This window comes from Lissotriton helveticus, chromosome 6 (assembly GCF_964261635.1).
Source record: "Lissotriton helveticus chromosome 6, aLisHel1.1, whole genome shotgun sequence".
In the NCBI taxonomy this organism is placed as follows: Eukaryota; Metazoa; Chordata; class Amphibia; order Caudata; family Salamandridae; genus Lissotriton; species Lissotriton helveticus.
In genome coordinates, this window is record NC_136067.1 from 1,855,502,311 (window position 1) to 1,855,646,489 (window position 144,179).

The following is a 144,179-nucleotide window of genomic DNA, read 5'->3' on the forward strand; positions in this document are numbered from 1 at the left end:
CCACAAGTATACAGACAGATTTTCGCTTTGCCCTTTTGGCCATTTCTTTGTTGTTTTGTCTTGATTGTTGTGGGTCACGGCTGTGCCCACTTGTTATCTTTATTGGTTCTTAAAATTCACTTTATCAACCAGAAGATTTAAAATAAATTTTCTTGTCCGGCTGGACAAAAGACATACTACTTATCAGGTGTATGATTAATGATTTTTGTATGTTATCTTGTCCACATGTAGGGACCACTGTTTTTTGTAAATTAACATGAAACGCGTCAGGCTGGATATCAATTTTGTGAAGTTTTGTTTTCAGTCCTCGCAGCAGCCCCCTATTAAAGTGTTGGCTACAACTTACCTGTGATGCAGCTTTTTCTACAGCAGGCAAACTTTGTTTTGGAGTATATATATATATATCTATATATATATATATATATATATATATTTATATATATATATACATATATATATATAGATATATATATATATTCACTGAAAAAACCATAGGTTTCAGGCCTTATATAGTTAGGAATTAGCATTTAAAAAACCTTTGAAATTCACTGAAAAAAACATAGGTTTCAGACCTTATATAGTTAGGAATTAGCATTTAAAAAAACCTTTGAAATTCACTGAAAAAACCATAGGTTTCAGGCCTTATATAGTTAGGAATTAGCATTTAAAAAAACCTTTGAAATTCACTCAAAAAACTATAAGTTTTAGTGGTGTTATAGTTAGCTGGACATTTTACTCATACAAAACCATTGAAATTGCTCCTATATAGTTAGTTGTACTAAGTATATATCGCGCACCCGCAATCCACTGCTGATGATGTCACATATTACATCATTCATGACATGATCAGTGACATCACTGATGACATCTCAAATGACATCACTGATGGCATCACTGATGACATCATCCAGTGAATGTGGTTTGCTTTGTTATTTAAATATGCATTATATATATATAGCAATTTGCATTGAAGAATGAGTGGATATATAAATAAATATTTGGATGGAGGATTTAGTAGCAGTGTAATTGACTGTTTACTTGACCAACTTATAATGTCTCACTAAATATAGTGGATAGTGACTAAACTGTGTGAATATCTGTATCACTTTGTCAGTTGTTGTGTAAACTGATTCTACAGTTGGTTACTAGCTATGTGAAAGTCTATATTAGTTATTGATTAGTTAACTGACTATTTGTATGGGAGTGTGAAAGTGTGTGTGGTTCGGTGGAGGGTGTGTGACTGTCCAAAGAAGTGTGAATAGTTTATTCAGTAGATATATGAAGTTAAAACTACATGTTCTAACAGTTTGGGTGAGGGAATCTCTTTATGGGTGTGGTGATGAGCAAATATATTTCTCAAAGGTACAGGTCCAACAAACTAAAAAAATAAAAGCCAGTGTATGTGTCAGTTGTTGTATATAAATAAGTATACATAAGACACAATGATTGTGTGAGTGACTGTATGGATAACTGTATACTTGTAATAATGCCGCTCGTCTAGAGGTCCTACAGTTTATCCAGTGCTTTGCCACTTGTCCGCTACAGGAGTAGCTCTCACCGCTTCAACCCGCTGTGCCCTGGGAGGAAGGAGACCAACACCGGCGAGGCCGCAGAGGAGGCGAGAGGCGCGGCCCCGGGAATGCGAGGCACAGCGTTAATTCCACCAGCTGTTGCCTCTTCCCGTGTGGGCCGCGCCCCCTCCCAGTGCCACGCCCCCTCTCACCTCCCGCAGTCTTAAGCAAGGCGCCATCGCGCATCGCGGGACGCGCGCGGGTCGCAGCCCGGGGCGAAGCCCGGGCCAAGGGCGGGCCCGTTGTTGCCCGTTAGTGACCGGGAGAGGCCGGACCGGGCCACCCCTCTTGGCTCTGTGCACTGCCTTCATAGATATTTTACAAGTCTCCACACATGTCCGTTATGCCTGGAAGAACCAGAAGTAAAACCAAATCTGCAATGGCCGTAGCCCAAATTACTGGGCCTATTGACCAATTTATATCCCGGGTTAACGAGACAATCGACCACAGTATTTCCTTACTGGAACGAAGAGTGTCATTGGACCTTATGAACGCCAAACGCTCTTCCTTGGGCCCTTTGTCAACTGTAAGCTCACCTCCCCAGCAAACTGGAATCAATCGTTCTCTTCCTTTACTCCAACCTCCTGCCGGTTCACTTACTGTACCAAACTCAGTAGACTTATCTGTCTCTCAGTTAGAGTCTGATCCATCTTTTGTTGACCTAGAGACCACTCCAGACCTTGAAGCTTGCCAAACACCCGAAAGGCCAGAGCCCACTATAGAAAATCGTTCTGAGGATTTAGGGAAAGGAAGTATTCCTGTATCGCTAGAACCAAGGAATATGCCTAAAATTAAGAAAAAACCTAAATCTAACACCAGTAATCATAACCTTGTGACACCAGCTCCAAATTCAACATCAGGCATACCCTGTTGGGTCGAAAATATGGTAGCAGACTTAAAAGCTGATCTTGAAGCCTCTATATCGACCCAAATCAAGCCCCTAATGTCCAAAATTGATAGACTAACATCTCTAATCAATTCTAAATGGCCTAATAAGGCAAATGGAAACGTGTCCACTCAGATTCAAGGGAAAACCAAAGTAGTGCCCCCGACAAATGTTACCAACAGTAACCAAACAAAAGAGGTTACCGTCAGGGCCAAAACTATATCGGATAAACCAGAAGCAGCAACGCATCAGTTGGCACAAAGTGGGGAAAAGGCTTCTGCACCCCTACCATCTCTTAGTGGCGCAGACTTTACCTCTAAGCCCCAAACACCGTCCGGTCCTAAAAAAGTGCCTACTCAACCTGCTAAGGGGCCTAAGATTCTAGCCACCATTCCGACAGCACTTACTTCTTCTAATAAGTCTGATGAGCCTAAGTCTAGACCGGCACGTTTTAAATTAATTAACTTGCCGCCGGAAGTCTCACCCTTTGTGGTCGTACTCACAGGGGTACCACCACTGAAGGAGGGAAGAAGAGAAACCCTGGCCGAATTAAAAAACAAATGCGCCCAGTGGCTCGACCTGCATAAACCTCTGCCCAATAATATGTGTGGTGAAATAAATGCAGTTAGAAGAGGAGATTGGGTAGGTAGAAATACCAAGACTATAGCAGGGGATGTCATAACCATCAACTTCAGGAATACAGAGGTAGTGAACTATATTTGCAACTCACCTAATAGTGGGCCAGCTAGCCAAATATACCCCCTTCCCATGTCCTATTTTTTACCTATGCCCCCAAGACAACTTCCCCCCCAATTTAGTTTCCCATTAAACAGAGGGTATGTACATGCTCCACATCATACCATTCACCAGTGGCAGCATCCGTGGCAAGGTCCACCTCCTCCTCTTGACCCCTTTGTATCCCAGTTTGCCCACTGGAACAGATTCAGTGCGTTGGAAGAGGTGGATTGACTTAATTCTAATGAAGTTCCCCTCATGGACTTCGACACCAATAGGGGTGAGGAGGAGGGCTTACCTGCTATGTCTTACCTGTTATGCCCTAAATCTCCAACTGTGGCAGCTATTAGCCTGATTAAGCCACCATCCTCTGCCCTTGAGAGGGAATGTATAGAATCCCCTAGCCTTGGCGACGTTGCTGGCATTAGAGGAGGAACCAACAAGGAGAAAACAAAAATCCTTAGTTGGAACCTTGCGGGTATCCATAGGAAACTGGATCTACCTGAGTGGAGTGACCTGGTTGAGGCACATAAGATCTGCATGTTCCAAGAGACCTGGAGTATAGAACCACTCCACCGGGTTGGGTTTGTCACCTTTTTCATTCCAGCAGTAAAACCTATGAGTGGGAAAGGGCGTCCATCGGGGGGTCTTATTATTTGGGTAAGCATTTCCCTGAACTGTAGAATAACACCCAAACTGATAAATAATCCAGATATCTTAGGCATTTTACTATGCAATCCATGTAGAGCTTCATCTCTAGCTCTTTACAATGTTTATGCCAGAGGTACAAAAAATGGGTATGCCTCGTCTGTTATATCAGATCTTGAGGTGCAACTCAGGAATTGTAAAGAAGCAGACTATACCATAGTGGCAGGTGATTTTAATTGCACCTATGAGCCACTTCCCCTAGATGGTATCCCTGATTTGGGCGAAGAAGACAGTAGATGGGGTATTCCTTCACTCACTATCCCTCCGATTAGGCGCTGGACCCGCAGTGCAGTCCAGCTAAATGCACTGACCTTAGAGTTTGGGCTAAGAGCCACCAATGGTCGCACTCCCTCTGATCGGCTGGGCGCCCCGACGTTCAATAGGGTTGGACATACCTCCAGGATCGACTATATCCTGCTGGACTTGGGGCTCTGGAGCCGGGTTGTCGATATGATAGTCATACCAACCGTTGAGAGCGATCATAATTCGCTCTCCCTAACTATCAAGAACCCCTGGTCAAATGTAGCACTTTCGGCACCCTCCAAATGTTTGCATAAGGTCACTGTTTCCTTTTGTGGAAGGCGCTTAAAGTGGGACAAAGTCACCAGTAATCCTGGCATACTTGCTAATATAGAAGAGGTTCTTGTGGCTTCACAAACAGATTTTGATTCTATTGATTTAGCCACGGCAGCGGATAGAGCAACACCTATTTTCGAAGCGGCTGTCAAGACTATAGGGGAAGCTTTTTGGGTCAAGGGCAACGCAGGGAAGACTAGGCCTCAGAACAAATCTAAGGGCGTGCATGATTGGTACACAGGAGCTTGCAGGAAAGCTAAGTACCGGCTAATCGATGCCGTTAAAGGCAAATCTCAACCCCAATTACAGCTAGCCAGGAAAGAATATAAGAGAATACTGGACCTAGCCAAAAAGGAGTGGGAAGAGGCCTACTGGCTTATTCTTAAAGACGCTAGCCTTAAGAAGGATTCTAAAAGCTTCTTGGATGCTATTAGAGCACGGAACAGGCCTGACAGTGATTTAATAACTTGTAACATCCCTAGTCAGGCGTGGATTAAACATTTCTCTAAGCTATATACCCGCCAAGCTGACCAATCGCTGATGAGCTTTTCCCCAGGGGGGGTTGGGGGCCCATTATTGCCCCCTCCAATCTGGAACATTCATCTTAGCGATTGTGATTTTACTATTAAGGAGGTTGAATATGCAATAGGCACTATTATTCCCCAAAAAGCTGCTGGCCCGGACGGTATCCCTGGCGACCTCCTAAGAGCTGACATCTCGAAGTGGGGAAAATTTATTCATTCCCTACTTGTCGCCATTTGTAGGGGCGCCCCTGTCCCCTCCTCGTGGAAAGGGGCGGAGGTGGTCCCTATCTATGAAAAAGGCCCCATGGAAGATCCGTCAAATTATAGGCCCATTAGCCTGTTGGATACCAGCCAAAAAGTAGTTGGCAAAGTTCTATTGCTAAGAATTCAAAGTTGGGCAGAAGAAAACAAAATCCTCACTGACTACCAGGCGGGTTTTAGAGCAGGAACTGGGACAATCGAGCAAGCCTTCAGACTCATGATGGTCTACTGGAAAGTCGTGATCATAGGCAAGGGCAGTCTTTGTCTCGCGTTCATCGATTTAAAGACTGCCTTTGACCTTGTACCCAGGGAGTCCTTATGGAGTGTACTTGCCGATATGGGGCTACCGCACTACTTGCTTGTGTTGCTTGTTAGGTTGCACGAAAACAGTTTTGCACAGATTAGGTGGGGCCCAGACTGGGAAAAAACTAATAGTATCCCGGTAGAGAGAGGTGTCCGCCAGGGATGTGTTCTGGCTCCCACCCTCTTTTCCCTTTATATCAATGGGGTGGTTGAGCATCTTCGGAAACATCCCTCAGATGAACCATCCCTGGCTGGCGAACGCATACCAACCCTCCTCTTCGCGGATGATACGCTTCTAATATCCAAAACCCCGATGGGTCTCCAAAATCTTCTAAACAACTTCCAATCTTTTTGTGCTAATCGTGGCCTGGTAATCAACACAAGTAAGACAAAATATCTTGTCTTGAATCCTCCCAAAAAACCAGTCCGCTCTCCTATGTTAAATGCTGAACCGCTGGAAAGGGTCGAAGTTTTCGACTATCTTGGAATACGCCTCTCACATAAAATGGATTGGACACCACACTTGGACAAAATGCTTTTAACTCACAAGAGAATTACAGGAGCTCTTTTGAAAGAACAACGCTCCTGTAAAATAAGACCTATAGCTACTGTCCTAGAAATCTATTCGGCCAAGGGTGTCAGTTCTGCCCTCTATGGGGCCGAACTCTGGGGGTCATCCATTTCCGACGCCCTACCAAAATCTGAGACGAAATTTTGCAGAGCGATTATGTCTTTACCGCAGGGAACCCCTACGGTCCCGCTAATGCTGGACCTAGGATGTCGTCCAATTGATGATCTTGCAAAATTTCGACCACTTTTGCTATGGGCGTGACTGTGGCGCGTGGAGGAACTGAGTAAATATGCCCAAGATCTCGCAGAAATCATGTCACTTCCTGGGTGGCACAAAATCAAATGGTTAAGGGACATGAAATTGCTGCTAGTAAATCTGGGCCTAACTGAGGCGTGGACAAATAGAACTTCCCCCCCGAAGCTAATGCTTAAGAAACTTTATTGGGACTGGGTCTCTACAAAAAGAAACACTTGTACTACTATAGGCAGACTCACTGAGGACTTTCTTAATTTTAAAGACCAACCCAAACGGGAAGTGTATCTTGACATTATTGAAAAACCTTTTGATAGGGCTCTATATTTTAAATTTAGAGCAGGAACCCTTCCCCTTTATTCTTTTACCTCGAGTTGGAAATCAAATGTTCAACTGTCAGAGCTCTGCCCAGCGTGCTCAACTAAACCAGAGTCATTGGCGCATTTTTTGTTCGAATGCTCAGAGTATGTAATTCCAAGGAGGGTTTGGCTTAAAAATCTATGTCGGCAGTTAGGCACCAAGAGTCATGTAACTGCAATCAGGATACTTAAGTCTGATAGCCGTGCCACCTATGCTTGTGCTTTAGCAAAATTTCTATCATGGGCTTGGTCTATCCGTATCAAAAGGCTAAAATCAATTGTTTAATCCTTTTTTTTTTTTTTAATTGTTTTTTAATGAACTGTTTGTAAATTTGTAATAATGTTCTATATGTGCCTTACTGTTTTTATAAATTACTGTTTATTGTGTTTTACTTGTTGCTTTTATGATAACTTTTTTATCGAAATAAAGCCTTTTGACTGACTGACTGTAATAATGATTTTATAATTTACTAAGTATGACTTACTATCTAAATGAATAGAAGAAGTGGTGTTTGTATAAGTGTTTTGCTAAGTAAATATGTAAGTATGATCCATTGTTTGCATAAGTGAGTAGGATGACTTCATATGTGAATAGGATGCGTGCTGTTGTTTAATGTCGTTATAGATGTATACGTATTTTTGATAGTGTTCTATTGTTCATTGACAGCATGTATGAGTGAATCCATAGGTAAGGGATTAGATGTGTGTATACATGTATGAATCACTGAGTGGATTTTTAGATACTTGTATTGCTGTGACAATGGATTAAAATATGATACTCTGTATTTTACAAAGAGTGATGAAAAATTGTAATAGTGTATGAAAAGGTGTATGTGATTGTCACGTGGATGATGTCATCAGTGATGTCATCAGTGATGTCATTTGAGATGTCATCAGTGATGTCACTGACCATGTCATGAATGATGTAATATGTGACATCATCAGCAGTGGATTGCGGGTGCCCGATATATACTTAGTACAACTAACTATATAGGAGCAATTTCAATGGTTTTGTATGAGTAAAATGTCCAGCTAACTATAACACCACTAAAACTTAAAGTTTTTTGAGTGAATTTCAAAGGTTTTGTAAAAGCTAATTCCTAACTATATAACTCCTGAAACCTATGGTTTTTTCAGTGAATTTCAAAGGTTTTTTTAAATGCTAATTCCTAGCTATATAAGGTCTGAAACCTATGTTTTTTTCAGTGAATTTCAAAGGTTTTTTAAATGCTAATTCCTAACTATATAAGGCCTGAAACCTATGTCTTTTTCAGTGAATTTCAAAGGTTTTTTAAATGCTAATTCTATTAGCGGATAACGTTTAAATATATTAATATCCTAGTGGGACCACCTGAGCAGCCCTACGGGGTCAGGGTGTTCCTACCCTGCCCCCTTTTTGTGTTCTACACGTTTGTTTTTCTGCTTTCTTGTGCCTAATTCCTAACTATATAAGGCCTGAAACCTATGTTTTTTTCACTGAATTTGCAAGGTTTTTTAAATGCTAATTCCTAACTATATAAGGCCTGAAACCTATGGTTTTTACATTGAATTTGCAAGGTTTTTTAAATGCTAATTCCTAACTATATAAGACCTGAAACCTATGGTTTTTTCAGTGAATTTGCAAGGTTTTTTTTAAATGCTAATTCCTAACTATATAAGGCCTGAAACTTATGGTTGTTTCAGTGAATTTCAAAGGTTTTTTAAATGCTAATTCCTAACTATATAAGGCCTGAAACCTATGGTTTTTTCAGTGAATTTCTAAGGTTTTTTAAATGCTAATTCCTAACTATATAAGGCCTGAAACCTATGGTTTTTTTCAGTGAATTTCAAAGGTTTTTTAAATGCTAATTCCTAACTATATAAGGCATGAAACCTATGTTTTTTTCAGTGAATTTCAAAGTTTTTTTTAATGCTAATTCCTAACTATATAAGACCTGAAAGCCCACCAGGAATCTCCAGTATGCGCCAGGGGACTGCATTGCATAGAGGTGTAATTAAGCCACGGCCCTTTTTATACCTCTCTGCAACGCAGCCCCCGTGCATGTTTGAAGAGGGGGAACTCATTCCCCCTGCATACTGGGGGCCCCTGGGGGGCAACTAGCCCACCTGGAACCTCCAGTATGCGCCAGGGGGCTGCATTGCAGAGGTGTAATGAGGCTACGCCCCTTGTTACACCTCTCTGCAACGCAGCCGCCTGGCGCGTTTGCAGAGGGGGAACTAATTCCCCTTGCATAATGGGGGTCCCTGGGGGCCAACTAGCCCACCAGGAGCCTCCAGTATGCGCCAGATGGCTGCATTGCATAGAGGTGTAATGAGGCCACACCCTTTTTTACACCTCTCTGCAACGCAGCCCCCGTGCATGTTTGAAGAGGGGGAACTAATTCCCCTTGCATACTAGGTGTCCCTGGCAGCCATCTTGTGCCTTGTTCGAACCAAGGCACAAGAAAGCAGTGAAACAAAGGTGTGAAACTCGCAAAGGGGCCAGAGTAGAAACACCTTGACCCCCTAGGCCTGCTCAGGGGGTCCCACAAGGACCCCCAAGGCAAAAAAAATAATATATATTTTTTTTTTTTAAAGTCGCGGGGTACAAAAAAACAATAAAAAAATATAAAACAACAATAAGAATAAAAAAACAGTTCTTTTCAGAACTACCTCCAATTTATATAAAAATGAAACATTTTTAAAAAACTCTGTCTTTCTTTTTTTCTCCAGGGTACGCATACCGGTACGTGTACCGATACGTGTACCGGGGCGCGCACCCCCTCGAAAAAAGGAAAAAAAATAATGAGTGTGTGTGTGAGTGGTGTGTGTGTGTGGGGGGGTGGGTGTGGCGTGTGTGTGTGGGGGGGGTATGTGTGTGGGGTGTGTGTGTAGGATGTGTGGGTGTGTGTGTGTGGGTGTGTGTGTGTGTGTGTGTGGGTGTGTGTGGGGGTGAGGAATGTGTGTGTGGGTGTGGGTGTGGGTGTGTGTGTGTGTGAGGTGTGTGTGTGGGGTGTGTGTGTGTGGGTGTGGGGGGGAGTGAGGTGTGTGTGGGTGGGGGTGTGTGGGGTGTGTGGGTGTAGGTGGGGGTGTGGGGGTGTATGGTGTGTGTGTGGGTGTGTGGGGTGTTTGGGTGTGGGTGGAGGTGTGGGTTTATGAGGTATGGTGGGGGTGTGTGTGGGGGGGTGGTTGTGGGGTGTGTGTGTGTCGGGGTATGTGTGTGGGGCACCCATCAAAAAAAAAAATAATAATGAGTGTGTGTGTGGTGTGTGTGTGTGTGGGGGGGGTGGGTGTGGGGTGTGTGTGTGGGGGGGTATGTGTGTGGGGTGTGTGTGTGTAGGATGTGTGGGTGTGTGTGTGGGGGTGTGTGTGGGTGTGTGTGTGGGGGGGCGTGGGGGGTGTGAGAGGAGTGTGTGTGTGTGTGTGTTTGTGTGTGTGTGTGGGTGTGTGCGTGTGTGTGTGTGTGAGGTGTGTGTCAGAGGTGTGTGTGTGTGTGGGGAAGGGGTGAGGTGTGTGTGGGGGATGTGTGGGGTGTGTCTGTGAGGTGTGTGTGTATGTGTGTCTGAGGGGGGATGAGGTGTATAGGTGTGTGTAGGTGTGTGGGGTATGTGGGTGTGGGTGGGGATGTGGATGTGTAAGGTGTGTGTGTGTGTGGGTGTGGATGTGTGGTGTGTTTGGGTGTAGGTGGGGGTGTGGGTGTGTGAGGTGTGTGTGGGGTGTGTGTGGGTGTGGGGGGTATGTGTGTAGGATGTGTGTGTATGTGTGGGATGTGTGGGTGTGTCTATGAGGTGTGCGTGTGTGTGTGTGGGGGGGGAGGTGTGTGTGTGGGATGTGTGAGGTGTGTCTGTGAGGTATCTGTGTGTGCGTGTGTGTGTGTTGGGGGGTGAGGTGTGTGTGTGAGTGAGTGTGTGTGGGATGTGTGGGTGTGGGTGTGGATGTGTAAGGTGTCGGTGTGGGGGGTGTGGGGTGTTTGGGTGTGGGTGGAGGTGTGCGTGTGTGAGGTGTGTGTGGGGAGTGTGTGGGTGTGGAGGTGTGGGGTTGTGTGCGTGTGGGTGTGTGTGGGACGTACGTGTAGGTACCTAAAACAGCCACAGAACCAAAAGCTCTTTTCAGAGCTACCCTACCTGTAATCACTCAAAATGATTATTTTATTATTTATTATTATGATTATATAATTTTTTTCACTACTTTTCCCCATGGTACGCTTCCCGGTACGCTCCTCGGTGCGCGTACCGGGCGCTCCCCCCGCGAAAAACGATTTTTTCAAAAAAAAATGTTTGCCCCGCGGGACCCTTTAATGGCCCCCACATCAAACCTAGGGGATCAGGGGGGGTCTACCCTGCCCCCTTTTGGTCATTTCCCCCTTCGATTTTTGCCACCTCTTGTGTCTCAATCCTACCGAGACACAAGATGGCGGCCGCTGCGGACTGTTTAGAATGTTTACAGACACGCGAGAACCAATCAGCTTCCCGTGCGCAAGTCGCGTGGCGCGCCCGGAGCGCTCCCCGGTGCGCATACAGGGGCGCGGCCATAGATATATACATTTTTTTAACCTAAATTACTCAAAATCCTCTGGAGCACATATCTTGAGACATAGCAAAGGCACATCGGGCTACCAGTCCCTACAATTTTGCCAAGTTTGGTGAAAATCCATTCAGCCGTTCGAGCTAAAAGTGCGACAGACCGCCCTATGGAAATTAACATGGGGAAAACACGTTTTGGGCACCCCCTTTTATCTTGGCCCCCGCTTGACGAATCCCCCCCAAACTTTCAGGAAAGGACCGGAGCGCCGCGAGGCAAAGTTGCTGAAAAATTCAGGCAGATTCCTCAACCGGCGCCAAAGTTATTCCCAATAGAATGTTGCGATTTCCCTATGGAAATCAATCCTAACTATATATACCTACTGGCGACCGCCAGTAGGTAATATATATATATATATATATATATATATATATATATATATATATAATTTCTATGGCAAAATGAAACCCCTCATTTTGTTCCTCTTCAAATTAAATGTATTAAGTGTTACCACTTTATTCCAATCAAGATGCCTTCAGGTGTGCCATACTTTTGTCATAAGTAAGACTGTTAGCGTTCTAGTTGTTCTTTAGAACACTCTGGGACATTCTGTCATTGATCTATAGTTGGGCTACATCTGGCTGATATTTGGGCTACATTTGGGCTCTTTTGTCTCTGGTGGCCATCTTGGGAGACTGCATATCAGAATTTTTTTAATGAAATATAAGAGGATTTGAGAAGTCACTCAAAATGTGCCCTAATTTTTCTTTCTTCAGCACTAATCATAATTTCTATGGCAAAATGAACCCCCTCATTTTGTTCCTTTGCAAATTAAATGTTTTAAGTGTTAACACTTTATTCCAATCAAGATGACTTCAGGTGTGCCATACTTTTGTCATAAGTAAGACTGTTAGCGCTCTAGTTGTTCTTTAGAACACTCTGGGACATTCTGTCATTGGGCTATAGTTGGGCTACATCTGGCTGATATTTGGGCTACATTTGTTTTTTTTGTCTCTGGTGGCCATCTTTGGGCTACATTGGGCTACATTGGGCTACATTGGGATACATTTGGGCTCTAACATATATATAGCCCAATGTAGCCCAATATATATTTTTTCAAAGTTAATTTTCGTAAAAACCACTGGAGCATATATCTTGAGACATAGCAAAGGCACATCGGGGTACCAGTCCCATCAATTTTGCCAAGTTTGGTGAAAATCCATTCAGCCGTTCGAGCTAAAAGTGCGACAGACCGCCCTATGGAAATGAACATGGGGAAAACACGTTTTGGGACCCCCCTTTTTATCTCGGCCCCGCTTGACGAATCCCCCCCCAAACTTTCAGGGAAGGACCGGAGCGCCGCGAGGCAAAGTTGCTGAAAAATTCAGGCCGATTCCTCAACCGGCGCCAAAGTTATTCCCAATAGAATGTTGCGATTTCCCTATGGAAATCAATCCTAACTATATATACCTACTGGCGACCGCCAGTAGGTAATATATATATATATATATATACATATATATATATATATATAAATATATATATATATATATATATAAATATATATATATATATATGTTTAACAATCATAAAACACTCTCAATTACGGGATGATGTCATCAGTAATGTAATTTGAGATGTCACGAGTGATGTAATATGTGAAGCCATAAGCAAAGCATTTCAGGAGCGTAATTTATAGCTAGCTCAGGTAACTAAATGCTGAATTGCTATGGTTATTGGCATGCAAAATCTAAGCCTAACTATAATTTCCCTGCAACCTTTGTTTTTTTCAGTGAATTTCTAAAGTTTTAAAATGTTATTTCCTAACTATCATGTCCCTGTAACCTTTGATTTTTAAGTGAAGTTCTATGTTGGTTTAATGCTATTTCCTAAACTATAACATTCCTGTAACATTTGGTGGGTCTATGAGTGGGTGTGTTAGTGGCTGTATGGATGTGTGAGTGAATGTGTGAGTGATGCTATGAGTCTGTGAGTTGGTGTGTGAGTGTCTGTGAGTGGGTGTGTGAGTGTCAGTGTGGGTCCTAGTGAGAGTATGAGTTCCTGTGTGGGTCTGTGACTGGGTGTGTGAATGTCTGTAAGAGTCTGTGAGTGGGTGTGTGAGTTTTAGTGGGTCTGTGAGTGGGAATGGCTGGGTGGGTCTCTGTGTGGATTTATAAGTGTCTGAGCGGGTCTGTGAATGGATATGTGCGTGTCTGAGTAGGTCTGTGAGTGGATGTGAAATGGCCTGAGTGGGTCTGTGAGTAGGTGTATGGGTGTGTCTGTGAGTGGGTGTATGGGTGGGTCTGTGAATGGGGGTGTGTGTGGGTATGCGAGTGTCTGAGTGAGCCTGTGTGTGGGTATATGAATATCTGTGCAGGTATGTGACTTGGTATGTGAGTGGTCTGTGAGTAGGTGTGTGACAGTCTAAGTGGGTCTGTGAGTGGGTGTATGAGTGGGTCTGTGAATGGATGTGCGTGTCTGAATGGGTCTCTGAGTGGGCATGAGAGTGTCTGAGTGGGTCTGTGAGTGGGTGTATGAATGGGTCTGTGAGTAGGTGTATAAGCTGGTAAAGGGAGGAAGACCACTGGTATTAGAGCGATGCTGCAGTACCTTGAGCTCTTACCAAATGTCTCTCAGCAGAGGCCAGGGGAGCAATCTAGGATGTATATACAGGTTCAATAGCGTTGTAATTTGGCAGCAATTAGGTTAAGCATTAGCAGAAGACATCCTGTATTTAGAGACTATCTTATCCGTTTTATGGAATCCATTTTGTATTTCTGTCAGCCATTTTGTTTGCCATGTGCTCGCCATGTGCTCTGTCCTACCTTTCTGTTAACTGCTCTTGAAATCTGCCAAGAGACGAGATATATTTAGCATCTTCCACCTTCGCACATGCTCGGTTGAGCTTGCAGCTGCTGTAGTCTGGAACTGTTAGGATGTGTCCACCAGAATTAGCAAACTGTTAGCTCCTCCCACTTGTTGCTTGTACACTTTCTGTATGACCTTATATGTACCTAAAACCAGCATTTTGTACTCGTACCGCCTTCATTTGAGCACCTGTGTGGGTATAAAAGGACCAAGCTCCTTCCATTCAATGTGCTACTTCATACATTACCGAAGGGTGCTGTGTGAATGTAGTTCCACCTCATGAGGTTTAATAAACTCTGCATTTTCTATTCCAGCTTCTGTGCCAACTTCTTTCTATTGGCAGTTCGGGCTGGACTGTTCCCATGAGGCACAGGGTCAAGGCTGATTTGCATATGGCCATGTCTGAACTGGGGTGGCTTGGTGAGCAAAAAAACAATGGATTTAGGCCCAGATCTCTGTACTGGGGTGAATGTATGACATTACTCTGCATTCTGTCCATCAACTGTTGTTTTTGCATTTGTCACTCCGAGTGGGACGGGTATGCTCAGACGTGAGTCCCGTGCTCTCCACGCCACTGAAGTCAAGCTATCCTCGCTGATGACGGCTGATAGCCAGAAACCGGTCCTAGGATGCTTGATTGCGGTCCAGGGAAGACATGGCTTGGCAGTTCGGGCTGGACTGTTCCCATGAGGCACAGAGTCAAGGTTGATTTGCATATGGACATGTCTGAACTGGGGTGGCTTGGTGAGCAAACAAACGATGGATTTAGGCCCAGATCTCTGTACTGGGGGGAATGTATGACATTGTTCTGCATTCTGTCCATCAACTGTTGTTTTGCATTTGTCACCCCGAGTGGGACAGGTATGCTCAGACGTGAGTACCGTGCTCTCCACGCCACTGGAGTCAAGCTATCCTGGCTGATGACGGCTGATAGCCAGAAACCGATCCTAGAATGCTTGATTCCGGTCAAGGGAAGACATGGCTTGGCAGTTCGGGCTGGACTGTTCCCATGAGGCACAGGGTCAAGGCTGATTTGCATATGGCCATGTCTGAACTGGGGTGGCTTGGTGAGCAAAAAAACCGATGGATTTAGGCCCAGATCTCTGTAGTGGGGTGAATGTATGACATTGTTCTGCATTCTGTCCATCAACTGTTGTTTTGAACTTCTTTCTATTGGTCTGAGGACTCTGTGCAGAGAAGGGAGAACCCCTAGCACTGATAGGCCTTGCTGAGGCTCACCCCCACAGAGTGACACCCGGGCTGAGCCACCAGACCTTCCATGCCATGTGGCCATCTTGGTCAGTGGACAGGCCACTACCCATGCATGTCTGGAGTTAGTTACCTTAGGGTACAAGGTAGTTACTAGAGATAACTATAACTGGTGAATTTCAGTGGTATTATGAGCTTAAAATGTTACATTGGCACTTTAAATTTTCTCTTAACTATAGTGTAACTTTAACCTTTGTTTTTTCAATGAATTTCTAAGATTTTTTTGTAAAACAAACTCTGATCTCATTATCATACCTAACTATAACATAATTTTTTCCTTTGGTTGTCTCAGTGAATTACTAGTTTTTTTTTAACGTAAAGTAATATTTTACTACCATATATAAAGCTAAAGCTCATGCACAGTGGGGGGTTGGCTGCTAAAATTGCTGCTAAAATTCTGCATTCTAAAGTGTCTAGGCCATATAAATTCACCCCAAGTAAATAGTGAAATACACTATTTTCTTGTAAATCTTTTTATTACAGTTTTGTAATTGAACAACAATACACAAGGTGTAACACAAACCATCAAAGAAAGTTGCTGCACCACCCATAAGGTCCCCTGAATATGCAAATTACATTTACATACAGCACAGTCAATCACCGACCAATGCAAATGTTGGGCTCCCCTCCAATTTAGAATTGGGGATACTCCTGCTGGCATTCAGTTCAAATCACTTTATTTTGGCCGCCAGGGCCATAAAAGAACAAACAGTATCGAAGAGAATAAGACAGATAAAAACATGCATAAAATTGCTTACTACAAGATGAAGATAAAAGAACTGAATAAAATCCATCAAAAAAGTTTTACATGAGCATAAGTACAAAATCATACGTCTTGCTAAAGCCCATTAGCTGCCTAGTCAAAATATATGGCTGCCAGAAGTGAAGATGAATACCTCCCTACTAGGCATTTACAAAACGGTAAAGAAAGGTAAATCCTGGTAGGGAATCTATGCAGAGTCAGGTAGCAGAGAGAGGAAGGGCCTTCCTACGGAGCACCCACATAGCACCCAGGAATTTGGAAATAGAAATGGCTATTGCTGGACGGCAATCCACCCTGAGGATGCGAAGGGTGACCGAGTGGCTGAGTACTCCAAGTAGCCTGCATATAGGGGCTAGCCAAATGTGACAATGGGAGGCATTGCCTGAGCACACAAAGAAGACATGTGCGATACTCTCTTCTGAAGAGCTACAAATTGGATACATAATAATAATAATAATCCACATTTGTAAAGCGCACAATCACCCGTAATGGTCTCTAAGCGCTGGGGGCCGTCGGGAAGATTAAGCAAGCTATTGCCCAGAGTCACATGGTGCTGGGCTAACCTGCCGCCGGAGCCAGGGATCGAACCCTGATCCCCAGATTCCAGTGTCAGTCGCCCTGGCCGCGGCGCCACACCTCTCCCACACATGGCCCCTCCCCCTCCAACCCAACCTGAGGTAAACACTCTGAGGGGTAAGGTGGCAACTCAAAACTGGAAGGATTTCCTGTTCTGACTGACACTAGATCCCAAAATGACTTAGACCAACAGGTGGGCTTAAATTCAATTAAATCACTGGTGAGTTTAGGGCAGACTGGTCTGCGCGATTCCTCAGCCACTAATGGTAGGGGAGAGGAGTTGGCCTAACGGCTAAGGCGCTCGACCTCGGACCTGGGGATCTGGGTTCGAGTCTCGGTAACGACGCCAAAAACCTCCTGTGATTCTGGGCAAATCACTTAATCTCCCCGTGCCTAAAATGAAAGTGTGTCCTCATGTAACGTAACTGGTGCTATGTAAAGCGCTCTGATACCTGATTCGGTTCGGGTCTAGTTTGCGCTATATAAATCTCTGCAGAAAAAATTATAATAAATAAAAAAAAAAATGGTGACCAATATTGCTTTTTCCAAAGCACCTTAGTCCTGCAGGATTTTATTCCACAATTGAACCTATATTTTATACTTTCCTAAGGCAACCCATTGCTTTATAAATTCTTTCTTCTGCTGCTGTGCTGACGTCCATGGCCCTGTAGTTGGTACCAAATCTAGAAAAATAAAGGTTGAATCTAAAACAGAAAGTCTCACAGCAAACTGTATTAAAATGATCACCCTTATCCGACCTACTTTTAAAATATTGTGTGTGTGTGTGTGTGTGTGTGTGTGTGTGTGTGTGTGGGTGTGTGTGTGTTGGGGTGGGGAAAGTCCTCGCTCCAGGATAAATCCATTACTGCACTGTTTTATTCAGGAATTTTATTTTACCACCGAGTTTTGAGTTTTTGGGGTTGGACTGGGTATTAACAGGAGGATGTTGTTTAATAGCATTCACTTTCTAGACATTTTCCACATTCTGATTCACACAATTTAGAATCGGAAATAGCATGCAAATTTCATTTCTGCATCATTTCCGATTATGCACAGCACACGGAATGAATCTTTTTGATAAATTATAGCTAGCCTTTGCACATCAGCCCCAGCTAGAAAAACATGACAACAACTCAATAGCCAACGGATCGAACTACTTCATCAGGTGGAGTCCATGCTATGCAGACAGTTTGATATGATGATTGGTATTATTTGGAACACACAGAACTAGCTGAAGGTCAAATGTAGCTCACTGAAGAGTTAGCAATGACTATAATAAGCATAATAAACAAATTGTAAAGAAGGATCTACCTAGGGATGACATTAAAAGGAACTGGCAAGTCAAAAACTTGAAGAACATTATGAATATACAAAGCAGAATCGAACCTGATGATTATATTATATGAGGAGCTGGTGAGCATTAAAAATGAAGAGAAGAAACATCAAAATACATTATTGCAGATGTGAACTATGGGACCACTGTGCTTACTCTTAAAACAGGTGTGGACCTTAATTTTCCCTTTAAAGCCTCCCTTTTTCCTTTAAGGAAAACAAGATGCATAAAAAATGATTGCTATATTTAAAAGTATTCACAGTCATGGTGGTCTGCTGACCCAGCAAGCCACCACCCCTTGATGGCAGCAAATGGTAACGTGATCTACCTTATTAATCTTCATGTGGAAGGTCGAATCGAAACCCACTACGACTTAGTATGTTGTTAACTGTACTATTAGTACACAGGCCGGTTTGCAAAATGCCAATGCATTATATGAAAGTTGGTGTGCAAATTGCAACCACTTTTACCAAATGCATTCTTAGTTCATCTGACCCTATCGTGGGGGGACTACAGCAGTTGAAGCAATTGTCAGTAAAAATACTAACTGTTACCAAATGTTTACTGCTACGAAATGTTAATTTACATAAATGTGCCCATCCCACACTGTCTCTCACTTTATCTGCCACATGTTGTGTTATGTTATGTAATAGTAATTTTTATAGCGCGCAGCTGCCCCAGCAAAGGGGCGTCCCGGCGCTTTGACAGGCAGAAGGAAGATGCCCAGACATAACAAACCAAACATTACAGGAAGTTCAGCAGAACTCTTACATACTGGGAGGGAAAAGGAATGTTTTAATAGCCCTCCTAAAGGCTAACAAATCCTCCACGACACGAATGTGAGCTGGTAAGGTATTCCAACGCTTGGCCGCAAGGTAACGGAAAGACCGACCTCCGGCACGACAGCGTTTGAAGCGTGGAACAATGGCCAGATGATCTTAGAGAACGGGAGGGAACGTAAGGAGTAAGAAGATGTGCCAGAATCTGAGGGGATGACAGTTTAAGAATTTTAAAAGAAAGACAAAGAGTCTTAAACTCAATCCTTTGGGCCATAGGAAGCCAGTGAAGCTTATGGATGGCTGCCTTCGCAGAACAAAATTTAGGTAGGCCCATCAAGGCTCTAGCCGCGGCGTTCTGGACGCGTTGCATCCGAACAATTTCGTCTGTGCTGCACGACATGGAAAAGAAATATGCTAAGAATATTCGAGACAGCTTTTTTGATCTAAATATCTTAAATATATCTTAGTAATTAATATATGAAAAATTGCTCTGAAGCAAGTGTAATCACATACCCTTTTGTGAGAGTGGGCCATGTAGCATAGTTTAATGTTCAACTCTAAGGCCAGACTCATCACTGACCTCAATTGAATATGAAACCTCTCACTCCCCCATCTCCCTGAAAATAATGGGGAAAAGGAGTTTTACTTGGGGCGGGGGCTAAAGAAACAACTAATTTTATTTTAATTTTTTGCAGAACATGTGCATAGAGAATTCATGAAAATGCATAGGGCTACTAGAAGTCGCACAAATGGGTGTATTTAACAGCAACCTTGTGCACAATGGTGCATTTTAAAACCCAGCAAACCAGTAGCATTTGTGACACATAATCAGATTCATACACCTCTTAATAAAAGTGGATAAATGGTAAATTAGAAAGCACGTTTGGGAAAGAACATTGGTCAAATTATGAAATAATGTGAACGTTACTTTATTGGGGTGTTTGTAGTTCTTCCCCCACTTAAAGTTTGGGAACATTAGTTCCAAATGATGCATTCGAAGCATTTTATGCAGTTAAAAAGATCAACACTTGATGAGATTGCAAAATAATGGACAGATGGTTTGGTTCTTTATATATTTAGAATTTAATAAAACTGTGCATTTTAACCCCCAAGTGTAGAGTATGAGGCATCCATGTCCTTTACACTAACTCTGTAGAACAGAGAAAATAGTGGTCATGCCCTCACACTGAGTACAAAACACTAAGAGTTCACACCACTGGTATCCCTGTTTAACACCCCCCCCCCAACTGGGGACCAAAAAGAAGCATTTCTTGCATCACCCCTAGGCCGTTTCTGAATGTATGGTGGTATCATTTGACTCCAGTGGCTGGTGAGAGCAGCAGTGCGTACGGGGATAGCTCAGACTCCACCTTTCTTCTGGATCACTACAGGAGGGTGTTCGGTGTGCAGTAATTATTCCAAGGACCACCAGATACTTGTTATGGGGAATACCCCACAGGCAAACAGCATAATGTCCCAACTTCACTAGGAGGATAACCCTCATGTAACATATTAGGTAAATTGAATGGGAGCACGTCCCTACCAGGCATTAAGATGCACAACCTTCTTCTGGGCAATAAAGACCTTTTCCTCATGAGGGCACGGTTTGATTTTTGTAGGGCATTCTGGATAAGAGAAAGTGGTGAGAACTCTTCCAAGCCACACATTACCAAAATCTCTTGTCTCTAGCTTTTAGAGATGCATGGGGTTGGTTTGCTTCCCTGGTTACTGCCCAACCAAGGATTCCTAACAATGTAGGCAACTACAAAGGACTTTGGGACACATGCTGGAAAACTTAAGATACCTAAATATGATTAAACATGTTTTTAGACATAGTTTATGGTCTACGGGGCATTCTGGGTGTGAAAATCTGCCAGGACCCACATGCCCCACACTTCTGGCTGGTAGGGCCCCTGATGTGGACTGATTCTAGGCACATATATTACAGCCGCTTGTAGTTTTGATAATTATTGTAATTCCTCGACATCACTAGGCAATGTTTGGGCTCTTTCCTTTCCTTTACCCTTTACATGTAGCGTGTCAGTTTTATCAGACAAGTTTGGGAACACTGGAAGGTACAGCTTTTGCAGAAACTGCCAAGGACTTTTGGTGCTTAAATATAAGGCAATTGTGTGTATGACATACTTTCACATTTGCAGGGTATCCTGATAAGAACATGTGATGGATCACATGCAAGACCCACTTTTTAGTCCAGGGGCGGCTCCTCCATGTGGGTGGAGGAGCGTTGCCCCTCTGTTTTCTCACAGCGCAGAAGCAGAAACATAAAATGGTATTATAAATTCCATTTTATGTTTCTGCTTCTAGCACTGTGAGAAGCAGAAGGGTTTGGTTGGGTGTTCTGCTCCAGAGCAGGGGAAGAGTGGCTTGCCCAATGTTGCTGGCCCTGACTGTTTGGTCAGCCCTATGGGGGCCGACCAAACCTGGCATGCACATTTTGCCCATGAAGGCTGCATGCAGCCTACCTGGAGAAAATTGCCTCCTCATGGACGCCTGTGTGGTCAGTGTCCCAACCAATCACAAAGCTGCCATTCCAGCGTTGTGAATTGGCTTAGGGGAGGTTAGGGAGGCTGCCTGCTTCATGTGCCTGCAGAGGCAGGCAAGCAGGAGGAGACCGAGCAGTGAAGACACAGGACAGGTATGTTTTTGTGTTTTTTTTTAAACCCCCTTCACTCGCACGACCCCCTTCTCTCGCGACCACTCACGCCACCCACACCGCGTGCGACCCCGCGGCCGCCCACACACCCATGAGCCATGCCAGCTGCGACTGAGTAAGGCCTGGGATTAGTAGGATTCTCTGGCTGTGAGTCATGTCCTGGTTAACACACTGCAAACATGTGATTTTGAGACATTTCTTTCTTTTCCACGACGTCACATTAAGCATAGTCTACCTTTTGCCCTTTCAGTTGCAGTAGAATAGACCCACCCACATATATGGGCTATGGTTTTTATTGGATGCACTGGACTCTGCAAAATTGCCGCGGTGAGATCGCTCTGCTGCCTACTGCCTCGGCTCAGCGATGTGGACATCGTACAGTGAGGGGCCGCACAGGACAGAGGGCGCTTGATGAATCTGACGGTGGCCTTCCTGAGTGGAGAAACACTACATCCTGGCATTCCGATGCAAGCGCATTGAGCAATTGATTGCGCCTACCTCCGTCGTGTGGTGCTGACTGCGACTTTCCTGGACATCGTGCCGCACACTGCGGCCCACCTTGCCTGTGCTGCGGCAGCGGTGGTGCGAGCGCTGGGGGGCTGCGCCGCCTCATATGGCGGCTGGCGGGCCTTCATGCTGTGACTCCTGAGACTCGGCTGGTTGCCTGCATACACGGAGGCCGTGCGTGCTACCGGCTGAGTCATACATCTGGAGCTACATGGGATCCACAGCATCTGCCATGAGTACCCGGGCAGTGTAAAAGAGGATAGTGTGGCGGGCAGCTAAAAACTGCTGTGATAATATCTCATGTGTGCCGAGCCGTGTGATGGACCTCAGTCGGACTCTACCTGGCCTGCTTACTATTGGGACTGTCAGCTACGGCTGACCTGGAGCGGGGCCTATACCCCTATACATGGGGTCGGCTGCGTACTTTGGCGAAGATTCAGTGCTCTATTGTCCCTTCAGACAATGTGCTCATTGAGGGGGTGATTGGGGGTTTTAATCTGAATTACTGTTGATTACTTGCTAACTATCCGGTGTACCCTCTGTGTTGCTTCCACACGCCAACCATCCATGTTATTTCCCTCCACCCAGGCCCCCCAGGCCCAGAATCTGGATGCCTGACCCTAAGAGGGCGGCCTTCGCCACCAGGCAGAGCATAGAAAATGGGGAGCACAACAGGAGGCATGAAACACGTTGCCCTACTAGAGCTGCCCAAGAGAATATGGAGTACCAGCCTAGGAGTACTTATATTGCCTTTACTGAACACCTGCTGCTTATGAGGGAAGCCTTTCACTCCCCTCTGCTCAAGGACATTTACTCTGGGGACCCTCCCTCGACTGAAACTTAGCTATTCTGACTGATGCCCGGTGGAGCTACCCCAATAGCTATCGGAGAGAAGGACTGCGGATTCCCTCCTCTGCAGTCTCCTGATGCCCAGTGGAGCTACCAGATAGCTAAAGAGGAGATGGGTTGTGGATTCCCCCCTGCCGTCACCTACCCAGCCGGACCTTGGACAGATTTTCCCCTCGTCCCTACGTCTCATCTTCCTCCTACCCCTTTACCCTATCCCCTTACCCTTCCTTGCTCCATTCACCTTGTCCCCTATGTCCTTTAAATGCTTTTCTTGATACTTATGTAACTTTTAACTGATGTTAATTGCAACATTATTGTTCCTCATGTAAAGCACTCTGATTCCTTCGGGTCCAGCCAGCACTATATAATAACTCATTAATTAGAAATGTTTCCATTTAGTACTCTTTCTCTCTTTGTCTCCATCCCTAGCTCCTATCTCCTCTCCCCTGAATCTCTCCCCTTGCCTGCTATTCTGCCTAGCCCCCTGTCCTTTGTGCCCTTTGACTAAGCACTCCTTCTCCCCTTGTTGGGGAAAGATCCAATATTTATACTCTGGAGCCTCAGCAAACCCGCTGAGAGAGTCCACTGCGCCAAGGGAGCCACTCACAGCTGAGGTATGGTATGGCACCCCTTGCCAAAGCACTCCCTCTCCCCTTTTTGGGGAAGGATCCAGTATGTAGGCCTCAGAGTCCTAGAGACCCCTCTGGGAGAGTCCACAGCGTAAAGGGAGCCTCTCGCAACAGAGATAGGGAAGTGATATCACTTCCCCTGGGATCACAGCTTACTGGACTTTGGACATTGCTTTGACTCGTCTACCAGTTTGTGTCCCTGTCGCCCTTCCCCTCCTCTCTCCATTTGGTGTCTCTCACCCTCCCCTCCTCTTTCCCGCCTTCATTATTTGTCTACTTCCCCAGCTCCTTCCCCCCTCCCCTGAATCTCTCCCCTTGCCTGCTTTTCCCTTACGTATTTGTGCTTATTGTTTATCTCGACCTTACAAGTAACTATGTTGCCATGCTCTAATAAGTGTGTAACCTTTGTAACGATTTAACCTGTAACTATGATCTGATACTCATGAAAAGCACTCTGATACTTCCGGGTCTAGTCAGCACTATGTAAAACCTTTGAAATAAAAATAAATAAATAAAGACTTGCTAATATAATTTGATTTCCTCAAATATTTTGGGTTGGATAAAGTATTACATGCCGCAATAGGTATTTCAGAATTCATAGAAGTATGATTGACTGAACCTCAAAGTCTGATTCCTGGGTTCTATTGATAGATACAAGGTTTTACTTGATACGTAATTTCTGTTCCTTTTATTGTTCAATGTCATGTAATGCATTATGGGTAAGCAAGCACTGCTCGGTTGTTAGCTACAGGGTTTGAGACAAAGGACTAAAGATATAGATCTCTCCAATAGGAAGCGTCAGGAGAACATAAGGATCTGTTACTTTTAAAGTCCGGTCTAAATTACAAAGAGGTACAGATGTAACTTTGAGCAGTGTACATGAATGTTAATTTTGTATAGTTTTCAGAATTGTATCACTTCTTGGGTTCAGCCATGGGTTTCATGCATATTTCCCCCAAAAAGTAGAAGAATATAGAAACCAAAAAATATGAAATACCGACTACCCTTAAAAATGCAAAGGAGAGTATTTCAAACCCAAAGGACTTGACCAATTGGGCTTGGGGGGCCACATAGATGTTAAAAAGTGTGGGGCTCAAAGAGGAGCACTGAGGGACCCATTGTCCAAGTGGATGGTTTTAGAGTATTAGGAACCAATAGAAACAATCTGAGCCCTGTCAGTAAGAAAGTCCTTGAGCCGGTCAAGGGCCGCGCACTGGATACCAATCTGCTGAAGACTTTGTATCAGAATAGAATGAGAGATGGTATCAAAAGCCATTGACAGGTAGGGCACAACCAACATGGCAGGATATCCAGCATCAAGGGATAGCCTGATAGGATCTGCTACTGCAAGAAGGGCAGTCATCGTACTGTGGGAAGGCCTGAAGCCCGATTGAGAGGCATCCATCAAACTGCAAGTCTCCAAATGAGAGGAGATTTGTTTGTTGACGTATATATCCAGAACTTTGCCCAAAAGAGGGAGAAGGGATATAGGGCGATAGGCAGCTGGGTCGCTCGGCTCTACATTAATTTGTTTCAAGATTGGTGTAACATGAGCTGCGTTTTAAAGTTGTGGAATAGAGGCTAGAGTCAGAGACTGGATGTACAAGAAATAACTGGTGCAAGAAGAGAGGAGAGAGTGGCAGTGATATAATAGGGACAAAGATCAGAGGGAGATCCAGATTTTGCTTTAGCCCGCAGGTCCGAGCATCTGAGATTGAGAGATAGGCTCAAATCTTTCCTATATTACCAACGCAGTTTTATGAGGTGGTTCAGTAGTTTTGAGGTAATCTAGTGAATTAGCCACATAATGAAAACTACTGTAGATATTGTCGATTTTTTTTAAGTGGCTGGCTAAAATGTCATGAAGTAATTGTGAAGCAGGAATGGCCGAGGAGCAGTCTTGAGATTTGGCAAAACCATTTAGAATTGTAAATAGCTTGCTCTATTTTGTTTACAATGAAATGCATTTGAGCTGAACTTATTTTGCAATGGTATGCACGAAGAGCTGATTTATATGTTTGTTTGTCTGTATTTGTTTTAGAGGCTCTCCATTTACCTTCTAGTCTCTTGCAACTTGTCTGCATATTTTTGTGGGAAGTTGCTTTATGGGTGAGGGTAACAATGTCAAGTGCATGTGAAAAGGTGTCATGAAATTGAGCTAACTATGAATTAATGTCCTGTGGATTATCTAAGATAGGGGCAAAGAAAGCTGGTTGGAAAGTTTCCAAAGTAATCTGGCTCCATGGTCTCGAACTAATGAGCTTCTAAACTGTATGTTTAGCAGATTTGGTCATGGTGGGAATCTGAAAAGTGATCAGAAAATGTTTGGTCCATGCTAGGGGAAGGGGAATGTCAACTTGAAGAGACCTGAAGGTGGAAAAAATGTGTGTCCTGCCAAATGGGTAGGACCATTCTTAGTCAGGGGAAGGTCTGGCATTTCAAGGTCAGATACCAATGTGAGTACGTATGGGTCTGTGTAGAAGTGATAGTTAAAGTCCCCAATCAGCAGGAGATTATGTGTAGCTAGAACATGAGGTGCTAATTGTTCTGCCAGTTTTTGACTAAACTCTTTCTTTGGGCCAGGAGGGCAATACACCAGGGTGCCTTTCCAGATATCTCCATGCAGAATTTCTATTTTAAATACTGCAGTTTCTGCCCAGTCAGTAAGTAGAGAATCAACAATTTCTGCCCCATGAGAGTCCCGGAAGGCAGTAGCTATACTGCCTCTTGGTTTGGATTCTCTATCCTGCCTTACCAGTTTGTAGTTCTTAGGAAGAGCAATGGCGATAGAGGGTGTTGCTGAAGAGTGTAGCCAGGTCTCAGTGATAAAACAAAGATCTAGTTGTGCAGATGTAATTAAACCCCAAATGTGTATGTTATGCTTGGGAATAGATCTGACATTAAGGTAGAGGCAATTAAGTGTAGAAGATATATACTGTGACTTAATGCAGGAATCGGGGGTAGGAGCTGTAGGAGTTTTGGGTTGAAGGTAGCCTATAGAAGGGTTATCCCCATTTCTCTGTGATTGAATAGTGGGACATGAAAACCCACATGCATAGCACGAAAATGGTCAATCAAGATTTGCTGCGAGGTGAGAACCACAGTGTTGAGTATAAGGTGTAAGTAGTTTGAGGTCATAGCTATTGTAATATTTGATGGATGAAGGAGCTGTTCCTGGCCATGCAGATGCAGACTTCCTGGCACCTAGCAACGTTTGGGTGTAATTGGGTGCAGGCAGGCTTGCCTTTGGCGCGCCTTCGGCACGCTCGCGGAGCGCATTCGCTGTGAAAACACAGTTCACTTCCCCCAACCCACGTTTTCACAGTTTCCCAAAACTCAGCAATTCTATTTTATATTTTTAAAACCAACCACGCACTAATTAAAAAGAATAAGGCTCAAAGAGAAAAACCTGATGATCGCCAGGGGAGCCGGTTCCACTGTGCCATGGTCCCATTTAATAGCGCTGGCCTGCAGCAGCTGACATGCTACAAACAACTAGAGAGCTGATCGCTCTCCAGTGATGGCCCAACAATGGTCGCAAAAAAATTAATTCTACCCACGGTGTAAACACCGTTAAGTTTCCTCCCAATATACGTTTCCACAGTGCCACTAAATTCAGATTTACTGTTTTAGATTTTTAAAACCAAGAACACACTAAATAAAAAGAATAAGCTCAAGGAGAAAGCCCTGACAGGTGTGATGGGACGTGCACAGACAGAATATCAAGTCTGGAATATCGAAGTGCCAGAATATTGAGTTGGAAATATCAAAGTGGCAGAATATCGATTTCAAGAATATCGTTGACCAGAATATCGACTTGAAAGTAAGAAGTATTGTTTACTGTAATATCAAAGTCAGTAATATCGTTTGTCAAAATATCATTGTTAATAATATCAATATTTATATTAGTGTTCTGTATTTTAGTATGTAAGTTAAAAATATGTAATCTATTTTGTACAACAGTTTTTTTTAATGTATGTGTGAAATTTTCGGAAGTGATTAATTTGATGTCAATTACATTTTGCGTATTTAAGTTCTGTAGCGGGTTGTGGGTTTATAGGGGAATAGGGTGGTAAGTAATTCAATTATAATGAAGTAATTAATAATATGTGTTTGTTAGTATTAATGGTAAAACATGTATGAATTATTAATTGGTAATTATTTTGTATTAATTAATTAATTGATAATTATGTAATTTGTGTAATTTTTTTAAAGGAGTGGGTTGTGGGTTTATAGGGGGAAAGGGTGGGAGGTAATTTAATTATAATACAGTAATGAATAATTTTAATTTATTAGTATTTATAATGAATTTTGTTATTGATTAATTATTAATTAGTTATCAAATTGTATTAATTAATTGATTGATAATTATGTAAATTGTGTTTTTTTAGGAGCCAGTTGTGGGTTTATAGGGCTATAGGGTGGAAAGTAATTCAATTATAATAAAGTAATTAATATGTCTTATTGCTTAGTATTTATATTTAAATTATTATTAATTAAATATTAATTGGTTATTACATTTTATTAATTAATTATGTAAATGGTGTTATTGTTTTTTAGGAGTGGGTTGTGGGTTTATAGGGAAATAGGGTGGGAAGTAATTTAATTTGAAGAAACTAATTAATAATTTTTATTTATTATTTTTTATTTTTATTTTATAGTATTGTTTGTGGCAATTTATTTATGAATAATTATTTATTAATTGTTTGTGAATTATAATTAATTAATTGTTAAATATGTTAATTGTGTCAATTATGTGGCTCCCATAATTGATTCAGCGCTACCCACAGCACGCAATCTGTTCTTATCACAGCCTCTGACCATATCCGGAGCAGGTAGATCAGGGGGAATGGGCGGTGTTGATTCTGCTCGATCTGTCGGCAGCTTTCGACACAGTCTCCCTTGAGCGAATGATCCAACGCTTGCGGGAAGCAGGGGTCACAGGAAAAGCTCTACAGCTTCTTCAGTCTTTTCTCACAGACAAAAGGTATGCAGTTAGATGTGGCGGCTTTAAAACTACAGCCTTTGCTCTCCTGTGTGGAGTCCCTCAGGGTCGTTCGCTCAGCCACACCCTTTTTAATCTTTATGTTACCCCTCTAGCTGAACTGGTGAGATCTTATGGATTTCAGGTGCTGTCATACAGAGCGACACCCAAATTGTTATCTATTTTACTAACAACCTGCAGTTAGTTGCCGAAAAATTCAATGCTTGATGTTAAACATTATTGGCTGGATGAAGAGAAATTCTTCAAAGATTAACACAGTTAAGACCGAGCTACTGATTTTCGGACCTCAGAAGACCATCTGGTCTAAGGCATGGTGGCCTACAGAATGCAGACCTCTACTTGTCCCTGTAAAAACGGCCAAGAATTTAGGGGCCATTTTTGATGAGAGTCTGTCCTTTGATGCGCAGGTCAATCGTACTGTTGGTAAATGCTTTTATAGTTAAAAAAAACCCTCAGAAAGGCCCTTCCACTCATCCCACCAGAACTCCATTGGCCCTCGCCTTGATCACTTCTAGGCAAGATGATAGTAATGACCTCTACCTCAATATCACCACTGCATCTCTGACTTCAGATGGTTCAGAATGCAGCTGCAAGACTGATTTTAGACATCCTTAAATATCATTCTGCTAGAGAAGGCATTCAGTCTTTACACTGGCTCCCTATAAAAGAACGCATCTCATTCAAGACCCTCACTACAGTATATAAGGCAGTACATTGCAAGGGTCCGTCCAAACTCAAATCTTTGTTTCACCGATATACCCCTGGAAGGACCTTGAGATCATCCACACAGCTTAAACTTGTGGCACCCAGATTTAGGGCCCTATTAGGATGGCGGACGGACTTGCGTCTGTCTGCCACCCTCGAGGAAGAGGGACCATCCACATGGGCAGCGGCGGTCCCTCCATGGCAATTAGGATGTGAACGCCACCCTTCCTGTTCCCAAATAGCCAGTCGTTGTTTGGAACGTTCTGACTAGCTTAATAGTAAAGCTGGATGTCTGCGAGGAATTATCTAAATAGCCCAATGGTAAAGCTGGATTTCTGTTAGTCCGAGGCCCCCATCGTGAGGGCCCACCACTATTTTTGCTAAATGCATTTTTTGGCTTACCACGCATCCCACATAAAGCCCACCACTGCCAACATCAGGGAGTTGAAAAACGACATAGTGATGTCATAAGGGAAATTTTGCAGTTCATACAGTATCAGAGGCAGGGATACCACTTTAAATAAAACGCCTCTGTTAGCCGCATTGAGTGGTAAATATCCCCAGGCGGTCATTTTGCGACGTATGCGCATCAAAAGAGTCACAGTATTAAGATCCCATGATATGTCCCTATTGGGGGAGATATACCTTCCCAGATATTTGTATACATGTTTACTTGCCCAGAGCAGTATGGTGCAGCCTTGATATCATCATGTGCCTGACTTACCGGAATATATGTAGATTTAGCCCAGTTCACCTGTAAATGTAAATGTAAATTGATACATGTATAGCGCACTACTCACCCGCAAGGGTCTCAAGGCGCTAGACCTGTAGACTAATGCTTTCACGCATATCTGAAGAATTAGTAGCAATCAAGGTAACCAGGTCTCCGAGCAGTTAATATATACCAGAACATCATCTGCGTATAAAAGTATTCTGCCTTTCAAGTGGCTGATCCATCAGAAAACACTCAGCTGGACATCTCTTCTGATCCATTCTGCTAATGGTTCCATTTCCATAGCAAAGAGAAGGGGGTCATGTAGCACCCTTGTCTGGAGCCCCGTTCAATAACAAAATCCCAGGATACCAGCCCATTCGCTGGAACCCTTGCACAGGGCATAGCATAAGATAGATCTATAAATGTGAAAAAGAGTGGACCAAAAATCATACACTCGAGGAGACAGAAAATGAAGTGGTGACAGACCCAATTGAAGGCTTTCTTTAAATCTATAGACACCAGTGTCCTTCGGGACAGTGTGTTAAGAGATAGTGCAAGTGCAGTATGGCGGCATCGCAGGCAATTTTGTGTATTCACTCTGGCCTAAATCTGATCTGATCATGGTGGATTATGGTTCGGATGACCTTTACTAGTATATTCGCCAGAACTTTCACCAGGATCTTTGGTTCAAGATTAATCAGTTCTATAAGTCTATACGACATGCATCTGTTGGCTGGTTTCTGTGGTTTCAACGATAAGGCAATTATTGCTCCACGTAAGTCATACAGGATTTTTCATGGGCTTTCACATACATTTTCACTATAGGAGGAGTCAGGGGCGAGGAGTACTTTTTGAAAAGTTCTAATGGGTACCCATTGGGACCCAACATTTTTCTCAAAAGGTGGGAGTTAATTGCTCCCATAATTTCTTCAACAGCCAGAGGCTCCTCCAGTGCCTATCTGTTCTTCTCAAGAGAGTCTTGGGACTATCAATTCCTCCACAATTGGTAGTCATATTCAACTACAGCTATCGAGTGCTCAGCATAAAGTCGGGCATAGTATGCCGCACATTCTTGAGCTATCAAACTGTGCTCTGTATCGCCCGCCCTATGTCGGAAGTTATTGAAGTGACCAATCTAAAGTCTAGATCTCTGTTGGCGAGTCAATAGAGTAGCTTTCCTGCTTTATCTCCAATATTGTATAGACTATACTGGGACGCCACATATGCCAAGGATGCAGAGCCCGGTAATTTCTGCCTGAGAGAAAGCCATAGCAATTCCATCTTGTGTCGTAGGTGGCTGTCCACAGACCCCCCCAGTTCTTTTTAGATGCTCCTATAGCAGTTTCCAAGTCTAGAGGGTCAGTCAGTATACACTTTATCCAGGCAATCTGGTAAGATATCACCCTTCCTCTCAGGACCTCCTTTAAGGCCTCCCGAAGAGTAATGAGGGCATCAGCTATTGAACTAGAAATAATCAGTTATCTGTTGTCTAGGGAAATCGTTTAACTCAATGTTACGAAGACACCATGAGCCAGGATGTAAGCCTTCACCAGCTTGAGGGGTCTACTGAGGGCACTAAGGAGTAGTCTATTGAGGACGATGTCTTGTGGGAGTGGTAACAAAATGTGAACACCTGAGTGTAACCGGCACATGGGTAAGAAAGAGCAAAAGATCAGGCCTTGTAACTAAGATAAGGGACTTTCACAGTCGGGTACTGTTGATGTCCAACCTGGGGTCCATGACTAATGTAAAATCCTTCCTACTACCCTATACCCCAATGTGGAGTGAAGTAGAATATATGTGAGCTTTGCAAGCATATCGTATAGAAGGGTAGGGGGCATAAACTGATGTACAGGACCAGTGGGCACCACCTAGTTACTTCTTCACCACCACTAATGTGCTCTGGTCATCATAGTGTGTTATCTGTGAAGTGTGGTGGGAGAAGTTTGTGCAATTTTATAGCCGTGCCTCTTGAGACAATGGTGGTGTATCCAGAGAGTTATACCCTAGTGTAGCCACTTTGAGAGAGAACAGGGCAGTGACTACAAATGAGAGGAAACGTTTCCAGTAAATGGTGTGTGTCTTTTTAGCTATTGGATAATGCTCCCCTCTTGATCTTATCATTTAATCCATCCACGTTCCAGGAGATCATATCAAAGGTATCACATACGTTGGGCATGAGTGATTGCTGTGTGGAGTATTGTTGGACTTGGCCGTCTCTGAAGGGTCACCCCCAAACCTTTCGCCTTTTATCATCCTTTTTTTGCTGAATTCATTTTTGTTGGCCTTAGGGCTGTGTGCACCTTACCACTCCTACTCAGTGCTGGAGTGCGTATGCTTTATCCCCAAAACATGGTTAAATTGACTTGCACCCTATTGGAATTTATAATTTACCGGTAAATCCCTGGCAGAGTTGGATACCACATACCCAAGGCCTGTAAATTACTACTGGGCCTGCAGCACTTATTGTGCCACCCACTTAACTAGCACTTTAAAACATGTCCCAGGCCTGCTATCGCAGCCTGACTGCAGTTTTAAACTGCCATGTCGACTAGGCATTTAAAACCATTTGCCGAGCCTTAAACTCCCCTTTTATAACATATAAGTCACCCCTAAGGTAGGCGCTGGTTAGTCCATATGGTAGGGTGCTGTGTAATTAAAAGATTTGATGTGCACATTAGATGTCCTGGTAGCAAAAAACTCCTAAATTCGATTTTCACTACTGTGAGGCCTACCTCTACAATATGATATTAGGGATTCCTTATTACATTTAATAAGCTGTAATTTCCAATTGGGAGCAGGTAGCTATGTCATGATGGGGGTCAATGAAATTGTAATGATGAAGCCACGCCCTAATAGTGACACTGGTGACGGGATATTAAGCTTAGCTCATTAAAGTGTTGACATTGAAGGGATCTTAGTTCAGCTCAGTAAGTGTTGACACTTCCTTTTTAATATATTGTGACTTGTTTGTATTAATATTGGGATTCATGTAAATTTAATTGTTTTTTTAAAGAAAGGGGAAAATGGGGGGAATATATATTGTATGTTTGTACTTTTATGGTGATTTTTAATCATCGAATAAAGAATCCTGATGATGATGATGAAGTGTTGACACTACATAGGGGACCTTAGTTTAGTTGATTAACACCTGTGCCCCAGTATTCATGTGTTCCCTGGTGCAGAACAATTCTGTTTGTCTATTTTTTAAGACATTGCACTGCCTAAATAGCATATACTTCACTTCAAGATGTTCTAAGTTAGTGCATGATCTGCAGAAAGCTTGGCTAACAATTAGGGAGCTGTGGTAGCCTCTCTATGTTTATTAGATGTGCTGTCTGCGGCTCACGCAGTAAGTCAGAGAATTTCCAAGTAAGATGCTTGCTCTTTAGTTAGTACAATGTCCTAAATACTGGCACAGAGCTTTGCTGTGAGCTAGAACTCATGTTCCTGATACGGTCCCAGAAGTGCAAAAAAAGGCTTTGGCCTTAATCATTACAGCGCACACTCCTTGTGTGTAATATAGGAACAAGTCACTTCGGAGGCATGGTGGCCTATACTACAGGCAAGTTACACACAGCTAAAAGATTCAAATCATACCGAATACGAACGGACGTCTTGGATTTATCCGAAACCTGGAAAGAGATGCTTTTCTTCTCTTGTATCTTAACCCACTTATATGAGATTGTGCTCCAGTTTGGTAATTTTATTAGAAACAAAGGCTGCTGTAGTACATTCACCGGCCTGGACATAAATGCAGAAATGTATTATCTCAAAAGACAGATCAGTAATAAGCAGTCAAACCATCAAGAAATAAATATATATTTTCATAATATAGGACCTGAAATTGTATACCTGAGGTCAACCTGGGTTATTCTTTCCCTTCAAGCAGACTTTTCAATACAAGCAGGAGACAGCGGGATGCTGTAAAAGCCCAGTGCTGCTGCAGCCTTAAATTGATTAGTGAGTGAGATAGTTAAAAGGCAAAGACTGGGGTGGTGTCCCAGGAACCGATCGCATAGGGCGAAATATGAAACGAGGCAGGAGCACAGCTAATGCACTTAATGATTTGGGAACGGATTCTCCGTTGGGATGTGTTACACAGAAGTCTTATTTCAAAGGGAAAGGTTGTGCACTCAATAAAAGAAGAACACGTGGGCAGGGCTATATGCACTGCAAGGTTGGTGCTAGCCAGACCCTTTTTTTTTTTACCATAATACACGTTGTAACTGTGTGCTGTCTTGCACCATTTTTTTCAGGAAATGATACTACTGTTTGATGGCAGCAAACGTTGTTTGGACCAATTCACAAAGCAATTTGCGCACCGAAGATCACTTTACATGCAAATGGCACGTAATGAATACACATTCAAGTTTAAAATTCATAAAACTTGAAGTTAGGAAAGTAAAGGGCTCTTGTTATCATTGAAAGTGGGTGAACATCCCAAAAAAGTACGAGTTTGTGGATATTCACATACCTTTTCATACCCCTCACCCATGGTTACTGGCATAGATTTACGTCTGTGAAGATGAGGAGTAAATCCATATTCAGGTGATAATGCGGAAGAACGCAACTAAAAATGGTGGCAGTAAAGGGAATTGTTTTTCAAGGGACATGTGTTAGGCGCACTATATACTTTTATGCAAGGGAGTAGCCAGACAATTAAACTCCCCACCCCCTTCGAAATAAAAGCTCTGATGGCACCAAACATGCGAGGCAAATGAGCCCACCCCCCCAGAAGAACTCCATTGTCTCTTCCATCTATCCATTCATTCTTTCACCCTTCCACCAACCCACTGATATCCACCATTTCACCTTAACTTTGTGCCATTGATTGATTTTTTTTATCTATCATTCAAGTTTCCCCCATTTAATTCACCCATCTACTCTGCATCCATCCATCCACTCTACCATCCATCCACCCTGCCACCCATTCATCCATCCCTCTGCCTTCCATTCATCCACTCTGCCATTCATCCATCTATCACGTCCGCTGTCCATCCACCCACTCTGCAACTAATCATCCACTCTGCTACCCAGCAACTCCGCCATCCATCCACTCTGGAATCAATTCACGTGTTCTTTCACCCATTTATCCGTCCATCCCCTCTTTATGTTATCATCCTTTCACCTGTTTATCAACCTGTCTATCCCCTTTCTCTGTCATCCTTTTACTGGCCCTCCACCTATCCATGCTTCACTTTACTCTTCCATCCTTTCACCTGGCTTTCCATCTATTTCTCCATCCACTCTGCCGTCCTTTCATTTTTTCCATCCACTTATCCATTCACTCATCCATTGATTAATTCATCATCGATCCATCCATCTCTTTACTCTGTCATCTTTCACCTGTCCATCCTCCTAGCTACTCACTCATCCTTTTCACCAACTCATCCATCCACCCACTCTTTCATACAGCCACTCACGGCAGTCGGTAATATTTATTCCTTCTTTCCCTGTCCTATTTACACATCTTTTGTTTTTCCTTGCTGTCGTTTTCTCTTCTATTGTTGCTTTATTTGTTTATAGTGTTACATATCAGCTTTTTGTTTGCCGAGCTGCAGACTCGTAAAGACCCCACCCCGCTGCAGCTGCTAAAGGTGGGGTTAATGACCCCCTTCTTTCACACACATGTAAATGTTTATTGATGTAAGAACTTCATAAGTACTTGTGGAAGTTTTGAAACCGTAAAAAAAATATGAATTTTTTTTCTAAACGTAGCTGAAAATCTATGGGAGAGCCCTAACATTTTTTGTGAATTTGGTTTTAATTTTGTGCGTAGTCTGAATTCACAGACTTTAACATTGAATGTCCTGCTTCTACACAGCACTGACATTCAAAAAGAAATGAAATGAAATATTAAACATGATATCCAATATGCTTCTAACACCAGGGATATTTACGACACCCTCCTTGTTGTTCCGTAGTTCAGTTGCTTAAACACATGCATTTCACAGCTGGCTGAGCATTTGTGCCAAATAAAAATTGGGATTTGCACGTATCCATCAAATACTGGTGCACAAATTGTCCAGCCACCAATGCAACATTGCTTACTCACCTATGAAATGTCTGTAAATGGGCCGAATATGTTAAATGTATGTAGCTAAGAAGTGTGCAAATTGCCCAGCCACCAGTGTAACATTGCTTACTCACCTATGAAATGCCTATAATTGGACCCACCGTGTTAAATACAGGTGACTAACGTGTACACAAACAGATTGGAAAATCCTTATTCCAGGGATTGACATGTTTTTATGTTGCAAGTATATTCAGGTAGAAGTCAAACAAAATATGGGAAAATCATTTTCTCTGTCCCTGACACGCTCTTCTTTTTCATCAACTCTTGCAAATTCACAAGCAAGACAAATGAATTATTTGCTTAGCACGATCCACACTACTGAATTGTTGTGTCGAAGATGTCTGTCTGTAGTGGTTAACATGGAACTTCTATATAAAGAAAAAGGTACGATCAAATGATGAAGCCTGTAGTGAATGAGAAAACAAGTTCAAAGTAATGATACTCCTTCACTGCCCTTCATTACCCCAATTATCCAGTCACTGTGTTCATAGATTATTCAGTCACTGTGTTCATAGTTTTTGGACGGGTACATTGATTTTTCTTAATAATTTGAAATGTGAATCTTTTTTCACTATACTGACGCAGCAGCCATTCATTTTAATTTTTGTTCGAAATAAAAAACTCGAACAAAATAGACAATGGTGTTGCCGTCTATTAAAAAAACAAGCATTTGCAATGCAATAGGTCTTGCATTTACGCGGGTATGAGCTATTGGCGTTGTAAATGACAATGCCTTTTTTTTATGTGTTGGTTTTTAGAACATAAATAAAAAGCATTGTCATTGAAAATGCCAATAGCTTAAATTCGCGTAAATGTGAGACCTACTGCATTGCAAATGCTTGTTTTGACTTGCTGTTTTCTTGCATTCCTTATGTCCAATGAAATATGTCCCTGCTATTTTCATGCAATGACACCTTCCCTGCCACTCCATTATACATTCATTACCATTCCACCTTGAGCTCTTCTGTAACCATGTCTGCCTACATCCCTTGCACAGCTGCCTTTCTTTCACTCCATGAACATGTGACTTTCACTTACCATAAACACACATTAGTATCCCTATAATACCTGCTCATCTACCTTCCACGTACACCATGCACATCTGCGTCCTTTTGCCTCTTCCACCACCGCCTGCACTATACTTAGGGGACACCTACCTTCCTTCTACCTATCCAACCCCCTCCCTCCCCTGTTCTTACCTGTCGTGTCCTTTACAGAGAAAAAACAGAGACCTCCAGGCATGCACCGCGGCCGCCAGCAGCGCCAGTCCACTGCCAAAACGCTGAACCTGCAGTTCAACTCCGGCCCCCCACTAGTCCATGGTGAAGCGCTGCCTCTTGGCCGTCAGGTTGTCGTTTAGCTACATACTCTCGATGAAGAGTAAGCATCGGCCCTGAAAGTCGGCGCTGTTCTCGGACAGAGGCAACACCGCTATAAAGTAAGTATGGGCAAATTTTGCGGATTCGCGGTCCGTGAATTTGCGCAAAATGGCAAAAAAATCTGTGAGTTCGTGGATTTTCCCGCGAACTCGCGGATTTTTTTGCCATTTTGCACAAATGTCACCACGTGTGTCTGTAACTTTGCCACCGCGCTGAAAGGCGCCGAGGACCCTCGAGTGAGCTGTCCATCATAGTGAGGAAAGGGCGGGAAGACGTTGCATACCCTAGTGTGTGTGTGGCGGGGCTTCTATGCGAGTTCACATGCCTCTTGCTTATAAAGGGTCAGAGACCGATCAGAGCACCAGATGAGGAGAAAGCAGCCTCCTGTTCACAGGAAGTACACGGGGATTGCGCTTGAGAAACTCGTGGATGCAAAGATCTCCATCAAGGATTACATCTAATTGTAGGCGGTAGACATGGGGAGGAAGCACACCTGCCTAGCCTAGACCGTGCTCACTAGTTGTTTGGGCGCCGAGGTCCCTCGAGTGAGCTGTCCATCATAGTGAGGAAAGGGCGGGAAAACATTGCATACACTATTGTGTGTGTGGGTGGGCTTCTATGCGGGTTTACATGCCTCTTGTTTATAAAGGGTCAGAGACCGATCAGAGCACCTGATGAGGAGAAAGCAGCCACCTCCATCAAGGATTACATCTAATTGTAGGCGGTAGATATGGGGAGGAAGCACACCTGCCTAGCCTCGACCGTACTCACTAGTTGTTTGGGCTGATTATAATGCGTTACTGAATTTGAGCTTCAACTCGGGCACCTGCTTTATTTATATCTGTAAATGCTTCCTGTTGAGGTTTAATTTTTGTGACAGGACCATTGTACCAGAATGAATACTGCATGCATATTTATCCACAAAGATGCCACCGTGATGTGCCATACCTCTACTCAACTGGAGTACTTTCTACTGGCTAATCAGTAAGTGCTACCTCGTTGGGTAAATGCATAGTGCTTTTGCTACACTATAGCTGCGTAAAGGCCCAGAAGTGTTGTCTCCAGTGACCATGTGTCTGTAACTTTGCCACCGCGCCAACAGGCGCCGACGTCCTTCGAGTGAGCTGTCCATCATAGTGAGGAAAGGGGGGGAAAACATTGCATACCCTAGTGTGTGTGTGGCGGGGCTTCTATGCGAGTTCACATGCCTCTTGTTTATAAAGGGTCAGAGACCGTTCAGAGCACCAGATGAGGAGAAAGCAGCCTCCTGTTCACAGGAAGTACACGGGGATTGCGCTCGAGAAACTCCATCAAGGATTACATCTAATTGTAGGCGGTAGCTATGGAGAGGAAGCACACCTGCCTAGCCCAGACCGTGCTCACTCGTTGTTTGGGCTGATTATTTGAGGTTCAACTCGGGCATGTGCAAAAAAATCTGCCCGCGAGCGAATTTGCAAATTTTTCGGCAATTTCGCGAGATTCGCGGATCGTGAAATTGCCGAAAATTCGCAAATTTCACGGGCGAAACGGATTTTGCGCCCATACTTACTATAAAGCCAAAGAGAAAGTCCACAAAACAGGAGATACATTGAGCGAAAAGGAAGTTATTGAGAGCCAAGATGCCGGCTGGAGCGGCGGTGCCAGAGGAGGTTACGGGGGGCGAGGGGACCCAGCAGGCTGCGCACTGAGAACTCAGTGCAAAACCAGCAGATGGAGGTTATAGGATTCTTCAGTACGAGGGGATCAGCATCTGCACCAGTGACACATAAACAAAGAGCGATTAAAGTAGCATCTGCACCAACACATTTAAACTCGAGGCTGAGAGATGCCCTCTGCACTGATATATTTAAACAAGTGACTTCCACACCGAGGGAACACAAGCAGACAGTGAGGAAGTGACTGAGCCCAGGAAGGTGTGGGGGGCAGGGCTGGCGGCAATGTGGAAACAAGCATTATGAGCACCGTGCTGTTCAGACCATAAAGTACGGTATCGGAAAAATGGGTATCGAAAGAGTAAGGCGGAATACCGCTGCAGGGGCGGTGTGTGCCCTGAGGGAGGCACGGTGCTTCAACAAACTGTTACAAAAAAAATAATATTTGCAATGCTATAGGTCTTGCATTTAAATGTGAGACCTATAGCCAGGAGCGGCTCCGCCACGTGGGCAGAGGAGCGTCGCCCCACTACTTTCTCGCAGCGCGTGAAGCAGAAACATAAAATTTTATAAATGCCACTGCGATGAAGCAGAAGAAGTGTTCGGTTGGGGGCAGGCAGGTGGGCGGGTCAGGGATGAGTGGCTAGCCCAATGTTAGGGGCGCTGACTGTTTGGTCGAGCCCCGGGCCGACCAAACCAGTCTACGTAAAGCCACTTCCTATCTTGTTTTTAGGAAACATCTTAAAGCTTTTTTGTTTTAATGTACTTTACTGTGTCTATCTCTAACTGCTCCCTGGATTTCTCCATCTCCTTATCCCCCTCTAGGTTTAAGCGCTGAGATGCCCCCGGGTGAGCCACACGCTATATAAAAGATCACTTAACATAACATAACATATGAGCACTCTCCAGTTTTCTCCATGTAGGCTGCATGCAGCCTGCATGGAGAATACGGCCTTCCCATAGACACCTGTTTGGACGGGGTCCTAGCCAATAATGGCAGCGTTGTGGAGAAGGAGGCTACCTGCTTCTGCTTCCTGTGAGCAGAGAATGAGCAGGAGACGGAACTCGGGACCGGAGACGGAGGTAAGTTTTCTATTTTTGTATTTTCTTAAATACCCCCTCCCCACGCGACCACCTCCCCGCTCAACCCCCCACCCACGAGTCTTGCCCGCCAACTGCCTACTGCCTATGGCATTGCAAACAAACGGCCGCCATTGTCCGGGCTGCTTCGAACGTGGGGAGGCATGGTGAGCAAAAGAATAATGGATTAACCCAGATCTTTTGATTTGTTCTGCATTCTGTCCACCAATTGTGTGTCTTTTGCTTCCATTTTTTTATTTTTTTTATTGAATTTTTATTTTATTGCAAGGAAAAACAGCATAGACAAATCACAAGTCTGAGATTACAAAATAATAACATTCATGCAGAAGAAAGTTTTTTGTAATAAATTGAACATACCATACCATACCATACCAAGACTGCCACGAAAGCGGTGCCTTTCCCTTTTGAGCTTCTAAAAAAAGAGTAGTAATTTCTTTCTTAAGAACACTACAAAAGATTCTAAAAAATTCTAGAGGGATAGCGTCTGGTCCAACAGCTTTACCCAACGCTAATGACATTAGCGGTTGCTGTATTTCTTCCCAAGTAATTGGGGAATCTAGTTGTGCAGACTCCTCAGGGGTCAAAATAGTATTGGGTAAAGTTTTGCTAAACTCCGCAACCTTCCGTCAATACCACCTATAATATCTTCTGTATATAATGTTTGATAAAAATCACGGAAGACTCTCAAGATTTCCGAAGGGGTGTCATGTAATTGACCTGAGTCATCCACAATTTTGCCTATCCGTGCGGACACCTCCTTCTGACGCAATCTCTTCGCTAGCAGTCTCCCCGTATTCTCTCCCGCCTCATAGACTTCAGTTCTATAGGTAGCAATTTGATGGGCTAAATCTGTGGCAAATCTTTGATATATTTTTGCTTTCTGAATAGCTAGGTTTTTCAAAATCAGATCTGTATTCGATCCTCTGCTACAGGCCGTCATCAACTGAATTTCCATACCTCGCAATGTACTCAACTCAATGTCTGCAGTATTTCGCATTTCCCGTTGTTTATGAATTGAGTTACTGAGAGTTTCCCCCCTGACCCCAGATTTAAAAGCATCCCAGACCATCTCGATTAATGCAGAGCCTTTATTTATTTAAAAAAACTCAGGGATCCACTTCCCCATAAATTAGAAGTAAAGGGAATCGAGCAGAAGTTTGCGCTCAAACGTACAAGGCTTCAGAGGTGTGCTAGAATGAATGTTTAGGTCAATAGTGATGGGGTTATGTCTGAGATTATTTTAGGTAGGATTCCAAACCTTATGTTCCCGTCAGAGTTTACTAATCCCGCTGTCCCAAAAAAATAGTCAAGACGATAGTGTCTCTGATGCGGGGCAGAATAGAAAGTACACCTTGGCGCGCCACCTCCCTTTACGTAGCCTATGTCAACAAGCCCAAAGTCATCAATAATTCCTTTAATTGCCCTAAATACATTTTTTTTCTTACCACTATACATATAATTACTAGAAAGATCCATTTGCCCATCCAAATGCAGATTAAGATCCCGACAAAGAAGTAGGGGAGACGGCCACAGCGCTAATTCTATACTCAACTGGTTTAACATATCCGGATCATCTGAATTAGGGCCATAAATAGTACAAATGGTTAATGTTATAGAGCCAAGCCGTAATTCACTAATTACCCATCGGTCCAGAAGATCCTCTTTGACACGTATCTTTACACCTCTCCCATACCTTATTAGTATCGCAACTCCTCTTGTAGTTGTACCCTGTCTTGAGCAGCCAATCAATTCAAGACCTAAATCTCTAAACCAATTCCTATTCTTCCAGGCTATATGGGTTTCTTGAATACACAGGTGGTCGACTTTCATATTTTTCAGGATCTGAGCCAGGATACCCCTTTTCCGCTTTTCATTTAAACCACAAACATTCCATGAGCATATTGTAAATCTACCCATTTTAAAAGTAAGAAATAACAAAGGAGATCTCCAAACAAATACTTGAATTAACTATGAAAATCTTTAAATGTTGTTTTCCAGCGAAATTACAACATTGAACTGCACAAATTATCCCTTTACTGTTTTTCCTTGCCCCATCCAACCCTCCCCCCCTCCCCTGAGAACCCACCCAACCCACCCACAAACCCACCCAGCAGCCCACCCATAAGAGACAAAGGGACTGGAGAGTCCCCATAGGTGATGGAATGAGAAGCTGGCCGCCCCCTGGCCCAACATCCCTAGCCCCCAAAAAAACTATCACAGAGAAATACTCTTAAGAATACCTAGAAATGTATCAGAATGAGAAACCCCTTTTTTTTGTTTCCCTTTTTTTTTCTTTTTTAAGCATCGCAGCCTCATTGCTATTATATACTATTATATACTATTATATACTAGACATTTGTTCATTTTCATAGATTTAAGTATAAGTACTACAAAATGTCAGCCTAATGAAGTTAAGTAATTTTTAGCTGCTATCTCAGAAACAAAAAAGGATGTTTTCTCTTTATAAAGAACTTTCAACTTGGAAGGATTTAGCAAAAAGGCTACAGCTCCCTTAGCTTGAAACTGTGGTATCAGTTGTCACAAATGCCAGCGCTGTTGTACCGTTGCCTGGCAGTAATTTGGGCGAACAAAAAACGTCCCCTTTCTCTTTCTATCAGGTCTGGTTAAATCATACAAAATTTCTCGTAAGAGAAAATTATTTAAACAAATCAAAATCGCCCTAGGTTTCTCTTGACTAGGATTACTGCCAGTGCGTTTATGAAAAGGAAAACGATGGACTCTTCGTAGTTCTCGTTCCCAGTTCCATTGGGTTAGATCAGGAAATGCCTCTAAGAATAACTCTTTCACAAACTTTCGAATATTGTTCCCCTCAGAACCTTTTGGAATAACTAAAACTCTGAGGTTATTTCTTCGTCCTCTGTTCTCCAAATCAATTAATTTCCAATTGATATAATCTCTAAGGGCAGTTAGTGCTGCCACCTCCGACTTTTGTTGCACTATTTCATCCTCGACTGTAGATATTCTAGTTTCTGCTTCGGCAACCCGTGTAGTCAGTTCAATTGTTGTCTTGGTATTCCGACGCACTGTGTTCTGAAGTTTGCGAATTGCCCCATGTACACGTAGAGCTTCTGCTCTTGTCTCCTCACGATGTAATGTGATTGCTTGGAGAATGGTTGCAAGAGTAATTTCAGACTCATCTTCTAATACCAACTGACTCCCTTGATTCACTTGATGGACTTCAGTATCCTCCATGGTTGCAGCAGTATTATCATGCAGCCCTGCAGGCTCTCTAACTGTTAAAGTTGCACCATTCTCCCCAACGGACGCAGAATCAGAATGAAGGGGGGCCAATAAAGGGGACCCATCATTAGCAGATTGCTGAGTAAGAGGTGTTCGTGTCGCCGGAAGGAAAGTTGATAGAGAGACCCTTCGAACCGTATTGACTCCCGCAGGGCTACCTCCTTCCTCCTCCAATGGAACAGAGCTAGTTAAGCTCCAATCATCAGCCTAATCATTATCAATACTATCAGTGCCTGATAAGTTGGATAAATCAGACATTGAATAAAATTTACCTGCGGAGTCCCCCGAGTCTGGATCAGTAATGACTTATTGAAAGATACCTAAATCAGAATTGTCAGTACCCAGTGGTGAGGATATCTCACCCTCCCTGCTGACTAGTGCATCCTTCATTTTCTGTTGCACCATCGCAGAACGTTGAGGTTGGGTAGTCACAGCGGGGTGAGTAGCTACAGCGAGGTGATTTACTGCTTCTACTGCAGGAGTTTTGTCCTTAAACTGAATTCTCCTTTTACACATGCCCGGTATTTTAGGATTGATACCGTCTGTTTTACTAAAGTTACTTGTTGAATTACCCAGGTCCAAAGAAGAAGATCTACCTCTTTGAAGCGGATTGTTAGTTGCCGCTACTGGGGTGTTAGCACTTACTTGGGACTCTTGAGTATCCATATCCATATCCAAAATCGCGCTATCAGCAGCTGAGGCAAGCACACCAGGAGCTGATACTGGTGGAAGAGCTGATGTAACTGCCGTTACCGTCGCTGTTGCGGTTGCAGCCCGAGTACGTGGGCCCTTCACTCTACCGGTCGAGACACACCCGGTGGCGCTCTTAGGCGGCATAAATCGTGAAGCGGAAAAAAATGGAAACCCGGTCCAGTCCTGGTTTTCCGTGAGCTCAATAGGTGCCTGCCTTAGTACCTGTCTGCAATCCGCCCGAGTCAAAGCCAGCGGGAGAAGCCGTGAGAGCCGCGACCCACTACAGCGTCCAACAAACAAGGGAAGGTTCGAAGAATGTAGAAAAGTGGATCGGAGCACCCAGCGCAGGTAAGTTTGTCGGGTCTGGTGCAGCCGTCGGCAGTGCAGAATGTCATTCAGCATCCCTCGCTAAATCTCCAATAAACTCAATAATTTAGTTCAAAGTCCGTTCAAAATCCGTTCTCTTCGATTTCTCCGTTTTTCATGGGTCACAGCATCAAATAGCCAGCAGGGGGGGGGGGAGCAGGCGAGGAGCAGCGGAGAGCCTGTCTTACTCGGACAGTGAAGCGTCCGCCATCTTGCCCCCAGGATCGTGCTTCCTCGTCGAAAGTGAAAGCAGGCGTGGCCCGCTGAATGTAAGCATAGCACATCCTCGTGCCTAACCTAGGAAAAACTCAATAAAGAAAATAGGACAGTATATATATATATGTATATATATTACCTACTGGCGGTCGCCAGTAGGTAGTTATAGTTAGGATCGTTTTCCATAGGAAATCCGCAACATTCTATTGGGTATAACTTTGGCGCCGAATGAGGGATCTGCCTTAACTTTGCCTCGCTGCGCTCCGCTCCTTCCCTGAAAGTTTCGGGGGGATCCGTGAAGCGGGGGCCGAGATAAAAGGGGGGTCCCAAAACGTGTTTCCCCCATGTTAATTTCCATAGGGCGGTTGGACTCACTTTTAGCCCGAACGGCTGAATGGATTTCCACCAAACTTGGCAAAATTGTAGGGACTGGTACCCCGATGTGCCTTTGCTATGTCTCAAGATATATGCTCCAGTGGTTTTTATGAAAATTAACTTTGAAAAAATATATATTGGGCTACATTGGGCTATATATATGTTAGAGCCCAAATGTAGCCCAATGTAGCCCAATGTAGCCCAAAGATGGCCACCAGAGACAAAAAAAACAAATGTAGCCCAAATTTTAGCCAGATGTAGCCCAACTATAGCCCAATGACAGAATGTCCCAGAGTGTTCTAAAGAACAACTAGAGCGCTAACAGTCTTACTTATGAGAAAAGTATGGCACACCTGAAGTCATCTTGATTGGAATAAAGTGTTAACACTTAAAACATTTAATTTGCAAAGGAACAAAATGAGGGGGTTCATTTTGCCATAGAAATTATGATTAGTGCTGAAGAAAGAAAAATTAGGGCACATTTTGAGTGACTTCTCAAATCCTCTTATATTTCATTAAAAAAATTCTGATATGCAGTCTCCCAAGATGGCCACCAGAGACAAAAGAGCCCAAATGTAGCCCAAATATCAGCCAGATGTAGCCCAACTATAGCCCAATGACAGAACGTCCCAGAGTGTTCTAAAGAACAACTAGAACGCTAACAGTCTTACTTATGACAAAAGTATGGCACACCTGAAGTCATCTTGATTGGAATAAAGAGGTAACACTTAATACATTTAATTTGAAAAGGAACAAAATGAGGGGTTTCATTTTGCCATAGAAATTTTATATATATATATATATATATATATATATATATATATATATATATATATATATATATATATATTCACTGAGAAAACCATAGGTTTCACACCAGTTATAGTTAGGAATTAGCATTTAAAAAACCTATTAAATTCACTGAAAAAACCATAGGTTTCACACCAGTTATAGTTAGGTGGAAATTTTACTCGCATAAAACCATTGAAATTCTCACGTTATAGTTAGTTGGATTCACTATAACTTGCGCGTGCAATGCACTGCTGATGACGTCACATATTACATCACTCATGACATGGTCAGTGACATCACTCATGACATCACTGATGACATCTCAAATGACACCACTGATGACATCATCCAGTGAATGTGTATCTTTCTGAAAAATAAATATTTTTTATATATGTATATCTAAAGGTTGATGGAAGAATAAATGGGTAAATAAATGTCTAAATGGATGTTTTTTGTGTGTAAAATTGATTGGTTAACTGACTTATTAAATGTATCTTAGTGTATACATATATTAGCGAGTAATGTTTAAATATTTAAATATCTGTATCTGTGTCTCATTTTGTGTATAAGTGGCTGCATGGGTTGGTGAGTAGCTACATGAGTGTGTATATGGGTTAATAGTTGTTTTGTTGAGTATCAGTATCAGTGTCTGTATGGTTTGGTGGGGGATATTACTTAGAGCACAGATGCATGAATGAGTGACTCACTATTTGTATGTATTTTGAAGACAGCATGTGCGCAAGACTGTATGGGTGGATGATTGTGTGTATGGGTGGGTTAGTGAGTATGTGTTTTTATAATTGATTGTTTAAGAGAGTAAATATGTTTCAGTTTCTGTAGAAGTATGTGTAGTGGTGTGCATATAGCAGTATAATCAAGTAAATGTTTTTTTGATAGTTTATTTGCATGTGTGAATTTGTGTGTGATTAAATATATGGATGAGTATTAGTGTGTAACAGGATGTATAGGTGTATGAGTACATATGATGAGTAAGTACATGCATGAGTGACTATATAGAACTGTTGGTGAATGAGTGGATGTGTATGTAGATGTTGGAATTACCTAATAAGTTCTTGTAATTGGTATTGGTTTCTCCTTTTTTAAGAAAATGTTAGTTTCTATTTTTGAATGTGTGTGTCAAAGGTTATTTTATGCTGATAGGGGGTCTGCCACTTTGTCACAAGGATGTTGTCATCAGTGATGTCATTTGAGATGTCATCAGTGATGTCATGAGTGATGTCACTGACCATGTCATGAGTGATGTAATATGTGACGTCATCAGCAGTGCATTGCACGTGCAAGTTATAGTGAGTCCAACTAACTATAACGTGGGAATTTCAATGGTTTTATACGAGTAAAATTTCCACCTAACTATAACTGGTGTGAAACCTATGGTTTTTTTCAGTGAATAGCCCTGGCTAAAGGAGTGAACAAGCAGTGAGGTATTGCACCTCTGTTGGGCATTTGCATAGCGCATTCTAGCCCCTGCCCTATTAACTCTTGAAGCTGGTGGCTGTGGCAGTAAAGGGGACCCGAGAAGAGACCGAGGTGGGAGAATCTTGCAGATGGAGCCAACATACCTGCCAGCTTTGGAGAACCGCGCTGACCAATCCACCTTCCATCCCCGTTATTGTCACCATCCAACTTTGCTGCCACACGGCATTGTGGGACTTGCAGTTTCTAGATGTGAAACAAACTGCAATCAGGTGCATGCTATCATCAAGGGGGAGGAGCGGACTCTACACTTCCATTCCTTTTCTGCAGCGGGACATTCATGTTGATTCCTGAGACCGGTGCAGGGCGCTGATGAAGGAAATTATATCCGAAATGCATTCGCCGCCACTGGAGCAGAATTTGTCTCATTAAAGTTTCTTCTACTCGTCCCCCTGGGTTCCTGCTTCTTCCTTCCCGAGGTAGAATTTTCGTATATATATATATATATATATATATATATATATATATATATATATATATATATATATATATATATATATATATATATATATATATATATATACAGCTCCCATAACACCAGTCTGCCGCACACACAAGCGGGTGCATGTTGAACGGTGGTGTTCCCGTCTAAAAATCAAGCTCCAAACTTCTTTCAGGTAATAAGTACCTGCAAAAGACGACAGCACTCTCTAGGGGGGGTTTCCAATCAGTTTATTTCGAAAGGAGGAAACCTCGGCACATCAGGACGCGTTTCGGCACACAGCCTTTGTCAATTGTGGCACGAAGGGCGCTGCGGCCACCATCATTAAATCATAATTTTCACGTACGTGTGTTTTCGCCCAAATAACATAAAAAGGGGACTACGTATTACACTTAACATAGTGTCGCCATCTTTGAATGTGTGGATAGAGGCAAAGTGTCATTACATAAGGTTAAATATACCGCATCATGACACATTTCTACATATTGATGAAACTTCTAAGAAATATATCTAGTTATGCACAGAATTTATACATGAAAATGACCATATGTATCTACATATTATACATTAAAAAAATGACAATCCAAGGAAAGAACTTAGGAAAGTGGTGGCACAACCAGCGACCGTGGCTCCAGAAACTTCAGAGTCGGAAGTAACAGGAGATGAATGGTCAGGTGACGATGGACTAAGTGATCCTCTCCTTTTCACGAGGAGTTCATGTTAATGAGGAAACAACAACTAGAGGGGGATCGAGGAAAGCCACCGGAAAGAGCAACAAGAGGAAAACGAAGAGGGGATTGGTGCAGGAAAAACCGTAGGCTCACCCCCTGTGACCCGCAGCAAGAACAATTTCTTCAAGAAAATAAATTAGAAGAAGATAATCTAACGATAATCAACCTAACATCGAAGGAATTAATCAAAGAAGAGGAATCTGTACTCCAACTGGGTCTCTCTTTCTGTCCTCATAGAAATTTGGAATTTGCCCAAACTCGCATCGATCTGTTCAAATTTACGCGCAAACTAAAGCTACATAAATTTTTTAAACTTAAACCTACCTCATCCAAACCTAAAGGAACTGGTACAAATAACATGGAGACGGAGGCATTAACATGCAGAAACATCACCGCTCTAAAAACGCTGGAAAGTTTGCGATTGGAGTCAATGGGAGCAGAGAATTTGGATATCACCAACACACAAGCTGTGGCATTAAAGGGAGTTCAACACAAAGGAGGACTGAGTACATTCAAGCCTACATCTGGATTTGTACCACAAATGCTAGTGGATGCCATTGATATATTTGCAGATGCTGTTGTTAAAGATCTGACACGCCTAAGGAATGATAAGAAGTATCAGAACAAAACGAAGAGTTTCTCTAAAGAACAACAAACAGCTCTAGATCAACTATGCCAAGATTCCTCCATTGTCTGCAAACCATCCGACAAAGGTGGGAACATTGTTTTACTTACTCGAACTCAATATGAAACAGAGGCATATAGACAGTTAAATGATGAGACTTGTTACATCAAAATCAATGACAAAACATACAGTCAAAGTATTACAGATTATCATTCCATGATCTCTAACTGGTACAAAAAGAATGTGCTTAGTTCTGATGAACACTTATTTCTAAGATGCCTGAATCCCACGACTCCCACTTTTTACTACCTTCTGAAGGTATATAAGGACATTGTTAATCCCCCAGGAAGGCCCATCGTGGCCTCACAGGCAGGCTTAACAGAACATCTGTCTATGTACATTGACTTTTTTCTCTTCCAACATGTACTTACATTAAAATCATATTTGAAAGACACCACACATTTTTTGAATTGCATCAATAACATCAAGTGGAAAGAGGGGTATTGCATGATGGTATTAGACATCACTAGTCTCTACACGTGCATTGCACATAAGGATGGACTTGTAGCTGTCAAGAATTTTCTAGACACGCGAGAAATTAGTTTCTATGAACACAATAAGATGGTACTTGAATTCATGATGTTTTGCTTGACAAACAATATTTTTCTGTTCCAAAATCAATTATTTAGGCAAATGTCAGGAGTGGCCATGGGATCTTGCTCCTCCCACAGCTATGCAAATCTTTTCGTTGGCTGGTGGGAGGAGCAGGTTGCATGGGCCGACTCTAATCATGATTGGAATCTGAGAATCAAAGCGTGGCATCGATACATCGATGATTTGTTCATTGTATTTGATGGCCCGCTAGAAATGGCTGCTGCCTATGTCGAAAGGCTAAATGAGAATGATGTTAATTTGAGATTCTCGGGAGATATCAGCATTTCCATTGTCAATTACCTAGATCTTACAGTGTACATTGAAGATGGGCAGATCTGCACTAAACTCTTTAGAAAAACAACTGCAGGTAATTCAACTCTGTTTGCTACCAGCAACCATCCTAGAAAGCTCATCAATAGTATTCCTTACGGAGAACTCTTGAGGCTTAAAAGAAACTGTACGAATGTCAGGGAATTTGAGGCTGCCGCTACGTCCAGTATACAACGTTTCAAAGTGAGGGGCTATAGTCAGACAGTCTTATCGCATGCTTTATCAAGAGTCAAGGCTCTTGAGAGAAAGGATTTATTGGTTACTAAAGCTAGAAAGAACTTGACAAAGGTACCTTTAGAATGATCACGACTTTCTCTGATAACGCAGGTCAACTTAAACGGATATTGCGAAAAAATTGGAATATCCTTTTGACTGACAATATCATCAAAGATGATTTACCTGCTAATCCATTAGTCACTTTCAGGAAAGCCAGAGCATTGCGAGATCATCTAGTACATAGCCATCATGATGCTAAACCTGCTCTTTCCTCTCTCAGACCACTTAATGGTTTTTACCCTTGTGGTCTGTGCAAAGCTTGCAAAAACAGTAAACCCACACTGACCTACAACCTGGCTGGTCTACATACACCTAAGAAAATAATGACATTTCTTACGTGTTCAACTGCTTATGCAATCTACTGTCTAATATGTCCTTGCGGGCTAAGATACATTGGGAGTACCATCCACCCTGTTAAGATACGCATATTAGAACATATGCGAGCAATCAATAACATAGACGAGGCATACCCCGTAGCAAGACACTACAATAAAGTACATAATCACAATAGGGATCTATTGATGTACTTCTGTTTGGATAGTGTCCCAGTTAATCCTAGAGGAGGGGATCGTCTATTGAGACTCAGACGTTTGGAGTCACGATACATTATTCATTTACAGTGTGTAAAAGTCCGCTAGGCCTTAACAGTAGCGAAGAATTATCAATACATCTGGGCTAATGCACTGATTTTGCTTGTACAGCTATTTTGGAATTTTGTATATGCAACGTGTCGAGATGAGTATATTTGTATTGTGATTAGTTATTTTTCATTGATTCTTTAAAATATATTTTCTCTATATTATGAAATTGGTGAATCATGCTTGCAATCACTATTGTTTTCGGAATAATATGGGAGAGGCACATGCCCATCCAGGGCGAGATCGACTTTTGTATAATATGTGGATACATATGGTCATTTTCATATATATATTCTGTGCATAACTAGATATATTTGTTAGAAGTTTCATCAATATGTAGAAATGTGGCATGATCCGGTATATTTAACCTTGTATAATGACACTTTGCCTCTATCCACACATTCAAAGATGGCGACACTATGTTAAGTGTAATACGTAGTCCTCTTTCTATGTTATTTGGCCGAAAACACACGTAAGTGAAAATTATGATTTAATGTTGGTGGCCGCAGCACCCTTCGTGCCACAATTGACAAAGGCTGTGTGCCCAAACGCATTCTGATGTGCTGAGGTTTCCTCCTTTCGAAATAAACTGATTGGAACCCCCCCCCCCCTCCCCCCCAGAGAGGGCTGTCGTCTTTTGTAGGTACTTATTACCTGAAAGAAGTTTGGAGCTTGATATATATATATATATATATATATATATATATATATATATATATATATATATATATATATATATATATATATATTAATATTGCCCAATGGAAGTTGCTGTTGGGTGGCTAAAATTAGGATCATGTTTCCATATGAAATGCATTTTTTGGTTTGCTTATATCTTTGGCCCCATTAGATGAATCATCACTAAACCCCCCCCCACACACATTTTTTTTACCCCGGCACCTAACTGGAAAATTTTGGTAGGATCCATCAAGTGGGCTGAACGGATTTACACCAAATATAGCTGAAAGCTGTATCATGTTCCAGAAAGCAGGTGTGATTATGTGGCGCTGAGTGATGCAGTGGCGTTGAGTGATGCAGTGGCGTTGAGTGGTGCTGCGGCGTTGAGTGGTGCTGTGGTGTTGAGTGGTGCTGTGGTGTTGAGTGGTGCTGTGGTGTTGAGTGGTGCTGTGGCGTTGAGTGGTGCTGTTGCGTTGAGTGGTGCTGTTGCGTTGAGTGATGCTGTCGCATTGAGTGATGCTGTGGCATTGAGTAATGCTGTGGCATTGAGTAATGCTGTGGCATTCAGTGGTGCTGTGACATTCAGTGGTGCTGAGTGATTCTGTGGCGCTGAGTTATACTGTTGCGTTGAGTGATGCTGTGGTGTTGAGGGATGCTGTGGCATTGAGTGGTGCTGTGGCATTGAGTGGTGCTGTGGCATTGAAGGGTTGTGTTGGAGGGTGGAGTTGGAGGGTGGAGTTGGAGGGATGATTTGGAGGGTGGAGTTTGAGTTGGAGGGTGTAGTGAGAGGGTGGAGTTGGAGAGTGGAGTTGGAGGGTGGAGTGTGGATCTGGAGGGTGGATTTGAATGTAGGATTTTGAATTGGATGGTGTAGATTGATGGTGTAGTTTAAGGGTGGAGTTGGAGGGTGGAGTTGGAGGGTGGAGTTGGAGGGTGGATTTGGATGGTGGAGTTGTATTTTGAGGGTGGAGTTGGGAGTCCTTAGTTGTAGTTTGCGGGTGGATTTGGAGGGTGGATTTGGAGGGTGGATTTGGAGGCTGGAGTTGTAGTTGGAGGGTGGATTTGTAGGGTGGATTTGGATGTTGGAGTTAGAGGGTGGAGTTGGATGGTGTTTTTGGAGGGTGGATTTGTAGTTGGAGGAAGGAGTTGGAGTGTGTATTTGGAGTGTTGAGTTGGAGGGTGAAGTTGGATGGTGGAGTTAGAGGGTGGATTTTGAGGGTGAAGTTGGAGGGTAGAGTGGTGGGCGGGTAGAGTGGTGGTGCTAGAGTGTGGGCGCTAGAGTGGTGGATAGGGTGGTGGTGGATAGGGTGATGGTGGATGAATGTGTTTTGCAATGAAAGCATGTTCAGCCACAAAGAAACATCCAGCCGTGGGTGCTACATCAACGAATATTTCATTTTTTATTCGTTATTCCATGCTGTGGTTGTAGTCACCACATTTTTTTTACATGAATCAATTGGCAGCGTATGAGTGACGCAATCTAACACTTCAGCGTTTGTCTGCAGTACGGTGTATGTGATGAGGGGCGTGGGAAAGCCCTGCTAAAGCAACAGGCATCCGTGCTGCTGCGTGGCCCGTCACCATGAGCAGCAGGCCGGGCGCTGTGAGAGGCCGGATGCTGTCACGTGCCTCCGAAGACACTGACTCTGGGGGCAGGAAACAGAGGTTTATTATTATTATTATTATTATTATTATTATTAAGCGTTTTTATATAGCGCTCGATTACCCGTAGGCATCTCGGCGCTTGCCTTGGGAACCCGTCCTGGTTTTTTTCCCTGTGAGATACCCGTACTGGGCATCCCCAAGGTGAAAGCTAGGCATCCCGCCGCGGGAGGGCCGTAGTGGAGATTAAGCAAGCTAATGCCCAGAGCTGCAGAGTGTGAACCTGTGACTCGAGTAGGCACCGAAACGAGAATTATCGAGTCCGTGGATATTTGGGCTCAAGACCCTGCCGTGTCGGGTACTGAACCCTGGTCCCGGGTCTGACCTCTGCTTCAGGGTCTGCCGCCTCTAACCAGTGAGCCACACTTCTCCACTGGGCTGTATTTGCAAGGAAAGCTTTGCCAGTTCGGACGTACGGAATGTGTGTCACTGAATATTTGATCATGATTGTCTCAGCACGTATTAGGATTCCATTAAATCCAACAGCTCACGAGAAGGCGCGGGGGTTGTTCATGGAGTCACTGGGTAAAACAGGTCAAGGTCTGAAGGTGTGACTGGGAGCGGAGACTGAAGGGGGCTATAAAATATATATATATATATATATATATTATCCTTTCCCGTACCGGTGAATGCTTACAGAAAACCACCTACACTCGTGAATGATGAACAAACATGTTTTTGAAAACCATATCCTTTATGTGTTTTTGCCATTTGACTTACATTGAAAACTCAGCATCATTCATACCACACACTTAATTGATAGTAGAACCAGGTTTTCTAGATTTTTAAATCATATTTTATTGACGTGTGATCATTGTACACAGCCTGCACACTGCTGAAAAGGGGCTATTTCACTTGAACTACAATTCAAGACGCTGGGCGCGCATTCACCTGAGGTCACCTGACAAAGCCTGTGTGATAGTTGAAATGTACTTTTGCTTGGGTTTGCAGATGGCCACCCTAAAGTGTCATTCAAATGTGCCTTCTACTGAGCGTGGCTTCCACTCAGGAGAAGTGCGGCAGGGCACTGCCCGAGTTGCCTAAAGCATCCCAGCCTAGCATATTTCTTGAGTGGGAAATACAATAACATTCCCGCAACACTCTGACATACACAGCTCAGAGCACTGCTGTGAATGAAAGTCACAAATCCCATGTTCCTGGGAAGAAATTAATAAATCGTGTTCAGAAAGTAAGGTGGCTAAACCTTTATATTTGAAAGCTCTGCTGAGAATGGGGGGCCTTATTGCAAGGAGTCACATCTGGTCTGACGCAAGCAATATGTTGGTGGCCATAGGAATGCGCCAGTGGTTAATTTATAAAAAAAATAAAGAAATGCGAGACACGGCCTGGCGGGGGAGGAGAAATGCGAGACACGGCCTGGCGGCCGTGAAAGTGGAGAGTGCGATGTGCAGGCGGGGGGCGGGGAGCGGAGCCTTTGAAGTGTGTGAGGCACAGACAGACACGCGCTTCGCGCGCTGGATGTGATCATTGTACACAGCCTGCACACTGCTGAAAAGGAGCTATTTCACTTGAACTACAATTCAAAACACTCTTACCTTTGCCGCCACCGCCGAGAGTCAGTCGGAAACAGCTGCAGAGAGCACCAGGAAGCTCCATTAGCCATCGCCGCCACCGCCAAGAGTCCCAAGGCTCCGGACTCCGCGCCGCCGCTCCGGGAGACCACAAATCCCGGCAGGCAACGCGGCGGCGCGTGCAGAGTGACGCGCCTCGCGCTCAGAGAGCGCCAACGGGGGTTTAAAAGACCGGCAAACCCGGCGGAGCGGGGGGACACTCTTACCTTTGCCGCCACCGCCGAGAGTCAGTCGGAAACAGCTGCAGAGAGCACCAGGAAGCTCCATTAGCCATCGCCGCCACCGCCAAGAGTCCCAAGGCTCCGGACTCCGCGCCGCCGCTCCGGGAGACCACAAATCCCGGCAGGCAACGCGGCGGCGCGTGCAGAGTGACGCGCCTCGCGCTCAGAGAGCGCCAACGGGGGTTTAAAAGACCGGCAAACCCCGCGTCGCGGGACGCGAGCGGGACGCCCGGGGCTAAGCCCGGGCAAAGGGCGGGCCCTCTGAGGCCCTCTGAGGTCAACAGTGGTCGGGCGGGCCACCCCACCAACATTTTCAATAAGGTTAGTTACCTAATAAGCTGTCCATAATGGCAAATTGCACCGCCACAAGTGATAATGTTGATATCCTGACTCAGGACGCAGAGTCCCCTGTAATACTGTTAACATCGTTTGAGACATTAATAGATACTGCGTTTAACGAGATAGTTGAGACTGAAAGGAGATTTTCAATGGGCCCGACGAGTATTAATTTACTACATGCCACTGCCAGTCTTAATGGTAATGGCAATACCCATATAACTCCTGAAATAATTGTTGTAAAATCCTCACATCCCGATACAGAAGTACCAATTGTCCTAGACGATGATGACACTGTAACATATATAGCATCAGAAGTGACCCCTGGCCATGCCTCAGTAAAAACACCGACAGAGGCTGGAAATAAGGGAACTGATAAAGTTGCAGCCAAGAGAAAGAGGGGCCCTGCAAAAATAACTTACAACAAACGGAAGCAGCCGCTAAGGACTGTTAATCAACCTACCCCACAAAGCATGTGGAATAAGGGGAAGAGACAAAAGTTGGTCCAGCATATAGTACCCACACAGGATCAACCGCATCTGGGTGATATGGTCGTTGTAAGCAATGAGGTGTCAAATAATGTATCTATCTCCACCCAGACTGAGCCCCTCCACGGAATTGACAAATCCAGTCATTATTCCAAGTCAGAGGGGAACCTTATTGAGACTGTCGTTGATACAATTTTTAAAAATTTGGAAGGTCAAATGATCAAACAATTTAATAATATTTTTAAAAGACTTGACAAATTGGAGAATATAATTAAAAACGAGGATGCTAAGAGAAAAGGTATAGCAAACTTGGACAAAATAAGAGTAGAACGATTGCTAAAAGACCTTGAAACTACTACCCATGTCATTATTTCAGGTGATCACGGTAATACAAGGACAGTGGAACAACAAGCTGTAATTAATCCAATACAGTCAGATACACCAAAGGCATCTAAAAATAAGGGCACCACAGGCAGCAACTCGTCTGCTTGTCAAACCAACACCCCCTTACCCCCATGTAACCCTATACATGGATATGTTGCTTCGACTAAATCCTCTGTTCCAGCTAATGATGTAAGCGGATCATTAACTAATTCTATTCGAAAGAGTAATGTAGCGAAGCAGACCACCTTAGCCCAGAAGGGTCCTGTTAATCACAACCAGCACGACAAAAAGAATATGCATGAGGACAACAGGCCTATCAAACATCAAGGCCCGGCCCTACATCTTCCACCTGAGGCTTGTCCTTATGTTTTAGTTCTGGCTGGAATCCCACCGCTTAAGGAAGGTCAAGGAGAATCATGGGTTCAACTTCACAATAAGTGCATAGATTGGCTAACAAAGCATAAGGGGGTGGGTTATGATATAGCTAAAGAAATTATAACCACAAGGCGAGTAACCTGGGTCGGTCCTCTTTATAAAAACATCAATGGGGACTGCATTGTAATTAACTTTAGAAATCCGGGTACAGCGAAATATCTGCTGAATACTAATCCTGGCCGTTATGGACCTTCTACTGTGGTGACCCCACTTCCCTTAAAATATTTCTACCGTCCTCCCAACAAGTTGATGCAACCGCCACCAGTTTTTCCGTTACAGAATAGGTTTGGAATATTCCAGGATCTGGACTCTTTGGACTGACTGCCCACTGAAACCACTAAACCACTTCTTGTGTGTTCTGAGGCAGCACAGTCAGAGGAACCACCCCTAGAGGGGACCCTGCCAACATTAGAGATTTTTCCATCTAGTTTACTAAGTGTTCAACAAAGCGTGGTTATACCTAAAACTGCCCCAAGCACCAACCAGGGTGCATGTTCGAGGAACAATATAAACAATAATCTAACAATTCTTAGTTGGAACATTGCGGGTTTGAAGTCCAAAATGGGAATTCCTTCATGGAGGGATTGTGTCAATCGTTATGATATAATGATGTTCCAAGAAACTTGGTGTGTTGAGGACCTATTGTTTGAGGGGTATAGTTGCCATAATAGGACTGCTTTGGCCCCTCTGGTTGGTCGCCCAAGTGGTGGATTGTCTATTTGGATAAAAATTACTGCTGAAGTGAAGATTGACGAACTACAAACAAATTGTCCTAGTTTCATGGCACTTTCGTATACTCAGAGGATAAAACTGTGTTTAATCAATTTCTATAACAATGATTTTCTGTCCCAACCTAATCCTAATTTTATTTCTTTATTTGATTTTATTAATGTAATCATGGATGGACAAGTGTATGGAAAATTTGATGGCATATGTTTAGGGGGAGATTTTAACGCACATGTACATTCAAGAAACCCCCCATGTAAAAGAGGTATAGAACTGTTAGATTTTCTCTCTTCTACTGAACTTGTTAATTGCATGGAGCATGTAGGTATGGAAAACCATGCATCCCCATTCCCCACCTTTATTGGTCACGGGGGTGGTACGACGATTGATTATGTTTTTGTTTCCCATGCCATTGCAAAGGCATTAATAGGGGCAGAAGTAGTGTGTGAAATTTACAGCGATCATTACCCAATTGCCATCCATTTATCACTACCAAGGGGTAAGTGTCCAAAACGCGAAATAGGCGCAAGGGGTCTGGAAATCTCGACAGACAAGTTGAGGGTAATCTGGAAGGGTGCAGACAATAAGGGAATCCTGGCTGAAGTATGTAAGAAACATCCATCTTTGATTAAAGATTGTCTTACCACAGAGGACCAAGGGATAAATGTGGTTAAAGCGTTTTCTGAACTCTGCAACATAATTAAAGGTGAAATTTCTAGACCAGCCTCTAGTAAGGCCGAGGAAATACCTAGGTGGTTCGATGCCCCATGCTCAAAAGCGAATAGGATGCTTAGAGCTGCCCTAAAAGCTGAACCAAGGGACGCATTGAGGGTAAGGCTGCTTAGAGCAGAGTATAAGCTCGCTTTACGTACTAGATCAAACGATTTACTGAAAACCCACTGGGATTCCCTGGCACGATCTGCTGACCTAAAAGATACCACTGGATTTTGGAGGGAGGTAAAGGAAATAAGATCTATTGGCTCAAATTTGACGGAAATTAACTGTAACATCACTGGCCCGATCTGGGTTGCGCACTTTGGTAAAATTTACGCAACACCAGACAATACTCCTTTGCTGCTACCCCCTCCACACCCAATGTCTATTTCCACGCTTGAGGTTTTCGATGCAATTTTAGAAAGCGCCGGGAACAAAGCACCCGGATCTGATGGGCTCTCCATAGACCAATTAAAATGTGAACCAGAGTTTTGGGCTCCTTTGCTATGTAATGTTTTCAATAATTTAACTGAAGGAGAGATTCCGGAAACATGGTCACGTAGCATTATTGTTCCCATTTTTAAAAAGGGCGATAGGCTGGATCCTGGGTGTTACCGCCCAATTTCTTTAATAGATAACACCTTAAAAGTCTTGGGACGGATCTTATTTAAAAGGATAAGAACATGGACAGATGAGAATAACATCCTACATCCTAGCCAGTTTGGGTTCCGCAGTAGTGTCGGAACGGTGGAACAATGCTTGAATCTGAATTTGATCATGGGAAAATATAACATTGCAAAGAAATCCCCTTTATATTTTGGTTTTATGGATCTGAGCTCGGCTTTTGATTTCGTTAATCGCTCCCGGCTTTGGTCTACCCTTCTCGAATATGGTTTGGATGACCATCTGGTACATTTTTTAGCTTTTTTACACCGTGATCTTAAAGCTTGTGTACGTGTGAATCAAATGGGTGAAGTTTCCAACGATATTAACATTGGCAGGGGGGTGAGACAAGGGTGTGTGCTGGCCCCTCTCCTTTTTATTTTGTATATTAATAAACTAAGCGGCACTTTGAGCACCCTAACTAGTGATGTGCCTTACATTAACGGAGCCCCAATACCCACCCTTCTTTACGCAGATGACGCGGTCCTGATGGGCCGTACTCCGAAGGCACTGCGTATTTTAATTTCAGGGTTTGTCCTTTTTATGGCCGATTTAGGCTTAACAACCAATTTTAAAAAATCACTGATTATGAGCTGTGGGCCAAAAAGTCACAAAATTCCCCAGATTATTTCAGGGTCAAATGTTTTAAAAAGTACCAACACTTTCCCCTATTTAGGGCTCTTATTCTCAAATAGTGGTACGTGGCATGCCCATGTTTCTTATGCCAGGAATAAGCTGAGCAAGGCCATTAATTGTGTAACCTCGTTGAGGCAGCCCACCCAAGCTGATGTGATAACCCCCCTGGTGAAGATATACCAAACCCAATGCATGCCAACTGGCACTTACGGCGCTGAGGTTTGGGGCTACACTAAGTGTTCCTCCATTCAAACAGAAGAAAATAGATTCTGTCGTAAGGTATTGGGGGGGGTCATCTGTTCTCCAACCTATGTATGTCATAATGAATTAAATATTGCCTACATAGAGGATTTTGTGAGATCAAGACCAGCATTGTTCTGGATAAAGTTATGGAACAATACGGCTGCTACATTGACCCGTGACATTATTTTGGATTGTCTAAAATGTGACAGGGGACACCATATTCCATGGCTGAAATCAGTAAAAGAGTGCCTCGCAAGCGTGGGTTTGGCATCCTTGTTCACATCACCGCACCTAATAAATCGCTCCCATAAGACCATTATCTTAAGGGCATTGTATGATTTATATAGTGAAGAGCGGGACAGAAAGAATCAGATCAAATGCACGGTTGTAAAATATATGGCCTGTTCTGAACCACACATTAAAAAACCTGGCCTACCGTACAGATATTTGCGTTTGCATCTTGGTAGATGGGTAAGGGGTTTATTGTTTCGTTTCCGAGAGGGGAGTATAGTTAATTTATTGAACTTCCCTCTGGGATATAATAAACATCTTGAAACTTTAAATTGCCCCTGTAACCCCTGCATGAAACAAAGTCTCATGCATTTCCTGTTCTTCTGTGGTTTTTATAAAAAATTTACTGTACATTATTTAATGCCCTATTGCAAGAAAAATGAACTGACTAATTTTAAATTGGCACTTCGGTCCTTTTTGGTATTGGGATCAGACGAAGTTATTTTTAGGATGAGTTGTTTTCTCAAAGCTGCCGTTAGATCGAGAGCCACCCTTATTATTGATGTTTAACCACAGCACACTGCACTTTTTATTTTGCACTTTTATGATAAAGAAATTTTTACACTTACCATTTTAATCCTTAGTATTTATGTGTAATTAGATAATATTATAATAATGTGATGCTTGTCTTTTTAAGAAAGGTTTTTAAAATTGTGTTTTTTATCAAATTTCTTTTACTACGATTATTGGGAAAGGACAAATTTGGTATAGTTGTGAAACTATCTTTATTGTAATAGATTATGATTCGACTTAGATTCAATTGTGCTCGTTTTATCCTGCATTATTCTCCAATTGTCATTATTGTATTGAATGTTTTTGATATGTGTTTTTTGTTTGTACTTTTATGGATGTTTTTATTCCGAATAAAGATCTTTTGATTGATTGACAATTCAAAACGCTGGGCGCGCATTCACCTGAGGTCACCTGACAAAGCCTGTGTGACAGTTGAAATGTACTTTTGCCTGGGTTTGCACATGGCCACCCTAAAGTGTCATTCAAATGTGCCTTCTACTGAGCGTGGCTTCCACTCAGGAGAAGTGCGGCAGGGCACTGCCCGAGTTGACTAAAGCATCCCAGCCTAGCATATTTCTTGAGTGGGAAATACAATAACATTCCCGCAACACTCTGACATACACAGCTCAGAGCACTGCTGTGAATGAAAGTCACAAATCCCATGTTCTTGGGAAGAAATTAATAAATCGTGTTCAGAAAGTAAGGCGGCTAAACCTTTGTATTTGAAAGCTCTGCTGAGAATGGGGGGCCTTATTGCAAGGAGTCACCTCTGGTCTGATGCAAGCATTCTGTTGGTGGCCATAGGAATGCGCCAGTGGTTGATTTATAAAAAAATAAAGAAATGCGAGACACGGCCTGGCGGGGGAGGAGAAATGCGAGACACGGCCTGGCGGCCTATAAGTGGAGAGTGTGATGTGCAGGCGGGGGGCGGGGAGCCGAGCCTTTGAAGTGTGTGAGGCACTGACAGACACGCGCTTCGCGCGCTGGATGTGATAATTGTACACAGCCTGCACACTGCTGAAAAGGAGCTATTTCACTTGAACTACAATTCAAAACGCTGGCCGCGCATTCACCTAAGGTCACCTGACAAAGCCTGTGTGACAGTTGAAATGTACTTTTTCTTGGGTTTGCACATGGCCACCCTAAAGTGTCGTTCAAATGTGCCTTCTACTGAGCATGGCTTCCACTCAGGAGAAGTGCGGCAGGGCACTGCCTGAGTTGACTAAAGCATCCCAGCCTAGCATATTTCTCGAGTGGGAAATACAATAACATTCCCGCAACACTCTGACATACACAGCTCAGAGCACTGCTGTGAATGAAAGTCACAAATCCCATGTTTCTGGGAAGAAGTTAATAAATCGTGTTCAGAAAGTAAGGTGGCTAAACCTTTATATTTGAAAGCTCTGCTGAGAATGGGGGGCCTTATTGCAAGGAGTCACCTCTGGTCTGATGCAAGCATTCTGTTGGTGGCCATAGGAATGCGCCAGTGGTTAATTTATAAGAAAATAAAGAAATGTGAGACACGGCCTGGCGGGGGAGGAGAAATGCGAGACACGGCCTGGCGGCCGTGAAAGTGGAGAGTGCGATGTGCAGGTGGGGGCGGGGAGCGGAGCCTTTGAAGTGTGTGAGGCACTGACAGACACGCGCTTCACGCGCTGGATGGAAAGCTCGTGCAACAGGGGGCGGAGCGAATCCCTTTGAAGTGGCGGTTAGAGTTGCATCAGGAAAGCTAAACCAGCAGGCGGATGCGCGTTCACGATCACATGTACTTGTGGAAATCTGCCGGCTGGTTTAGCTTTCCCGATGCAACCCTATAATTCTCGCTATTCATTCCTTGCGGAATGGAATAGCGAGACCTAATAAAAACTATGTAAAAAGCAAGTCTAAGACATGTTTTTGAAATTACAATTCTGAAAATGCCACTTTTATAAAGTTGGTATTCTCTTGCTTTAGTCATTTGGTGCCTACATCCTGTCTCTGGTCACATGACTGGGTGTACTTAGCAGTTGGGCTTTGTGCATTCCCCCAGGACAGCCACACAAAATGGGAACTTAAGCGCAACTTGATGGGCCATCCTGGCAGGATAGGAGGGAGGAGCTGGGCCCAGCCCTACTAACACCAGAATAGGCTGTGTCCTGTCCCCACACAAAGGAATAACTATCCCCTGTAGTTAGGCAGGAGCCAGGGTTTTCAGCGCAGGAAGGCAGGGCATTTGTGCACCTCAAAGGCATGCCTCTAGAAGCTTCTTCCCACTTCAAGGGCACAATTGTGTATAACAAATGGACCTTAGACTCCACCATCTCAGTACACTCCTGGGCCTGTGGATACTCTGCCATGAAGGACTGCTGTGCTGCTGAAAGGACTACCACTCTGCTGGACTCCTGCTTTGCTGTGCTGACCTGCTGCCTGCTACCCTCTTGCCTGGATGAGAAGGTTTGGGGCTGTAAAGTCTTCAACACAGAGTGACTTCAAGGGCTAGTTGGCTGGCCTCTTGATCTGAAACATCAAGATCATAAAAGGCTTCCAACAACATTGCATCTGCAGCTGGACTCTGCCATCTGTCTGTCTACCCTACCAAGTGGTGCCAACCCAGTCCGGGACCCTTGGAAGTGGGCCTAAGGTGGTTAGCAACAGTACCAACGCATATGCTCTACTGAGTGGCCCATCCCCAAGCTGAACTGATGCATCTTCTTGGCTCAGCAGCACATTGCTCTCACAATCCTCAGAATCAACAAATCACTGAGGTGTGTCCCATCTCTGGCTCTGGTCATTGCGTCTCTCATCAATGACAGCCTCAATGATGGCACCGGACTCCACATTGCAGCCTTGCAGCTCTTCTGAACTGACACATCACCAACAGTGCGCCGCATCCCAGAAAATAGGACTTTGCATGTCCAGCTCCGTTGACAGGTTCCTCAATGCAACAGGACCACGCACCACAGCCTCATTGATTCTCGGAACAGACACATTATCTAGGCTGGCTGGCACTTCTTTGACCAGGATCCACGCAACACTCTGCAACCAGGAATTAAGGTATTTTTCTCTGCAGGTCTAACTGGATCCCTAGAGCCAGCCCACCCTCCATCGCAGTCGGCCTTAACTTGTGACTTCGTCCTAGTCCGGCACAACCAGATATCCAGTGTTAGCGCTTTGGCCTTTCTGGTGCTATTTTAACTTGAAACTTTCAAATTCAATATCTCCGGGTTCTACTGATTGGAGTTTTGTCATTTTGTTCCTGTTTTATTTATTAGAACCCACCTATTTGTCTAAACCTGGTGCAGTATCTCTTTGTGTGGAGTTTTCACTGTTTTAATGTTTATGAAGTGTTACACAAATACTTTACACATTGCCTTCAAGTTAAGCCTGACTACTCTGTGCCAAGCTACACGAGGGTGAGCACAGGTTAATTTTGGTTTGTTGGTGCCTTACCCTGACTAGGATTGTTGGTACTGCTTGACCAGAGCTCCCACCCCAGTCAACCAGAAACCCAATTTCTAACAGAAATTGATTAGAAAACACATACAGCCTTTGACATTACTTTCCTGCCATGAATAACACGTATTTATGTAAAGGTTGCCTAGCAACCATTTATGGCTCCACAACAAAGGGAGAAAGCTGTGCTAGGGTATATTAAAATCATACTCCAATGGCCTGTCTGTTGTGAATGCCATTCACTTCCTCGACACCCTATTTTCTCCCTGCACTTTAGGTCATCTGGAAGCATTTCTCTGTCCAGCCATTTGATTGTCTGACCTGCTGTCTCCCTCTAAAATAACTCCAAGGTACTCCCAAACGACCCCGAACTTGTGCTACTTGCAGGGTGACTGTGTGAAACAAGAAGAATCTGCAGTGCCCACACCTGGGATACCACAACTTGATCAATCCAACAAAATTCGGGGGCACACCATCTGTCAGGGTCTCCATCAAGTCCTCCCTCAATTGGCTATATGAGGGAGTCGTGGAGCTGGTCTAACTAGCCCTGGAAAGAATCCAAAATAATCCAGAGCACAAGTCTGGAGTGGGTCACATTCTCACAAGCTCTATATACAGTTTTCTCTGTTCTTCTAGACTCTTTGTCAGCTATCTGAGACTGTGCTGGCACTTGAGGACGAATTTCCTGTGACTGGTGGGGTACCACATCATCACTCTACCCTTAGTGCCACTAATAGGAACCAGCCCAGAGTCTGATCCCACATGCTTCATTCTGGGTAGGGGTCAGGACTGTTGAAGTTGCCTTCTCCTTGATGATCTCATATCAAGTCTTCATTTTAAGACTGCAAAGAGTTGTTCACGTGGACAAGCACACTATATATATAGCACCTCTTACCCTTTATGGGGCGCTAAAGTGCCTTTTCGTGTGTGTAACGTGGCTGGCAAAAATTGCATATTTTTTGTGATGCTTTGTTGGAAGTGTTTTGGTCTCATACATGAGTGGTTAAAGAGATGCTCTTATCTCAGTCAGTGCCTGTCGGTGTGATGGAGGAGGAAGAGTTGTGAAATAGGCAGCCAATGTAAAGGTATAGTTATGACTAGTCCATATTGACAGCTACACAGCACTGACCTTGTCAGATAGATCATTTCTGCATGTGCACTCAAAACTACTCAGTAATCCATTGGCAGACTGTGCAAGGCAGAGATACTGTCAAAGGAGTAGAATTATGCGAAAGGGGAGGAATGGGAGTAAGTGACATGAGAAGTAGCCATGCATACTGTTGTACAAACAAACCTCTTGAACAAAGAGTGAAGTAGAAGAGAAATAAAGCTTGGCAATCTGAGCCAAAACTATGCAGTCTTTGTTTTATTTTCACATACTCCAGCTAGATCGAAAGAGGCCAAAACTATAAGCAGGGGTTTGCTCCGCAAGACCCTGTAATGCTCCCAAAGTATCCCAAAACAGAGGAGCACCAGTTGGCTTAGCCCTAGCCAGGTCATGGTTTAGATCATAGCCAGGCTGCCACACTGCACATATAAGGATGAGCGATGATGCACTTTGTATATCGCTGCCATGACGGCACAAGAATGTATTGGCTAGCCCTAAGTTACCTTTCTGTGCTCATTACTCCACCCAGAAACTAAACATTTTTGTTTAAATCCCAGACACCCTTGCTCTTTCTAGTTTTTATCTGAGGAAACATCCTTTTTCCCTTCTAGAAATTCCTAATAGGCAGCTACAATTTTTGTTAACAGTAGGGAATAACTTTTCAATATAAAAAAGAAATATTCAGGCATATGCATCAAAGTAAATACCGGGAGCAAATGGGCAGATTCTCAGAATCTGCCCCTTTGCTCCCGGTATTTTTGCATTTGGGATGCATCATCCCAAATGCAAAAATCCAATTTAAGGAATCTCTAAATTGAGATTCCTTAAATTGCGATTGCATTTAAGGAATCCCAAATTGAGATTCCTTAAATGGCAATGCATGAAAGTCAAAACAATAGTGAATTCGCTAATAGGGGGAGCAAATTACCATGAAGTTGGACTTCATGGTAATTTGCTAAAACTTTGAAAAAAGCACTTTTGTGCATTTTTCAAAGTTGCATGTTGCGCACACACATGCCCTTAGGGCATGTGTGTGTGCAACATATGTGCATAGATCAATTTCAGGGGTGCAACAGGGTGTCATTTTGACACCCTTGCACCCTTGAAATTGCATGAGCAATTTGCGAGTACCTACTGGTACTCGCAAATTGCTCATGCAATCTCCAATACATTTCTATGGGTCTGTAGGCCCATAGGAATTAATGGGACAGCATTCCTTAATTGCGACTAGCAATTTGCGAGTAGCAATTAAGGAATGTTAAGGAATTGCTATTTTAAAAGCAATTCCTACATGCATAGGTTTTTGCTATTCCTAAATAGCGATTCCTTAAAAATCGCTATTTAGGAATAGCAAAAGGCTACGTTGATGCATCTGCCAGATTGTAGCGAAAGGAGACTTGCTACAGTGCAATACAATGTTATAAAATGGCTGGTTGTGCGATTCAGAAGCTGTGTGGTAGCCAGTTTATGTGCTGAAATGAATTTGGGGCAATTATTTCAGACGTGACGTTGTGCAACCCTTGCAACAAAGAAACATGTGTACAAGACATTCCAGTCTAGAATTTGTTTAGAAATCTTGTCAGCACTTGCATTCTGCAATCGTGGTGATCTTCTTTTATTCAATCAACTATTTAAAGGATGTTGCTATGCTATCGTTAACATTATAAGAAATGTGATTGGAGGTAACGTGACCCCAGGCTTCTTTTGAACAGCATCTGCACTCTTCTCTACAAGAGAAAGACAACTGTTTGCTTTAACTTTAACAGTTTGGATCAGGCATATATCTATATGTCAGTTTTTGTTAGTATGCCAGTTTAGAGACTAATTTTGATATGCCCTGAAAACAGGGTGACTTTCATTCTGTTAACTATGAAGTGAAAAGACTTACTTGGAAAAAACATTATTTCCTATTTAGTAATACGAATTATCACCAAACTCTCTATCTGATCCAGTAAGGGGGAGCCACAAGCAGTTGCTAAGAACTTACAGCTCTAAAAAAAAGCATGGGAAGGAGGATTTTAAGACACAGTGAAAAACTTTGAGAATTTGTGAAGAAGAAACTACAGAGTGCTCATGAGGGACAGCACCCATTTCCCCAGAGAGGTTTTTTGTAAGTTTAGCTTGTTTTTGCACAACTTTCCCTAGAAATCTTTGCACTTACTTCTCACATTGTTGAAATTTAATGTTAATGCCATGCGCCCAGACAAGTTCCTATAAAGTTATAAACTTGTCGAAGAAGAGCAGAACCTTTCTGTTAAATAACTATCATCAGTGGATAAGAATGAAACAAAGAGAGAAGTTGATCAGATGAGCCTCACTCATTGGCTATCCAACTCCCCAGATCTCCATCCATGATTCACCCTGCCTAATCCCCTTCCCTTCTCTGACTACTCTGATTCTCTCTTATATATACAAAGCAGAGTTGGTGCTGTTGAAAGGTGGAATTCTGTGCATGCGCTGTCCTCGAGGAGTCACGATCCAACAAAGAACAGTAAATATAAAGAAATGGCGGCACAGACCGAAGGGCAAGTACATCTGTCTATCCGCCAGTCTCTGCCCACTATGACCCCTAGTGTGTTCCCTCTAAAGATCATCCCCTTACCAGGCCCACACATTCGCCGTTGTATGCTCCACTTACGATCTACTTAGTGTTCTAAATGCAAGATCAGAGTTATTCTCCTGTTTCGCCAATGGCATTACAATTTGAGTATCATCTGCGTATGAAGCTAAAGAAAAGCCCTTGTTTTTAATAAGAGTAGCCAACGGCGTAACATAAAGATTGAACAAAGTCGGGTTCAGTGTGGAGCCCTGTGTTTCTCTGTCAGGCTGAGAGAAGGGCCTAGATGTAAATTTGCCTGTTAGCTAGGATGGATTGAAGGAAACCAAGAGCTTTAACCTCTATCTCCAGACTCTGCATACGATCAACCAGACTGTCATGGTTGACTATGTCAAACGCTGCGGAGTGGTCCAGCAGAATAAAAGATGTAGTGCCTCCCCATCAAGCGTTTCACGGATTTCCTTGGTGGCTAGATCTCTAAGAGGTTGGCGTTTACACAGTCTTGTAGTGTGCGCAAAGGCCTCTTGCTATATCAGTCCCCGTTTTATGTATTGACCCACTCGGATCTTGGATTTCTGGGACCCGGTTACTTCCCTTGCCCAGCTTTTCTAACCAGGCTGTTAGTTTGTTTGTCTTATCGCCAATGTCATACAGTCTGCCTTGTGCATGTGCATGTGCTAGTGCATGTGCTTGAGCTGTATTCTCAGCTAAGTCTCTCAACTCCTGCTGCTCAAGGCAGAGTTGGTGGCACAGTTGTGAGCCGGGCATCCATATTTTACCACCCAAACTTCAAGCAGAATGATCTCCCCTCTAACTCCTCGCATCGTAGTCGTTGTTCCTTCTTTTTCCCAACTATCAGAGACTGAGGATGGCCATGAATTAGAGCCTCAAAGGCTTCCCAGAGGATGCAGGCAGAGTCAACCGTTACCTCATTCTCCAGAAAATATTGATCTGTCCATGCCATTATCCTGTCCATGAATGCTTTGTCTTTTAGGTGTCAAGGATCTATTCTGGGAGGCAATCTGGTGTCTTTGGTAGGGGCTTGCAGCAGTACCTCCACTGGGAAGTGATCTGAGATGCCACATGCTTTAGGTGTTGCATTGCGAAACAAGCCTGCATCCATGTGATTGGTGAAGGTGTGGTCCAAACGGGAATAGCTGTAATGCACAGCAGAGAGATATGTGAATTGTTGTGTCTTAGGGTTCTTCTGTTCGTGGCACAAATCTACCAGACTCATCACATCTACAAAGGCCTGAAGTGGATTAGGGTCGACACCATGGGGAGATCTGGTTGTCCTATCCATTTCTGGGTCCATTATCTCATTCATGTCACCCTTAGTATAAGGATGCCAGGTGGCATCTTGAGCAATAGGGTACTAAGTGCCAGCACTGTATCTGCATTAAGCCTCAGCAGTACATACGCCGAGCAGATGTTAAGTGTGTGGCCCTCTCATGTGCCAGTTTGCGCTACATATCTACAGAGTGAATTTCTTTAGGTGCAACCCGAAATGAAGGGAACCAATGTTTTGATAAGTATGCCAGCACCTCTCGAGCTCTTAGTGAAACCGGTATGGGCTAGGAGAGTGTATCCTAACTTGTTGAGTGCCTTATGGTGGTTACCTTTTAGATAAGTCTCCTGCAGGAGGATCAATTCTGGAGCATGCCTCCAAAGACACTGCAGTACTGTGGTGCGTTTGATTTTATTTCCTAGGTCATTGACATTCCACGTCACGACCTTCAAGGCTGAGCATGAGCGGAACTCCATGTGGTGTCAAAGTGCAGTGTGACCCTTTCCCACAAGCAGGTGATGAGCCCCATCCCCTTGGTGTCAAGAGACTCTCCTCCCTGCCCCATGGTATCTCTCTTGGTGTCTGGTTTCACTGAGCGATAACAGATTACAGCCTATCTTAAAGCTACATAACAATAAGGATGCTTGCCCCTGAGAAACTCCCCCACCCTGCTACCCTGCAGAGTGGGCTCAAAACTATTCACATCCTCAAACTGTCGCCCAAATGGTAACATGCAAAGTATTTAGGGTTGGCCAGCCCATTTTGATGAGTGAAACAAAATTAACTATGTAGCAGAATCCCTTTAGTATATCGTCTGTTTCCTCCTTTACTCTCTTCGGGTCACCTTTGGTAACCCCCCAATTTTGCCCTCATGTCAATGTGCAATTGCTACCCGAGCTGACAGACATAGATCAGAAATAAATGAGTGTGTTGCATCATTACCTGTGTTCCAACATAGTCTATCTTCTACATTGTGCCACTGTTCTGATGGTGGTAGGCCAGTTTTGCCAGGCAAGCAGGTTGGTCACTCATGTGTTTCGAGGCCTCATCCACAGCCTGCCCCTCGATGTGTGTAAGTTGCTCATCACCCAACTGTCCGGCCAGTCACTTCTTCTTTGCCTCTCGGTTGGACCAACAACCAGGGGTGCACTAGCCCTCCAGCCAATCCCAGGCTTCCTGCAACATAACGAAGTTCCACCACCGCAGCTTTGCTGGATAGAGCATCATGCATTTGAGGTCTATAGCTCACAGCACCTTTTGTGGCCAATATGGCACTGAGGGAGGGTTCCGCTTTCTCTGGGTGCTCAGCTTCGGGCCCAGCCATGACCTGGGGAGGTTTGGACACAGTGTATTTTTCCATTTTGTTGGCTTGCATGAGTGTTTTCCTCCTAGGTTTCACCATTACCCCAGGGGGATGCACACAAGGAGGGAGAGGATTGACTCCTGCAGAGCAGTCACAGGACTTAGTTGAGCAGTACACCCCTGAGCTTCGGGGAGCGCCACTTATTCATGGCCCCAGCTCAGGCTTCAGAATCTATGCCTCCACTGACCCGTATCACATACATGAGGCTTCTTAGTCTAGGACTGCTGCACTGTCTCCAATCAGCACCCCATGTGGAGCTTCCTTTGCCAGCAGCAAGACACTACCCACATGGCCATCAATAATAATAATAATCCACATTTGTAAAGCGCACAATCACCCATAAGGGTCTCTAGATGCTGGGGGCCGTCGGGAAGATTAAGCAAGATATTGCCCAGAGTCACATGGTGCTGGGCTAATCTGTCGCCGGCGATCGAACCGTGATCCCCAGATTTTAGCGTCAGTCGCCCGGGCAACGGCACCACACCTCTCCCTAAATGCGGCACCCTGTGTGGTAATGTGCATGTATCACTCCAGTCAATGTATTTAATCTTTCCCCAGCCTCCTTCACTACAGGATGGCTGTGAATATGCAGCATCTCATGTTCTAGGGCTGTTATGCCTCCCCCACCGTAGTAGGAGCCCCCAAGCAGCTACCCACACCACTCTACCACACCACCAAGTTCCACTCCTTTGTGCGATGTTCCGCCACCTCTGGGTCGCACGCCACAGCTATGCACAGCCCAGAAGAAGGGTGATTAATCTCAGAAAAAAGGGGGGAGGAGAGTTGCAGGCCCTCAACCAGTACTCCAGCTCAAGCAGTGAGAAGGTCACACATGTTTCCACATCCCCCCAAGTCTGCACATCCCCAAATCAGTTTATTCACCTTTACCAATGAGGGGGTTCCCAGATACAGCACCACATAGGGGTACACAGGCAGCTTCTCTTCAGTTAACCAGTCATCTGCCTCACTGTACTTTCTTTATAGGGCCACTAATACCACAGGAGCCATCACCCTGGTCCTACGGCTCCCCCCACCAGAATCTCCTCTGCACGCAACATACATACAAGAGCAATGCCGCTCTGCTCAGGCCTGCGGGGCCCTACCGCCAACTCACCCAGGTCCTTACAGCAAGCAGCTCTAGAGCAGATTGCAGCACCCTCAGGCTCCTGCGCCACTGCAGGCAGCTCCGTTATTTCCGGCATGCCCACTTCTCATTGGTGGACCCCCTGCGGCCGTCTCAATCCACTGCCGGGGGAGCATAAAGTTCGAGGCCCCTACCAGGGAAGGGAGAAGAAGATCCCAAAAAGTCCTGGAGAATGCCGGATGGGACTCTTGGCTGCGCCCTCACTGCAGCAGCTCCTGGTTCGCAGGGGAAGTGGCAGTCCTCCTCCTGCCAGCACTGGCCCCACTAGTCTGGTCCTCTGTAATGAGGCACACCCCAGGCCCTCCTTCAGGTTGTCTCTCTGCATCAGTTTTGATCAGGTGAGGCTACAAACACCTCCCTCAGTCTGGCGAGCAGTGCCGCTCTCGTCCAGAGCCTCTCCCTGGCAATCAGGAGCAGATATTGGAGAGGAGATTACTGCAGCGGCTGCTGGTTCTTGGCTGGTGCCAAGTCAAGGCCCATTCTTACCCATTCTCATTTGTTTTACTCTTCTGCTCCCAGCACAAGCCATGCTTTTCAGCTTCACTGATTTCATACACATACAACATGCACCCACACACAGTCTTAAGGACTGGCCAATTAAAAAAGCCCCAGCAGATTCATATTTGACCTATTTATTCCCCATGCCTAGCAATAACTTCTAAATGCATCACTGGTAACTGCAGCAAGGTTCAATATGTTACTAGTATGTGTTGCCATGAAAACGGCATCCCTGATAGCCAAATTATTTACAAACATATTCCATCTACTTTTCTCTCTGCCCCTTTTGCTCGCCCAGCGCTCTCACTCTGTGCTGAACCTAACATGAGCACCGTGAACAACACTGCCTCTGTGTACACCCTCCAGCATGTATACATTTCTCACCCTCTAGACACCCTCAAAGTGATGAATCCTCCTCACTCATCTGCAGCAGGTTCTAGGACAGCTTCCCTATCACTTCACCAGCCATGTGAAGAACCAATGGTAAAGCAAGGAAAACAATAGGAACCCAGATCCAAGATATAGGAGGAATCCACTGTGAAGAATCAGACAGCCCCATGGATAGAAATGGTCCGAATGCATCGAAATGGTCTGAATGGGTGCACCTGAACCATTCTTAGCAAGAAGGTCTCTCTGGTTCATAGAGTTGCTCCCTAAGACAGACAGAATACAAAACCATTACTGGACTACTCATGACATTATATTAAAGGCTCCCTATTTTCACTGATTTTTGCAGATAAATGCAGACAGAAAACATTGTGTTTCCTATCTGTATTTATTTTTAAAAGCAGAAAACTACAGATAATTAGGCTTCTTTGGAGCGACTCTCCATGCTGAGATTGATTACTTTCATGCCAGTAGCTGTACATATTAGCAGCATGGGAGTTACAAAGCTGCATGAGTTCTCCTTAAATTACTGCATATCACAACATGTATTTGTGCTACTCTGCTAATTTTTTCATGTGTGTTTATTATTTTATTATTTTGGCTGTGTACAGTGCTAAAACTGGACAGGCCTCAAAGTATGAGTGGACGTTTATCAATTAAATGAATGCGGAAATATCCTTGTTATCACCTCATCTGTTCCCTAAACCAAAATAAAAATAGATGAATGCCAATAAGAGGGGCATAAAATAAATATGGATAAATTCAGATGGAAATGTTCCAAAAATAAATACCATAAAACCAGGAGCCATAATTATAATCCAGATTTCTCCCCAGCTATAGATGCATTTTACAAGTGACGGGAAGGAGGTAGAAGGACTGTCAGTTGTTACTTAAGTCTTTTGATGACGTCAGAATCAGAAAATCTGCTTTTAATGCCTTCTCTATGATAAAAGACATTGTAACTATGCAAATTTGGGACAGTGTATGGATACATTATTGCATGTGTTGGAAAATTGCCCTTTCTGAAGGGTCACACCAACCGTTTTGCCTTTCTCCTCCTCGTTTTCTGACCTTGTTTTTTTAAACTTTTGGACTCTGAGCACCCTTACCACTGTTATCCAGTGATAAGGCGCATGTGCCCTCTTCTCTAAACATGGTTTGATTGATATATTCACCTGTTTGGCATATTTAATTTAGCTGTGAGTCCCTAGTACTGTGCACTACATGCACCAAGGGTTGCAAATTAAATGCTGCAGCAATGATTGTGCCACCCACACAAGTAGCACTTTAAACATATCTCCGACCTCCCACTGCAGAGCTTGTGTTTGCAGTTTACACTGCCATGTCAACTCGGCTTTTTAAACCCTTTGACAAGCCTTAAACTCCCCTTTAATTACATATAAGCCACCGCTAAGGTAGGCCCTAGGTAGCCCCTGTGGAAGGGTGCAGTGTAATCTAAAGGTAGGACATGTAGTTTTAAGTTTTGCATTTCCTGGTAGTGAAAAACACCCAGATTTGTGTTTCACTACTGTGAGGCCTACCCCTCTCATAGGTAATCATTGGGAATTCCTTATTACACTTATAAACAGTAATTTCTAATGGAGAAGGAGTAACGCTGTCATGTTTTATATAACTGGAATGGTAATGATAAATCCCCTTTACTGGTAAAGATGAATGAATCACTGCCACTTTAAAAACACCACTTTTAGAAAAATTGCATTTTTTGCTATTAGCCCTGTGTACGTGCAGTCGGTCTCTAATACCTGTGATGGGTGACTGTTGAACTTTGTGCATTTCCTCGAGCCACACACAAAGAGACCTTAGGTGGGACTCAATGGCCATCCGCATCCTGATGGGCCATCCTGAGCTGGATGGGAGGGAGGAGCTGACACTTACACCTGAATAAGCTTTGTACTGTCCTACACAAAGTGTTGCATATCCCCCGTAGTGAGTCTGGAGCCAGAGCTGGGAGGGAGGTCCTCTGTGCTCTTCAAAGCCCCTCTATGAAGTCACCTTCACTTTATAAGCACAAATGGGTATGAGTATTGGATCTCTGACCCCATCAAATCAGAAACTACTAGACCTCTGAAGTAGTTCTGCCAGGAGGAAGGACTGTTGTGCTGCTACAAGGACTGCCACTCCGCTGGACTGCTGCTCTGGAAGAACTGATTTTTTTGCTGTGCTGCCCTACTGTCTGCTACCCTGCTGAGGAACAACTGGACTCTTACTTGAACCCAGGGTAATCTCCATGGGTATACTGGTTTGCCTCCTGTTTAGGACCCAGAGATATTAAAGTCTTACCTCCTGCTCCCGGGCCTTTGGAAATGTATCCAGGTGCTTGCTCCAGTGGAACCCGTGCATCCTCTGCTGCATGAGTAGAATCAACGCATCGCTGCTGTTGCATTAACAGAACCGGAACATCACACTTGAGACCAGCGCATCGCCTTCGGAATCAAAGAATCAGAACCACTGCATCACCGCCACTGCAGAGAGACGATCGATGCAATCCCTCGATTGTGTGGAGAAACTCAGCTTATCGGCTTTGGAATCAATGCATCTCAGAACTGGTGCTTCATCTTCGGAACTGCCGCATCGTCATTGTTTCGTAAAAAAATTGACATATCACCTTGAACTGCGGGATCCACACTGATGCATCGCTTGGCTGCACCCCGCATCTTGCTGTTGTGAGCAGGATCAAGGCTCTTTTGTTCAGAGGGCCTTGCTTGGCTCCTATACCTGACACGCATTCCATCACAATTGTCCTGAACTCTTGACTTTGTCCCGGGTCAACACAACCATATAACCCCCATAGGTTTATAGCTTTTAAGTGCTATTTTTGATTTTATTCTTCAAAAATCCATATCTTGACTTCTACTTCTCTGTTTTTTGTCATTTTGGCCTTGTTTTATTTATAAAATCATGCTCTGTTTTTCTAAACTGGTGTGGAGTCTTTTTGTGGTGTTTTCACAGTGTCACTGTTTGAACTGTAACACAAATGCCTTACACATTGTCTCTTAAGTTAAGCATGCCTGCTCTGTGCCAAGCTACCAGAGGGAAGGCACAGGTTAATTTATGGTGTGTATCTGAATTTACCATGACTAGGACTGTGATTCCTGCTTGGACAGGGTGCATACCTCTGCCAACCAGAAACCCAATTCTAACAGCATGCACATGAGGATATATCATCATTCAATACTCTTTGTCACTTCAATTCCTTACACAAAACATTGGAGACTGGGTCCTCCCCACAAAAGAAATGAAAGAAAAACAAAGGAATAAGGGCCAACTTTAAGGGTATTGGCTAAAAAAAGGAACAAAAGCCCTCACTCAAGAAGGTGACATCATCAGGCATTTCCTCACCACTTGGACATGGCGGCCTTTCAATGAAGCTCTATTGAGAAATATGATAGATATGGTAGGTGTGCCTGAAGTCTGGAGGAGGAGTATGGAAGGTACTCTGGAAGATAAATAAGGCTACATTTATACATTCACATTGATGAGGAATACATTTCTCATCTAGGGTAGATAAATGTCTGGCATGTTGAGTAAAACGCACTTCAGCAGCTGTAGTCTCTCAGCTGATTGCCTGGTTTCTACTGCAACTTCATCAAAGAGATCTAGTGACCAGCTACAGTTTGAACATTCTAAATTCCTGACAGATTGAGGCAATCCTAAATCCATGTTGTTGAGCTGTAGAATGAAAATCATTGCCTTTAGTGAAGGCTGCAGGAAATGAATAAAATGAGGGTGATTAATTTTGATACAGATATTTTAGGTAGTGACATAGAAAGGGAAAAAATACCCCCTTTCCATCAATTAGTAAATATTTACCTCATTCATGTAAGAAAAAAAACTGGCATGCTTAATTAAATATGTACTTATAACACCAGCACCAGGCAGTTGACTCCCTGGTGCTCTACTTTAGCCTCACCACAGAGCAATTATGAGCACTTAGAGTACTAACATTCAATTTTCATAATCACTACTGAATACCATTTTGCTGAAAGAGGTGCAAATATGATAGTCATTTATAAAAAAATATATTTAAAAGTGGCCAAATATAGTTAATGCGAGAGATCCCTACTTAAGTCAAGAATCCACTTTTTCATATCTGTTTATTAAGGCCACCTATCCTCTCTACTGTTTAATACCTGATCAGTTTTAAAACAGTAACATGTTGGGAGCCATAAATGTTTTCTAATCTTCCATTTCAACGAATGAAAGCAGAGTTTTAAGAGGTGTATAAAAGCTATTTGAATAACGTTAAGGAGCCCTTGGAATGAGATGCTGTTTCAACATTTCTTTTTTCATTTTTTCGCCACTGCCTCTCATCAATAGCAGCATCTAACTGCATTCGTTTGCACTGGTTACAGAATATTTTTATTGTGAGTTAGATATAAGGAAAGGACAAAATATATTTAAAAATATATGCGGTCTGTAAAAACAAATTATTCCGTTCAACTTATAAAGTGACTCCATTTAAAGTTAATAAATGAAAAGATATTTTAAAGTAACTAACTCTTAAATCAGACAGAACAATGAGGTTCCCACTGTAAAACAGTGTAATAACTCTCGTGGACTACAGAACGTTCATATTTTCACAGAACAATTCAAAAAGTGTAATACACGGATGTCGACTCTCTTATTCTGAGAATTTGAGATAGCACAAGTAAACATTTTCATTACATATTCAGCTTTTTTCACAGGAAAGGTAATGAATCTAAAGCGGTCTTCTCCTGCAGCATGTCTCTCTGTGCTGGCACATTCGGTGAGGTAGGTGAACATTCAAGTTCTTGTGAAGAAGTCCTTGTGATAAGTAAGTAGGCACTGTATTGAGGCTTGTATCTGGCACTAGCTATGAATCTACTGGTAATATATCGATCAGCTAGGAGCCAATCAATATGCAGCATTTTTGAGGGTGTACAGTTGTCCGATTTGCAACTATGTTTTATAGGAACGTGGGTTAATAGTAGATGCAAATAAGTACCTACAGCCAGTATTATTACCACAATTAGTAATAAGCCCCAGTCGTGTCTCAATAAATTAATCCCTACTCAACCCTTGGTAGGTTGGCAAATGAGCAGATAGGTTTAACTTAGGAGACATGTGTGTAAACATTTAGGGGGGTCATTAGGATGGCGGGCGGATTGCCCCTGCCAGGCTGGCGGTAGCCACCGCCGGCCTGGCTTGGGCAATCCGCCCGCCATCCTCAGCTAAATGACCCTCCGCCATATTAGTATGGCAGGGAGGACCACAGCGGACGGAAAGACCGTCCGCCGCTGTTCCGCTCCGGTCGCCTTGCGGCCGGGGCGGAAAAGGTTTAATATGGTGGCGGTGTCTATTAGACGCCGCCAGCTATATTACCATGGGTTAAGTTGGATGCCTTTCCGTGGTGGGCGGTCTTCACTCTGGGGGCCCCCTGTGAGCCCCCAGAGTGAAGGAGAGGTTGGGGGTGCACACGGTGGGTACCTATGGTACCCCCCTGCATTTACATAAACAAAGCAGCAGGCATCGAGCGGTGCCTGCCACTTTGTTTATGTAAATGCGTCACATGCATTTTTAGCATTGTCGCGGGTGGTGCTGAGAGCACTGCCCGCACAATTCTAAAAATGCAGGATGCTTCCGCCACAGTGGCCGGCGCATCCTAATACCCCCCACGGGACCCCCGCCCTTATGGCGGGCGGTCCCAGTCCCGCCAGCCATCCTAATGACCCCTTTAATATCACCAAAACAGTAGTAAAGTAAAAGACAACAAAAAGACAATAATGAAATGTAGAGAACCGGAGAGATGAATTTTTAAAGTTGAAAGGAAAAAAATTTGCTTTCTGGCACCAAAATGTGTAAATCCCCAATCGCCATCTGTGTCTGTGTCGGCAGTCTGCAGCTGCACGATACCTCTGTGAGCTCTCGAGGCCTTTGCCTTTGTCATCGATGGTGAGGAGCTCTGGAGCTTTTGGTGGGACAAATCAGTGCAGTCAGGCTGAGTTGCTGTTTGATATCACCGGCTTGACTCTTGTTGTCGATGCAGTTCTTCTTCTGGGGCTTTTTCACAAAACTTAGCAGAAAGTTCCGAAACTTTCAGATCTATTTCTGAAAGGTTCCTTGTGGGTCCAAAAGGGTCCAACAGCACCAGCCAAGGGTTTGGTAGATCTGGTATGCCTCTTGGGGTCTGGGTCTCCAACTCCCACAATGCACCAAATCAGTCCACGAAAATCCAGGTGAGGCTGGTCTGCTGATGTGTCCTTTCAGTGGATGTTGCAGGTAACTTCTTCCAGCACTTTTCTACCTGTTGCTGCTCAGGGAGTTCTCTCCTTATCCATTAAGACAGGTACAGTCCTTCTTGCATTGAGCCTTTAGAGTGCAGCAAGTGTAGTCCTTCTGAGTTCAGACCTCTGTGGTGAAGTCCAAGGGTCAAGCAGGACAGTCCTTCTTCATCAGATGTTTCATGCAGGGATATGAGGGTCCCTGCAAATCTGCCACATGTATTCCCATTCTGGGCTTACAATATGGGGGACACCCCAACTGATGTGGTTCAAGTTGCCAACATCTGCCATGATAACTTCCTGGGAAGTGTGGCATATTTTTGTCCCAGAATGCCCCTTTCTCTAAACACCTAAATTGAGAAATTTGGAGTGCAGGTCTGGCTAACACAACCCACTTTACACTCCCTGTTGGACCTGGCCCTTATTGTAGGGTTATCCCCAAACGTTTTTCTTTCTTCCTTCTATTTTTTCTGACCCTGTTTTTGTTGGCTATAAGACTTTGGGCGCGTTACCACTGCTAATCAGTGCTATAGTGAATATGCTCTTTGTGTAAATTGTGATTATGATTGGTTATCCATGATTGGCATATTTGCTGGGGCGGCCCCTCCACATGGGCGTCGGAGCGTCACCCCACTGCTTTCTCGCAGTGCGAAAAGCGGAAACGTAAAATGGTATAAATACCATTTTACGTATCTGCTTCTAGCCAATCACAACGCTGCCATTGCAACATTGTGCTTGGCTTAGGGGAATAGAGGGAGTCTGCCTGCTTCTGCTTTCTGTAATCAGAGAGGAGGAGACGCGATGCGGGAGTCCGGGACAGGAGGAGAAGGCATTTTTATTAAATTTTATTAATTTAACCCCCACCTTCTCCCCCCGCCCTGCACGACCACCTCCCCCCACTAGGATTCATGTCTGCCATGACTGCATATTGGGCTTGCTGGTAAGCCCATAGTAAAGTGCAATGTGTGTGCCCAGGGCCTGTAGATCAAATGCTACTAGTGGGCCTGTAGCACTGGTTGTGCAACCCACACAATAGCCTTTTTCAAATGTGACTCAGACATGCCACTGCAGTGTGAGCAGTTTTAACTGGCATGTTGACCTGGAAATTGCACCCACTTGCCAGGCATCACCTCACCTACTCCGATGCAGGCCCTGCTAGCGGCTGAAAGAATCGACGATTCGTGGGGCCATGGCTGAAACAAATCAACATAGCACCTGTTTTGCCTCAGTCACAGCAACCTTCAGTGTGCACAGATTTTGCTGCATTGCACCTGTGCAGCAAGTTTTCCAACGCATCACCCGTAGACCGGAATCGTCTTGGAATTTACTAATCACTTCAACATACAGTCCAGATTCGAGGCAACACTTCTCCGGCTTGCAGCAGAACTAACGCATTGCGTCCCTGAGGACTCAGGAGCTGACACATCGCTGAGTTTTTTAACACTTCCATTCTCTGCAGCTGTTTGGCCTTGTGAATTTTGACGCATCTAAAGGCATGTGGTGTAAAATTACGCATCCATAGATTTCAATGGAAAGAATTGCTTGAAACATTTTAAAAGTGATATTTTGATATTTGTATGTTGGATTTTTGTCATTTTAGTCTTGCTTGGTTTTGCTTAAGTTACCTTCTTTTTCTAAACGGGTATGTGGTGTCCATTTGTGGTGTTTTCACTGTGTTACTGTAGGTTTGGGTACAAATGCTTTTCACATTGCCTTTGGGATAAGCCTGTCTGCTCGTGCCAAGCTATCAAGGGGATGATTAGGGGTTATCTATAACATTTAACTCCCTATTCCTGACTAGAAGGAAGGGCCCCTACTTGGACAGGGTGCAAGCCACTGACAACTAGAGACTCCCAATTCTAACACTACACTTCCAACCACTCTCCTAATCGATTTAGGGGGCTTCCATCTGGCTGGTGATCAAGAAAGTGGGGACTAGCATTCGTCCTGTGATATCTGTGCTTCTACCTTTGAAGTTCAGTTTATCTCCCCAGCCCCCTTCCTGTACCTGGCTTCTCCAGGAAGAAAATCTTCTCCCACCAAATGGCTGTATTGTTTCAGCCCCAGGCCTCTTCACACCTACTCAGGGAGCAGCTTGGGTCAGCCTATCAGAGGCTGGTCATTCAGTAGTGGCTGCTACAAGGCTATTTGGGTAACTTTTTAATAATAAGTTCTAAAACTATTTTCCTGCAACAGTTATATTATATTCAGCCTTGGCAAGTTGTTGGATTTATTGCAAAGATTATTTTGAATCTTAGAATAAGTTGCTACTAATTCCAATCAAAAGTTATCGAGTTTATTAAAGGTTAATAAAGCCTCCCCATGTTAGCGTATGGAGCTAGCAGGACTACATTAGGGAAAAACGACTTAGGCTTCTTTTCCCCCACCACAGCATATAAAACATATTTTGTAATATCCCTGCTTTCTATAATAAGGTACCCTATCCTTGGTGCACCTAGGGCATACCTTAGTGGTTACTTCTATGTAATAAAAAGGTTGTTTTTGACTTTGGGAGTACTTTTAATCCAAATTCGAATTTGGACACAGTTTTATTTTAAACGGGCTGGCTTCAAATTGACATCAGAAACCACAGTAGTGCACATTTAAGTGCATTAAGTCCACTGGGGTCTCCAAACCTACATGCCCCTTCATATACTAGGAACTTACATATAGGTTGTCTGGGCCAATTATAATTACAGCAATTACCACACCTTTCAAAGACAGAGCTCTGGCCCTGGGTCTGGTTAGCAGAGCCCAGGGCACTTTCAGAGTCACTACCCACCAGTATCAGTCAGAAAATGGGGGTGATAAGTGCAAAAAGGATGACTTTTCTACACGTTTGTTGACCATTGTCTCAAATTCCCTGTCTCGTTGCCCGACGGAACTGCATTTTCTTAACTTTCTGTTTCTATTCCTCATGTGCCACCATGTTCTAAACCAGGAGTGTGCATCACTGGGCCTGGAGGGCTTCAGCCACACCAGAGTTTCAGGACATTAAAAGATATTATATAAATAATAACAAATGGAAATCAATATTCTTATATTTTGGTCATATGAACCCAGTTGAAGTTTGAAACAATAGCCGGTTGGGGTTGTTCCAAAACAATATGTAAAAATATCTTTAGGTCCAAAAATGTGGGTAACGCGATGGTATATGGAAATCTGCAGTGCTTCTTTGTCTGAAATGTAAATAATTATGCATTCCTTTGTTTACTACACGTCACCAGCTGATTAGGTCATAGATCATGGTAAACAGTCAGAAAATCGAGTTTTTAATGTCGAATTGCACTAATAGCAAGTGCAAAATATTGTGATACATTGACTGTCAGAATATCATGGCCAAGAATATCGAGTCTAAGGTGAGTAATATCGTTTTTAACAATATCAAAGTCATTAATATCATTTTTTTAAATATTGAAGTCATTATTATCATTTGCAAAAAGATAGTTGTTAAAAATATTGTTTTTGTAGTTAGCGTTATGTATTTTAGTATGTATATTAAATGTATGTGTTCTATTTTATTGTCTAAGTATTTCAAAAGTTTTTTAATATATGTGTTAAACTTTTAGAAGTTATTAATTTTATTTTCAGTACATTTTGCATTTTAGTTCTGTAGCGGGTTGTTGGGTTATAGGGGAACAGGGTGGGAAGTAATTTAATTATAATAAATGTATTAATCATTTTATATATAGGCCCATATCATTAATTAATGCGGATGCTAAAATATATTCTAAAATACTAGCAACTCAGCTTTTGCAAATTCTCCCGTCGCTTGTATCTCGGCATCAGCATGGGTTTCTCCCAGGTAGAAGCACGGTTAACCACTTGCACAGGGTTATATCGGTAATAGACTACGCAACCGCGCTACAAAAGAATATTGGTATTATTTTTTTAGATGCTGAAAAAGCATTTGACCATGTTACATGGGCTTTCTTATGGGCTACAATGCACAAGATGGGGTTCGGGCCCTATTTTTTGCAGGCACTACCAACTATGTACAAGCGCCCTCGAGCTAAAATATGCACTATGGGGCATGAATCATCTTTTGTATATATCACCCGGGGAACAAGGCAGGGATGCCCATGCTCTCCTCTGCTCTTCGCTACATATTTAGAGCCATTACTACAGCTATTGGAGTCTACTAACTCTATACAATCGATGTTAGTTGGCGAGCATGAAGTACGCGTCCTAGCCTACGCTGGTGATATAGCGGTTGTGACATCGGACCCCGCACCTGCATTAAGAGAGGTTGAATGCTTGACGCAAGCGTTTGGACAAGTTGCTGGGTATAAATTAAATATTTCCAAAACCCAAGTTGTTTGCACGGCAGGACTTTGTTCAGGTGAACCACGAGTAACACCAGAGGCTAAGTACTTGGGGATTAAAATTAGGATGTCCATCCAGGAAATAATTGAAGTAAATTGGACTGATATATTAGGTACTGTTAAAAGACAACTAGAAAAGGTAGAAAGTCTACATCTATCAATGGTTGGGCGTCGTAATGTGTTAAAGATGTCCATACTTCTCAAAGTGCTTTACTACTTTCGGACAGTTCCTTTGGTGTTGTCACGGATACAATTAACACAGCTTCAATCAATTACGGATAGGTTTATTTGGGGGTGGAAGAAAGCTCGTCGGGCTTCAAAATATATGACGTTACCATTGGCACGCGGTGGGTGGAGGGTTCCAAACTTTTTTTTATATTACTTAGTGTGTCTTATACAAAATTCAAAGTATATGGTAATAGGGGGGGAGATACGGCAATTTGAATCGCCTAATATCTACCAGATGTTATTAGGGAATCAGGCGTGCGAAGCTTAGTTTAAATTCTTTGAGCCAAGCTATTTTAAACGCACTAGATTTAAAACTATTACCGCAGGATATAAAGGACAGAAACTGCTTTGTAAAATCTTGGTTATAAGACGGATTAACTTCTATACACCACTTGACACTACGGAAATATTCCCGGGGATATTTTGGGATATAAAGATGAAAGCATGGAGAGATACAGGGGTTCGTCATTTAGGCGATATGTATAAGAATGGGGCATTGATATAGTTTACGGACTTAATGGAAATATATGCAATAACCAAGAATGATTTCTTTAAATATTTACAGTTACGTGATTTCTTAGGTAAACACGTCAGGTCACAGCGTATTCTATGTAATGAATTTATCGAAGCATTGTTAAAAGGGGCAAAGATAGGGATTTTGTATGAAATATTAATTTCAAAGCAACAAGATGATATTGCTATTCAGGATACAAAGTGGCAGACTCGATAAGGCAATTCTGGCGTATTATTACAAGCATCAATTGATATGGCGGGTGAAGTAATCTTGTCTGCAAATCTACGCACTCAACATTATAAAACCCTTTTTAACTTATATCACACACCAGTTAGAATGATGAAGTGGGGTGATATTTACGATGGAAAATGCTTTAGGTGCCAAACGGAGGAAGCCAATATAGTTCATATATTTTTTGATTGCAATGCACTAACTCAGTTTTTCTTATGTATTGAGTAATTCTTGCTAGAAACAACTAAGGTGTCATGCGTTATAAGTCGGGAAATGCTGCTTTTCGGGGTGTGTAAAGGGGGAGAAAATATACAGAATTGCTATCCTTACCGCCATTTTATTTTTATGGCAATGGCGGTGGCTAGACTTTTTATAGCTACAATGTGGTTGAAATCAGAGGCACCGGCATATGAAATGTGGCGAGACAAGCTCTATAATGTGTTTTATTTTTAATTTAATTTGTATCGCCTTAAATCTTTGAAGAAGAAACAATTAGGGCTGGAAAAATGGCAGCCCGTGCTTCAACATTTAGATGTCTCGATGTAATAACAATGGTCAATGCTACAACGCTATATCTATTTCTCTGTTTTGAATGTCATTCGTTTATTTATCCCTATGCTTGTCTCCTTTATTTTTGGTTGCTGTTTACTTTTGTACGTTATGAACTGACCAATAAAAATAATAATAATAATAATATTAATTTTTAGAAGTTATTAATTTTATTTTAATTAAATTTAGCGTTTTAGTTCTGTAGCGGGTTGTGGGTTTATAAGGGAATAGGTTGGGAGGTAATTTAATTATAATAAATGAATTAATATTTGTATTAATGAACATTTATGCATTTAATATTTTATATCGTTAAATGTGGTAAATCATTCATTAATTATGTATTAATTGGCTGTTAATTACTATTGATTAATTGGTAATTATGTTAACTGTGTCATTTTTTTAGGAGTGGGTTGTGGGTTGATAGGGGAGTAGGGTGGGGAGTCGTAATAATAAATAATTAATTAATATTGCTATTCATTAATATTTATGTATTTTAATATTATATATTGTTAATTGTGGTAATGTATTAATTATGTATTAATTGGTTGTTAATTATTACTAATTAATTGGTAATTATGTTAATTGTGTCATTTTGTTAGGAGTGGGTTGTGGGTTGAGAGGGGAGTAGAGTGGGAAGTAATTCAATTTTAATTCATTTATTAATTATGTATTAATTGGTTGTTAATTATTATTAATTAATTGGTAATTATGTTAATTTTGTCATTTTGTTAGGAGCGGGTTGTGGGTTGAGAGGGGAGTAAAGTGGGAAGTAATTCAATTTTAATACATTTTTTTTATATTTTTAATATAATATTTAATATTATTTTAGTGTTAATTGTGTGAATTAATTTATTAATTGTTTTTATTTTGCTTGTTAATTGTTATTAATTAATTGTTAATTATGTTAATTGTGTTATGTTTTACTACATTGGTGGTGTCATTTATAGGGGAATATGGTGGGAGGTAAATTATTTATAATTAATTGTTAATTAATGCTAAATAATTAATTAAATAATACATATGCTAAATGTGGAATACGTTTTTATGTGTGATTTGTGGGGTTTATAGTTGTAAATGTTGGGACTTTTTTTTAATTTAATTACAGATTTGTTGTTAATTGTTATTAATTTATTAATCTAAAATTAGTTACGGAAATTGTGTAAATATTCTTAGGTATGTGTTTTGGTATTTATTGGGGTAGAGGGTGGAAAGTAATTTAGTTTAAATAAATGAATCATTAGTTGATCATTAATATTCATTTATTTATTGATAAATATTTTTAGTAATTGTTTTGTAGTTTTATTTTGTTTGGGGATTTAGGTTCAATAGCTGTAATCTTTCGTTTTATCGTCTCTGCTATCCAACGCTTTCCCTACTGTTGCACTCATTGCGGTGGGAATAGTAATTTATTCACCTCCGCTATCCAACACTTTCCATACTGTTGCACTCGCTGGAGTGGGAATAGTAATTTGTATCCCTACTCTATCCAACACTTTCCCTACTGTTGCACTTGCTGGAGTGGGAAAAGTATTTTTTATCCCTACGCTATCCACCATTTTCCCTACTGTTGTACTCCCTGTAGTGGGAATAGTAATTTTATACCCTACGCTATCCAACACTTTCCCTGCTGTTGCACTTATTGGAGTGGGAATAGTAAATTTTTCCCTTCCGCTATCCAACACTTTCCCTACTGTTGCACTCTCTGGAGTGGGAATAGAAAATTGTATCCCTCCGCTACCCAACATCTTCCCTACTGTTGCAGTTGCTGGAGTGGGAATAGTAAATTATTCCCCTCCGCTATCCAACACTTTCCCTACTGTTGCACTCCATGGAGTGGGAATAGTAATTTTTACCCCACCAGTATCCAACACTTTCCCTACTGTTGCACTCGCTGGAGTGAGAATAGTAATTTTTATGTCTCCGCTATCCAACACTTTCCCTACTGTTGCACTTAATGTAGTGTAAAATGTATTTTGAAAAATTTATGAATATTTTAATATTTTTAATTTATAATATATATATATATATATATATATGTTTGTTACAGGTGTTTGTATATATATATATATATATATATATATATATATATATATATATATATATATATATAATTTTTAATATATTTCTAACATTTTATGATGTATTAAAGTAATTACTTATTAATTATTAAGTAAATATATATTACATTTTATATATGTTGGTCTAATTTATTTTTACATTACATTTATTACTTATATTTCTTAGCATCTTCTAATAATTCTAAATATTTTTTTAAGTTATATGTATTATTTACATTATTTTACATTATTTTTAATACATTAAAAAACAATATTTTTACCAACAATATTTTTTTATCCGATATTTTAATACTTACCATTGTGAAGATAGGATGTCGATATTTATGAAATTGAAAGTTATGTCCCGATATTTTGGGAACACGATATTTTGTCACTCGATATTTTGTCAGTGATCCATAGATCATACTAGAGCTAAATGCATAATTTGTGTGGCTGTTAACAGAATATAGCTTTGCGCCCTCATGCATATCCAAGTCAGGGGTATCTTACTTGAGTTTTGTACTCCAGGTGCTTCTTCCTGTAGAATACTCTGTACTCCAGTGGCGTAGCTAGATGTACTACCACCCGGGGCATAGCTAGATGTACTACCACCGGGGCAGCTCCTAAGTTTGCCGTCGGAATGCAGGTAAGAGCGAGGGTGACGGCCGATGGACGACTTGTTCCCCGGGGGTAACGGGGTGGGGGTTGGGGCTGGTGGGCAATGGACGACTTGTCCCCGGGGGGATAGTGGTAGTCAACAGGCACGACTCCCGCCAACCCCAAAAAACAGTGCCGCCCGGGGCGGATCGCCCCACCACTACTAGGCTCATACACCCTCAAGGGTATATTGCGCAATAAGTGTAAATTCACATGTATTACATGCATTACATGTCGAAATATAACACAATCTATCTTTTACCTATAGTTTGTGTCGGTTAACTTTTAGTACTAGCATTCAACGCAAAGCTAGGGCCTGCTACTTTTCAAGACTTTACCTAATCTGGCTTTGTGTGGAATCCTAAGGGTATTCATTATGTTTCTACCCTGCTACACCCACTTTGCATAGATAATGAGGTTCTCGTGCCATGAGATGCAATGCAGCATTGAATGCAAAAGTTGATCGTCAACGCTGTGGTTTGTCCGACTTTGCACTACATAGCACTCGTGCACCACATCCGATTGACAACACTAAAGTTTTGTAAATTTGGACCTTAATATCCTATGAGTTAAAGGAAGAAGATAGCTTTGCACTGTGATGAGGTAAATTTGAAATAATAAATAAATATCCTGATGAATAAGTGGTTAACATAAATTATATCCCTCTGAATCAAAATTTTTAATATTGGGAAATTTGGCGACTTTATCACCCTAAAAAACCTACTGCTGGCCTAGGAGACAGATCATTTATTAGGAAGTAAAATCTTGAAATACTTTTCAGAAAAATATGCCAATAAATTATGGGAGCAATTATTCTAATAAAATAAGAACATACAGAATGCACAGAACAATGTACCAGGAAAGGCTGTAGCAACAACACTGGAATAGAGCAAAATGTCGCTGTAACAGACACAATAAAAATGCGAGAGAAAGGGAAACGATAGCTTCCGATTAGTGAAGCAAAGGCATGGAAGAAATCCAAGTAGTTAACATTTTAGAATGGTAGAGATTACTGTGGCAACAAATTACCTGAATTGCCCTAAAGGGAGTCCTGCTGGCTCTTAAAGGAATAGGCATCATAAAACAGGAATCATTATGACTACATTTTTAAAAAAAATCGAGAGAATTTAGTGCTGTTGAAAAGTAGCAGATTGAGAGCACTGAAAGCTGAAGTTCTTTATTATGCGCGGGCGAGGTGCAGCAGTTTCAGCGCTGACACGCTGCTCTGCTAATGTACTAAAAATACAATCTCTAGAGAAGTGTTAGCTGGCTTCCCATTGCATATCTATTCAATGGCTGCAGTCTGACACTAACAAGGATAGAGTGCGAACAGCACAGCATGAGCAGTGGACCTCCCAGCATCTCTGCATCCATCTTCCATCACATACTCTGCATCATTCGAAAAGTGAATTGGATTAAAACAAAATGGACGCCAATTTGGCCACAATGTACACAGAGTAAAGTGCGCTGGTGCGCATTTGTATGTGCCCAGGCAGCACATCTCTCAAACCTGCAACCACAAGTCTGAAAGGTGCAAATGAATTATTGGTCAGTTTACTTTTCTTACCTGAATATCTAGATGATCCAAACGCAGGAGCTGTTAACCTCCCAAATTTATTTATTTATTTATAAAGTTTTATATAGCGCGAACAAGATCCCGAGGGATATCAGAGCGCTTTACAATAGGATGGAAGGAAGGACATAAATACCAAATTGTTATCAAGTAGGAGTAAAAGGACAAAAACAGGATTAATCGCAGATTCAAGGACAATTTCACCATGGAGGGTGATACAAAAAAACAGATATAAGCGGGCTGTATTGCGAACACACCTCACCTCAAAAGAGTACACTTTAAGCTCCTAACCCACATTCGAAAGCACCACATAACTCTGGCTTAGCATACCTCAACAACAGCATCTGCTTTCACAGACCTACCAGACACCTTCACTCAACTGAACTCCAACGTGCTCCACGCACACAGAAAACAAGATCCAGCGGTCAAGCTGTCTCATTCATAGCTCCTAAGGCATGGATCATGCTGGTACCATACATGACGAGTCAGATGATCCAGCTCACTTCAGGAAGACCTACAACATTTAAATATACCACAAGTGTGACTCTGACCATGCAGAAAGGGATTGTGAAATTAAATTATTGTGAGTTTTTGTCTGGCAGCTGATGCAAACAAGTGTTCATGGTTTTAATTCCAGGAGTAATCTAAATTTTTTATTTTTCATCCTTTGATGAAGTGCAAATAACTTCAACGGTGTGGGGTTGACATTCAGCACTGTACTGTAAATTGTTTCTGAGGACGCTACTCCACTATTTGCATACTTTTACAATATTTTCAACTTCCGGTAAATTTAATAATGCTGAACTCTGATGAAGAAAAGGTACTTTGCTGATTTCATCAGTGTTATTGATTTTCTGAAGATTGTGCAATGGAATGGAAAAGTTAAGTCTAGGTTTTAAAGATTTTGAGCCACCATCTTTTCACTTCTTTTATTAACAAGATCCTTTTCCATCCTCCTGGAGGTTGTCCACCGGGACTGTTTGTTGGCTGTTTTAAAGTAGCATTTGTTGTAGACTGCATTTGAATGTAGAGGAATCACACGCTTTTCAAACTACTCTCAGTAGAGGGGATCAAAAAATATTTCTGCTTTTAGCCATGTTTTCATTTGTATATATAGGTGCCCAGCATTTGAAAAAAGTATAACAAAACGAACACTGAAAAAAGCCAAAATGCTGGCAACTAACTGAAGACCCATGGGTTTTGTCAATGCTGTTGAACATGAGGCAGGGATAGGTACAGTTACCGCTGTAAAGTTGTATAGCATGTGCGATAAATGCTGAAATGTTCAGTTCAATGCATCCAAATAAAATTATTTCAAATACTTCAGCAACTAGATATCAGTTTCCTCCTCTCCATCACTGAATGGAAGTTTGTGCCAAAGTTTTTGTCACACCTCTGGAGCATGCTAATTCCAAGACTAATTATTCTAGAAGGTTTCTTTTTACAGGCTCAATAGACACATTCACAATACATATAAGGCAAGAACTAATAAGTATCACAGTTTAACGGCATTTTCAACCTGGAACAATTTTGAATGCACTTTGTCGATCGTCTGCTGTATGGTGTTTTTGATCCCATCTGTTCTTCGTGCGCTCTCTGACTAAGGGAACTATGCATAACAAACCCTACAACTCAATATATGTTCAGTGGCCCATCACAGTGACTCCCCGACGAGCACAACACACTCCTAAGTGGCACATTTATGATTCATAAGGGGTCACTACGTAATGAGGCCACTGATTACTACCTTCAGCAGTCTGGCATTACATAACACTACCATTTGTTGGCTAGAACAGTAATGGTGCCAACCAGCCGTACACCAATCAATACCGGCAATTACTAAAACTTACAGCTGACAGATTGTCAAGTCCCTGAGACACCATCACTCCGATAAACTCACAAACCAATTTATTATGTTGGAGACATCCTCGCTGCCCTCCAAGAGCAGATCTACAATTGTTGAAGAGTCGAACAAAAACTAAGGTACAATTTACTTTTGCTCTCGTCGCCATGGGGATGCCTGGGACTAATTATTGTAATCTTTCCTCGCCCCGGCTGTTACCAGACCCGTTTATAAAGTCGGAGTAACTCAGAGTGAAACAATGCCATAACTGTCACCCAAATTGGTCCCTACAAGGGAGTGGAAGTGTTCAGTGATAAATGATATAAAAGGCCCCATTATTGACAAGCTGCCAAGCGCTGTTTGCATTAGCGAACACGAGAAGCTGATGGCTGCAGCCCCTACGTCCCTGCGGCATTCAGCTCGGTGAGATAGCAGAAAATGCCTCAGTTTACTTAAAGCATTGATAACACCTCTAAATAATTAACCGAGGACTTCCTGTCTTCAATTACCCAACGCTTTTTTTAGCATCTTGAGAGGATTATAAGCAATTTATGGATTTCGCATGACGAGCGCATTCACCGCTATTCCCACAAAGTATTTCTGGGATCGCGTTTCTCGGGATTCATTGTAATTAAAAATAAGCGGCAGGACAATGGCGCCGTGGCAAGGTGCGCGCCTGCCCCAGCGCTATTTGTGAAAGTCCTGGATTTCAAGTCTCAGGGAGGAATAAGGCTACAACTTCATTAGCGGCTTGCCGTTGCTGTGGCAACGGCGGGGTCCGTCAGTAGAGGCGCGCAATTAAAGTCGGGATATCAAATGATGCTTTGTGGAGGATACATGGCTGTCCTACGTTGAGGCATTTCATGGACTCTGGCACGAGACATCTTGTAACGCAGGCGAACAGCGAGCTACGCGATACTTCGTGCCAGGACAGTCACAGCTGACGTGCGGGAGTGAGGGGAACCCTCGCCAACATGTCCAGTCACCACAGGCACAGTAACACTGGAAACATAAAACGTCTCATTTACCAATCAGTAACTAAACTGTTTTGGAGAAACGGTACATGCACAGTGCACCCCCTTTGGGACTGCATGCATTCCTACACTCTAAAGTGGAAACACACACCTTTAACGATAAAAAATAGTTTTTTTAATGCAAGTTAATGAGTAAATGAATGTTTTCAATGTTTTCTCAATTTTTTCCACATGTTCCTAAATGTTGGCATATATGGGATTGATAAGCAAGCACAGCATCAGGCCAGCGATGGGCTTTGTTTATGATTGTCATGTTGTCAGGGCTTCATCCCTTCATTTCTGGTTGAGTCACTTTTTGTGAGTACTATCCGTCAGCATTTCCCCTCTGGATTACAGTTTCTCAAAAAGGTTTTGCCTCTAATTTTATGTTCATTTATTTATTTCTTTATAGAGATGCAATGAAAAAACAACTGAGAGGGTTGGTGCCCGCATTGCAACGCAAACACAAGATGATGGAGAGTGTGTTGAAACTTCAACCCCTCACCCACAGCCAAAAGATCTGGGTCTAGTCCATAGTTCTTTTGCTCACTTCGCCACCCCATTTTAGACCCAGCCATATGAAAATCAATCTTGACCCTGCTCCTCATGGGAACAGTCCAGACCGAACTGCCAGGTCATTTCCTCTCTGGACCGGAAAGAAGCATCCAGGGACTGGTTTCGGTGTTTCATTTCTTATCAGCCATGCTAGCTTTGATCCAATGGCAGAGCGAGCAAAGGACCCATGTCTGGGCGTACACATGGCCATTTAGGGCAAACATAGCAAACACATCAAGATGATGGACGGAGTGCTGAAAATGTTCAACCACTCACCCCCAGTCAAGAGATCTGGGTTTCATCTGTCATTCTCTTGCTCACTATGCCACCCCAGTTTGGACCCAGCCATATGCAAATAAGTCTTGACCCTGCTCTTCATGGGAACAGTCCATCCGAACTGCCAGGCTAGGTTCTCCCTGGACCGGAAACAAGAGTTCTGGGACCGGTATCTGTGTTTCACCCCTCATCAGCCAAGCTAGCTTGAATCCAGTGGCACAGTGGGAAAGGTACCCGTGTCTGGGCATACCCATGGCCACTTAGGGTGAACACAGAAAAAACAAGATGATGGACGGAGTGCTAAAAAAAATTCAAACACTCACCAATCCATCCACAAATCTGAGTTTAATCAATCATTCTTTTGCTCACTAAGCCACCTCAGTTTGGACCCAGCCATATGCAAATCAGTCTTGACCCTACTCCTCATGTGATTAGTCCAGCCCAAACTGAGAATGTGGTTTGTTTCTCGTCATCTGGCCGAATGCCATGTGCATCTCCTACACACTGAGAGGCTGTTCCAGTTCACTGCACTGAAGTGGGTTGATTCTGGAGACCCTTATTTCCTGTATACATGCATGTACCCTTCATTGCCCACAGGAACATGGTCTGCCTACAGTGTGGCATAATAATCTGCACAGGCTTTATTTATGTCATCCTGGGTATTCATCAGTGTGCCTGCCCAGGCTTGTACTGCCCTCAACGTGACTCAGGTCGACCCTCTTTTCAGTAGCCATGCCAATAGATTTCCTGCTCTGTCCCCATCTAGATGTTGTCTGGCTTTGCATTCCCTATAGTCTAACTGAGCTACTCTACAATGCAGTGTTGTGTGTTGCTGTTGGAGCGTGTGGAAGTACTCCACTTGCTCTGTGTCATTATTTCAGTTAAGCACATGTATCACTCAAGTTCATTATGTGCTTCTGTATGGAGTGATTCACCCTCCATGTAGTGCTTATACACTGCCGCCACAGAACCACATGAAATGCTTTCCATTCTGACGCCCAAATCTCAGTTGACCCTTCATTCTCATGAATGTATTGTGAGATGTGTGTGCCCATACATCCCCCGAATGGTGTATCTAGTAAGATCTCTCTCCATAGTGTCTAGATCTGTATTTTGACCCTGCCACTGCCGCAACGTTATATTAATTTAGGCAGGTAGTGTTCTGAGATTGTGCATCTAAGTATTCCATACCCAGTACTTTTGGGCAAAGCAATGAATCACAAAGGAACATATGTAGTCGTGTATGGAGCAGATGAACCGGGAAATAATATGAGTACTATGTGTGTAGGATACATAACTCTCCACATATCATGTACCTGTCTACTTTCTATCCATTGCTGGAAATGGCATGCAGTTTTATGATAATTGGTGTTTAGCATGGGAGGTGTGGACCGATCCATGTTGATATCTAATACACAGTTGGGATCTCTGCCCCACACAAGCAAGGAGACTGCAGGTTTTGCATGAGTGTTGGTGTCTGTTTGGCCAGGAATTCAGAGTGGTGGGTGTTCGGGGCATTTTTGGTTATCAATGTCAGTAGTTTCCAACCATTTTTATCCTCTACCACCACATATCTACCCTCTGGATCTATCATGTGTGACCATTGTGAGCAGCACTCTTGTTGCTATACAAATCAGTATATCCCTTGTGTACGCAGCACTCTTGGTGCTATACAAATCAGTATGCCCCTTCCGTACACCAAGAAGGTTGTACCGTAAATATGCCCACACCATTGCTTATTATGTTTCTGGAGCTCAGTGTGTGACTCTCCCTCCTCCACTCACAGCTTCACCGGGAAAAGAAGGGCATATTTCAGGCCCAATCTAGGTAGTTGTTGTTTGACCACCATGTACGAATTACATCACTTTTGGACCTTGGCAGGCAGTCACTGTTGAACCCTTGAACTGCCAAGGTCCCTTGCAAAAGCTGCAGGATTAGGTCTTTGTAGTTGAGCAGCCGTGAAATGATCAGGCAAGCGCCATCCCCAGCTGCAGCGGCCGCCATGCAACTCACTGTACCCTTTCAATGGAGAAGAACTTAGGGGATCTGTCAGTCAACACTGTCTCAGACAGCTATTGCTTAAGGAAGAGTTCCACATTGGGTCCTTAGGCCTATTCGTGTAGCCCTTGGAAGAAATTGTTATTGCATCCAGAGTGGCCTTAGGCATCTTCCACTCTCACCTGAAGCACTTTCACTTCTATGGTTATGCTTCTTAGCTGGGCTTGCAGTTCTTTCACTGTAGGGGGAAGTGTTCTTAATGCTGATACTGTGTCATCAATGCATTCTGTTAATTTGTTATGGACCGATCACAATAGGTTGACTTCTAAAACGACATTGTCAATTTTTGTTTGTAATGTGGGCATTGTGTCTTGTGTTGCTTGTAGCTCCCTTTCAAATTGAGTAAAGTGCATCCCAAATGTCACCTCCAATTGGCTCAGAAGCCCTCTATGTCTGACTGTAATAAGAGCATTCCCATAATATCTTTAGAAGCAGTGGGGTGTGGCTTCACCATCTTGGGTTTAACCATTGTAGTAGTGGCGCCGTGGTCCAGCTATGTTATGGGATGTTGGGGCACGTAGAAACCCCACTCAATCTGCTCCAGTACTTGTCTTGGAGGCAACAATGGAGGAGGAGTGTGAATGTGCTTTCAGTGGTTGTTGTGTTTCCTCATTGATAACTTATTTATGCTACACGTATCATTTCACTGTCAGAGGGATGAACACAGAACCCCCACTTCAATAGTGTCCTTACATAAAGAAAGTAGTATTTGGGTATTGTCTTGGAAACATTTAATTGAAAAAAGTGTACACTTTCATGGGGGTTTGTTTGACCAAAATGCTTGGGCTAGCAGCAGTACCATTACTAAATCCTTGAAGTTAGATGACAGAATTGGATGACATTACTTGAAGCACCATTACATGACCTTTCATTCATTCAACAAACATACTTACTAATGCAGATAAATGTTTCCTCCCAAATAGGAATCAGGACGCAGCCATATGATAAGTCAGGGATGCAGGCATCCACTTGATACCCAGGCATACTCATCTTATGTTGTTTTGCAACCACATTTATCCTCTTACAGTACAATTTAAGCATCAAATTCCAAGGCACGACAGCCATATGCCTCAGTGTTAGACCTGACATCATTGGCGTGAGTCTCCCTTCCGTTTTTGATGGATTGCCTCCTCTGTTTTGATATGTTTTTGCTGGATTTCTGCTTTGGGCACTGCAAGTGGTCCCTATGTTAAATTGATGTACTGATTGGTTATTCCACAATTGGGTTATTTAATTTACTGTCATCCCCTAGTACAGTGCACCATGTGTGCCCAGGGCTTGTAGATCAAATACTGCTGGTGGGCTTGCAGCACTGGTTGTGCCGCCCACAGAAGCAGCTTGTAAAGTATGTCTCAGGCCTGCCATTGCAAGGCCTGTGTGCAGTCTAGCACTGCCATGTCAACTTGGCCAATTGCACCCACTTGCCAGTCCCTAAACCGTCCCTTTGCTTCATATTAGACACCCCTAGGGTAGGCCCAAGGGCAGGGTGCATTGTAAGTATAAGGTAGGACATGGTCTGATGTGTGTAGCATGTTCTAATAATGACTTACAGCCATTTTCGTTTTTCACTATTGAAGGCTACCTGTTCTCATAGGCCAGAATGGGCAGTTAAGATTGTTACATTCTTACATTCCTAACTGACTCAGGGAACATGGTAGAAAATCGAATTTAGTATGCCTGAACTCAGAATAATAAAATACATATTTTAGTGAAGTTTATTTTAATATCCTGTGTTTGCAAATACCACTTTTAGAAAGCAGGTATTTGCTTGCCTAACCATTTAAGGCCGACTCTGCTGAGTTGTGTATTCCTTGTCTGGGTTTGTGTGTGACAGGGCTGGGGAAATTCCAGGAGACAGTCTGGGACAGCCCAGTGGTGAATAGGGAGATTTACATCCAGATGGGAGGGTGGAGTGCCCCTGGGACCTGAATAGGGCTGGGCCTTCCCTCTACAATGCTGGCCCCACCCCTTGTGGCTTGTCTGATGTCTCTGCCCTGCACAGTGAAAGGAGAAGAGGAATCCTGTCAACAGAGTGCTCCAGAGCTGTATCTTCCCTCCCCTGTGCTGGCTTCACCTCCTGTGGGGCGGCTGATGTCTCTGCCCTGCACAGTGAAAGGAAGAAGAGAGTTATGTCAACAAAGTGCTCAGGAACTGGTTTGAACTAGGCAGAGGCCTCTCTGCCTTCAGAGAACAAAGGATTTTGGGGTATAAATATTAGGACCCAGTCCCACAGACTTTAGATCACTTCTGGAAGAAGAAACCTTTCTGCCAAGGAGAAGAACCAAGGAAGCTGCAGGAGTTTGGACTGCCCCTCTGCCAGTGTGCTGTTTGCTGGGTTGGCCTGCAGTGGTTGCTTCATTGCCAAGGGAAAGGAGAAGGAACTTTGTAAGGACTTTCATCTACAGAATATTCTCCAAGGGCTTGAACTGTGCTTGCCTCCTGCTGAAGTCTCAGGGCCAAAAGACTTCACCTCCAGCTCCCTCCTGAATTTTCTTGCTGGGAATTCTGACTCCAGTCACTTGCGTGCCGCTGGGAGCTGGAAGCGCGACGCATCGAGAAGAAGCGTGTCGCCGCCGCAGCTGAAATCATCGCAATGCCAGAGAAGCAAGCCTTCGTTGCATCTCCCTGGAAGCGTGTGTTCATCGAAGCTGCCTGCTGTTGCATCACCAGAAAAGCGTGACGCCATAGAGAGAGACGCCATCGCATCACCGGAGAAGCGTGTCGCAGGGCCTGTCGCGGCTCCAAAGTACAGAGTTGCCGCTAGGCTGCAAGGGCGTCATTGCATCGTCATCGCATCGCTGCATCAAGGGCGCCATCTTCTTGCATCGCAACTGGATCATAGCATCGTCATCGCATCAAGGCGCCATCTTGCGCACCGCAACTACGCATTACCTCCGCACCGTTAAGGCTCACGACGAGTCCCCTACTCTGCGCAAGCATTGAGGAAGGACGCAACCGTTCCCCCGGGTCACGGAACCAACGCATCTCCCCTTCTGCGAGTCTTTTTGTCTACTTTGCGTTACGCATCCAGATACTTTGTTGAGAACTTTGTCGCATCTACCATCAACTTGAACTAAGAGACTTTTATCATCTTTTAAGTAATCTTAAGTGTAGTATTGTGGATTTTTGTCGTTTGTGGTCTTGTGTTTAAGTCTATATAAAGAATACTTATTTTTATAAAACCTGTGTAACCCATTTCTCTCAGATATTTGGGGATCCAACTCCATTTACCGATGATATTACACCTGGGGAGGCCCGTACTAACAGTGATAACATCTACCCAATTGACATTCACTTTGACCTTGGAGACGTGAACACAGCACTAACGTCTTCCAAGACTGGGAAAGCCCCCGGTCCTGACGGGGTTCCACTAGACATCTTTATGAATAACCTTGAATTATGGTCCCCAATAGTCACCCAAGTCATGTTCGCAGTCTCTCAGGTCGGTTTAATCGATTCTTGGTCTACCTCTGTGCTTCTCCCTATTTTTAAAAAGGGAGACCGAGACAATCCAGCTTGCTACCGACCAATCTCCCTCTTGGACTCGCTGGGTAAGGTCGCTGGGAGACTCCTCCTGGAACGCCTCCAGGATTGGGCAAAGGAGAATAAGATCATTACAGACCTCCAGTTTGGGTTCCAAGAGGGTTTGGGCACGGTGGAACAGGCCCTTAATCTCACCTTACTTATGGGGAAATATGCCGGGGCTAAAGGTGGCAATCTTTACCTGGTCTATGTGGACCTAAGTTCCGCATTCGACTGCGTAATCCACTCCAAGTTATGGGAGATCTTAAATAAACTGGGAGTAGACCCCCCAATCCTGAAGTTTCTCCGAGAGCTTTACTCGGACGCCAAAGCCTGTGTGAGGTATGGCATCAACGGAGAGCTAACGGATTCATTTGGAATTACAAAAGGAGTTAGACAGGGGTGCGTCCTTGCTCCATTCTTATTTAACATCTATACTAATGGTTTGGAGCAAGCGATGCTGATAGGGAATAAGGACCTCCCCTGCATAAAAGGCCGCCCGATTCCAGCATTGCTTTATGCCGATGACTCGGTAATCTTAGCAAGGACACCTAATCAGCTCCAGTTGCAACTTGACAAGTATTGCCAATACATGCTCTCTCTTGGTCTTAAAGTCAACAAATCCAAGACTTTTGTCATGTATATTGGCAAGAAAGCCCAGAAATGTAAACCTATCTACATTGAGAACACCAGGTTAGATAGCGCTAGGAACTATCCGTATTTAGGAATCCTCATTGACCACCAAATGTCATGGAAACCTGCTATATCTAGCAGGAAATTGCATCTCCAGCGCACAACATCAGCACTGACCTCATTCTCAAGGAAGCTGGGCAAGCCCGCTCCTGCAGTAATATTGCAAATTTATCAAGCCAAGTGCATGAGTGTGGCTACTTACGGAGCAGGTGTATGGGGCTACGCCCCTGTCCATGAGCTCCAAGTAGTTGAAAATGATTTTTTGAAGTACGTATTAGCTCTCCCCAGAAGTGCCTCCAATTACGGTAGCCATATAGAGCTCGGTTGGGACTACCTATCTGACATCATAAGGTACCAACCGATTCTCCTTTGGCACCGTATATGGACCAAGGAGCAATGTCTCCTAACCCGGTCACTAATAACAGACTGTCTGACTCTGACCCATTGGAAAAAGATCCCTTGGCTATTCTACGTTTTTAAATTTCTGAATGACTTGAACTGCCTAGAGTTTTTTACAAACCCTATGTCACTCACTACCATATCAAGAAAGTCTTTAAAGAACTTATGTGTCTCGCATCTGAGTGATTTACGTCTGTGCTCTGAAATCGGCAAACAGTCGACTATCCATCTAACGATGATTCAATCCTCATATGGCCTGCAACCTTATCTGTCTTTTTATTTGTCTAATTATGATAGATATGTTTTAACCCGATTTAGATTTAATTCCTTTTATCGTCTTGTTTCATTTCCTGTGCCCTCTGACTGGTCACGTGAATTGATCAAATGTCCCTGTGACGATTGCACTCCTCAGTCTACATTACATGTAACTTTTTTTTGCACCTTTTATGAAATTCCTCGCAAACGTTGGTTGGTCCCTCTGCTTAGATTATTAAGACTGAGAAGATGTAGACCTGCCCTTCTGGCATTACAATGCCTGGACTCCCCTTTTGTTGCAAAAACAGTCGCTTATTATTTAAAAACTTGTATAAAAATCCGCTCCCAACTTGCGGCCCCCGCACAGTAAATATCTATTTTTATACTGCTGCCATTTTGGGTATCAATATAAAGCAAACTGATTTTATGCTTAAACTGACGTATTACTGCACATAGCAACCAATTTTTACATGAAAAACAAAATGTTGTAAATAATTGTATATGTACTGTATGATTTACACCTGTACTTTTATGATTGTAAATTCAATCGAATAAAGTTACTTTTGATTTGATTTGATTTGATATAAAACCTGTGTTGTGTCCATCTGTAGTGTTATCACTGTATTACTGTGTATATTCACAAATGCTTAACACACTGCCTCTAAGATAAGCCTGTCTGCTTGTGCCAAGCTACCAAGGGGGTGAGCAGGGGTTATTAAGGAGTGTAATCCCCTTATCCTGACTTAGAAGTAAGGGTCACTATTTGGACAAAGGTGAACACCATTGCCAACTAGAGACCCCCAGATCTAACACCCAGAAAATCTGTTATTTATCCAGGTACATTAATGAAGGTTAAGGCTAGGGAAAAGGAAGAGCAGAAAGTAAACATGGCTCTCAGAGAGTTCCAAACCTGTCAAAGCTCATAAATGTTCACATTCTGTTCCAGTACCAAATCAGAGGCCAGCTACTTTGTGGAGGCAGTGTAGGGGAGTGGGAGGGTGGGACTTTGCAGGGAAGAGGAAGGGGCAGGGGATTATACAACTCTGGGATTGACTTGTTTGAAAAATACATGCAAGGTTTTAAAGTTGAATGAGGGAAGAGGCCTTAAATGCTATTGTAACACTCCCTCTTGGGCTGTCACCTCCTCTTTTACTACCTTACTCCTATATGTAAGAATGTTACTCATAGCTAAGGTGCAGGTTTAGAACCAAGAGGCTTGTGTTTAGATTCCAGCTTCACATCTTCAACAAATTGTCTGATACTGAGTAAATCCATAGCTTCCTGTGATGCTGTTGTGTTAGCAGACAGAAGTAGGCACACAAATTGGCACACACAAGATGATTAATTTAACTATCTGTTGCACAAGAAAACACATTCTTGGTATGTCCCATTTCAATGTGGGGGAAAGCATAGATAGTTAACTTTACACCATTTTTGGGTTACTTTGTATCTCAAAGCATCATAGCTCTAAACATTTGCGAGCCATATGAGTGAGTTCATGTCAATGGATGGATATACCAATGCACTAGTAGAGGCGTAGTGACCATTTTGGAATGGTTTTTCTTTTATTTTAAGATAAACCATTACACAACGATCTCCGCATATGTGCAGAGACCATCTTTAAATTACTTTTCGAAAAACAAAAAAAAAAGCATTCCAAGATGGCTGATGCGCATGAAAACATAGAGTAAGTCTGCCTGGAATTTAAAGATGGCTTCCCACCAATACCGCAAAAGGCAGTGTTGACAGAACAAGGCTTTGGCGGGAGGTGATCAGACTCTAGGCACTAATAATTAAGGAGGAATGAAAGGGGTGCAGAAGTAGGCAGAATCACAAAAGGAGCCAAATTAGTCTAGCGTGAAAGGTTCTGACATTAGCAGTAGAAGGAAACGACTCCTCAAATTAAAGCATGGTGAAACAGAATTGAACCTTGGACAGACAAACACAGGACTAGGGAGAAAAGCCATGAATATAATAGTATGGAACTGAGATAGAATAGAAAGCTATTGACTCATGAGCCAGGGTAAGACACAAAGCCCACTCTAAGTTTATTTTGAATACAGAAAGTATTTTGCCAACAGTCAGCTACAGCAAGGCCTAAAAAGATAAATTATGTTTTCTAATGTGGATCTTCCGTCTACTGCCTAGCATAACAAAATAATGATGCATCAGGAGTCCTCATGGAAACTTTTAAATAAATCACCTAAGTGTAGGGTGCCAGCTTTGCAAAATAAAAGAGAAAAACATTGTGAACATGTACCACGGTTTATATGCACATGCAATGTTTTGATCATGGCTAAAATACAGCTTTTATACGTGGCTGAATGTTTCTTAGCCCCCTTTTGTAAGGTCCACCCAACCTTTCATTGTTATTTATTTAGCTTGCAGAAGTGCTTGCTGCTTTCTTGCATTGTAATACGGGAACTGGGTGAGTGGCACCTTCTGTCTAAACAGGATCCTTGCAGAAAGTTAACTAGGAAAGGGTGTTCGTATTCCCTCTGTGGTCTGGCTTGATAAACATTTGTCTATGTCTATTTTCACCACAGAAGAATTTCTAATAGAGATTGATCAAATAAGGAGAACAAACATTTTAGCAAACAGATATGAATAATGTGAGTAAACATAGAACAAAAAAAATGCTAACAAAGCCTTTTTTGTTGTCAATGAGAAACATATTTTTCGAATGCACTAAGAAAGAAAGTCCTGAATAAAAGTGCAAGCTAGCACATTTTCTTATTATTAGTATTATACCATTACCTTAAAAAATGACACTCAGTCATGTCAGCACCTATCATTTGGATATGTTATGCTGTCGGTGGCATGAGAAGAGATGTCTGCCAGGCAATTAGTGGCATACAGAATGCCCAATAATCTCAGGCACAGGAGTTAGCCATGCATACCTGTCACGGTGTGCTGCATCCCACCAGCAGTGTCCCTGTAGATAAGGCCCTTTCCGGTCTCATTGATGCTGTACTCTCGGATGATGCCATTTGGTTTCCCTGGCACCCTCCATCTAAGATGCAGCGCTGTGGCGTTCACGACTGTGACCAAGGGAGGGTGCACGTTCTCTGGTACTCCCTGGACCGTCGCGGCCACCACCTAAAAACAATCATAAAGAGACATATTAAAGATAGCCCTTGCAATACATACTGATGACATGAGGGTTGTTTATGCATCTAGTTTATATCGTTGGCTTTGCGTAGCGCAGTCAGAGCGCTAAGTGCTTTGTTTGTGCACCACGATGGAGCCTGACCTTGGACGTTCATCCACAGTCCAAGGCTCAAGAAGGTTTCACTCTGGGCTCCCAGTGGAGACTTGGTCGCAGTGATACCGACGATGCTGGAAAAACTTGGACGTTCAGCTGTCTTGCTCCAGGACTCTTGATAATTCTCTTCCGTGTGGGTAACCAGCGCCTTTGCATTTTAACTGCCTGATTTCATACATCTTAAGCACCAACAAACATTTTGCAAAATCTGGATTTACACATGCATGATTTGAAGGGTCCCACCAAGCACCCAGTGTGCACACTGTGATCGCCTCACCTCCCTTGCAGCAATATGGTGAACGTGGAGCTGTAGGCGAAGGTTATCACTTACACTTAGACCTTACTTTATGAAACTAAACTGATAGTTGTGCACTAATATTGGCAGACAAAACCATCAATAATCAATTTAAAATGTGCAATACACGGTTTTGGGGCTTGCTTTAAGTTTGCAGTGTTTTTGTTGGAATTAATGACAGAACTGTTCTGAGGCAGAGACCATCAAAACGTGGGATGTCAGGAAAACACTTCAAAAGTCAAGGCAGTTTAAAGAAAAGTTGAAAGGTTTGATAGCGTTAGGGGCTACAGCTTTCCAGGACAAGCCACTCCTTTCATCAAAGCTAAGGCTGCAATGAATGCTAAAATAAATTTACTTTTGATAGGTCTGTAATGTTATATCTGATATCTATTAATGAAATGTGGACGCTGGGAAGGTGTTTGTGCTGAGTGACTAAACTATGATCAAACTTCACCTTCCTAGATGATACTCTTAGTACTTTGCATTGTTTGTTGAGTTTCAATAAATCAACCTGCAAAGAGATGTTTTCTGCCATTAAAAAAGTATTTTTGTGAGACGGATTTCTCACTGGAAACACTGTTGCAATCGAATTCTCACAGTAATAGTGTTTAATTAGAGAATTAGGGCCATATGTATCAACATTCCGTTTTGCGATTCCTAAATAGCGATTTTTAAGGAATCGCTATTTAGAACTCCAAAATGGTATGTATGTAGAAATTGGTTTCTTTTTAGCGATTTCATAATATTCCTTAATTGCGATTAAGGAATAATTTCCCATTCATTTCTATGGGCCAGGAGGCCCATAGGAATGAATAGGAAATGTGCGATTCGCAATTTGCTAATCGCAAATTGAGAATATTTTCAAGGGTGCAGGGGGACACCCTGTTGCACCCTTGAAATCTGCATGGGTGCACATGTGGCACTTTGAAAAATGTCACATGGCACTTTGAAAAATGAAAAAATATGCATTTTGAAAGGAATTCGCAACTGGTAATTTGCGATTCCTTAAGGCCAATTTGCTATTTTTTTTTGGGCTTCTTACATTGCATTTAAGGAATCGCAAAATTTGCGATTCCTTAAATGCAATCGCAAGATAAGGAATCGCATAGTTTGAGATTGCTTATTTTTCAAGCAGATTTCATTGATACATACCATTAGTCCAAATTGCATTCGCAAACGCCGAAATTCTGCGAATTTCGGCGTTTGCGAAGTCAATTTGGCTTGATACATATGGCCCATATTCTCTAGTAATCTACTTTTAGCGGAAGTTATGGCCTACTACTTTTTGTCTTTGCAAATATCTGGAAGTTCTTGAAGAATGAAGTTTTTCTTTAAAAAAATAGACTAAAGAAATGGCGGAGGCAACAGGGGTATCAAGGGTGTCGTGCCCTAAGGTTAGCAGGGTAATCGGCCCCCAGGGGGTAGTAAAATTCAGCCTTGATCAGGGTGCACTGCGGCCACCAGCCCCTGGAGCCTGGTGCCACTGTATCTGCTGCACTAATGATGTAGAACAATGCAAACCAATCTGGGGAGGTTTCAAGCAGCACAGCCATGTGTATAATAACCAGCTTATTAAATAGGCTAATACTGTACCTTGGCGCTCTCCTTGCATCCCACAACAGTGCACACTTTAAGCTGATAGGAATATTCGTGGTATGGTTTAATGCCACCTGTATCCGTGAAGTTTAATTCAGTCCCTCTAAAGCGCTCGACACCATCTCGGAGAACAATGTAGTGAATTATAGCGCCTGTAATGACAAGGGAAAAAGCCACGTTACGCCCCCTTTCTTTTAATAAACTGTTAAGGCAAACGCAGGAGCACTGGTCACAACTGTATACAATTTACATATCCATACTGATCACTACTTTAATGAGATACCTACCTTCTTAGATGAAAACGTCATTTTTGGTCAAATGTGCATTTCGGTATGTTAGATGGACATCCTACATGAATCTGTTGAATGAAATGCCGTGTCCCTGCCAGCTTTAGCATAAACACTGCAGAACATCACTTTAGCACTGACTCAGCTGGATAAACTCGAAAGAAACGTTCATATCATGTAATGCACTCTTTCCAGGTGTGCATGTATCTAGCTTGCATTCAAGCAATGCTTGCTAAACTAGAGCTTGGAGGAATGGCGAACCCACTTGGCCAAACAGGAGAGATGCCCCAAAGGCACGGGAGTTTGTACAAACCCGATAGCTGGTTCCCTCAGCTTGCGTGAGGCTGGCACCCGCACAAAGTCTCACACACGCACAAACGGCGTCAAACGTCCATCATTTCTTGCCCAAACTCCTCTGTCTCTCCTCCTCCCCATCACTGCTTGTGTAACCTAGCTTTATATACAGGCCCGGCTCCAGGAATTTTTATTTGGGTGGACCAAGGGTGCATTTGGGGGGGCCACTGCGGGCCCGATTTGTCTCTTATGTGTCTAGCCAGACCTGCTTCCGGGCCCTCCTTTATCTCTTCTTAGTCTTACAAGGCCCAGTAAAATGCACTCTTTTCCAAATCTCTTTCTAAATATTATCACTCTCAAAAAGTGTTTTTTTCCATGTAATATCCCTTTGATGGGAAGAGGAGGTTTCTGAGGTGGGAGTATCGGGCAAGTGACACTATTGGGGCTCCCTCTGTGCGACCCTTCAGGGAGAATCCCTCTTCATTACTACCTCCACGTGACTCTGCAGCACACATCCTTACAGGCTTGATTATCCACTTTTCTACCACCCCTCTCCAGTGCACCTCATCTCATAGCTGACCTTGGGGCCCAGCCCCATACCAGCCACCATCCAGTTCCACTCTCATTGTTTCCGGAAAAAAACATTCGTAAAATCACCTTTAAACTTGAAACATTGAATATAGCAGTAAATATAATTAGCATGTTCTTTTAAAGTATGTTCCACCGTTGCCCTAATGACCCGACTGTTAAATAAATAACCAAAAACTGAAAGGCCATGACAGGGCCGCTTTAGTGCTGGTGCAAAAGTCTTTTTTGGCACCCCACCAATGACCTCTTTCTCCGTAGATACCTTTACTACCACCCTCCAACAGTGCCCTTCATCTCTCCGTAGCCTCACCCCTTCATGACCTCCTCCTCAGACTCCCTCACTACCACCCTCCACCTGTCTCTCTCATCTCTTCATAGACCCCCCCACCCCATGACCTCCTCCTCGTATTACCTCACTGCCACCCTCCACTAGTGCCCCTCATCTCTCAGTAGCTCCCCCCACCCCATGACCTCCTCCCCGGATCCCCTCTTTGCCACCCTCCAACAATGCCCTTATCTCTACGTAGCCCCTCCCCCCAATTGACCTCCTCCTCCGATTCCCTCACTGCCACCCTCCACCAGTTCCCCTCATTTCTTTTTAGCCCCTACCCCTATTGACCTCTCCCTCGGATCCCCTTTGCCACCCTCCAATAATACCCCTTATCGCTCCATAACCCCTCCCCCTATTGTCCTCCTCCTCGGATTCCCTCTATACTACCCTCCACCGGTGCCCCTCATCTCTCTGTGGCTCCCCCCTCCTCAGACTCCCTCACTGCCATCCTCCACCAGTGCCCCTCACCACTCAGTAGCCCCTCCCCAATTACCTTCTCCTCAGATTCCCTCATTACCACCCTCATCCCTCTGTAGCTCCCCCTCATAACCTCCTCGGATTCCCTCACTGCCACCCTCCAACAGTGCCCCTCATCTCTCCGTAGCACCTCCCCAAATGAGCTCCTCCTCGGATTCCCTCATTGACACCCTCCACCAGTGCTCCTCTTCGCTCTGTAGTCCCTCTCTCATATGCATTTCATTTGTTGTATAGTGCTACTCATATCAGTGTAGGGTGTCACAGTACTTTACATCAAGCACACATTATACAGAGACAATAAATAAGATAACAAGGAATGTCACATTAATTAATGAGGATTACAATGTGTAGGAATCACGTCATCTGTACTAGTGGGCAATATATTTTAAGAGTGTTTGGTCTGGAAAAGCACAAACACAGGATTTAAAGAGTACTCCAGTGGTTGCGGGTTGGCTTTACTGATAAAAATGTATATCTGCCCCAACAAATTCCTTTTAGCAAATTATATTAATGAAAGACTGGGGAAGTTCCAAGTATATAACAACACAAAAAAGCGAAGTTTGTATGCAGCTCTTTGATGACAGTTCAGGGGTCACTGTCCGATCTTAGGATTGTAACTTCTGAACTGCAAGTAACACAAGGATCACTGTGACAAAGGCAGTAACCCACTGAGCTATCCACATAAAATACATTTTATCTGCATTTAACAACTACCAATAGACAAATGCCTGCTTTCCGGAAGGATCATAAATCACCAGTTATCTGATTTTTTTTACTGTTGTACATCTGTGGCAGATTCACTGCGAGGGCCAAGGTTCGTGTTTGGGTGGGCCAGGCTCATCTTTGGGTGGGCCTGGCCCACCCGGCCCACCCTCTAGAACCGGGCCTGTTTATATATATATAGTTCCATCTCTAGTTCTCTGCGTCCATCACTAGCACGGACACCTCAATTCTCCACGTCAACACTGCCTCACTGACTGGTCCTCACTCTTTCCACCCATATCTTTATCCTTTCTTACTTCAATTTTCAAAGATATCATTGTCTCTTTGTACCTCTGTCCTTGTCACATCTCCATTATGGCCGTACTCACTTCTGCTTTCGTTTATCTTTCCATCTTTTTTACACCAACAGCTTCACTGTTGCCAATTTATTTTTCCGTCATCATCACTCAGTCATTCGTCCATTAAGTCTCTTTCTTAATTGATCTTTATATTTTCCCAATGGTCGCTGTCCTTCCCTACCTTACCACTGTTCTTTTGTTGCTGTCAAACCTCTTTATCATCATCTCATCCTCTTTCCTAAATATCCCACACACATCTCCTCACTCTTCATCACCTCCTCACTGCCTTCCATTCTCTCGTCTGTATCTTTTCCTCTCTCCCTTGTCCCCTTAACTCACATACAGTGCCATCTGTCTTCCCATCCGTTCCTTGCACACTGTTCCTTTCTTTTATTATCTCTAACTGGATCTGCATTGCAATGCCTAGAATATGTTTCAACCCGTTCGATTCTATTTGAGCTAAACTTAACCTGTATATACTGAACAGAGTGATTAATTTGGCTTTTCTGTATTGAAGCTCTGAATTTAGCTGCAGCAATTGTCAGCTGACCACCACAAAAAGAAATTGAGCAAAGCAATATGTCCGCATACTGTGCAATATGACACAGATAAGCAAAGACTAAACAACTCCAGCATGAAGTGCAGAATAAAATATTCAAAATATGACTTTTTAGGTTTAATTTAACGGTGATCGCATGATTTATCACAGAATATTGCATATTACTTGCAAAAGGGTACCAGGGGGCAGTGCTTAATTTGTGCCAGTCTTTCCAGGAGCTCGGCAATGGCACTTACTTATAACCATTGGTATCTAATTATGAGAGTCCACCAAAAGATGTTGGGGTATGTCTACGTTTTTATAGAGCACATCAGTGAATTTTAAAACTATATCATATATATTTTTTTAAATGATAAATATAGCACTTCCAGGCCATTTCTACAGTTTGAGGTGACCTGGATTAGTTCCAAATGACACACTTATTTTACTGTGATCATTACTAGATAATGCTGACATTCGCAGCAGTGGCAGGAGCTGTGAGTGCAGCCAGCTGCAGGGGGCTCCTGTGAAATCTCTTGGGCCCTGACTCTTACGTTTTTACAAATTAGGCACAGGGTGTATGTTGAGTTGCACAGCTACTGATGATCGGAGAGAGTGAGGTTTGCAAGCATCATGATTCAAGAATTGAGTTTGCCTTCTCATACCACTGATGCTGATAGAAAATACATGCTATTTGCACAGGAAGCAGTTTGTAGCGATCATAAAGTGAAGTGTGGCTCACCGATTAGAGCGGCAGACCCTGAGGCAGAGGTCTGGCCTGGGACCAGGGTTCAATTCCCGACGCGGCAGGGTCTTGGGCTCAATGTCCACAAACTCAATAATTCTCGCCTAGGTGCCTACTCTAATCATGGGTCCCACTCTGCAACTCTGGGCAATAGCTTGCTTAATCTCCACAACGGTCCCGAAAGCGCTAGGATGCCTGGCCTCACCTTGGGGGTGCCCAGGAGGGAGCATCTCACAGCGAAAGCCAGGAAGGGTTACACAGCGGTATACAGCGCCAGGATGCCTCAAAGGTGATAGTGCGCTTTACAAGTATACATACATTTACATTTACAATTGTATTTTATCAATTTATGTCTGGTGGGAATAAATCACAATTTAAAGCAATGATGTGGGTTTTACATCCCTGTTCACATTATGATAATGTATTGCATGGGAGCAGTGGTGAGCCAAAACATGAAAATATATCCTGATTGAACATCATATTTTAACTGAAATTAAGGTTTGTTTATTTTCTTTTTTTCATCTTGTATAATGGCATGACATATGTTGAAAAACGGTACCAAAATAAGACACTTTTGAGCTAGCTTGCTACATGTTTGATAGGCACCCAAGTTATAGTCCAGAACTTTCATTTAATAAATTAGGGCATATTGGGAGTTATGTTTCTCCTTTTCCTCAATTACCCAATACATTTGATAACATTAATTTGTAAAGAGAATGTCAAGGACTGGGTAGACAGTGTTTCCTAAACAATGAGAGATCGGGTAGCCCTAATCGTGTAATATGGTAGTATTATGGAGATAAAAGCACAGATAGGAGTGCTACATGGGGGGATTATTTTCAAAGAGGGAAAGGACACACAGAGAACAGGTATGTTAACTGACAGATGATCATTCCGAAGAAGGCAATGACAGAGTGGGCACTATTCCATCACACAGCATAAATGATTCGTTTTAGGAAAGATCAGAGATAGATTATACATTGATACAAATCTTTCTTCTACATCACATTTGAGATTTTCAGGAAAAGTCATCAAGATTAATTGAACATCAACACTTTATCAATATATGCATTCATCCTTATTCCTGCAGATTCAGGCAGGTCTCAATGGACTAATATTCTAGAAAACTGTGTTTGAACTCATGGCCGCACACCCCCCACCGCCTTGATGCCCTCACTGGTGAATAGCGCACTTTATAAACCCCTGATTGATTGTTTGATGGCCACACGTTTGAATCATTGCAGGTCGACTCAGCCTTTCATTCTTCTAAGGTCTATAAATTGATTACTACTGAGAATAAACAACTGCTGCTCAACACCCAGGTGCCCCAACGGGTGAGCACATGCTTTACATATACATGTGTTATATCTGTGTCTATATACCGTAGCCCTCCTCCCATCTCTGCCGTCACCTGTGCCATGTGGGGACTGTATGTGTCCCAGCATGCTTGGTTACATGCATACTAGGCACTGCATAATTTACCCTAGCATCTCTCTAACAGTTAACAATTCCTCACTCTATTTTGGACCTGGTTCTTCACACTAATTGCACCCCTCTTGATTTATACCACACTTCTATCTTGCTCTCTAATTCTCTCCTGCAGCTAATTTTCTTCTTGCACCCAAGACATCTAAGTTCGGCCATCGAATATGGTTCATTTTGGGAAAGATCATTCCTTGCAAAAGCTCCTTCTTATTTTCTATCGATCCTTTCCATTCTTCTGCCATTTCTAGCTCCTTGTGGGTGGCTTTAGAGAAGCATACAAGCACTTAACAAGCATCACCACAATATAAAAACAAGTCTCTTGGCCTGTGTGTGTGGATAACCGTAAATCAGGTGCTCTGTGCATTTGGGGGCCTGTATGTCTGTGTGTTTGGTGCATGCTTATCTTCATCTGTGGCTACGTATGTTTCTTCTGTTTATATGTGTAGGTGTGCTGTGTGTGTAAGCATAGAGGTCTGGTTGTATGATACCTGTGCTATATATATATATATATATATATATATATATATATACATATATATATATTACCTACTGGCGGTCGTCAGTAGGTAGTTATAGTTAGGACCTAGTTTCCATAGGAAATCCGCAACATTCTATTGGGAATAACTTTGACGCCGGTGGATGAATTTTCGCGAATTTCTCAAATTAGATGGCCCGCTCTGCTCTGCTCCTTCCCTGAAAGTTTGGGGGGGATTCGTCAAGCGGGGGCCGAGATAAAAGGGGGGTCCCAAAAGGTGTTTTCCCCATGTTAATTTCCATAGGGCGGTTGGACTCACTTTTAGCCCGAACGGCTGAATGGATTCCTACAAAACTTGGCAAAATTGTAGGGACTGGTAGCCCTATGTGCCTTTGCTATGTCTCAAGATATGTGCTCCAGAGGATTTTGAGTAATTTAGGTTAAAAAAAATATATATATCTATAAGCGCGCCCCGGTACGCGCACCGGGGAGCGCACCCGGCGCGTTACGCGAGTTCGCGTGCGGAAAGCTGATTGGCTCTCGGGTGTCTGTCAACATTCCAAACAGTCCGGAGCAGCCGCCATCTTGTGTCTTGGTAGGATCGAGACACAAGAGGTGGCAAAAACAAAGGGGGAAATGACCATAAAGGGGCAGGGTAGACCCCCCCCATACCTCCTAGGTTTGATGTGGGGGCCATAAAAGGGCTTTGCATAGAGTTGTTGTGTTGTGTGGGTGATTTAAGTACCAGCATGTAGGCACCAATACAGAGTCTTAAATTCAATGTACACCGTCTCCTCTGTAGATAATTTGCATGTTGTTACAGAAGTTATTGTGGTATATGGTATCCATACCATAGTCTGTCAGGAAAGCAGAAACTACATGGAGGCAGGAGATGAAAAAGAGATGTCAAATACACATTGGAGATAATCTAGTGGGAGAAAGGAAGTAACTATGAGCAAAATTACTATGTAACACAAAAAAGTTGCACAGTATACTATAAGTCTCATTTTATATTATATTCATTTTGGTACTATTTCATGAATTACATATAAAAAAGAATAATGTCTGGGACAATTTTTAATTATTAAATAAAAATGTATTGCTGTGATTTTTCAAAATTTAAAAGAACTTCCAAATTTTATATATTCAGGAATGTCCTAATTTTGAGTCAATGATTCCATTTCTTCCACACAATTAACTAACTCTTCGTCCAGAGACTGATCCATAAAGTCAAAGTCTTCCTCAGGATTGTTCTCCAGAACAATTTTGAAAGAAATATTTGGTTCTCCTTCCATTTTCTTGCTGTAAATTGCATTAAAAATAAATATATCAGTAGAGTTAGGGCAGTGTTGAGTTTAAGTTTAGACAGGTACTTCTGAGTTTTTAACAGTGAAGTTATCTTTGGGCAGTGTATGGTATCAGGCAGGAAGTAGAAATATCAAAAAAGTGTATGTGAAGAAGCCTAAGTAATTTCATAATTATACCAGAGAAGCCTAACTCAATCTATAACTATAACAGAGAAGCCTATCTCAATCTATAACTATAACAGAGGGACAGTAAATAACTATCAGAAAAAGTTTTTACAAATTAACTTAAAGTGCCCCTTACAAATTAACAACTTACCTTCCATTTTAAAATGTATATTTGACTAATTATAACTTATTTTTTCTTCTCTCTTTCACAGATACAAACTGTAGTAAAAACATGTAATTAAATTTACATTAATTATATGGTAAGTATGACTAAAAAATGTAGTTTGTCATCACTCTTTGCTTTAACCTCACTACTATTCTCTTACCCTACCTCACTCCTGTTTCCTTACTCTGCTTCCCTCACTATTCTTATCCTCCATGTTTACTCTTCTTTCCCTTACTCTCCTACCACATTCAATTTCTTTCCGTCCCCCTGCTTTATTTCCCTTACCCTCTGTTCCCTTCCCTCACTCATTCCCTTACTCATTTACTTCACTCCTCTCACTCCTTTTCTCAGTCCGTCTGTCCTCACAGTTCCTCACTTCCGTTCCCTCACTCTGTCTCTTTTACCGTCACTGTATCTGTCCCCTTAGTCTGTCACTACTCTTTTGTCATGCTCACTCCCTACAACTCACCCACACTCACTTACTTACCTTTCTTTGCTGCTTCACTCAGACCCTTTCAGTTACTCCTTCCTTTACTCTCTCTGTCCTTTCTCTCTGTCACACCCCATGTCTTACCCTTATTCACTTTTATCCACCCTCTTTCACCCCTCTTTACTTACACTGACTGCTCTTTTCTCACCCTCCCTCACCGTTGTTCATTTACTCCGGTTCCGTCACTACCCCTCATTCCCCATCCTTTACTGTCCTTCCTTTTACTTTCAACACCCACTCACATTCTCCCAGTTCCTCTGTTTTAGTCTTCTTCCTCTCTCTTCCCTTCTTTCGCTCCCTTATTCATTTTCCTTTTCTCACTTACACCCTATTACACCTTCTCTCTGTCTTACTATCTAATACACAGTCCCTCTGTGTTGCTCCCTCTAGCTCTCTTTCTCTTAACATCACTCTCTCTGTGTCCTTCCCTCATGCTCACTCCTTTATTTTATTTTTTTGGGGGGGGGCGCCCCGGTACGCGCACCGGGAAGCGTACCGATACGCGTACCCTAGAGAAAAAAGAATGACAGAGTTTCCAAAAAATGTAGCATTTTTTTTATAAATTAGAGGTAGTTCTAAAAAGAACTGTTTTTTTATTCTTTTTGCTGTTTTATATTTTTTTTATTGTTTTTTGAATTTGTTTTACTTTTTTGGCTTTTCTGAACAGTTTTATATTTTTTTTGTATTTTTTATGGGGAGAAACAAAAAACAGGGAATTGTAAATGGCTCAACTGGAGCAAAAAAAAAAAAACAGGAAAAAATTAATGTTTCTTCGGGCACTTGTGGTGATCCCAAGCACGGGTGATAAGTGTAATGCTTTGCTCACCATAGCATATTGTCCCTCCACAAAATATGCAAACGATTTTAAAATTGGAAAACTTGGTTTGAATAGTTGGGCTCATCTCCCTCGCTTCTGGACCCGATGGGGTGGGTTGATTACTTTGGGAGGTGCTGGCAGAAGATTGGGCAGGGTTTCTGGCCAGTTCCCTGACCTCTGCCCTAGCATAGTTATTAGGGTGCCGGCGTTGCATGTGCCGAATCATGGTGTTGTTGCCAAAAGAGTATTTTTAGTTAGGGTTCCCCCTTGAAAGTTGAAAACCACAGATTAAACAAGTCGCCTTTGGCGTATTAACTTTCTTCTTGTCCTTTGGGATGGAAAAAAACTGCCAGATAAAGTGCTCCTTTGGCCTATATGGGGTAGTATCTTCTGGTAGGAACCTCCCCTCGTCCTCCTCCTCCTCCTCCTCTTCTTGGTCTCCACCACTGTGGTGTTGTGGTGGTCCTTTTGGTGGTGGTGGTGGTGGTGCAGATGCTCCTGCAGCTGCTGCTACTGTAGCCATTTTTCAGACAAATAGGCACAGAGAGGTCTTTCAACAGGTCTTCCTCACTCAAAGTACAAAGTGAGAATGAGGAAAATAGGTGGGGGCTTTCATCATTTGGAAAACAAAACTGTCCTGAACCAATGAAAAGTGTTACTTTCAGGTCACATGACTCGGGCCTTCATCATTTGGAAACCAAAACTGATCTGAACCAATGATAAGTGTTATTTTCAGGTCACATGACCCGACGCGCTTACGCTACGCGCCCCGGGGCGTGCCCGGGGACGCGTAGCGTAAACGCGTCTGGACGTTGCGCGATCGTATACGTCCGAGCGCTTCCGGGTGCGTTTACGCCGTGCGTCATAAGACGCATCACGCGGCTACGCGAAACGTCACAATGTTGTTTTCATTCGCGGCAATAGCGCTAACGGGACGCTCACCGGTACGCGCCCCGGGGCGCGCCGTGACACTGCGCTCACCGGTGAGCGCATCGGTACGCGCCCCGGGAGCGCTCCGGGGCAAAAAAAAAAAAACATAAAAAAAATAGTATTACATAATTATACAATATAAAATTCATTATAAAAAATATTACATTTCATACCTATAGAGATTTGCTATTAAACAACCTTTGAAATTCACTGAAAAAACCATAGGTTTCACACCAGTTATAGTTAGGAATTAGCATTTAAAAAACCTAATAAATTCACTGAAAAAACCATAGGTTTCACACCAGTTATAGTTAGCTGGAAATTTTACTCGCATAAAACCATTGAAATTCCCACGTTATAGTTAGTGGGACTCACTATAACCTGCGCGCCTGCAATCCACTGCTGATGATGTCACATATTACATCACTCATGACATGGTCAGTGACATCACTCATGACATCACTGATGACACCATCCTTGTGACAGAGTGACAGACCTCCTTTCAGTGTAATGTAACCCTTGAAACACATATTCAAAAATAGAAACTAAAATTTACAAAAAAATGGAGATACCCATACCAGTTACAAAAACCAATTCAGTAATTCCACCATCTATATACACATCCACGTATTCATCAACAGTTGTATATAGTCACTCATACATATACTCACTCATCATATGTAGTGATACACCTATACATCCTGTTACACACCGAAAGTCATCCAAAAGATACTCTCACACATACTCACACATGCTAATAAACTATTGAACACCCATTTATTTGCATATACAGCTATACACACACTACCACTTTACTTCTAAGGAAACTTACACATACTTACTCTCTTAAACAATCACTTATAGAAACACATACTAATTTAAACAGGAACTCTTACAATCCCTCACTCTCACATATACTTACTTATATACATCAATATTCACATATACTAGATTAAAACATATGTAGTTACTGATAAAGACTCTAGTGAGACAGTCATTCACTCACTAACACACACACATACACACTCATCCACCCATACAGTCTTGCACATATGCTGTCTTCAAAACACATACAAAGAGAGAGTCAGTCATTCATGCATCTATGTGCTAAGTAATACCCCCACCAAACCATACAAACACTCATACTGATAATAAGAAAAACATCTAATAACCCATATACATACACATGTAGCTACTCACCAACCCATGCAGCCACTTATACACAAAGTGAAACACTAATACATATATTTAAATATTTAAACATTACTCACTAATATATGTATTCACTAATATACACTTAATAAGCCACTTAACCAATCAATTTTGTTTTAAAAAACATCCATGTAAACACTTATTTAAACATTTATTCTTCCATCAACTTTTACATATACATATATAAAACATATTTATTTTTTAGAAAGACACACATTCACTGGATGGTGTCATCAGTGATTTCATGAGTGATGTCACTGACCATGTCATGAGTGATGTAATATGTGACGTCATCAGCAGTGCATTGCAGGCGCGCAAGTTATAGTGAGTCCAACTAACTATAACGTGGGAATTTCAATGGTTTTATGCGAGTAAAATTTCCAGCTAACTATAACTGGTGTGAAACCTATGGTTTTTTTCAGTGAATATGTATATATATATATATATATATATATATATATATAAATATATACAGAGAGAGAGAGAGAGATAGATACATAGAGAGAGAGAGAGATACATAGAGAGAGAGAGAGAGAGGTACATAGAGAGAGAGAGAGAGAGAGAGAGAGAGAGGCCGATACACATATCTTCATGATAAATTATGAGCTTAGCCTGGCATACCATTCGGGCGAGCAGGTTCCTTCCAATTCAGTCTCAGAAGGTCGTTGCGATTTTCCACTTTGATCCAAGTTGGTGGACTCACGCCTTGAGGCACATCTTGTTTTGTTGTAACTCGGGTGATGTTGCTAAAACCTTTTCCAAAGCTATTCCACGCAGCTACTTTATAGCTATAGGTTGTATAAGGGTCGAGACTCATATCTGAGGAGGCAAGTAAAAATCAGGGTCACCTGCAAGAACTTACCCTTGAGAATTGAAAAAAACAATTTTAAATATGAGACCCTGATGACTAATGGCCACATTAGGAAACAAATAAATAACAGCTACTGCTCTGTTTTGCTGGAAATAGAACAAAAGAAAGGCTCTCACATGGAAAAATGTGTTCGTATTTGTCAAATACAAAATATTTATCAACACTAAACCAAACGCATCAGACACTTTTATTCTCGATGAAATACAGCTGTATCATGCATGGCCCAGAACATTAGGATTTGCATCTTAAGAATGATACTCCTGGTACTTGACCCAGAAAGTAACATTCATTTTGAATGGCATTGAAGCGTTTTCTCAAGTGTAAGATACCTTCTGAAAGTTCCAAGTACATTTGAAGTCTAGGGAACTTCAGGAAACAAGGCGCTTTTGCAATGTGAGACAAACATTCATGAGAACGTGTGTGTGTGGGGGGGGGGGGGTGAAAGGAACAGGAAAAACGAATTCCCACTGTAATTGCAACGCATCATTGTACCATAAAAAGGTCACATTTTAAAGGCATCTGGCAAGTTGTGTCGGACAACGAAATAGAAAAGAGAGTTTATTGGAGATCAGGGGTCCATTCACAGCAATTCTTTGCTGTTAATAGCTTAGATTTCTAAACAAAGCAGTAGGGTTGCAAAGCTTACTGGAACAGTGGTCCCACATACCTATCTCAGATAGTACCTCACAATCACCTTGGAGTTTTCCTTGGGTTGCTTCTCAGCTGATTCACAAGCCATGCCACAAAGAGGTCAAACATGGGTAATGTATTAGGCATACGGTGTCCCCTGCTCTGGAACACCCTGGGTCTACACCTAACAGCCAGGTGCGTCCGGCACAGGTAACAGCAGAGGGTGGTGGGGCGGGGGCAGGGCGAGCTGCCGATGCAGCGAGTGCAAGATAAGTGGATTTTTATTATTTTTTAAATTTTACTTTCCCTATCCAGTGGGCTGTCGACTCCCCCCATTCCGGCCCGTGCCCGCCGCTGTTATCTGTGCTGGCTGTGACTGCTAACAGCATAATCTAACTACATGAATTTTATGTTACTCTAGAAAACCGAACAATTGTAGCCCCCTATCCCCCCAACTTCCTGGGGGCCCGCAATGGGCCCCCAATTGAGAACTCTGCATGCCTTTCCGTGGCTGCAACGCCACCATGGAAAGTCTGCTCTCCGCCTGCATACTAATATGGATGGCAGTGTCTAGCAGACACCGCAAACATATTAAACCCTTTTCCGCCCGGTCAAATCGTCGACCGGGCGGAAAAGCGGCAGACGGTCTTCCCGTCTGCCGCGGTACCCTTGGCTTGGGACACAACAGGCTAGGGCTCTTAATGTTTAAATGATGTGCACACTCAAAACCACATGTTTAAGCTGCATGTTCCACTTACGGAGTACTATGTATATTGCTTGTGAGAAATGGGGGTCTCTAATTCAGTGGCGATGGGCGTAGGGGCCACACCCATGCAGCTTTCCAGCCCTTATGGATGGTAATTTCAAAAAGCAATTCCGTCCATATCTTCATTATAGTGGAGAGCCTTTGCCGTCCTAGAGAGAAGCCCCTGAAATGGACGTCAGGGAGTTTTTCTCAGGCATATGCGCCAGTGCGCATGTGCCCACTATGGCCTTGAGATTTCAGTAGTCCTTGGGCTGACATGGTGCCAGCCCGGGCTTGCAATACTAAGGGTCCTCATGGACCGCCCAGTAATGATGCAGTGAAGCATCATATTTGTTAGCAGTCCCGGGCATGTACGGTGTCAGCCCTGTACTTGTCAATTATGTCAAGCTGCCTATCACCACAAAGGGAGGGTTTACAGCCAGAGGGCCTGACATCAGAGTGTCAACTCATAACTCTGTATGGTCGGGGCCATGTGCTACATGTGCTAAACAGAATACACTGGGCATGCTTCTGAGCCTCGTGTATTCTGTTTACAGCAATTCAGTCAGAGATAGTCAGCAACTGCCACCTTTAGGAACATAAGGGATAGCTGGTGTGCAGGACCACCCCTTTGAACTCTAGCTGGACTACGTTGTTTGGGTAAGTGATCTTTGCATTGCTCTAGAATCAGCAGCTGCATACTTGCATGCCCCATACTAGACATCCCTGTATTTGTACATAACACACATAGTAAAAAACACTACAAAATGGACACCACACCAGTTTAGAAAAATAAACAATCTTTATTTAAACCAAACAAGACCAAATCGACAAAAATCCAACAAACAGAACTTAAACTACAACTTTTAAAAGATTTCAGTAATTCTGTCCACAGAACTTTATGGATGCGTGATTTTACGTAATGTACCTTTGATGCATCAAAATCCACAAAGAAAAAACTGCTGCAGAGGAGAGAAGTGTCAGAAAACACAGCATCAGTTGCTGAGTCCCTGGGGAAGTGATGCATCAGTTCTGCTGCACACAGGAGAAGTGTTGCGTCAGTTCCAGACTGTAAGGGGAAGCAATGCGACAGAATCAGAAGACGGTTCTGGTCTGTGGGTGATGCGGTGGAAAATTTGGCGCACAGGTGCGATGCGTGGAAATCCAGATGGCATGGAGGTCATTGCAGTGATGGCAAACAGGCAATACATCGATTCTTTCAGACACGGACTGGTGATGCGTCAATTCTTTCAGCTGCACAGTAGGGACTGTGTCGGAGTCAATGCGTTTGTCTCGGACTTCAGAGACATGGTGCGCTTGACTGGGGCTGTGGACAGGCGCTGCATCAATTTCTTCGGCCGCACGTTGGTGGTGTGTGTAAATTTCTCCTGCACAGTGGTGCTGCATTAGATAAAAAGGGTCTGGAAAGGCGATGTGTTGATTTTGCAGTCTTTTTCAGCAGGAACCACCTTCAAGGGCCCATAACTGGATGTGACACCACTTGGCAGGTTAGAACTCCCAGCAATGGAGTTCATGGATGATGCAGGTGAAGTCTTTTATGGCCCTGAGACTTTTTAATAAGAAGCAGGCACACACAAGTCATTGAAGAATCTTCCTAAGCACGATACAAAAACAAAGTTCTGTCTTAGGGCTCTCCAAGACAGAAGCCGCCACTGCAGGCCAATCCAGCAAAGCAACACCCAGAAAAAGGGCAGTACTCCTTCAGACAGCTCTTCAGCTCTACTTGTAGGCCTCAATCCAGAAGTGTTCTAGTCAAGGTTTTAGGTCCAATACTTATACCTATTTTGTCCTTTGAAGTAGGCATACTTGACAGGATAGTCTTTGTAGTGCTCAAGTTCTGCCTTGCCCCGTCTAGGCTCCAGACACAGGCCGGGGGGAGGGAGGAGACAGCATTGTGATAGCCTGGCACAGACCTAATCAGGTGTCAGTGGGAACTCTTCCCACCGCTCTAGATCAATAAGGCCTTTCAGCTTGGGCAATCAGGATATGCAGGGCACATCTCAACTCCCTTTGTGTGACTGTCTAGAGTGAATGCACAAACAACCCAGCTGTCAGTCTAAAGCAGACACTTTTCACAGGCAGGGAGAAGAGCAGGATGGTATAGCAAGAAAATGGCCACTTTCTAAAAGTTAGAGCCTATGAGTGCCTCCATTCGTGCACCAAGCTGCTGCACTGCGTGTGAAAGAGAAGTATCAGGGTAAACTATGTCCTCCATTGTGAACCAAATTAATCCGCTGTAAACCATCCAGTGCACTACATATTCATCCATTTCTGCATTTCTTAATAGAACCATTCCGAAGACAGCAGTATTGACCAGATTACTTTATTTATGCATTTTCAAATGCCGTCTGTCGCCCCTCCAGGCTTGTACATTGGCACGTGCTGTCAATCAAATTTCGATACGGACAATAATAATAACCCAATGCATTTCGAATTATGTTATGTTCTTCGTCAGGGGTTTGCGGAAAAAAATCAGAATCAGTTCTTTAACTGACCACTCAAACAGGAATATTTTGATCTTCTTGCATCACTTTCTAAAAGTGGCATTTTCAAACACACAATTTAAAAATCACCTAATCTAAAAGATGTGCTTTTAAATTCTGAGCTCAGAGAGACCAAACTCGAAATCTTTAGCTGTTCTCCCTTGAAAGTTACACTTGTAAAATGTTACAATACAGCTTCACTGATAACCTATGGGAGAGCTAGCCCTTGCAATAGTGAAAAACAAATTTGGCAGCATTACACTATCAGGACATGTAAAACACACCAGTACATGCCCTACCTTACACATACACTGCACCATGCCTATGAGGGATCTGGGGTCTACGGTAGGGATGTCTTGCATGTAGTAAAAGGAAAGGTTTGGGCCTGGCGAATGGGTGCACTTGCCAGGTCGATATAGCAGTTTAAAACTGCACTCACAGACACTGAAATTGCAGGTTGGAGACACGCTAACAGGGTTACTCTTGTTGGTGGCACAGGCAGTGCTACAGGCCCACTAGTAGCATTTATTTTACAAGCCCTGGGCATACACAGTGCAAATTACTAGGGACTTACCGGTAAATCAAATATGTTAATCATGGATAACCAATCATAATCACAATTTACACAGAGAGCATATGCACTTTACCACTGATCAGCAGTGGTAAAGTGCCCAGAGTCCTAAAGCCAACCAAAGAGGTCAGAAAATATGAGGCACAAGGCAAAACATCAGGGGATAAACCTGCAAAAAGGGCCAGGTCCAACAATGTTGTTTCTTTTTACAGCTTAACTTCTTAGATTGCTTGATATCTCATCTCAGGAAGACTTCTCCCACTATGCTCCTATAACCCTATATGAAAAAAAATTGACCATGACGTACTTTCTGTTCTCAGAGTGACTCTCTTCTTACCTTCCATCCTCTGCACACCTTCTACTTCGGAGTATAGCCTCCTCTCAGTCTCATGCCTGCCTGCCTCAATCCTCCTTACTGTAATCCTGCAATTGACTGCTACCTCATTTCATATAGCAGAATTTTTCCTCTTCACAACTCTATCCCTGTAATCTAACATTACCTAATCTCCACCAGCCTATCAATCTTACCAACCATTCCCCTAAAGCCACATAGCCCCTACTAATTATCACACCTACCTGGTAGTAATATTTCACAAGGCAAATAGAGAAAATGAATGCAAGGTTTCTTAAGAGCACATGACTAATCACAACAACCAGCATTAACCACTAACCTTAGTGACCCGATTAGCGTGCTACTCACCATAAAGTGCTTCAACACCTCATTTGGGGTAGTAAGCTCTATATAAATACAATTATGATTACAGCAGTGGCAAACACAGCTTTAGGCGTTTTCCCCGCAAGGACAGGTAAAATATAAGTACTTGTGTCCTATTTTTTCAATACCTTGCACCCTGCCCTGTGCGCATTTAGGCCCGACCTTGGGGGTGACCTATATGTATTAAAAAAGAAAGGGTTGGGCAAGGCAAAAGGTTTATTTTGACATGCCAAAATAGCAGTTTAAAACTGCACTACAAGCTGCAGTGGCAGGCCTGAGACACTTTTTGCAGGATCCATTAGTGGGTGGCAAAATAGGTGCTGCTGCCCACTGGTAGCACATAGTAACATTTAATAGGGAGTTATAAGTAAACTAAATGTGTAAAGTTAGGTGTAGGTCAATTTTACCATGTTTCAGAGGGACAGCGTACACACTTACCTATGGTTAGCATGGGTAAAGTGCATAGAGTCCTAATGCCAACAAAAATGAGCTAACAAGCTGCAAAACGGAGGTACTCTGTGACCCAGGACCTGCTTATCCTGTGGGAGGGGTTCCTGAAATCTAGTTGCGCTCTTTAGCGCTAACCAACTCGCGCTGCGTGGGACGCCGACAATCTGCACAATGGAGGGACTCTGTGTCCCAGGATCCTGCTTGCCCTGAGGGAGGGGCTGCTGACACCTAATCACGCTCTTTAGCACTCGTCAACTCCCGCAGCACGGGACGTGTGCGGGCCAAGTTCTGGCCTATACTGGCAGGGCAGGGCCACCCATCTTGCTTTTTCCAAAATGGAACTTTCTGGGTTCTGCTGTTTCACTGTAATGTACTGTGCCTTTGTAATACATTCTTAACCCTTTGGGTCTGGGTTATCTATACTTTTCACTACACTCTACGCTGGAGTGGGACGCCCAAAGACTTAAAATTGTTCCACAGACCATCAGCTGACTCGCCCAGAAGATCATAAAATTCCCCTGGGCCACCCACTGTCACTATCTATCTGATGACTGAAGCTACTTTGTGTTCTTTTGTGGTCTGAGGGTGAGGGTGACGACTTTTGGGCCTGTTCTCCCGGCACAAAGTTACCATCTGTTAATATGTGCTGCAGGGCAAAAGACCTTTGCAAGCTCTGTCCCTACCCGACTTGCAAAGCCACCCATGGGGAAAAGAAAATCTGTGGATAGCGGGGGGAGGGGAGGCGCATACAAAATCCAATAAAGCAAAACTGCCCGGTAAGAATGCTGGGAGTAATTGTGTTTTAGATCGCATTGACGACCTATTGGTTGAGAGCGAGTGAATTTTTTACTCCCACTGGGTATGTACTAACCCGCACCCCGGAGGGCATCTTATTTGATTCTAAACAAAAGGCCAAAAACTTATTCCTTGGATGTTTCGGAAGCCCACCACGTGCAGTAGAAAACTGATTCAATATGCTCCAACTGCTACAGTCGATGATAATGAGATCTAGCACTTAGTTCCATTTAAAATCAAAACAGCCCGCCGGGACACTGACCTCACCCTTAGTAATAGGTTCTCTACCATCGTGGAGAAGTGTGGCTCACTGGTTAGAGGAGGCAGAGCTGGAAGCAGAGGTCAGCCCGGGACCAGGGTTCAATTCCCGGCTCGGCGGGGTCTTGAGTCCTAAAATGTCCATGGACTCGACAATTCTCGCTCCGGTGCCTACTCGATTCACGGGTTCACACTCGGCCCCTCGCGGTGGGATGCCTGGCTTTCACCTTGCGGATACCCTGCCGGGGCTATCTCACAGGGGAATACCAGGACGGGTTCCCTAAGCAAGCGCTTAGAAACAGCTCGGTGATTTGCGCTATATAAATTCCTGTACATTTACATTTACATCCCAGACATAGGCAGCGACCAAGAGCGAAGGGAGGAGCTGGAGGGGATAAAAGGGGGGCAGAGAATGTGAAAGATGGGGGGGGGCAGGAAGTGAAGCTGGAAGTGTCCCTCCATGCAAAGGGCCGTCCTTGCTCGATCTCTCTGCCTTTAGAATTATAATTGTCCTGAGAGCAGAAGTTAGCATGTTGAAATCAGCAATCAAAGACCTCACAGGCCAGGCCAATCTACTCTAGCTAGAAGTGTGAGCAATATCCAGTCCCCCACCCTTTCCTGTAGCCATTGAGCTACTCCAACCTCCCTAGTGGAAGCAGATTTAATCCAAATCCCTGCAAGAGTTGTTATTGCCAGCACCAAGAACAAAACCCACTGATGTAGTTGCATATAACAATCCACATGGGGCCAAAAGAACCAAGTTTCTACCCATGAGGGGTCCACTAATGCAATGGGGCCTCCCTCCTATCCCCGAACACCTCCTTAGACCCCATAGTGATGCTTATCTCTTTAACAATCCCCAAGTGCAGTGTGGGCATTCTACATCTCCCCAAAATCCATTTACATGCTCAACGTCCCCAAACTCCTGCCCAAACAAAGGTATGAAGAGGAAGACACACTCATAAATAAATCTTTACATTGGATATGCCACGTGAAGGGTTGTCGCTCAGTTATAAGAGATGATATTATAGGAGCAAGAAGGCTCCCTCGCCTTAGCAATCATACGGACTGTAGTGAATTGCGATGGGATGGTGGCACATAATTTGATAGCTTTGGAAGATAGATTTCCCTCCCCAAATCCACACATATTCAATTCAAGTGCAGATTACTGCAAATCCCTTCACTTGCTACTGTCCACCCTTTTTTAACTAATTTGGGTATAGACTCCACCCTAGCAGCTAATGATTTACTCGAATCACAAAGCAATTATTTATGCCCAAAGCCTCCAATGTCAAATCTCCTAAATACCCAGTCCTAATATACAGAAATAGGTCTACCTACGAAAAACTACCTCAGAACCCCTTCGCTTAACAGGATTCGGAACTACAATGAACTCCCTCCCACCCACAGAAGGATGATCATAGGAGTTTCCCTCAATAACAAAGCACAGCCCCATGTGCAGACACGGAATCCCCTCGTTGCTTTACAACCAAACCCTACTAGTAGTGAGGAAGTGTGTAGCACATTCCAAATAGTATCATGGAATGTTGCTGGGTTAAGATCACAAATGTCCCTCCCGCACTGGATACAATTTATCTAAACCTTTGACATTTGTATATTGCAGGAGATATGGAGCATCACCCTTGTCTATGTCCCTGGCTATTTAACTTTTTTCGCCCAGCAACCTCCAACAAGCCAGGACAGCCAGCAGGGGGGCTGATAATTTGGATCGGGATTACACTCCATTGTATATCCTGTGAGCTCCCGTCCAATAGCTCAGACATTTTATCTGTGCAATTTAAAGGCCAGAATTGTGCCTTGCTTGACATCTACAATGTCTATGCTAGAGGTACCAGGACGGGAAGGTGACCAGCTACGCTAGATGAACTATAGGCACTTTTGAATGAAAGGGCTATGTCACCACCCCTAAATGTAGCTGGCGACTTTAATGTCACTTTCGAATTGCTAGAGAGAGAGGACATCTGTGGGACCAGCGAGAAGGATGTGATGTGTCATGTCCCTCATCTTGATCTACCTCCCATAAAAAAATGGACCCCAGCAGTACTCCAACTATATGCCCTCTCCCTGGAGTTTGGATTGAGGGCAGCAAATGGCTGCACTAGATTGGACAAAATGGATGCTAATACTTTTAATAGGACCAATAAAACAAGCTTCCTATATTACCTCCTGGTGGACCTTACGTTATGGCCCAGAGTGTTTGGCATGGCCGTGGGTTCCACTGCAGACAGTGACCACAAACCCCTGCAACTCTAGCTGGGGTCACTCTAGGTAGGTCTGCTCAGCTCTCCAAAACCAATCTTATCCTCAGAAGAGCTACCCCCTTCAATGACAACCGTTGGCTCAAATGGCCCCAGGTGGCTATGGATGGCTCGAAACTATCAGCCAGAACCTGCTCTCAACCACAGCAGAGATTCGCAGCTTAAATCACCAACCATGAGGGCTGGGCAAGATTCTGGATTGCCTTAGAGCAGTTAACCACATGCTTTACTGAACCAATATGCCCCAGCAAACCAGGCCAGAAGCTAAGGTCTCAGTTGGCCTGGTTCAATAAGGAGTGTAGACCCCTTAGAAGACAACTATCTCAGGCAATTAGAGCGAATAACCTGGCTTATGTGAGGGAACTAAGGAGGTGGTACACGCTAGCACAAAAGAGGGACAAAAAGGAGGTGGATGAAGACCGATGGGTGCTGATCAGGGAGACCTGTGATAGGAAGGGCTCACAGAAGTTCTGGCTCCTTGTTACTAGGGGGGATACTAATAGGCCTCCACCTCCTACTAACAACATTTCAATTACTGCATGGTACAACCACTTTCCTCTACTATACTCTGAGCCCTGTGTACCAGAAGCTGAAGTTGCCCCCATGGATTTTCCTGTTACAGCAATATTTTTTCTCTATAAGCGGAATTAAGACCTGCCTTAATTCCATAGCAAAGACTAAAGCTTCTGATCCTGATGGCATCCCAGGAAACACGTTTGTTCATGACAGTGTGAACTGGGCAAACAATATTTTAGCCCTGGCCAATGCAATAGCCGAGGGGGGCCTAATACCTGTCTCTTGGAAGGGAGCAGAGGTGATCCCTGTGTTTAGGAAAGGTGATTGATCCCTGCCCTGCAATTACAGACCAATCAGTCTTATAGACTGTGTCCAAAAAGTGTTTGCGCGTGCACTCCATCTAAAGGTCCAGGGTTGGATGAGCAGACATAACATCCTGACCCCATTCCAAGCTGGGTTCAGGCATAAAATGAGTACTATTGGCCAGGTGTATCATTTTTTTCTCCTCACCTGGAAGACCGTGATCATTGGTAGCCGGAGCCTCTATTTAGCCTTCATCGACCTTAAGACTGCATTCGATCTCGTCACTAGGAACGAGCTCTGGCACGTACTAAAGGATATGGGTCTCCCCCTGGAGATTTTATTCTCCAGGATTAAATCTTTCATAGATTCACATGCTTGTATCTTCCCCATCGTCATGGTGGAAGTCGCACGGTAACAGAATGCCATAGCAGTAGAAAAACTGCATAGAAACCATAGGGAATATAACATTCTTTGGTAACCAAACCTCATCATTATGTGGCCCAAAACTCAGCCAATCAGCTACCAGCCCTGACATCACATTCCCCAGCAGAGCCATCCTACCTCAGATTTCCAACCGCCTTCGTGTGAGAAGGAGTCTCCCTGAGCCTTGCTCAGTTTTGTTCCTAAGTGAACTTTTGACCTTTCCATCTGCAAGTTTCTCTTCTGGATTTAAGGTACTGTTTTACATCTTGTATCTAATATGGCCAAAGCTCAAAAAAGAGGCTTTTCAGGACCTGCAGGTCTTGTGGGAAAGCCAGGCTATATTCTGAAGACCCCCACAAAGACTGTTTGTATTGTCTTCACCCTAAACATGTGCCTAAGGACTGCAAACACTGCAGGACCTTTTCTGCTAACACTTTAAGGGACAGAGAGGCACGCTTACTGTAGTGGCTTCAGAAAAAGAAGGCCAGCTCAGAATCAGACTCAGAAGAGGATTCTACTTGTCAATCTTCTAAAAAAAAGGAAGTCATCTGCTTCTGAGGAGACAGTGGAATCTAAGAAGCAAAAAACTAAAGGCAAAGAGGCATCTTCATCTTCTCTCCCTCATACGCCTCTAAAGAAATCGTCAGAGTCAAGGGTAGTGTCTTCCGCCCCGCCGACGAAATCTGTGGCGTCTCCGGAGCTTGTTCCTGTAAAGACGACTTCGTCAACGATTACAAGCTCGACGACGACGCTACGTCGACGGTAGTGACAAAGACAATGCTGTCGAAGAAAGGTTCGTCGACGAATCCATCGACGGGAAGATCATCGTCAAACTCATCGACGACACCACTGACGACGACCTGGTCGATGACGGCACCGTCGACGACACCATCAACGGTGACCTCCTCAACGATAATTCGAATTTCAGCGCCTATGGGAGCATCGACGAAGGGAGCTCCATCGACGACAACTTTTAAGTCACCAAAATCGAAATCATTAATATCTACTAGGTCTTTTCAACCGTAGACGGGCTCGTCGACGGTCAAAAAGACTACGGAATTCACTACGTGGATGAAAATTTCTCCCCTTACTCCATCAAATCTGCTGGATTTACAAGAATCGGAGGATAAAGAGTCTACGGGAGTAGCTTACAGTCCCTCACAACTACAAATTAAGAGTCAGGACACTGATGAAGAAGAGTGCCAAGAGGTACAAGAGGTTTATTCTTTGCAAGATCGCCCAGTGTCCGAATCTAAAAGATATGAGTTGTTTAAACAGTCATATGAATATGAGGAGGAAGAGGAACCGCATCTGAATGTGAGGGAAGAGTCCATCTCGATGCCTGTTTCTCTGGTGACAGACTTGCGTCACATGATCAACGACTATTATCATCGTTTTCCTGAAGCTAACGCTCCTGCCTCAAATACTTCAGGCGCTCCTACCCAAGATCCGATAGTTCAACCTACGCCTACAGAGCAAAATATGCCATCTCCCCCAATTATCACAATTAGGGATGATTTCGCAGAGAGTGATGGAGAAGACCAGCCAGAAGAAGGGGAACTTCTTCAAGATACTCCTGAAGGTATTGAATGGGATCAATATATTTTGCCTACGACACCGTTTCCATCGCCGTCGCTGGCAAACTCTCCACCACAGGACATAGGAGGATTCCATGACATTATGGAAAAAAGCCTCAAAGAGATTTGAACTTCTGCTTCCAGTGCAAGAAGCAGAGTGTTTCCTATATGACTTCAAGGAGGAATCAAGGAAGTCTATCAGATCAATTCCCATCATTGAGCATATCTGGGACGATGAAAACTCGAGCAAGGAAAACTCCTCGGTGGCGGTTTCGTTGCTCAGAATAGAGAAGAAATATCGGGCTCCAGAGTCTTCTCCTGCATGCTTGATTGAACATCCACGTCCAAAATCAGTAGAGATGCAAGCGGCTCAGAGACAATCCAGAAATCCTGTCTCAACTGCTATAGCCTCCCACGACAAGGAAGGAAGACAGATGGACGGTTCGGGGAAACGTTTTGCTGTGATGGCAGCGGGTTCCATTAGAGCTGCAAACGGTCTAGCTCTGATCAGTCGTTACAACAGACAAATATGGTCAGATATATCGCCGTTCTTAGCCCACCTCCCATGTGACAAAAAAGAGGAAGCAGCCGCCATTTTACAATATGGAGCTAGGGTGTAGTGGGGATGACCCGTACATTTACACAGTGTTAAGTTGGCATGGGCTTATTAGAAGTTTAAACGCCATTTTTACTTTCCTGCTCTGCTTTGCACACAACACGCACTTGCGCTATTGTTTAGAGAACACTGAGTATTTTGCTTCGCATGAGAATAACTTGTTTTGCTGCATTTCTAAGCTTCTTCGTTAGTTTAGTCTGTACAGTGTGAGCCGAGACCGTCAAGGTTATCTTAGACCCTGAAGCTGTTGTTCTAACTGACCAGCGCATGTTCTAGCCATAAGACATATGCAGCTGTGGCCACCTCTGATATTGGCGCATTTAATAATGCACTGCGTAGGCATGATCACACACACTTGGAGAACATTCGTATGCTGAGAGCTTGTGCAGAATCTGATGTGATCCACTTCTGCTAAATACCAGAGGTATGGGGCCGCCTATGTAATCCTGAGAGACCTTCGGTAGTTATAAAATAACCTACTAGCAATGGAGGGTGAAATATAGGTATATTTTAAACCTGTTTTCATTTAGCATTCTAACATGCTTTCTCCCTTTGTATTTTATGGAATAATAACTATGCTGACAATCTTGTTTCTAATAATATGTCTGCTTGTATTAGCTAAGGTGCTGCGCCTGAGATCACGGCGTTAGAAATAAATATTTTAAACTTGCTTGTGTCTCCTTTTACTCCCTGTTTTGGACTGGTATGAGAGTATAACGAAAGAGTGTTTTTGTTTTCCACATTGCCTGAGGTAACCTAAGTTGCATGTTCTGGGTTGTCTAATCATTGGTATTTTGCTATAGGACGAAGAGCCAATGAGACACTGATGCTAGTCTGGTAGGAGATGTTGGGTACTAAGGTGAGTTTTGGCACACCCTAATTCACTAAGGCCCTAAGTCTCTGTGCACAGTTCTGTGTAGGAGCAGAATCCCTGTAACAAGGGTGGCCATCTATATCGCTATGGATATTTCATCGGGGTGTTTAGACAAATGGCGGAAGCGGTGGCTCTCCGAAGACAAGGATGGCTTAACGTCACTTCGTTCAGACCAGAGGTACAACCAAAAATTGTGGACATGCCTTTCGATGGAGAGAATCTCTTCGGAAAGCATATAGACAATGCTCTCCAAGGAATCAAGTCTGACACGGACACAGCACGAGCATTGGGTTCTCTACAACAAAGCAGATTCCAGTCCTTTTGTAAGAGAGGTTCTAGAGGCCAATACATCCAAAGGTCTTCGTACCAGTCCAATAGGTACCAACCTTACAGGGGTATCGCCAGTATTTGAACAACCAACAGTTTCGTTACTCAAACACCCCTTACCATCAGCAATCCAGAGGAAAGAATACGGCGAGAGGAAAATCTCAGCAATCCAATAGACGACAGTGACTTTCTCAAGGCGCCCGCCACCTGGTCAGACCTCAACAACGATCATTACATTTCTCGCTTTTCTCAGCAATGGCTATTGATAACAACATACAGATGGGTACTGGATGTGATTCATCAAGGCCATACCCTGGAATTTATACACGAGCTCTCGAATCAACCACAGTTTCACAGAAAGCAACAGCATCTATTAGCTCTCAAAGCAAAAATATTATCTCTTATAGTGAAAGGGGCAATAGAGGAAGTTCCGCTTCCTCAGCGAGGGAAAGGATTTTACTCGCATTTCTTTCTGATAAAGAAAAAGCAGAAGTCAAAATGGAGGCAGGTAATGGACCTGAGAGGTTTGAACCAATTCATCAAGAAGATCCCCTTTCATATGCTATCCCTTCAGGAAATTTTCCAGCTTCTATGCAAAGGAGACTTCATGGCATCCCTGGACCTCTTAGATGCCTATTTCCACATTCCGATTCACATAAATCACAGGAAATATCTATGGTTTGGTGTTGTGGCGGGGCACCACTGCCAATTCAAAGTCTTACCCTTTGGGCTAAAATCGGCACCAAGGGTCTTCACAAAGTGCATGGCGCCGATAGCAACACACCTGAGACTACAGGGTCACCAGAGTTACCCGTATCTGGATGATTGGCTCATAAAAGGTACATCTTACAAAGATGCTCTGTACTCCCTACAATGTTGCATGGATCTCTTTCATTGTCTGGGACTACGGATCAACTTAGAAAAGTCGTCCCTCATTCCGTCACAATCCCTTCAATTCCTAGGGACCATGCTTCACACAAAGGAAGCAAAAGCTTATCCTTCAGATGAGCGAACTCAGAAAATCTTAAATCTGGCGTCAAATTTGCAAACAAAAAAGTGCACTTCAGTGAGAATCTACAAGTCCTTATTGAGGATGATGTCTTCCTGTGTCCCTTTGCTTCCCAATTGCCGATTGCACATGAGTCCTCTACAAGAGCTTCTAGACAAACAATGGATACAATCCAAAGGGTCCTTCGAAGATCGGATCACCATCACTCCTCAGATTCGAGACGCCCTGTCATAGTGGAGGATCAGAAAACATTTGACAAAAGGCCTGCTATTCGAGCCTCAACTTCCCAGTCATGTTATGATGACAGATGCATTGCTTCAAGGTTGGGGAGCGCATCTCCAAGACCTCAAAATACAAGGGCATTGGTCCGACCACGAAGCTCAACTTCACATCAACCTGTTGGAGCTAAAGCAGTGTTCTTGGGTTTGTAGGCGTTCCTCCCCAGAATACACGATTCGACGGCAATGGTCAGGACGGACAGTACACCGACAATGTTCTACCTATAAAAACAAGGAGGTATAAAGTCAAAACTCCTGTCGAAACAAGCACAGGAGATTTGGAAATAGCTACTGCTTCACAACATCTCTCTCCAAGTTCAGCACGTTCCAGGAGTACACAACACAAAGGCAGATATTCTGAGCAGATCAGCCAGTGTTTCTCACAAGTGGGAGCTAACTCAAACTCAACTCCTGAGAGTGTTTTGTCTGTGGGGCATCCCATCGTTGGAGCTGTTCGCAAACCAACACAACTCGAAATGCAAGCACTTTACAAGCAGGTTCCCTCAAGCGGGATCGTGGGACAACGCACTGCATCTACGCTGGACAGGAATGTTCTTGTACGCATTTCCTCCATTCCCTCTGATATCGACAGTGCTACGGAAGATGAGATCAGAACCATGCCACTTAATTCTGATAGCCCCTGCATGGCCGAGACAGGCCTGGTTCTCGGAGCTTCTCCAGTTGTCCAAGGCACTCAGAATAGAATTTCCACTATTTCAGGACCTGATCTCTATGAACAACGGACAAATTCTCCATCCAGATTTGACTGCGCTGAACTTGTCAGCCTGGAACCTCACGAACATGAATTCCAATCCTTAAATATTTCCCAAGAAGGCCGGGATATACTCACACAATCTCGGGCAATTTCGACAATTAAAACGTATACAGCAAAATGGAAGAGATTTTGCCAGTGGTGTGCATCTCAAGCTCTGCATCCCTTTACTGCTTCTCCAGAGCAAATTTTCCAGTACCTTTTACATTTGGCCTAAGCAGGTCTCTCTCATGCGTCACTAAAGGTGCACCTAGCACCTATTTCGAGATATAGGAGGGTTCCTAACCATCCATCGATGTGGTCGCAAAGAGTGATAATAGAGTTTCTAAACAGGCTTTTCAGAGTGTTTCCTCCGGTTCAGCACCCGCTAGTCCCATGGCAGCTTAATACGGTTCTAACACAGCTTATGAAACCACCGTTTGAACCAGTGCATAAAGTGGAACTACAATTTATTTCATGGAAGACAGCTTTGCTGTTAGCCCTCACGTCAGCTAGGAGGGTCAGCGAGATTCAAGCTTTCTCAATTGCAGAACCATTCCTTCAATTCCGACAGGATAAAGTTATACTTAGAATAAACCCAAAATTAATTCCTAAGGTCCCTTCCATTTTTCATCTCAATGAACGTGTAGTCTTGCCTACATTCTTTAGAGATCCTTCTTAGGCAGCGGAGAGAGCCCTGCACTCTCGAGACATTAAACGATGTTTGAAATTCTACATTGAGAAAATGAAGTGTTTTAGGAAAACGAACCAACTATTTGTAGCCTTTTCTGGGCCTAGAAAATGTTTAGCACTGTCCAGATCTAGTATCTCGAGATGGATAACTTCTGCCATTTCCATATGCCATGAGAAATCTGGAAAACCTCTGCGATCCAGAGTGCGCGCTCATTCCACGAGAAAGATGGCAACTTCAGAAGCTCTGTTCGCGGCAGTGTCGCTTCCAGACATCTGCAGAGCGGCGACATGGAAAAATCTAGGAAGCTTGTTTCCGGTCCAGGGAAGGCATGGCTTGGTAGTTCGTGCTGGACTGTTCCCATGAGGCACAGGGTCAGACTGATTTGCATATGCCATGTCTGAACTGGGGTGGCAGAGTGGGCTAAAGAACGGTGATGGATTAAACCCAGATCTTTTGACTGGGTGTGAGTGTTTGATTGGTTCAGATGCTCCGTCCATCACAACCCCCTTTTGTACCGCTTTGTTCGCCATAAGTTGGCAGGGTATGATCAGACATGAGTCCCTTGCTCACTTTGCCACTTGATTCAAGCAAGCCTGGCTGAAGACGGCTGAAATGCCAGAAATCAGTCCTAGGAAGCTTGTTTCCGGTCGAGGGAAGGCATGGCTTGGCAGTTCGGGCTGGACTGTTCCCATGAGGCACAGGGTCAGACTGATTTGCATATGGCCATGTCTGAACTGGGGTGGTAGAGTGGGCTAAAGAACGGTGATGGATTAAACCCAGATCTTTTGACTGGGTGTGAGTGTTTGTTTGGTTCAGATGCTCCGTCCATCACCACCCCCTTTTGTACCGATATGGAAAAATGTGCACACCTTCACTAGACTTTATTGTCTAGACACTGCGTGGAAGGAGGATGCTGCAGTGGGACAAGCAGTTCTACGTCATTTATTTAAATAATGTACTTCTCAGACTGTACGTTTATATAACTGTACAAAAGTATGTATATATATATATGAACCTATACACATTAATAGCCACTCTTATATGAATATTGTCTTTGCATATACAATTCTTTCATTACATGTTCATTAATACTGGATGGCATCTGGGAGTTTATATATCCTAATGATAAGGAGCAGAGCCCTGAGACAATAGAGAATTCTATCCTGGAAAAGCAATATGGTATGTGTACTGCTCTCTATTCTGATACAAGCATGTGAATCTATGAAAGATTCAATACTGGAGTAAAAACGAGTTACTTACCTGTACACTATGGTTCTCCTGTATTGATATCTTTCATAGATTCACATGCGACCCACCCGCCTCCCCGTTTCTCAGGTAGACCCTTTTTTCTCTAGATATATCCTTGTCTCGCACTCAGGGCTGGAAATCTGAGGTAGGATGGCTCTGCTGGGGAGTGTGATGTCAGGGCTGGCAACTGATTGGCTGAGTTTTGGACCACATAATGATGAGGTTTGGTTACCAAACAATGTTATTCCCTTTGGGTTTCTACGCAGTTTTTCTTTTACTGCTATGGTCATTCTGTTACCGTGAGACTCCCACCATGATGACGGGGAAGATACAAGCATGTGAATCTATGAAAGATATCAATACTGGAGAACAATAGTCTACAGGTAAGTAACTAGTGCTTTACTCATTATTCGCCTCCATGAGGCAAACTTTGCTAGGGTTCGTTGGCGTTGCCAAGGCCAGCTTACTGACCCAATAAAAATCAACAGGGGGGTACATCAGGGCTGCGTTCTGCAACCTACACTCTTCTCTTGTAGTGTAGTTCCTATTTTCCCAATAGGCTCTGCGCATTGGAATAATACCTACAGCAGTAAAGGCCTAGACCAGACGTTAACTAGGTCTACTACTGTCGATACTAGACTTAATTTTTGGGTTTGCCAGCTTAGCTCAGAGTTCGCTAGAAACATTCTCGAATGTTCAAGGAGGACTTAACTTCCCTGATTAGACAAGAAGGGATTTCGTTTCTGACAACCATAGAACACGACAACTTTGCTCTCCCCTAATCAAGAGTCAATCTCCAGAGTCGTGTGAGCACAAGGCAATTATTTTACTCAGTCAGTACGTGCATTCTTAGTCTCATCAGAATGTAGAGAAAAGGAAGAGACGGGCGTGTTCAATAAAAAGGTGTTATTTATTGATCAGTCTCTTTTCTCATACATGAGAAATGGATCGATATTATTGCAATACTTATAGCTAAGTAAAGTGCATACATTAAAAGCAATAGTATAAAATAATACTGTAAAAACATTGATATGGTTTCTGAGCCATATGATGTTTAAAATGATTAAAATATATTTACATACACATGTACATTTGACTAAACGTACTCAACTGGTGTTTCTAAATACGCCTACCCCGTGTACCTGACCTAAGTCTAATGCGTGGGCGGGAATAGAAAGTTACAGTTTAAGTTAAGTTTGTTTTTGCCAAGTGAATAACTAAAGAATTCTCTGCGAGGGGTTATTCAGTTCTGTACCTGGAAGTTAGGATGAATGAGGAATGGTATCTCTTTCTCTGCTCTAGATATTCCAGGCTGCCTGCGAGGGCTGCCCGAAAGCGCCGGTGCTGGGTCTCTCGGCTTGAGATAGCAGCGCGTCTCTCAGCGCGTCAGGAAGGCGGGGCTGCTGCCAGCGGGGTCTGCTTCTGCTCTCGGCTTCGGCAAGTATGGCTGCTCCGTCTTGTCACCACGCGTGTGTTTGCATAGGGCAAGATCGGCAATATTTATACCTTAAAGGTGCCGAGATTGACGTAAGGATGGACATAGATACGTCAATAAAGATGTCATACGACTTGCTCGTTAGCACATTCTTTTACTAAAGTTCTCTGTGAAATCAAAACAATGGCTGCACGGATTTTCCAGGTTGTCATAGGTTTGATTTGTTATGAGAACGTCGTATGCCTTATCAGGGGCTGGAGGAATGTCGCTTGTCTAATTAGATCTCAAGCGTTATGACCTAATCAGATAACACGTTCCTGTGCCGTAGTGTGACTGCGTCAGATAACGGTATCTGCATCATGGGGGCTGTTCTTGCCTCATGGGCTGACGGCTAGTTAACTTGATAGTTAGTTTAACCAGAATAGGGTCAGGAATAGGGGGATCGATTCAGAACCTATAGGAATACACGACACCCACTCCACGCTAACTATGGTCATATTTACTAATCTATGCATAGTATAACATAGTACAACATACTATAGAGTATAGTGTATACCTTACCACCCCAAAATACATAAATGCATTTTGAAATTTTCAAATATACTGAAAAATTGCAGTCATATATATTGTATGCACTTAAGCTGTATAATAATGCTAAAGTAATCACGCATTTGTATACGTTATTGCTTATTTGGTATATGAGAAATACACATGAAATGGCTCTTAATATGGCTATACAGAAAGAAAAGTTTCGAGACCATTTCATCACATAATAAAATATCTTTATGAACATGCCAGCGGGCAGCTAAAGTCTATAAAGTATCTAAAAATAGAAATCTTAGTTCTCTAGGAATAGTTTCTTACTTTAAGCAGAAGATCAGTGTCCCGGAAAAATATATATAGGAAAATATTTTAGGGGCTTGCTGAAAAATTAGCTGTCCGTGAACTGGAGTGATAATTGTTCATGTGACTTTATTTTTAAAGTTGAAGGCCGAATTCAGGGAACGCCGTGTGCGAGTTTGCTCAAAAGTCTCTATTTCTGTTCGGGTGAGAACATCATATCATTTAGGCTTTCGAAAAAACTGTCAACAGCTTCATGGGAAAGTTCCACTAAGTCGGAAATAGGTGTAACCATGCATTCGTGCGCATGATTGTTTCCATTGACATTCTGATTCGCATTGCTGACAGAAGGTCGTACCTGTTCGATGCTGCTTTCATCTTGAACTTCACTACCCATCAATCGTAGTGGTGAAGCTTCCACGAATGCCGTCATCAGGATTGGCAGCCTTTGAGGGCAGCACAAAGCGTGAACCTTGGTAGGAACCAACAGTGTATCTGCATCCACTGGCGCATCTGATTGTAGCGTCAGACAGGTGTCTAACACGCATTCTTCTCCGCATAGCAGACACCTTAGTACAGGTAAAACACACCTTTGCCACATTGGTCGAAATGATAGAAACCAAGTCATGTTCAGGTCTCTAAGCCGGGAGAGTCCCAGGATTTTTGATATCCGGTCCCGGTATCCAATGGCTAGGATCGTTTCTTCCATTGTTGCGAGAGATTGTTCTGTGACATGGGTTGCCATAACGAAAAAAACAGGACTAGGAATAAGATTCCTGCAATTAGTCCCAGGATCAGGGGAAGTCCGCCAAAAATCGAATGGACGAAATCTGGAAAAATACCCAGTATGGCTTTGAATGGTGTTAATGCCATCGAAAATACTGTCTTAAATACCCCTGAGATCCCATTGGTATCAGAAATATTTAAGATTTCGCTCAGGATTTCCGCGAAATGTACGGGGGAATTAGTTGATAATAATGTATGTATCTCTGCAGTCGTCCTTGCGACTTGTAGATCATACGTTTCTTTTGATGACGAGAGCCTGGTAGGCGTCTGAAGAAGGACTGTTTTCATTCTGCTTAAAGTATCTATTCGAATAGAAGTAATTTTCAAATCGGGCCATGCCCTTGCCTCCCTGTCTGGAAAGGAGCTGGGGAACAAAGAACGTCCACAGCACTTGACCTTCGCAGTAGTAGTTACTAGATAAGGAGTCCCGGGCATAAGACTACAACATCTGCGGTCTACAATAAGAATGTAACTCCCATTATAGAGTCTTTGAAAGAATGGTTCTATTTCAGTTGCAGGTGCGCCTTGCTGGTGACATGAAAGGTTGTATGAATTCCCTTCACAGGCTCCATGCAAACTAATGCCGTTACACAGAAGCGTGCCACTTAGTGACATAGCACAATTGTTGCCACTAAGAAACACTTTCTGTCCTTTATTACTGACACATGCATGTGAATAGGGCAGGTTCCATGTTGTTTTAAGGTAACCCTTTCCCAATTTCTCGTACATGCCAGCCTGTATATATTTTTGGCAGTATTGAAACCTGAAGGTTGAGATTGGAATATTTATGATTCCGTGGATTATCCATTCACTGACAGGTCGTTCTGACATTGTCATTGGTAATCTTTCTAGTTTTTCAATGCTCAAGATTGTATAATCAGCACCCTTTTGCGCCATACTGATTTGTCTATCAGTAAGGTTAAAGATTTGGAATAGTGACGTTGTGTTGATTAAACGCCAAGGCACATAGCCTGAACGCAGATTTTGTAACGTCCAGCCAAGCTGTACAATAGAACACAATTGTGACTGACCATGTTGTAATAACAGTAAGTCTTGCGATAATATATCGATTGCTGAAGACACAATGCTGTCCAATGAAAAAATTCTGGAGGACAGAGTCATTAACCCATTGTCCACTACAGAAAGTGATTTTTCCAAATTGATACGGTCAATTTCCCGTATTCTCTCTGCTGTTTCAATTTGAGTAACCTTCCAGGCCTCATTATATGCTGCATATAAAGAGGCTGCTATGAAACGCTTTTGACGCTGTTTGCGTGGTCCCATTATGAAATCACGCAAGTCAGCACCATCATTAAGTAAAGTTAGGTGTTGCTTAATTTCTGGCAGTGTGGAAGTTTGTAGCCATTGAAGGCATAATTTGCCCACACTGTAGGTTGTAATTATCCCTGGGTGATGTCTTTGGGGATATCTAGGGTCTGGCCTGGTCATTTTGAACCCCTGTGTTTTATTCAGGAATCTGTCTTGACAGTTATTAGTATCTGTTGGCCAGATCAATCACTGTTTCCAATCAGGATGTGTTCTGTTTTGGTTTAATATATGGTTTACGTCTATCTCTTCATCTGTATCAGAGCTGTTGCTAAACATTGTTGGCTTTGGAATAGACGGTTTATTTAAATCTTTGATTTTGGCTAAGCCAAGACAGGTGGTTTGTTGAACAGTGTCATTTAAAAATATCATTTGTTCTGGGATCATGCAGGCTCTAAACAAAGCTTCTATACCCTGCACTTGCCATTCTTTAGTACCCCAAACACTTTTCAAATCAACATTTTTGTCGCAATAATCAAATCCAAAAGTATTCATTTTTTCGAAAAATGAGTCTGAATATAACAATTTTGTGTTGGTTATCATGGTTTTGGTCCCTGTCTTGTTTGACAATTTGAAATAAAATGTTTCAGCATTACTTGTGTTAAAACCTGAAAAATATGAATATTTGTCATATGCGGTTCTAGAGCTCCCTTTTGGAGGTGTAGCACAATGTTCCCATTGATTATAATTTAAAACATTTCTAGGTTGTGCAGATTTATGCATAAAATGGTTACCATAATGGTTATAGCAATACATACTATCATAATTTGTAGAACCTTGCAAATAATCATGTTTTGTAAATTTAGCAGACATTACTAAGTCAGACATCATGTTATTAATGCTTTCGAAGTCCCAATCATCAGCAAATGAGTTTGGTTTTGCAAAGTCACTCAAGGAGATCTTGATTTGGTGTGGATATTTCAGGATCTCGACCGGACCATAAATCTCATAGTCAGTGTTGTCCCAGGCTACCCCACCGGGTATCGGATTGGCTGTGAAGTTGGCTGAAGAAAGTTCTGAAGAAAGTTCTCTTTTCTCGACGTGTGAAGATGTGTGTGGTTTGAGGATCAAGTTGATGTTCTGACTTGCTGTGTCCATTTTAGCATATTTTCCCTCAATGAAGCGTCCCAAAGTTAATACCATGATGAGCCAAAGTATGAGGATAAATGCACCAAAACCCACCCAAAATTCAATCCATGGAGAAATCAGATATGTTTCTTTCAGTTGTTTCAAAAGTTCCTTAGCTTTGTCTTTAAAGGATTTGGATGATGGCTGTGTCTTTGATTCACTGAAACCTTCAGAGGAATCATCGAAGTTGATGAAGTACCCGGATGCAGTTTTGTCAATTATTCCAATTGCTTCAGGATTTTTGTTTCTTGCATTGTCACTCGGTACTTCATTGTAGATTGGTGTGTCTCTGCTAAATGTTTCTATTTGGGTTTTCAGAGGTCTTAGTTCTATTGCATTGTTGCATAGTCCTTGTTGTTCTTCTGTAGGCGTTTCGAATGTGATGAGCCTCTTTGTTAGGACCTCTGTACTGGTAGCAAACCTTGGTGTTCTGCTACTTATTGGGAGTCCACTTGGCCTACTGTTTGTTATCGGCCACATGTTGTGGTTTTACCAGGTCGATGGATACAACTCGGTTCGCCTTTTTACCAGCAAGTGGCAGTAGTACAACTGATCTTGTCCCGTTGACAGACAAGACAGCAACTGCTTTTCTGTAAGAAGGCCCAAATTCCTTCTTTACCGCGATCTTCTCCCTGACTAGATCCCCGACTTTTGGAATCCAGACAGGTCTTGCTGGGACAGGTGGTGATTCTTCAGTGGTTGTTGGCTGTTGTTTCAACTGTATGTTGCTCAGGTCTTTTCTTGTTTTGTTTAAGTCCTGTAAAATAGCCAAACGGTCTTTGACATCAAAGCTTTTTTCTTTAACCACTGAAGTCTGACTGTCGAGGTCAGAGATAATCATTCTAGTTCCAAATAATAATTCGTACGGACTGAATCCCTTCAGAGAATTTCTTGGCAAGTTATTTAGACTACGTTGGACACTTATTAGATGTTTGACCCACCCAGCTCCCGAACCTAATACCTTTGCCGTTATAGATTGCTTTATGTCACGGTTTTTTCTTTCAACAATTCCGTTCCCCTCAGGGTGAAATGGACAAGAGTACCGCAATTGCACGCCCATGCTGACCATGGCCTCCTTATAAGCCCGAGAGCTAAAAGCAGGACCATTGTCCGAATGCAGCATGCCAATTGCGTATGTGCCGATAAAGACTCGCAAATCTTTTATAACAGTTCTGGCGTGAGCCGTTCGCTGGGGCCACATCCATATGAATCTCGTGCATGAATCCACTGCGACCAAGATATATTTATAGTTACCATCCCTTTGTAAGGGACCGCAGTGGTCTAGATAAACACAGGCTAATGGTTTATCCGAGATTAGAAGGGGCGTCTGCGCTGGACGTCTCACCGTTGATACTTTCATTCTTTGACATATTTCACATTCTAGAACATAGTTCCTTGTTTGTCTTCTCATTTGTGGCCACCAGTATCTCTGTTTTAATAATGATACTGTGGCTGAGACGCCAGCATGAATAGAAGCAAGCCCTTCGTGTGCCGCTATTATTAGTCCTAACCTATGTTCCATGTTTGGAATTGCCCTATCCCCCACTCCAGGGATTCGAGCAAAAGGAACTTTGCATCAGTTATGTATGAGTATTTTACTGGAAAGCCTTTAGGGAGTGGTTCTATCGAATCCTTTTCTGAAGCGCTGACAGCTTGTAATATTTCGCTGTCTATTTTTGTTTTTGACCGGGTGACGGCAGCTACGGAAGCCGTTTGCACAGCTGCCTTCGCGGCCTCATCAGCCAATGAATTCCCTGCAACGTGAACGCCATCACGTTGATGACTCAGTGAGTGAGTCACGTGAGTCTTTGGTAGTTCTTTTTGTAAAAGAGCTATTTGTTCCCAGAGCAGTTTCTGCTTTATTGGTGCATCTGTGTTATCTTTGTAACCGTTTTGAATCCATGTCTGCAAATCCTTGTTGTATGATTTGACGCAGTAATATGAATCTGACACTATAAGTGTCGGGAATTCGCGATCCGCATTATCTAGCGCCATTTTCAATGCTATTATTTCAGTTTGTTTTTCTGAATTAGTTTCTACTGAGTGTGATTTTGTTAATAGAGGTCTTAGTTTACCTCCGCGCCACACTTCTTTTGTAATCTCACATGTGGGGTTGTATGCTTGTTCTCCCCAAACGGAGGGTTGAGCATGTCCGTCTGTATAGATTACACAGGCGTAATGTCGTAGAGGCAGAATGTCGATTGGCAGAGGATACGTCTTTTCATATTTTAGATTTTTTAATTCTTCTAGTTCTAGAAAATTGTCAGCCAGGCTATATTTGATAATTCATATCCTACGTACTGGACATTCAGATGGGCAATTCTGGACTTTTTAAAGTTGAATTTGTAACCCTCTGCTGCGAACCCAAGTATTATGGTGTTCCCTCTTTTCAAGTGAGTATCCAAGTCATCATCTGTTAAGTAAATGTCATCGACATAAGATAATGCTTCATCATCATATAGTTGTAGTAATTCTGTTACTCTCGCTGAGAATACCCCCGGGCTGTTCTTGTACCCCTGGGCTAACCGACAGAATTGTTTTTGAGTGCCATTTACTGAGAATGCAGTTAAATATCTGCTCTCTGGTGCTATGTTTTGACAAAAGAATCCATTGGAGATGTCCAAGGTTGTTTTGTATTTTTTGCGCACTATGTTATTCATTAGTGCAGCACTGTGTGAGTTTTGCACTGCAAAAGTTTTGCAACATGTGTTAAGGTGTCGGTAATCCAAAACTAGACGATATGAATTGTCTGGTTTGGAGACCGGAAACAAAGGATTGTTCATTTGTGAGGTGCAAGTTTCAATCACCCCTTGGTATTCTAGCTGATCTAGTATTTCATTTACCTGTTTTTTAGCTTCTTGCTTAATTGGGTACTGCCTTTGTGCAGTAGGTTGTGTTTTTAACTGGATTTTGTGAGGAGGAGAATCCTCATCCCATCCTACATGATTTTTATATAAAGCAGGTGCTAAGGCCACTGCCCACTTTCTAGCAAGTGTATATTTTTTATGAATCGGGATTTGATTCGAGAAGGCAGGCATAATTACTTCTTCGCCATGAGGGCACTCCCTGACAAACTCTGGTGGCCAGTCTTTTTCAGCTAGAAGGATGTCATAGCCCTTGGAGAGATTATCCCAAAATAGTCCCCTTATTTTCCTAGTCTTATCTCCCTCTATACGTAATGTTATCTCGTATATCTTGTGGGGCTTGCTAACTCTGGTGTCTGCAGTTTCCACTTGAAGATATTTATTCGTGTCCACTGTCTCCAGATGATTCATAAGGACTTTGCGAGCTATGCTCACCTCTGCTGCGCTGTCTAGCATTGTCTGAGCCCACTCTCCGTTTTTCAGTTGTGTCCTCAGTATTCTCGGCATTGTTAACTACCTTGATACTGGCTACCTTCTTTTTTGGAAATTGTAATTTCTTTTTTAATTGAGCAGGTTCCTTGTCTTTGGACTTGGCGTGCTCTTCTGATCGTCCTCTTGTTTCCGATTTCTGCGAGGAAGTCTGAAAAGATTGAGAGGGACGTGTATCAATGTCTTGATATCTATCAGGTTTTTGAATATTATCCCTATTTCTAAGGTTAAATCTATTCCCAGAGGGGTCACTCTGCGGTGACCTCTGTCTTTGGTTTGGAGATTTTTCTCTTCGCCTAGGAGACCTTCCTCTGGACTGGAATTTCTTTTCTTTAGGATTGGATTGTTTGTTTCCATCCCAGTTCTTTTTTGGTGAATTATTATTAAAAAATATTTTTTCAGGACTTTCAATCAATTTTGGTTTTACTGGTATTCCACCTAAACTATCTCTACCTAGTTCCTCATAGGATTTTTCTATGATTCTGGCTATTTCAGCTGGTTGGTCTGCTATATCTGTCTCTTTTAACCTCTGGCGGATCGCCACGTTTGCTGCTTCACCTTTTATGTTGGCTAATAGTATAGCCGAGACCTGCTTGAAGTCTTTTAGTAATTTCATACCAAGAGTTAAAACAGGTTCTGGACCGTATTCGTCTTGAATTTGTTTTAGCACATCTGGTATCACCGAAATGGATGGGACACCATGCGTTTTTGTGTAGATGGAAGCAAAGACTGTACCCCAAGTGTCACAGTCCTCTATGTGTGGTGCGATTCCCATTGGGAGACATATAGTCAGAATCCTGTGTTTTTCCAGCGGGGTGGTGTCAGGAAACACCGCCTCTATTTGGGTTATTTTCTGTGCCAACCAGAACGGTATCTGTTCCCGTTTAGCCGGAACTTTACCTAGGCAGGATTGGATGTTCTGTGTTGTGATTTTATTTGTGTTCCCCTGGTGAGGGGTCAG